The sequence below is a fragment of the Lycium barbarum genome, chromosome 6 (genome assembly GCF_019175385.1).
Source record: "Lycium barbarum isolate Lr01 chromosome 6, ASM1917538v2, whole genome shotgun sequence".
Classification (NCBI taxonomy): Eukaryota; Viridiplantae; Streptophyta; class Magnoliopsida; order Solanales; family Solanaceae; genus Lycium; species Lycium barbarum.
The window spans coordinates 134,012,048-134,130,059 of record NC_083342.1 but is presented as its reverse complement, the minus strand read 5'-3'; the positions used below and the strand labels follow the sequence as shown (position 1 = coordinate 134,130,059).

General features: G+C 34.2%; 9 protein-coding genes and 1 pseudogene across 11 annotated transcripts; 6 read left to right on the top strand and 4 right to left on the bottom strand.

Annotated features, from left to right (window-relative positions):
* Nucleotides 1-6,943: 6,943 nt before the first annotated feature.
* On the top strand, nt 6,944-8,714 carry LOC132599209 (E3 ubiquitin-protein ligase RSL1-like). Its single transcript, XM_060312483.1, has 2 exons — nt 6,944-7,578; nt 8,554-8,714. Exons 1-2 carry the CDS (start codon nt 6,944-6,946, stop codon nt 8,711-8,713), a joined length of 795 nt encoding a protein of 264 aa, XP_060168466.1. The 3' UTR covers nt 8,714.
* An 8,346-nt stretch (nt 8,715-17,060) lies between these two features.
* LOC132599208 (purple acid phosphatase 2-like) lies at nt 17,061-23,073 on the top strand. Its single transcript, XM_060312482.1, has 8 exons — nt 17,061-17,311; nt 19,580-19,783; nt 19,898-20,009; nt 20,591-20,820; nt 21,624-21,762; nt 21,884-22,104; nt 22,504-22,625; nt 22,731-23,073. The coding sequence occupies exons 1-8, from the start codon at nt 17,135-17,137 to the stop codon at nt 22,915-22,917; spliced, it is 1,392 nt and encodes a 463-aa protein (XP_060168465.1). The 5' UTR covers nt 17,061-17,134; the 3' UTR covers nt 22,918-23,073.
* A 7,703-nt stretch (nt 23,074-30,776) lies between these two features.
* Nucleotides 30,777-35,783, top strand: LOC132600265 (purple acid phosphatase 2-like; annotated as a pseudogene).
* A 2,346-nt stretch (nt 35,784-38,129) lies between these two features.
* Nucleotides 38,130-42,282, top strand: LOC132599206 (purple acid phosphatase 2-like). The gene is made up of 8 exons (XM_060312479.1): nt 38,130-38,607; nt 39,301-39,501; nt 39,624-39,735; nt 39,865-40,094; nt 40,824-40,962; nt 41,337-41,557; nt 41,649-41,770; nt 41,871-42,282. Exons 1-8 carry the CDS (start codon nt 38,419-38,421, stop codon nt 42,067-42,069), a joined length of 1,413 nt encoding a protein of 470 aa, XP_060168462.1. The 5' UTR covers nt 38,130-38,418; the 3' UTR covers nt 42,070-42,282.
* Nucleotides 42,283-45,479: 3,197 nt separating this feature from the next.
* Nucleotides 45,480-55,167, top strand: LOC132599205 (uncharacterized). Its single transcript, XM_060312477.1, has 12 exons — nt 45,480-45,895; nt 46,701-46,810; nt 47,576-47,645; nt 48,963-49,119; nt 49,201-49,338; nt 51,744-51,883; nt 52,250-52,297; nt 53,433-53,543; nt 53,632-53,813; nt 53,901-54,022; nt 54,578-54,654; nt 54,760-55,167. The coding sequence occupies exons 1-12, from the start codon at nt 45,686-45,688 to the stop codon at nt 54,868-54,870; spliced, it is 1,476 nt and encodes a 491-aa protein (XP_060168460.1). The 5' UTR covers nt 45,480-45,685; the 3' UTR covers nt 54,871-55,167.
* A 163-nt stretch (nt 55,168-55,330) lies between these two features.
* On the bottom strand, nt 55,331-61,753 carry LOC132599207 (chromatin remodeling protein SHL-like). Of its 3 annotated transcripts, none has more exons than XR_009566779.1 (5): nt 61,424-61,613; nt 60,768-61,113; nt 60,123-60,191; nt 56,898-57,106; nt 55,331-55,769 (listed from the first exon to the last, which is right to left on the bottom strand). XR_009566779.1 is itself a non-coding variant. In XM_060312481.1 (5 exons), exons 2-5 carry the CDS (start codon nt 61,094-61,096, stop codon nt 55,743-55,745), a joined length of 561 nt encoding a protein of 186 aa, XP_060168464.1. In that variant the 5' UTR covers nt 61,097-61,113; nt 61,620-61,753; the 3' UTR covers nt 55,331-55,742. The 3 variants fall into 3 exon arrangements, 2 of the variants coding, with proteins under 2 accessions (XP_060168464.1, XP_060168463.1); XM_060312481.1 differs by lacking the exon at nt 61,424-61,613 and adding an exon at nt 61,620-61,753 and having other exon boundaries at nt 56,971-57,106; XM_060312480.1 differs by having other exon boundaries at nt 56,971-57,106.
* A 2,008-nt stretch (nt 61,754-63,761) lies between these two features.
* Nucleotides 63,762-71,189, bottom strand: LOC132599204 (beta-galactosidase 3-like). The gene is made up of 18 exons (XM_060312476.1): nt 70,739-71,189; nt 70,554-70,649; nt 70,287-70,399; nt 70,105-70,171; nt 69,554-69,646; nt 69,198-69,341; nt 68,894-68,982; nt 68,700-68,805; nt 68,178-68,265; nt 67,962-68,080; nt 66,744-66,905; nt 65,810-65,988; nt 65,622-65,731; nt 65,417-65,526; nt 65,106-65,216; nt 64,920-65,030; nt 64,397-64,599; nt 63,762-64,126 (listed from the first exon to the last, which is right to left on the bottom strand). Exons 1-18 carry the CDS (start codon nt 70,892-70,894, stop codon nt 64,009-64,011), a joined length of 2,175 nt encoding a protein of 724 aa, XP_060168459.1. The 5' UTR covers nt 70,895-71,189; the 3' UTR covers nt 63,762-64,008.
* A 7,814-nt stretch (nt 71,190-79,003) lies between these two features.
* On the bottom strand, nt 79,004-93,185 carry LOC132599203 (uncharacterized). The gene is made up of 20 exons (XM_060312475.1): nt 93,007-93,185; nt 92,836-92,896; nt 92,585-92,621; nt 91,725-91,855; nt 91,513-91,599; nt 91,309-91,395; nt 91,132-91,218; nt 90,301-90,388; nt 89,141-89,274; nt 87,970-88,109; nt 85,394-85,444; nt 85,184-85,266; nt 85,052-85,106; nt 83,061-83,175; nt 81,082-81,574; nt 80,797-81,010; nt 80,633-80,703; nt 80,186-80,354; nt 79,976-80,105; nt 79,004-79,879 (listed from the first exon to the last, which is right to left on the bottom strand). The coding sequence occupies exons 1-20, from the start codon at nt 93,106-93,108 to the stop codon at nt 79,155-79,157; spliced, it is 3,060 nt and encodes a 1,019-aa protein (XP_060168458.1). The 5' UTR covers nt 93,109-93,185; the 3' UTR covers nt 79,004-79,154.
* A 6,090-nt stretch (nt 93,186-99,275) lies between these two features.
* Nucleotides 99,276-104,791, top strand: LOC132599202 (BEL1-like homeodomain protein 6). The gene is made up of 5 exons (XM_060312474.1): nt 99,276-99,629; nt 100,270-101,082; nt 102,556-102,935; nt 103,063-103,123; nt 103,905-104,791. The coding sequence occupies exons 2-5, from the start codon at nt 100,345-100,347 to the stop codon at nt 104,532-104,534; spliced, it is 1,809 nt and encodes a 602-aa protein (XP_060168457.1). The 5' UTR covers nt 99,276-99,629; nt 100,270-100,344; the 3' UTR covers nt 104,535-104,791.
* Nucleotides 104,792-105,080: 289 nt separating this feature from the next.
* On the bottom strand, nt 105,081-113,955 carry LOC132599201 (protein CHROMATIN REMODELING 35-like). Its single transcript, XM_060312473.1, has 7 exons — nt 113,712-113,955; nt 113,443-113,526; nt 111,540-112,123; nt 109,473-109,667; nt 107,826-107,984; nt 105,460-107,225; nt 105,081-105,378 (listed from the first exon to the last, which is right to left on the bottom strand). The coding sequence occupies exons 2-7, from the start codon at nt 113,519-113,521 to the stop codon at nt 105,375-105,377; spliced, it is 2,787 nt and encodes a 928-aa protein (XP_060168456.1). The 5' UTR covers nt 113,522-113,526; nt 113,712-113,955; the 3' UTR covers nt 105,081-105,374.
* Nucleotides 113,956-118,012: the final 4,057 nt, after the last annotated feature.

Genomic DNA, 118,012 nt, shown 5'->3' with positions numbered 1-118,012 from the left:
ATTTTGAGGAAAGTGCTTAAATGGCTCTAAGATTAATGTCTCTTAAAGTGATTCACTATTATTAGTAACGTCGTGATGGTGATGTCATAAGTGTGACTGTGGCGTAGTATTACATATCTTAAGTATATTAAGTATGAGCATGATAATGGCCCTATGAGATGCACAACTTGTTCGTGGAGTAGGTCCCTGGGTGAATTCCAGATTGTGAGCGAGAATAAGACTTAAGTATAAGAATTATTGAAACAAGATAGTAAGATGTTTAGCATGAAACTCAGTGTATAGTGGCTTGATTAGTTGTTGAAGGGAAAGGCGTGGAATATTAAAGACTATCACGCACCAAGAAAATAAATGAACCTTAAAAGAAGTTGGAGTAAATAAGAAATGAAATGATTGCCACAGATAACCATTTCACACAGTTTTGTTAATATACGCTGTTTTCGATAAAGCACAAGCTTGAGGAAGATGAGATGATAGTATAGATGAGGATAAAGAGAGAAGTTGATACTTAGATGTACCCTTTGTGATTTCGCGGTGGAGTCTACTATTATTGGCTGGTCTATCGAACATGTGTGGACACAGTTCAGAGTCATGATACGTTTATGTGCTGGGAAAAAAAACATGGCGTTATTGACCTTGAGGTTATCTTTGATTCAGATTGAATAACTTTGTCTTGCCTTAAGCTTGATTGCCATAAAAAGACCGTTCCATTTTCCATTTCGATAGAGCCTAATATTGAGTTTGTAATGAGTTTAAAGGATGCAATTGGTATGTCCACGGACAAAGCAACCTCGTCGATAATATAGGTCGTATCTAACTTTAACTCGAAGCACCTGAGTTGAATAACTAACTAGTGGGTTAGTGTGAGTAGTTAATAAGTTTTTGAATATGAGTTGGTAATAAGCTTTTGACTATTCTTTCAGCGAACCTACTAATTATACCATATAATGGGGAGGTCGACTAAAACTTGGTATTGATATGCTGTCATTAATCTGGTATATTTTTATTTTTAATTATAGAATGACTGCAAAGTCAAAGGAAGTAAATTATAAGTTACAAGATTTCGTGATTGAGAGGTCACTATACCAAGTATAGAGCCCGGAGGTGCTTAATTTCTGTCTGTTGGGGAGAACATTGAATCTATGCAAAATTTTATCACTAAGAGAAAAATGAGTTAATTTTTATCATATGATGGGCAAGTATCTTTCTTGTCTTTTCCTAAATTACATGATATGTGGCTTCAGTTACAGGGTGTTATATGCTATTCTAAGATAGACTTGTGACCAGGATACGCTGAGTAGTAGGAGAAAGGGTTGGATAATCTGAAGACATGTACCAAGACTTATTTTGGTTACTGTAAATTTCTGGTGATATCTTTTGGGATAGAGAATGCATTAGTGATTGTCATGCACTAGAGGATTGGGGTATTCAAAAACGTTCCTTAGCTCTCTATTTGTTATGTTCATTAATGACATATACGAATATCTTCTCAGTCGATAGAAGCATATGCTGTGGTTGAAAAAGATGCCGGGATAATATTGATTAAACAACTGAGGTTAAAAGTGTGAAGTTTAATTTTTACATCATTGCGTTATGAGCCTTGTGGTGTCTAGTAAAAGGATGGAAGGTTGAGTTTAATACACACACTAAGGCTCTATCATGTGTTATGCTATAGTTGTTTTTGTTTGAACATGCACAGTTGATCGATACGAGAGTCTTGACCTTATTGGGGATTAGTAATAGTCTCTAAAGACGAGGCTACTTGATAGTGGAAAAAAAAGGGGGGGGGGGGGGGGGGGGGAACATTCTAATTAAAGAATTGAATGTGTGTACACCTATGGTGGTTGACTTAAGGAGATTTGTACTCGAAAAGATACAACGTTTATTATATTTATTACTTTTTAGATTCGCAAATATGCATGGGGCGCAGGAAGAGAGTTAAAATTGACAAAAGTTATTTGGGGTACATAAATATTGTTCTTGTGTTTAAATCATTAATATATTAAATACGAGTGTTAGAGACTCGAAATTTCCGATGCATGGTTGTCTTCGATAAAAAGTAAAAATAGATCAATCTTGACTTTGTAGCTGGTCTATATGTTCATTCAGAAAAATCGTGATCGTAGCTTGGGTGATATTGATTGACTTAGTGATATTGTACTTGATTTAAGCTGAACAATTTTTTTATATATCATACTAGCTTATATGGTGTTATGTGTCAGAGATAGTGCAATGGCATGAGATGTCAATATTGTCATGTGTGACAAGAGTAACAGTGCATGGAACGTTTATGTAGGAGCATGTGGATGTGTTCCAGCATCGCTATATGTGAAAGTGTTATGTAGGAGTGTATGGATGTGTTCCAACACCACGGTACATGTGAGAGATATATAGAAGCATAAGGATGTATTTCTAACATTGTTGTACGTGAGAGCATTATGTAGGAGTGCTTGGAGGTGTTTCAGCTCTACTGTATGTAAGATTGGTGGATATGTTTCGCCATAGGATCGTGGTTGTGGCACTTGGATTGTGCCATCTTTGGGTGCCCAGTCTTAACACTAGTCAGATGGATATTACCTGAGAAGTGGTTAATGATCAGTTGCTTTTGACCGAGCTCGTGTATGATAATAGTTTACTAATTCAGCATGCAGATCTTGTCATTTTAGATTTTATGTGGATGTTGGAGTCTTACTCTATCAGGTTGGTTGAACACTATAAGTCAGAGTTGTTAGGCCTAGACTTAGATTAGCAAGCCTTGAAGAAAATTGCATTGAATGCGGGAACGATTTCGGATAGCATGGAGTAGACGAAAGTCTTATAGTGATAAACGAGATTGTGATTTGGAGCTTATGAAGGGAGTCTTTTGAAAGTTTTCAACATGAAATGAGTCATGGGATTCAATTGGAAGGGTAAGCAAAGTCCTAGGTAAATGTTGATTCTTGTTGGCTTTTGGATCGAATCAGGTTGGTGGCATATGGACTTGCTTTAGCTTTGTGATTGTCTGCTGTTCATATCTTGTGTTTCACGTGTCCATACTTAGATGATATATTCATAATGATTGCCATGATTCAGTCTGGAAAAAAAAAAGTGGAGCCAGATGAAAATTTGACTTACAAGGAAGGTTCAATATCTATTGCTAATAGACAAGTGTGACAATTGAGCTCGAGGAAGGTTGCTTAAGTGGAAGTATAGTGTGCAAATCATGTCTTTTGAGCCTTTATGAGAATATCGATGTCGTCCTCTAGTTGATTAGTTTGAACTCAAGAAAGTAAAGCTAATGTACAAAAAAAAATTAGTGTGATATGCCTTGGATAAGGCCAATTTGAAGCAAAACACTTTAAATACAACTCAAAGCAGGTAAAGGCTTTTTCATTTAGTGATCGTGTGTTTATGGAAATTTCTTTTGACACTAATGGTATTATGTGATATACTGAAAGAAGGATAAGTTGGGTGCAAGCATATCGCTGATAAGATTTTGGGCAACAGGCTGTGGTCGTAGCTAAGAGACTTGTTATGCTACAAGAGGTGCATGTTATATTATGCGCATACGTTCTGAGAGTACATTAATAGTCTGATCCATGTTATTGAGATTGAAATAGTGCCAGTAAATGAGAATCGCGTTTTTAAAGTTGTTATTCTATATTTGAACATATGACTTTGTTAGCTATGGACAAAGAAGTATTTTGCGGTCAAAGTATTATAGTAGAACTATCTACAAGAAAAGACTACTTGAAAGTACAAGCAGGACACGCGTAGTGAATATTCATATCCTGACACTTCCAAAAGGGTGTTGGACACGTTCGAGGACGAACATTATTTTAAGTGGGAAAGAATGTAACAACCTCAATTTTAATGGGGGGTTAATTTATAATTTATCAAAAGGGAATTAAGTGTTATTGAAAAGAAAAGGAAAAGAAAGAAATGGGCCAAGCCCAAAAGGGGGGGGGGGGGGGGGGGGGAACAAAAGGAGTTTAAAGTCTGATGGTCTAAACGTGAGAAACAAAAATCAGAAAACAGAGATAGAACGCAAAAAGGAAAACGCAGTGCAAGAAAAGAAAAGAAGGGAAGAAAAAAAGGGGAGAAAAATAAGGATTTTCAACCCAAATCATCAAGGTAATGCCTCTGATCTTTTATTTAAGTTTATTATGTAATTATGGGTGAATGTTTATGGTGAAAACATGGGGATATTTTGAGGAATTGAGAAAGTTTAGCCCAGGGGTTCTTCAACCTAAATTATTGTTTTGAAGGGGCAAACAACATCAAATTTTAGATTTCTATATATTGTTGGAATCGTCTTGTCGAAAGCTTCCCTAAAACATAAGTCTTGTCAAGTTTTGAACACATTGACCAGAGGGTGTTTTCGTCCTTTAAAATTTGACTTTAACCGTTTAAGCCTCTAAAAATATAGAAGTGGCTTACCCTAAGGGTTTTGATCATTCTAAATCCGTTTTTGTGTAGTTTGAGGCAATCCGGAGACTCGAGAACGCAGTTTTGATTTATTGGGAAGTGTGCTTGAATTGTGAATTTGAGGTAAGTGAGACTTTAAGCTTTGGGTACTTGCTTTTCAAAATCCGTTTTAAAAATATGTTTTGTCTGCCTGGTCCATGTGTTTTGGCGAGCGTGTGCTTGGCAGAATCGGTGGTTCTTAAGGCCAGCCGCATATACTTTATTTTCAAATACTCTAAAACTCTATTTATAAATTGTTTCGTAATGTGATACGGCTGTGAGCCATGATATTGGGGCATTGTGTATGCTTCCCTTAGCATTGTGTATGCTTCTTGATTATATTGGGGCATTGTGTATGCTTCTTGATGATATTGGGGCATTGTGTATGCTTCCCTTAGCATTGTGTATGCTTTTTGATTATATTGGGGCATTGTGTATGCTTCTCTTAGCATTGTGTATGCTTCTTGATGATATTGGAGCATTGTGTATGCTTCCCTTAGCATTGTGTATGCTTCCTGACATATTTGGCACATTGTGTATGTTGCCGTGGATTCATAGTGTTGACTAATTCTTTAACTGTCACTTATGACGGTTCGTAGTGTAAATTGTGTTGAGATATATAATATATTTGATAAACAATGGTTTGGACCTTGGTTGCTATTATATAATGATATATTTATGCGAATAATATTTTTGTGCTTGTTGTGTGTTTGTATTTTCTAACACTTGTTCCAGGGGTATTTAAAGTGGCGGGTCGAGGATCTTACTGGGTTATATTTACGTATAGCTCACTCCTTACCTGCATGTCCATGCAGATACTATTGGTGACGACGAAGCTAGTAGCTCACGAGTTTGCTAGAGTTGATCTATTGGTTGAGGTGAGCCGCCGCTTTGTTCGTGGAGGCTACTAAAAGTGTCTTTATCATTTATTTATTAATGTTTTTTTTCTTTTGGGATTTAAAAACCCAAGACTTTTGTAATTCTCTTAGATGCTCCATGGTCTAGTGTGGGATTTAGGCAAGAGTATTTGGTTAATATTTTGAGACACTAATTATCCACAATTAATTATTATATTATTTGAGTGCTTATTTAATTTGGTTAATGCTGCAAAATTATGATTAAGATATGAAAATGTGGTTCGCCTTGCCGGTGGTGTGTGCTGGGTGCCAATCACATTTAGGGGCATTTTGGGACGTGACAGATATATACTGATTTTCATGTATAATTGGTGTAACAATGATTATATATTGGATTTACAGTGCATACCCAAGATAAAACACAACGTATACTCTTTATAATCGATGTATAATTGATGTATAAACATTTAACACTCATTATACATCATTTATACATCGAATATACAACGATTATACATCAGGTATACATCGATTTTACACCGGGCATGCAGTAATTATACGAGACTAAGTATTTGATGTCCGCGTGTTTTTTTGTTGATAGCTCCAAAAGTGTCATCATCTCCATATCTATCCTCTCATCACTTCCGATTGGATATTATTTTCCATTTTTTATCAACTTTTTCTATTCTCTCACGAAACAATATTCAGTTTTGAGAAAGAAAATGCTTCGACTTTGTATGAAAAATTGGGGAGATTGAATAAATATGGTAGTATTTTTTTTTTTAGAAATACATAAAATTTCAAAAAAAAAACCAGAGTCTTCAAGTACAAAATTTCCACAAATTCGAGTTTGGAAGAAGACTAATTATGGAATCATAAAACCGAAAATCAACCCAAAACTTCAAAAATAGGAGTCTAAAAATAAGAGAGGTGTGGCGGCTCTTCAAAAGTTGCTCTCCAATTTAGGGTTGGCTAAAAATAATAAAGTAGGGATGTTAATTGGTTAAAGTGAGTAGTCAAAAAGGAATACAGCTATTTTCAGTTTAATACAAATATGAGCTGCTAATCTAGTTAATTATTCTAATTCTTATGGCCAAACGAATCCTAAATATTGTATGATTTTTTTTTGAAACCCCAGAAAAATCCGCAGCCTCTACCACAGCTTTTGGCACGGCCTAAATATTGTAGGATTTATTCCATATTGAATTGCATCTTTTATATAAATATTTTAGCTTTCAAGGGGCCCACATAGAAGTCCATTAACTTTAATCATTCATAAAAAAAAAAATCCTATTGGGAACAGAAAGACACGTCCATAATTTCTTTTTTAATTTTATAGAAAAACTCTGGTACCTAACTGTTTACATGGAATTATTGCAGGAGATAATTTACTAGTACGGTCAATTTTTTTCGTGTAAATTGGAACATTAGTTAACTGTTTATTATCAACTTTTTCATGTAAATATTAATTATATGGTTATTGGTTAGTGAATAGTAAAACTCTAGTTGTAAACTAGGTTTAGGGTACATTAGACTCCAAAAAAATCTTAACACGCATTAAAGTTTGAAGATGGATTGGACTCTGTTTTCTGCAATTCTATTTTAATTAAGGTAAAATTTCAATGTCTACAGACACATTGATCATGGGAAACACGCTGCAAAAAATCAGCCAAAATCATTCCGAAAATACCAAACAACTCGAATTGCAAGTAACAGAATTACCAGATGAATCTCAACCATTCACCTGCGAAATTTGTTTGGAGCGTATGTTGTTACCCAATAGAAAATTCAAGAATCAAAATCGTTGTGTTCATCCATTCTGTATGGACTGTATGGTAAAATACATCTCCGTCAAGCTTGATGACCGCATTGGCGAAATTCCGTGTCCGTCTTTGAATTGTAACCAATTTTTGGACCCTATTTATTGCCGGAATCTTGTGGGCCCACGGCTATTTGTTAAATGGTCTGACGTGTTATGTGAGTCATATGTTTTAACGTTGGCGCAGTGTTACTGTCCGAATAGGAGTTGTTCTGCTTTGATTTTGGATGAGTGTGGTGGGAATGCGAAGAGATCACAGTGCCCAAAATGCAGGAGGAAATTTTGCTTTAAGTGTAAGCTTCCATGGCATGCTGGATTTCAGTGTGAAGAGAGTGGGGAATTAAGGGACAGGAACGACGTTGCTTTTGGTGTTATTGCTGAGCGTAATAAGTGGAAGAGGTGTCCTCAGTGTCGCCACTTTGTTCAACGTACTCGAGGTTGCGATATTGTTACATGCAGGTTAGTCTGCTATAGCTGTTTACTTTCCTGTTTTTTCTTTTATAAAATATCTTGATCCTTTGGTTAGGGTTAGATGTTTATACCTGGTATAGTTATGCTGACTAAAAACTTACTTTATTCCAAGTCAACAGAAACATGATATATTTTGTACAATGACTTTTAGGGGTGATAGCTGATTAGGAGATAAGTTATTCATGTACAAAATTAAATATGATGTTTGGTTTGCAATTTAAGAACCCACATAAGTTACTTTATGCTGGATGGAAGGTAGAATATCTGTTTATACATGAAGCATAACTAATCCTCTGCCAGTTACTAGGCCTTATAATAGCATGCGACCCTTGAGAAAGATATATATATGCTGGGTTAATTAGATTGATATCGTCACATATCAAGTTGTTGGATAATTCAATCATCCTTTATGCTGCTTGTGCTCTGTTAACAAATTGCACTCTTTGGATAGGAATTCCGATATTGCATTTTTCCCATTTTAAACCATAATAAATGGAGAAAGGGTTCAACTGTCAAGTTCTTTACTATAGGGAGTGTTCAGCACGAAGGAAAATATTTTCAGTGGGAAATACTTTTTAGAAAAATAAGTGGATTTCTTACTTATTTCTTGTGCTCCTAATGTATGTAAAAGATAGTATCCTAAAGTATTTGTTTCTAATCTAAACAAATACTATTGGAGATGGGGGTGGGGTACGGATGTGGGGTGGTGGAAAGTGTGGGCTATGGGAGTGGGGTGAAGATGAGGCGTGTTGGAGAGCGGGGAGGACAATCAATCTGGAGTGTCATTTGTGGAACTGGATATCCGTTCGTTCATCTATTAGAGAAGTCATTTTCCTCATTTTTAAGGAACTTGTTTTCAGAGAAAATATTTTCCAAAACTTTTATCCAACCAAACATGGAAGAAAATATTTTCCTCCGTACCAAACGCACCCTTAATCTGATTATCTTTTCATGTGGATGTAGGTGCCGTGCCAGTTTCTGCTACAGGTGTGGAAGACGAGTTCGTTGGTGTGGCTGTGATATTTCTTTAACGTTCTGCCCACGGACCTGCTACTATTTTCTATTTCTTTTTTCATTCATAGCTCTCACTCATTTCTGCTTTTTCTTTCTACGCAAAAAGTAGACTTTGTATAGACATTTAGGGTTCGTGTTCTTATTCAGATTAAAAAGTTTGAATACGATACACATCTCAATATTAAGATTCATTTAAGGCATTTAAGAATGTAGTCTTAGTTCCATACTTTGAGGTACAGTTAAGACTTAAAGAGTAAGAATATTTGCTCGAAAGAGGAACAACAACAAAGTTTGCCGCTAATGCATCACTTCAAACACACTTAATATTGGTGATCTTGCAGTGAAATTACAATTACAATTAAAAAATAACAATGAAGCAATAAAAAAAAATTATGGCTGAGGCGCGAATATCTCGCTCTCTTTAAGGAGATTCAAGCCCACTGCAGCAAATTTACCGGTCCAGCAGTAATCTTTCTGACTTGTCCCCTCCAGGATACAATAGTCCGAACACGTCGTATAACTCAACGAACTCTGGACAAGATGTTGAGTCCAAAGCTCCACCAAAAGAACACCTTCCTTCAACTAATAAACTCTTTTATTTTTCACTTTCCTCACTTTTCCTCTCTACACCCACAAGTTAAGGATTGAACTTTTTTTTTTTTCTTGAATGTATAAAATGGTGAATCATAATTCATCCTTTTATAATGGATGAAAATGTGAAAAACTTGTTCAACAAAAAATGTGAAAAACATTGTCACATTTTTTTACTACAAAGCAATGTGAAACTAAGACCAAATATGTTCATATGGTGGCTACCATGTTCATATGGTGGCTACCATGGTCTTCACATTTTTTTCCACAAAAAATGTGAAAGATATGGTCAACTTTTGTGGCTACCCAAATGAAAATAAAATTACATGGCAAGGCACAAAACATGTGAGGAATTTGGACAAAAATGTGAAAGATATTTGCAATATTAAAATGCTCAAAAACCTAACAATCTCCCACTCATTTTAATATTAATATAAGAGAGTTTATCAGCTGAAGGTAGATTAATATGCATAATGAAGGTGTGCTCTGCATTGAACCTCCACATAGTAAAACAATAATCTTTACTCCAGAGCCGTAGTGGTCTCAGACTTGAACAATGACTGCTTTAGGGAAATAAAGAATTACTGCTTACACATAATAATCAAGATGTTGACATGAGCTTTAATAGCCAGCACATTACGGCCTTGTGCTATCCCGGTTTTCATGAGTGCTTTTGAGAACGAGCTCAATTCTCATAGAAAGCGGCCTACTTTCACACTCACATAGGTGAAATCTGTCAAGAGTGCTTCTGTAACTTAACACCCCACTCATACGAGCTACAGAGTTTCATTAAGAGTTTATAAACTCAACCTCCACAAATTGTTACAGAATAACGCACTTACATCATAGGGAGGAAATAAATAAAATAGTGCATTTTTCTCAACAAGTCATCATATGATTCGTTTTTCCCATTGAACCTGGTTATAGGATCTCTAGTCCCCAGGTTGGGTTTCCTCATATACGACTCATGAATTTATGGGCTTCAATCCCATCCCCCTCGATGTGCTCCAGACCTTTTCTCTTGCCAAGGCCTTGGTTAGTGGATCTGCAAGATTATCACAAGATTTGACATAATCAACATTGATGGTACCACTTGTCAAATATGATCTCACAGTACTGTGTTTTCTCCTTATAGATCTGGATTTACCGTTATAATAACGGTTTTGAACTCTACCAATTGCAGCGGTGCTATCATAATGAATTAAAATAGGAGGAATTGATTTTTCAAAATAAGAAATTTGAAATAATAAATCTCTTAACCAATTCGCTTCTTCACTAGATGAAGCTAAAGCAATTAGTTCGGCCTCCATGGTAGAGTTAGCAATAATAGTTTGCTTTTTTGATTTCTAACAAATAGCACCACCTGCCAATGTAAAGATATAACCAGTGGTAGAACAGGAATCACCAGATAAAGTGTTCCAATCTGCATCAGTAAAGCCTTCAAGTAGGATATTTTTTATAAAACAAGCCATAGGTTTTTGTACCAACTAAATATTTCATAACTCTCGTTATGGCATGCCAATGTTCACTACCTGGCTTGCTTGTAAACCTGCTAAGTACTCCAACTGCATACGCAATATCAGGCCTAGTGCAATCAGTCACATATCTCAAACTTCCAATTAAGCTAGCATATTCCTTTTGATTTATCACATCATTGTCACTTTGAACAGGAAACAAGTGAACACTTGAATCAAAAGGAGTTATAACATGCTTGCAATCAAGAAAGTTATATTTTTTCAATATTTTCTCAACATAATGTGACTGGTCAAGGAATATTCCATCACATGTTTTAGTAATTTTTATTCCAAGAATTAAATTTGCCTCACCAAGATCTTTCATGTCAAAATGGCTTCTAAGAATATTTTTAGTTTCATCAATAACATTCATGTTAGAGCCAAAGATCAATAAATCATCAACATAGAGGCAAACAATAACATGTGAATTATTCCAAGACTTATGATAGATGCACTTATCACATTCGTTTGTTTTAAAACCATTTTCAATCATGCAGGAATCAAATTTCTCATGCCATTGCTTTGGTGCCTGTTTCAAGCCATATAGGGATTTAGTAAGTTTACACACTTTGCTTTCTTGGTCTGCTTCAATAAAACCTTCGGGTTGTTCCATATAAATTTCCTCATTTAGGTCCCCATTTTAAAAAGCAGTTTTTACATCCATTTGGTGAATGTGCAAATCAAAAATTGCAGCAATAGCAATTAAAAGCCTTATGAATGTAATTCTAGTTACCGGAGAAAAAGTATCAAAAAATTCTAGGCCTTCTAGTTGTTTAAAACCTTTAGCAACTAGTCTAGCCTTATATTTATCAACAGAGCCATCCGGTTTTAACTTTTTTCTAAGGACCCATTTACACCCAATTATTTTACAACCCGGTGGTAAATCAACTAACTTCCAAGTTTTATTGAAAATAAGTGACTCAATTTCATCATTTACAGCCTCTTTCCAAAAAATAGCATCATGTGAAGATAAAGCTTCTTGTAAATTGAGAGGGTCATCTCCAACATTAAAAACATAAAAATCAGGACCAAAATTTTTTTCTACTCTAGCTCTTTTGCTTCTTCTTAACTCAAAATCATCACTTTCTTTATTTTTCAAAACAGAAGTAGAAGAGCTAGGTAGTGACAAAATATTTTCATTAGTCCTATGGAAATTTTTAGAATCAAATGCAAATTTATTTTCATGAAAAATAGCATCTCCTGATTCTATTATTATATTATCTTCAAGACTAAAAAATCTATAGGCTGTACTATTTGAAGCATAACCAAGAAAAGCACAAGTAGTAACTTTTTTACCCAATTTACTTATTTTGGGATCCATTAGCCTTACATAAGCTAGACAACCCCAAACTCTTAGATATCCCAAATTTGGCTTGTGACCTCTCCACAACTCAAATGGTGTTAATTTAGTCTTTTTATGAGGCACACGATTTAACACATAACAAGCAGTTAAAATAGCTTCACCCCAAAAATTTAAAAGTGCACTAGACTCAATAAGCATGACATTTGTCAACTCAACCAAAGTTCTATTTTTTCTCTCTGCTACACCATTAGATGCAGGAGAGTAAGGTGGAGTAGTTTCATGAATTATTCTCAACGATCTAATAAAAGAATTAAACTCATTAGACTCGTATTCACGGCCTCTATCACTTCTAATTCTTTTTATTTTTCTGCCAAACTGATTTTCAACTTCATGGAGATAAATTTTAAAATTTTCAAAAGCATCACTTTTATTTTTCATCAAGAAAACATATTTATACTTAGAAAAGTCATCAAGAAAAGTGATAAAATATCTATTTCCTCCACGAGTTAAAATACCTCCAAGTTCACAAATATCAGTATGAATTAACTCTAATAATTCAGTTTTTCTGTCAACTTGGAAATGAGGCCTTTTTGTGATTTTGGCTTTACTACAAGCCTCACATTTTTCAAAATCCTTTTTAATCATTGGGATTAATCCTAAACTACTCATGATTCCCACATAACGATTATTAATATGACACAAACGAGCATGCCAAAAATTAGTGGAAGAAAGCATGTAAACTGAATTAGTAACTTTATTCATCTCAACATTCAGCTTGAACATCCCATCACAAGCATACCCCTTTCCCACAAAAATACTTTTTTTCACTATTGCATATTGATCAGACTCAATAATTTGTTTGAAGCCTGCTTGATTAAGAAGAAAACTAGACATCAAATGTTTTCTCATGGAAGGAGTAAAAAGCACATCTTTTAGAGTTAACACCCTTCCTGAGGTAAAGCTCAACTCGACATCTCCCTTTCCAAGCACTTGAGTAGTGTGAGAATCACCAAGCATGATGGTTTTGGGCTCCTCAAATGGAGTATACACTTTGAACCAATCTTTGTCATAGCAGACATGACGGTTTGCACCAGAATCAGCCCACCATCCATCAACATTTTCAACCATATTTATGTCTGTTATCACCGCCACAAGTGGCTCTTCGGTAACGTTCGCCCGAGGTGTAGGACCACGTTTCCGAAACTTGCAAAATCGAGCAATATGCCCACTCTTGCCACAGACAAAGCATGGCCCTCTATTTTGTGCTTGTTGATGTTGTGCTTGGTTGTTACCACAATTATTTTTCTTGGGAGGTCTACCATTATTTTTCTTGAATATTTTCTTCTTAGGCTTCATAGAGGTATTTTTGTTAGCATTAGGAGCAGCATTATTTGAAGTAATTAAATTTACCTTATTTGTGACGGGTTGTAAATTGCTCTCTTCCGTTTGCAAAAGTGCATCTTGGCCCCTTGCTTCTTCCTCCATGCGGATTCGCATAATCAACGTCTCAAGAGAGGTTTCCTTTTGTTTGTGGCGCATAGTTTTTTGAAATTCCTTCCATGCAGGTGGAAGTTTATCTATTATGCCACAAACAATAAGGTTATCTCCAATTTTTATCTCCTCGGACCTGAGCTCTCCAACGATCATTATAAAATCTTGGGCTTGGTCTGCCACTGATTTGTTGTCCACCATTTGGAAACGAAAAAATCTACTAGCAGCATATTGTTTCGCTCCAGCCTCTTCGGTATCATATTTACTCTGCAATGCTTTCCAAATTTTCTTTGCAGTAGAGTAAGTTCTATCATAATAATCATAAAAATTATCTGATAGACAATTAAGTAAATAATACCGACACTTGTATGAATCTTCATCATATTTTTCAGTTTTTTCTTGAAGAGAAATAAGTTCTTCATCATTCATGGAGGCGTTGTCTATTTTATTTGGATTCTTCTCAGTTAACACATAAGAAACATTGAGAAGACTTAAGTAGAAGAGTATTTTACCCTTCCATCTCTTAAAGTGAGTACCGTTGAACCGAAATGGCTTGTTTAGATCTCCTACTTTGACATCCGCCGATTTTTCAATTGTAGCCATTTGAAATCTCCTTAAAATTGTTGGTGATCTTGCAGTGAAATTACAATTACGATTAAAAAATAACAATGAAGCAATAAAAAAATTTTATGGCTGAGGCGCGGATATCTCGCTCTCTTTAAGGAGATTCAAGCCCACTGCAGCAAATTTACCGGTCCAGCAGTAATCTTTCTGACTTGTCCCCTCCAGGATACAACAGCCCGAACACGTCATATAACTCAACGAACTCTGGACAAGATGTTGGGTCCAAAGCTCCACCAAAAGAACACCTTCCTTCAACTAATAAACTCTTTTATTTTTCACTTTCCTCACTTTTCCTCTCTACACCCACAAGTTAAGGATTGAACTTATTTTTTTTTTCTTGAATGTATAAAATGGTGAATCATAATTCATCCTTTTATAATGGATGAAAATGTGAAAAACTTGTTCAACAAAAAATGTGAAAAACATTGTCACATTTTTTTACTACAAAGCAATGTGAAACTAAGACCAAATATGTTCATATGGTGGCTACCATGGTCTTCACATTTTTTTCCACAAAAAATGTGAAAGATATGGTCAACTTTTGTGGCTACCCAAATGAAAATAAAATTACATGGCAAGGCACAAAACATGTGAGGAATTTGAACAAAAATGTGAAAGATATTTGCAATATTAAAATGCTCAAAAACCTAACACTTAATATGTGACATTTTTGCGTCTGTTCTCCAGTTTCTTCCACGCTTCCACAATTTCATATGTCAAAGGAAAAAGAAAGTTCTTTTCAGAACTTTTTTAATTACATCAGGGGAAGGGGGTATACGCTACTAATAGGTTTTGAACCTTTCACCTCAAATGTGGAAGACAGAGAGCTCACCAAATTAGCTATCCATCAGATATTAAGTTTTGCATGATTAGCATCTTTTTGTTTCCAAATCGGTAGTCCCTCACAATAATAGTCTAATAGGAGTAAGTATTCCCCACAATTTTTATGATTGCAAAATAAAACTTGTACATGCTTATTGTTAGTGAACTAATTCATGATTTTGGTATCATAATCTTTAGAGGTAATTGCATGGTTTGGCCTTCAAATGGACTAATCGTTAATTTTTACCCTTCAAAATCGAACTTACATCTAGCGGAGTATAAGTTCTTTAATGGCGTCACTTTTTCTTGGCCCTAACGCTGTGAATATCGTTTTTGTCCATCCATTATTACACCATAGTGTATATGTAGCAAAATATCCGTGGATTTTTTTGTACGAAAAAGATTACCGTTAAATATTTTTGCATGTGAAGTTGGCCAATCACCACGTTTTTAAAACTAACATAAGAGTTAAGTAGCTTTTTTTGGGTCAAAAATATTGAAAGGCTTATCTAGAAATACTTTTTAAAATTAAGAGACTATTTTTTTAACCAAGTATTAGGAAATTTTCCCTTTTTTGTTAGTTTTTACAAAAAAATTGGAGAGTTTCTGATAGAACGTTCCTAATTATAAATCCTAATGATTATCTCTTTATAGAGAAAACTCTGTGGTTGAATCCTCTTCCACTCTCCCGAACATGTTCAGTGCCTCGCCCTAGTCTCCTTTGTCAGAGACTAAAAATTATGAGAATTCTATCGATAAAGAAGAGGTATAAGCATTGTCGTTGAACCAGTCCATCTTCCATGGCTTTCCCAACACACTTTTGATACGATAGAAACCTCTCGAATTGAGAAGAGATCAGAAGATTGGGTCCCCTCTCCCCTCATTTTTCATGTCCTATATTTGACAAAGTTCCTTTACAGCTTTAACAGGGTGTTTGGATTAACTTATTTTAAGTGTTTATTGGCTTTTAAGCTCTTTTTTATTTTTTGTGGTGTTTGAGAAAAATAAAAAATATTTTTAAACATTTACTCTTAGGCTAAAAAAGTATAAAAATAAACCAAAAGTCAAAAGTTGGGTAGAACCAACTTATGATTTTTAGCTTTTAGCTTATAGAGTACACCATAGTTTTGAAGCAGAGTTTATTTTTTAAAACTTTACAAACAAACAAAAAATTGGACGTGTTCTGTTGGGTCAGTTTAAAAGTTGTACTAAAATGTTCATTTTCTTTTTCCTTCTAAACATTAAATATTATTTAATCTAAATAAGTTGTCACTTGACTATAGGATGGTTACATGTTTCACAAGACGACTCTATATATATGAAAGAAATTCGATATTCCAATACGTGGGGTCCCCCTTAAACAGGAAATTCTTCAAAAACTCGTGATTTGACGTACTTCTCTTAATTGGGGTTTTTTTTAAATCTGAATATCGGTAGGTAACGCATCTCAAAATTGGTAGGTAATGCACGTGAAAATTGGGATGCGATAGATAAACGCAATGTGACAATTGTGTACAATGTACTATATATGTTCATTATATTACTTTGTTCCAATTATTCTCCATTTCGGTGTGTGTCAGTATTTTTTATTAGTCTGTTTAAAAATTACTTTTATATTTAAAAAAAAATCAAATTTCATTTTTTTTTCATTTTACTTTTAATGATGAGTTTTTATAGCCACACAAATGTTACAAAATGTTAAAGATCACAAGTTTTAAATGTTTTATAATCAAATATATTATGACTTGTTTTAAACTACGAATTCCAAAAGTTCTTATTTCCTTATTAACTAAGTTTCGTATCGAATCATACTACATCACTTAAATTAGTCATTTTTTAAAAACTTTGTAGCAAATCAAATTATATCATATAAATTGAAACGAAACAAATATTATATTACAGTGTACAACGTGTTACATGCTGAAGAGTCGTATACTAACTCAAGAGTTCAAAGAGATATAACTCAAATCGATCCATCCACGCTAATTTTCTAAAGACAAAAAACAGTGATATATTCACTGATTCAACTTATTTTAATGTGTCAAAATTTTAATAAGATTGTCCGTTTGACACCTCTGTCAATGTGTTCGTCTATATAAAGAAGTTTTTCTCCTGTATTTTGTTACCATAGCTTCTAGCAAAGAAGTAAAATTATATTCTTTTCTTCGTGAGATTGAGTTAAAAAATGGGTCTTTCGTGGTGCTATTTTCTTGGAATTTTACTTATTATCATAAATAATACAGTAACTCTATGCAGTGGAGGAATTACGAGCAGTTATATTAGGAAAGTCGAGAGCAGTGAGGATATGCCTCTTCATAGTGATGTCTTTAAAGTCCCCCGTGGCTACAATGCACCTCAACAGGTCATCTTCTACTTGATTCTCTGCCCAAATATATAGTTTTTCAGAGGCAATAGAGAGAATTTTAGTTTACGTGTTCTGAATTATTATTCTTTTTGTTTATAGGGTTCTGAATTAGTATTTATACATATTAAATGAATTTTTAACATATATACACAAACTTTGAGCCTAAGCTATATTGGTTCTACTAAACCCATAACTACAATAATGGTGGCTCTGACCCTGTGGTTTTCCTTCTATTTAGACTAATAACATAACTCTTCAAGTGTGACGAAGTGCCTATTCAATCACTATCAAAAAATGGGTAATTTGCGGAGGTTGAAAGTTACAATTTGCGGAGGTCTTCTAGCAACTAGTGGAGGATAAAATCTTCGCGAATTGCAACTTTCAACCTCCGTAAATTACCCATTTTTTGTAGTAAATTCAGATATTGAACTTAGAGTAAATTATGCAGATTTAACTGAAATTATTAGTTTCGTAACACATAACATAAAATCAAATGTATTATTTTCATAAAACATAACATAAAATTAAATGTATAAGTAACAAAACGTTATACTCATTTCGAATCCACTAAATTTAAATCCTAAATTTATCTCTGTGCTCACAAGATTCACTATAGTATCGTGTTAGATGGGAGAGTAAATCTTCTAGTTACATCGGCAAAGTCTGTTTTTTTTTTTTTTCCTTAGTGTTTGTTGGGATACTTTTCTGTCTGGAAGGGCAAGACTTTGCTAATTCTTGCAACGTTATACTCCATCCGTTTCATTTTATGTGAACTTATTTGACTGAGCACATATTTAAGAAAAAAGATAAAATTTTTGAACTTGTGGTGTAAAATGAGACATATATTTTATGTGGATATAAATAATTGCATAAAGGTAAATTGTTTACTAATATGAAAAAGAGTCCATTTTAAATAGGTTAAAAAAAAATATGTTCACATAAATTGAAATAGAGGAAATATTGCACATTACTATTATATATAAGAGCAAATGTGGGGACTTTTGTAGTCCTCACAATAATTTCCCAATTTTTTTAAAACTTTTTAATTAATTACTTTTAGGTCCTAATCTTATTTATTTAAGTCAATTTTTTTATTTTTTGTTTTTAAGGTCTACTTTTCAAAAGCTATCGAACCTGGGAACTTTTGTAGTCCTCATAATAATTTTTATTTTTTTTTTAAACTTTTTATTTAATTACTTTTAGGTCCTAATCTTATTTATTTAAGTCAATTTTTTTGTTTTTTGTTTTTAAGATCTACTTTTGAAAAGCTATCGAACCTCCTACCTCATTTTTCATGTTCTTTGGTTTTCTGGTTGATGCTCGATAGCCACATTTGAGCCCAATTAATCCAGATAATTCGCACTGTATCGCGCCTATTCGGAGAGAGCGCTTCCTCCAAAGATTTTTTCCATATCCATGTTCGAACCCCTAATCCCTAATTAAGAGAGGAGCAGCTCCATCCGCTGCACAAGTTAAATTATGTATTTGTCTTAAAAGTTCATTAACTATGTATAGATTATTTATTTAGAACTAAATAACTTCAGAAAATTAAGATACATAAGTTATAAATGTCAAATTCTGGCTCCACATTTGATTTGAAGTAAATAATTGCGTCAAAATGGAAGTTAAAATATTAAAGGAGTAGAATGAAAATTTTGCTTTCATATAACTACCGACTTGTGGGACTACAATGGGTATATGGTTGTTGTTGTTGTCGTTGTACACTTGTACTAACACAAATTATATTTCTTTAGTTAAAATATCTACTTTTATATCTTGAGTTTGGGTCCGGGCCGAACCCCTAATACCTAATTAAGAGAGGAGCAACTCTATCCGCTGCACAAGTTAAATTATGTATTTGTCTTAAAAGTTCATTAACTATGTATAGATTATTTATTTAGAACTAAATAACTTCATAAAATTAGGATACATAAGTTATAAATGTTAAATTCTGGCTCCACATTTGATTTGAAGTAAATAATTTCATCAAAATGGAAGTTAAAATATTAAAGGAGTGGAATCAAAATTTTGCTTTCATATAATTACCCACTTGTGGGACTGCAATGGGTATATGGTTGTTGTTGTTGTCGTTGTACACTTGTACTAACACAAATTATATTTCTTTAGTTAAAATATCTACTTTTATATTTTGAGTTTGGGTCCGGGCTTAGCACGGGCCTCACATAAATAGTTATTTTAATACTTGTAAGCACCGGTCTCACATAACTTGTTATTTTAATACTTGTAAGCTTGTTGTGTCTTAAGGTTCATATAACGCAAGGGGATCACGTGGGCAAAGGAGTGATTGTCTCATGGGTGACAATGGATGAACCTGGCTCCAATAAAGTATTATACTGGGAAGCCAATTGCAAGATTAATAGAAAAAAGGCAAAAGGAACTGTCACTACCTACACATACTACAAATATACTTCTGGCTACATTCATCATTGTACCATCCAAAACTTGAAGGTGAGTTTCATAAACAAGTTATAGTGTAATTTAGGTTACAATACAATTTTTTCTTATATTTCGATTACTTGTTTATTATACAGTCATTAACTTATGATTTGCCTTTAACCACAGTATAACACCAAATATTATTACATGGTTGGAATTGGGCACACAACACGAACCTTCTACTTTGTTACTCCACCACCAGTAGGCCCCGATGTACCGTATACATTTGGTCTTATAGGTAATCATTAATTATACTTTTTATAATTTATTCTTTTCCAATTTACATCAGGTTCTTCATGGAGATTATGAAATTTGTTTTATCTTTTTTTATTCGTATTTTGACTTGACCTTATAGTGTCAAAAAAGAACCACTCAAGTTGAAACATGTTGGGTGTTAAACAAAGTTTCACTTGAAAGTTGAGAAGGATAAAAGGTGAAACTTCTTGAGGAAAATCCCTTGTTGTATATAAAAAATAATCGTTGTTATGGAGTTTCAAATTTTGTAGTCACCTACAAAATTAAACTCCATGACATTGACTATTTCTCAGAGACATGCCCGTATTTAGCCCAACAAAACATGAATGGTCGATAAGGGTTGATTTACACAAATATCCTTTTCTTAAGTCCCAATTTAGATTTAGTACCTATTTCTAAATGTTGTGCAAATGTAGTCCTTAGTGAATTATCTTTCCGGACAACGTTACGTTAGACTCTGATCTATTGCTTGTTTATATATTTTCTCAACCTTACTGTCAAAATATTAGACTAACATGTAATGTCTACAATAACTTACCAAAACTATCTACAATATGTGTGCAGGGGATCTTGGACAGACATACGATTCAAACATGACGCTTACTCACTATGAAATGAATCCAATCAAAGGACAAACACTTTTATTTCCTGGAGACCTGTCTTACGCAGATAATTATCCAAATCATGACAACAATAGATGGGACACATGGGGAAGGTTTGTTGAGAGAAGTCATGCTTATCAACCTTGGATTTTTACTGCTGGCAATCACGATATTGATTGGGCTCCTGAAATCGTAAGTTCTTCCTGTGCAAATTCATTTTCCATGAGTTTCATTTATACATAACTGTATTCTCGCACTAAACATACTATATTTGCGATAGGGAACGCACGCCTTATCCTTTTTATCCATGCAAATTCAAATTAATCGGGCTAGTAAATTTTAGATACCAAATGATTACATTATAAAAGATTGTCATTTTTTTTCTCGATTACTCTGACACGGTGAAGGTGTAGTATGTTGTGGCCACACACATTCGTTTGATTTTTTAAATTATTTAAGGGGAAATTAAAGAAAACAGTGAAAATTAAACCCATATTTATTGCGTGGAAGACTCTTACAGGTACCACTAGACCGTAAGTTTTGGTGGTGATTTGATTCTATATAGAGAGATATATACACCAAGGTATATAATTAAGTTTGCACCTGTTGCTATTGAAGAGGAATAAACTACTGATATAATATCGCACTCACTAACTTCAAGGGTGTGTTTAGTTTGAAGAAATGTTTTCTAGAAAATAAGTCATTTATACGCAATCAAACACCAAACATATTCTTCTTGAAGCGAATATTCCATTAAAAGGGCAAAACCAACTTTTTTCGCTATGTTTTTTTCTCCATTAGTCCATTTGAAATAGTTTCTTGAGAGAGTACTGAATTTGGATGGTGAGACAAAATCTCTTCAGGAAAATATTTTACTTCGTAATTCATACCAAACACATCCAAAATCTTGAAATTCTTTTCTATTTGTGTGCGCTCGGCGTGTATTATTTTTGTGTTTGTAAAAAATAATAACGAAATGTTTATGTTGGTTGCAGGGTGAACCAGAACCATTTAAGCCATATACTAATCGATATCCTACCCCTTACAAAGCATCAAGAAGTACTTCTCCTTTGTGGTACTCAATCAAGAGGGCATCTGCATATATCATCGTTTTATCAACATATTCTGCAACTGGTGAGCAGATGCTGATTCGTTATATAATCAATTAGATGAATTATTAGTTATCCTATAGTAGGAGTAACTTTTATTTTTTATTTTTATGACTGATTCTAATAAATATGTTTTTCAACCCAAGCTACATATACTCCTCAGTACTATTGGCTGCAGGCAGAGCTTCAAAAGGTCAATAGAAAAGAAACGCCATGGTTAATTGTTCTTATGCATTGCCCATGGTACAACAGCTACGTCGATCACTACATGGAAGGCGAAACCATGAGAGTAACATATGAGCCTTGGCTTGTACAGTACAAAGTAGATGTGGTTTTTTCAGGTCATGTTCACGCCTATGAACGATCGGTAATAATCCTTTTTATTACTAGCATCTTCTTGGAATATTATCCGGTCGAAAAATACTTACTCGCATCAAGTATTTTTATCAAGTAACATTAATGTACTATTATTAAATGGTTTATTAAGGCGATGGTACATATATATTCTATATTTTTTTTTTCCCTTCCATTTAGGAGGATTTATAGTGTTTCCACAGTTCCCCTCCAGTGTGACTCGAACCCAGGACCTACCGGTCGTGGGTGGAGATGCTTAACCACTGAGCCATCCTCACTTGTCATATATATTCTATATTAATTAACTATAATTAGTGAAAGGGGCATTTTTCTTCTTCATCATTACTAAGAAGTACGGATGTTTTAGACAAACTAATTTCCACGTCTTCATTTTTTATAAACATGGTGGCAGAAACGTATATCGAACATTGACTACAATATTATTAATGGGGAATGTACTCCTGTGAAAAACCCGTCCGCACCTGTATACATAACCATCGGTGATGGAGGAAATATTCAAGGCCTTGCCACAAAGTAAGATCAATTCCTAATTTTATTCTGGAAATCTTAATCGTGCACAAAATAAATGTTAATATAGAAATTAAAATAATTGATCATGGTGGGTGTGATAATTTTCAGATTGACGGAGCCACAGCCTAAGTACTCAGCTTATCGTGAGTCAAGTTTTGGGCATGCCATGTTTGACATTAAGAATCGAACTCACGCCTATTACAGTTGGCATCGTAATCAGGACGGCGTTTGTGCTAAAGCGGATAGCTTCTTGTTCTTCAATCGTTATTGGCACCCGGTTGATGAATCTTATTAGTTTCCATGTCACTCAAAACTTGATTTTGGGTTTAATTTCCTCTTTTTTTTTTTTTTTTCTCTTTACATGTTAAGACATCAAGACATTGGATTCTATATATCCTTGTAATATTCCAGTCTCCTTATCTGTTTCTGAAATGTGTGCATTGTTAGTAGAGAGGCGTAGGCTCTGAAGTTTGGGACCATCAAGCTAACTTAGCTTCAGCATTAAAACAGAAGATGTCCGTAGTTTACTTGCAAACGAATTATGCCAAATTTTCTGAAGTTTGATTTTGGCAAACCCAACTTCAATCTCGTATAATTTCGAGTAAGCCACAAGTAAGGGTCCTAAAATTGGCTATATGTGCACTTGCCCCTTAATATTATGCATATTTTTAGACTACAAATTAGAGAAAAAAATTATACCATATTATTATGGTTTTCATTTTTACTGAAAACAGATATTAATTATATTTTGCTAGGATAAGTCGCCTTCTTTTACCATAAAGTGACGTTTTAAAAGTAAATCATTTTACTAGAGCCCTCGAAATAGATTAGGCCCATGAGACTGGCCCAACCTAGCTCATGTTGTGTGAGATTCATTTTTTTGCGCGGATTGTCCTTCTTCTGGGGTGGTCTTTAATTTTTGCCTTTCAAATTTGTGGTCTTTTATTTTTTCCCTTCACCTAATACTTCGAGGTTCTGGGTTCAAATCCCGGCTCAGTAAAAAAAAGAAGGAATTTTGCAAGGCAGAGGTTTGGATTCGCAAGACAGAATCAAAATTTTTGTCTTAAGGCAAAGTTTTGGCCAAAACTTTACCTTAAGGTAGAGTTTGAAATTCTGCCCAAATCATGCAAAATTTTGCCTTGCGTTTTTTTTTTAATTTTTAACGGGGTTCGAACCCGAAACCAAGGGGTTCTAACGAAGGGAAAAAATTAAAGACCACCAATTTAATGGGCATAATTGGTTCTGGTTTCGAACCTCGGGGTTCTGGGTTCGAACCCCACCTTAGTAAAGAAAAAAAAATTGCAAGGCAGAGGTTTGGATTCGCAAGGCAAATCTACCTTACCCAAACTGTACCTTAAGGTAGAGTTTGAAATTCTGTCCGCATCATGCAAAATTCTGCCTTGCGATTTTTATTTTTATTTTTGACGGGATTCAAACCCGAAACCAAGGGGTTCTAACGAAGGGCAAAAATTAAAGACCACCAATTTAATGGACATAAATTAAAGACCACCCCAAAATAAGGGTATTTCTGCGAATTGCCCTGTGAGATTTACTAGAACTTTTCCAATTCATTTAAAGACCAGCAATTTGAGAGAAAACAATTAAAGACCAGAGATTTGCCGAATAGGCATAATTTCTATCAAATCTTGCCTTGTGAAATTAGGTCGTAGATCCGATTTTATTTTTTTTTATTTCAGGGGTATTTTGGCCACTTTTTTATTACTTAATGTGTAGAAAGGGAAAAAATTAAAGACCAGCGATTTGAGGGACTAAAATGAAAGACCATCCCAAGATAGGGAAAATCGTGCGAATTGCCCATTTTAAGCCCAACACGGTGACCTCATGAGCTGGGTTGGGCTTGACCGTGAGGCTGAACATTCTCGTAATGGTAATTACGGGACGTAACTAACTACTACTATCTAATTATATTTAGTAGCTATAGTTTCAATTAATTAGATCTATAGCTAATAGTTGTATCTTAATGACACTTAATAACTATTAAAATAAAATAAAGTAAAAAAGAAAAAGGGAAGAAAGAAAAAAACATTGGAAATATCCGTTCTTCTTTGACTCTCTCTCTGTACTTACCCACCTCCTTCTTCAACTATCTTATTTCTCTAAAAATCTCCGTTTTCTTTCTCTCTCTAAAAACACACATAACAATTCTTTCGTTTTTTAGTTGTTCTTTATGTGTATTTTGTTGAATATCTTCTTCCATTTTTTTATTTTAACAAAAAACATTTCTGACATTGTTAGGGTTCTTGAACAAGCTTCGATTTCGTTTTAATGGCGGAGTTGTTGGTGATGATGACGATGAAGGATAACAGCGGTTGTTGTTGGTGACGGCGATGTTTTCGTAGATCTGGTGGCGTCGGTGTTAGATCTAAATGGAAACAGTCAGATCTGGCCGAAAGTTGTTGTATTCATGAATACGGCGATTGTGTTAACTTTTTTGAGCTTTTTTTGTTAAAATTTTCAATTGTATTCATTTTTTTAGGGTGTCTTTGTTAGCATAAGCATTGTTGTTGTTGTTGTTGTGAAATTTCCGGCAGATCTGGCCGAAACTAGTGGTTGATGTTGTTGTATTCATGAATAAGACGATTGTATTCACCTTTTTGAGCTTTCTTTATTAATATTTTAGATTGTATTCGTATTTTTTAGGGTGTGTTTGTTAATTTTTGGAGTATCTATATTTTTATGTATTCAGTTTTACTCGTTGTATTCATGAATACAACGAGCCCGTTTATGAATACAAATTGTCATTTTCATGAATACAGTGTAAAAAGAAAAGAAAAAAAATGAATACAACGAAAAAATAAAAAAAGTAGCTATGCCATGTAAATATTGAAAATGTAGCTATGGGAATTTTTAAACCCCCAAAATATAATCATTTATGTAAAATCCCCTAAAATGTAGTCATTTATGTAAGATCCCCTTTTATATCACTTTTTCTTGGGCCTAAGGATGTGAAATAGTGAGAGCCCCGTGGTAGAGTCTTTTGGGGTAATCACTTTTCTGCCCAAGGTTAGTTACCATTATTGCAACATTACCAAATAATAAAGGTGTCAATGGGACGGTTCGGTCGGTTATTTAAAAAAAAATTATACCATCTCAATTCTTCAGTTATTTTATTTTGTATAATCAAAATTAGACTTTTCGAGATCGTCCCATCATCTCAGTTTTTCTTTGGTATCGGTACGGTTCGATTAATTTTCGGTTATTTTAGTTTTAAAGTGTCACCTAAGAATACACCTACATTAAAATGTAACGACACAGACCTCCACAAACCTATTTGTAGTACACTATCAAATAAAACTTCTATTTGTTTCTTATGAAATATTTAATGTAAAAGCAATTAGAAAAACAACACAAAGTAATTAAACTGAAAGGTATTATATCAAGTAGCAAGACAATAACAATGGCATCATCGCGACGTGAACCCTCACTGATTGACCAAGGAGAAGAATAACTTGCCAAAGACGACAATGTTGAATTGAGCCAAAACAAACATTATCTTATAGGCCACAGAAATCACAGCTTGAATTTGATACAGATACATCTAGCAACATAGTAGAAGAGACCAAGATGGAAGTAAACTTCCGTTAGTGCTAACTATAACCATAAATGCCTACTTAAATCATCTAAATCTATGACCGTATGACTACATATATGAGGTACCCTTTTGAAACTAAATCCAATCAACTAAAGGCCCAAAATTTAGTGGCCAAAATTCTTTTTTATATTTGAAACAGAACTTATAAAATATATTTTATATATTCAATTACATATTTGTAATATATAAAATATATTTCATACATGTAAGGCTATTCGGTTCGGTTCGGGATTTTTTTGATTTTTTGTATAAATTAAAAAGATCACCGTAATTGTTCGGGACGGTTATAAGCTTAAATTAAAATCCACGGTTTTATTGAAAAAACACTATAATTCAGTTCGGTATGGTTAGGTTCGGTCCGTTTTTCATATTTTTTTGACACCCCTACCAAATAAGGCTTATGAAGAAATTTACGTGTAATTATTTATAATAATTGATTTGAATGTATAAATCTTTTTCACACTCTTTGTGCTTGTACTGGTATATTCTAAAAGTTTGTTATATTAGTGTTTGCTACGAATACGCACGTGGCAATGAATCCATCATTATTGACTTAATGAGATACTTTGGAAATTACATGAATATTGTTTGATTTTTTAATACGGGGTGCACTTTTTTTTTTTTGACATTATTAATTTGCACTATTTTTATGCATATATATATGTATACACACACACATATATATTAGAATTATGGGGCCCACAATTTTTTTTTTGCACTTTTTTTTTTTGACATTGTTTGTTTTTTAATACGGGATTCACTTTTTATATATATATATATTGCTTGATTTTGTCAATATGAGATACTATGTTTAAAACATATATATATATATATATATATATATATATATATATATATATATATATATATATATATATATATATATATATATATAATATGGGGTGTACTTTTTTTTTGGACATTATTAATTTGCATTAGATTATGGAGCCCACATTTTTTTTTTGCACAGTTTTTTTTTGACATTGTTTATTTTTTTAATATGGGATTCACTTTTTTTTTATATATTGCTTGATTTTGTCAATATGGGATACTATGTTCAAAACACGATTAACATAACATTGTAGTTTGTGCTCCGTATTTAAAACTTTATTATATTAGTGTTTGCTACGAATACGAACGTGGCAATGAATCCATCATTATCGACTTAATGAGCTATTTTTATGCATATATATATATATATTAGAAATATGGGGCCCACAATTTTGTTTTACACCTTTTTTTTGACATTGTTTGTTTTTTTAATATGGAATTCACTTTTTTTTTTTTTATATATTGCTTGATTTTGTCAATATGGGATACTATGTTCAAAACATATATATATATATATATATTTTATAATTATGGGGCCCACATTTTTTTTTTTTTGACATTGTTTGTTTTTTAATATAGGATTCACTTTTTTTTTTTTTTTTTTATATATATATATATTGCTTGATTTTGTCAATATGGGATGCTATGTTCAAAACACGATTAATATAACATTGTAGTTTGTGCTCCGTATTTAAAACTTTATTATATTAGTGTTTGCTATGAATACGCACGTGACAATGAATCCATCATTATTGACTTAATGAGATACTTTGGAAATTACATGAATATTGCTTGATTTTTTAATAGAGGGTGCACTTTTTTTTTGACATTATTAATTTGCACTATTTTTTTAATATTAGTTGTTGTTTAATATATATGGGGCCCACAATTTATGGGGTGCACTTTTTTTTTTGACATTATTAATTTGCACTATCTTTATGCATATATATATATATATATTAGAATTATGGGGCCCACAATTTTTTTTGCACTTTTTTTTTTTGTACATTATTAATTTACACTATCTTTATACATACATACATACATATATATATATATATATATATATATTAGAATTATGGGGCCCACAATTTTTTTTTTTTGCACTTTTTTTTGACATTGTTTGTTTTTTAATATGAGATTCACTTTTTTTTATATATTGCTTGATTTTGTCAATATGGGATACTATGTTCAAAACACGATTAATATAACATTGTAGTTTGTGCTCCGTATTTAAAACTTTATTATATTAGTGTTTGTTATGAATATGCACGTAGCAATGAATCCATCATTATTGACTTAATGAGATACTTTGAAAATTACATGAATATTGTTTGATTTTTTAATAGGGGGTGCACTTTTTTTTTGATATTATTAATTTACACTATTTTTTTAATATTATTTATTGTTTAATATATATGGGACCTATAATTTTTTTTTAATATTAATTATTGTTTTTCTACTATTAAGAAGAGGAGCCCGCAATTTATTTTAGTTGTTATTTCTACTAAAGAGGGGCCCACCGGACGGCGATAAAGTGAGCCTCAACTGGCTCTTCTTGATAGTAGAAAAATAATGTAGTAAATATCGGTGAATTTTGTTCGTACAAAAAAAAAATTATCATTAAAAATTTGAATGTGAAGTTGGGCGATCACCCCGTTTTGCAAATTCACAGAAGAGTTGAGTGGCTTTCTTTTTCAAAAAGATTGAATGGCTTGTTTGAAATTCTTTTTCAAATTAAGAAAAAATTATTACTTCCTCCGTCCCAATTTATTGGACACTTTTCATTTTTTGAGAGTTAAAAGAGTTATTTTTTACCATAATTTTTACATATGTTTTTTAAATATTTTAAATTATTAATTATGGTGATTTTTTGTACTTTTTACGTAGTTTTCAAATATATAAATTTTATTTCAAAAAATTTAGAGATTCTATGTTCAAACACACGGTCTAAATTAAGAAGTTTCACTCTCTAAAAGTGAAAAGTGTTAATTAAATTGGGACAGAGCGAGTAATTCTTAACCAAGTACTGGCTAAGAAATTTTCCTTTTTGTTAGTTTTTACCAAAAAATTGGAGAGGTGCTGATAGAACGTTCGTGATCATAAATCATAATGCTTATCTTTTTATCGAGAAAACTGAGTGGCTGAAGCAGATTCCATCCACCTTTCCATGTCCTATATATCCTTTCTCCAGAGACTCTTATTTTCACGTGCTTTAATTTTCTTAACTGAGATTTTTATCTGAAAAAAACGGAAGGTGACTGTATATTGGGAGGTCATAAATAAACGCATGTGAAATTTGCGCACAGAGTACTAGTATGTTCCTTTCTCTGTTTCAATTGTCCATTCCAATGTCATTGTACAACGATCCAAAAAGTGGGGAACAGTATTAGTCCGTAACAAAAGTTTTACACATTTCTGTATCTGGAAAAAAAAAATCTAACTTAAAATGTACAGACACTAGGAAAGTTCATGAAATTTGAGTATTTATTGAAGAGGAAAAATTTGTGGAATTTCACTTATGGTACCCATTTCACTCTTTGGTATCTAAAGAAAGACATTCTTTAACATTATTTTATTCATGGTACTTTGGAAAATTATTTCACTACAATATTACAAACTTAAATTTTTGGAGTTTGAAATGTCACAGTTCAAAACTTCTTGACTTTTTATTAGAGATTGAACTACACAGTATGTTGGAGTTTTTCTATATTTTAACTAGGAATATTTTAAATCAAATTTTACTTTCGCAGTTTGTAGGTTTTTTTAAGCATTTTAATATTACAAAAAGATAATATTTCAGTGCATCCACTTCACATTTCTTGATAGCAGCATTTATGCCAATTACTCTCTGCCGTTTATGGCTCCATAAAGAGGCAGAGAAATGGTTTCATAATTTCTCACGTTGTGGTGGTATAAAGTGGATGAATGTGACCATTATTCAACTTGTAACTTATGCCTTAATTCTTTCATTATGTACCTACATTATTATCCCACCTCCCCACTTCTTCTCTAATTCATTGAAAGGATGAATTTCTCACCTACTATATAGAAATCATCCTTAGCTTTTGGTGGGTAGAAAAAATATGAAAGAAATATTGTGTTGTAGTGTGAGAACATGTTGTAAAGTGAGGTTAGTGTAGTGAAAGAGAGAGTTGAGAGTTAGTCTCCAACTAATTTACTACAAAAGAGTAATTTTTTATATGTTCAAGGAAGGTGTTCTTATGATGGAGCTTTGGACTCTTCAACTAGTCCGGAGTTGCTTGAGTCATATGACATTGACGGGTTGTTGTATGTTGGAGGGGACAAGTCAGAGTAATACTGCTGGACCAGTGAACATTATGCCGCAGTGGGCTTGAATCTCCTTAAAGAGAGCGAGATATCCGCGCCTCAACCTGAAGAATATTTATTTTTCTTCATTTTTATTGTATTTTTTTATTGTATTTTTTCGACTGTAATTTATTATAATCGGTGGTAATTTCACCAACACATTTAAATGCAGCTAAACCTTAAATTACTTTTGAAATGTGGGCTAAAGTTTAGTTAACGGTCCAAAATATATTTTTACTCCTATTTGCCAATTTCAATCGGCATAGTCACACTCACTGGCTCAACTTATCTTTACATATAAACTTGTGCATTTGATTCCTGTATGCACGCCTATATAAAGAAGCGTTGCCCTATTTATTGCATAACCACTAGCAAAGAAGTAGAATTATAATCTATTCTTTCTTCGTGAGGCTGAGGGGAAAAAATGGGTCTTTCGTGGTGTCATATTTTTGCAATTTTATTTTTTATCATAAATAATACAGCAACACTGTGCAGCGGAGGAATAACAAGCAGTTATGTTAGGAAGGTGGAGAGTAGTGAGGATATGCCTCTTGATAGTGATGTATTTAAAGCCCCTCATGGTTACAATGCACCTCAACAGGTCTCTTCTACTTCTCTGCCTATATAGTTTTCCTTCTATGTACACTAACATTACTAGTATTCTTTAAGTGTGAAGTGCCTATTCCGAGATGAATTTAGACCGAGGCGGAGTAAGAATTTGAAATTTATGAGTTTGGAATTTTAGTCTTTTAAGTTACAAGGTTTTAAATTAACAATTCGTACATATTTAATGAATTTTTAAGACAACGACAAAGTTTAATCCAAAGTTACTGAGTTCGGCCGAATCTGTAACCAAAGCGCTGGCTCCGCCCCTGAATTCTACGAATTTAATTGAACTTATTGCCTTCCGCTGGAATATTTATGTATACACGTGTAAGAAAAAATTTAAAACTTTATCTCATGTGTTTATCACTAGTGTCGTGTGGCACTCATGTGGATGGGAGAGAAAATCCTCTTTCACTTCTACAAATTCATTTTTGTCACTTGTAATGTAAGAGTGAAATAGCTACTGTGTGTATGGAAAATGCAACTAAACATTGCTTGCTTTACTAATAGATGGGATTTTATTTTTCTCTTCCTGTTTTTAATTGATATGATGAACACTTTCGAAGCTTAGCTTGTACATTTGAAACCAACAAACAAAATAGAAACCTACAGAGATCTGAGATAATTATCTAAAAAAAATAAAAATTAGTCACTGCTAGAAAAAGAGGTTTTTTCACAGACATTCGGTGGGAAATTTCCACCGAACAATCTCACTGGAAAAATGCATGGTGAGAAACAAGTCCATTGAAACGTTGGGAAACTTTTAATCTTTCCGAGTGAAAATTTTACTATTTAGGTTTTTTCTACTAATTTTTTTTCAGTGGAAATCAGTGGAAAAATAGTGTTTTTTTAGTGCGAGTTACGAAATTCATCGATAAGTAGATGGTAGCTAAAAGAAGTTTTTGATAATCGTCTCCGATCCGTCCTTTTTATTTTAAATTTTGGTTAAATTATACTTCGCTTCTATTGTAACGTTTAATATTAACTGGTAATTAAACTCATTATGTATATGAAGGTTCATTTAACGCAAGGAGATCACGTGGGCAAAGGAGTGATTGTTTCATGGGTGACAATGGATGCACCCGGCTCAAATACAGTATTATACTGGGAAGCCAATTGCAAGATAAAACAAAAAGCAAAAGGAACTGTCACTACCTACAAATTCCACACATATAATTCTGATTCATCATTGCAGCATCCAAAACTTGAAGGTGAGTTTTATAAACAAATTATAGTGTAAATATAGGTTAAGATACAATATTTTATATTTTGATATTCATTTATAGTACTACATTTACTAATTTATGATTTGCCTTTTAAACACAGTATAGCACCAAATATTACTACACGGTTGGAATTGGGCACTCAAAGCGAACTTTCTGGTTTGTTACTCCTCCACCAGTTGGCCCTGATGTACCATATACATTTGGTCTTATAGGTAATCATTAATTATACTCTTTATAAATTTCTCCTTTTCCAATTTTGATCAGGTTCTTCATGGAGATTGTGAAATTTATTTTCGTATTTTAACTTGACCTTATAGTGTCAAAAAAGAACCACTCGGTTCAAGTTGAAACATGTTGGGTATTGAACAAAAATTTCACTTAAAAGTTGAGAAGAAAAAATAACGATAAGACTTTTTGAAGAAAATTGTGAGGGATTAACCTAAAGCTGACAATATCAAACATGTAAAGAGTGTTAATAGTGAACGGGCTAGCCGGCCACTTCCGGATTAATTTTTGAAAAATAACGGTGTTTGAAAATTTAATTTGTTAAAAATAGCTACTTTTGATGTGGAAATACCATGGCAGTATCATGGATTTGGACTTAAGCAAGTGAAAAATTCACAATATTATCACGACTTTTTATATTCATGACACTGTCATGAATTTAAAAAATTGACAATTTTTTAGTAATGACTTTTGAATCTACTGCTATTTTCCAGTTACAAATCTAGAAAATGACTATTTTTAAATTTTATTGTTAAAGAGTATTTTTAGACTTATTTAGCCAAACCAAACACGAATATAATGGTCAATAAGAGAAAATCTTCTATATTGTCCTACGATAAATAATGATTGGTTGGGCAAAGTGAACAACAATAATAATAATAATAATATAATATTATTCTTATCAAGCTTGCTCTTATAATATGCGCTAAGTTTTCGTTTTTACAATGTGTGTGCAGGGGATCTTGGACAAACATACGACTCAAACATGACACTCTCTCACTATGAAATGAACCCAACCAAAGGACAAGCAGTTTTATTTGTTGGTGACCTTTCTTACGCAGATAAGTATCCAAATCATGACAATAATAGATGGGATACTTGGGGAAGGTTTGTTGAGAGAAGCAATGCTTATCAATCTTGGATTTGGACCGCCGGTAATCACGATGTTGATTTTGCTCCTGAAGTCGTAAGTTCCTAATTAGTAAATTATTTCAATTTTCATAAGTTTCACTTAAACATATATAGTATTCTCACACTAAACATAGTTTATTAATTTCAGTTAGAAGCGCTCCTATATATTTATTGATTAGGTTTATGTAGCGCAAATTCGAATTAGTCGAGTTAACGGATGATTAGACTGGGAAAAAAATGTCATTCTTTGTCAAATTTCATGAATAGGATTGAGATTGAGAAATGAATCCTAAAGTAAATGCTGACAGAAAGAGTTTGGAACCAACAATAGACTTTCTTATTTTCAGCTGAAAACAAAAGCTAAGTCTATTACAAGAACTTATAGGATATTTTCGGAACTAACCACAGATCCAATTGACTTAACAAACTAACTAACTATTGTTACATGTAATCAAGGCATTAACTATAGTTAACTTAATACAAAATGAACTAAAGTATTTGTGCAAGCAAGTATAGCGCCTACATTTTTTTTTTGTCAGACTACTTTAACACAATGAATTGTATACTATGTTGTGGTGATTTGCTAAAATTTTTGAATTTATTACACTTGGAGGATCAGTAAAGAGGGAAGGGGGACAGGGAAAATTGGGAACACATTTATTGTGTGGGAGATTCTCACAACTGTATTACTGGACTATAACTCTTGGAGATAATATATAATAGAGAGAGATTTATACACCAAGGTATTAAATTAATTTGCACCTATTGCTATAAAATAGAAATAAATGTACTGTAATATTTAATTGACTAAAAATCTTGGATTACTTCTCCTTGTGTGTGCCCAAGCGTGTATTATTATTGTCTTTGTACAAATTAATCAGATATTTAATTTTGTTGCAGGGAGAACCAGAACCATTTAAACCATATTTTCATCGATATCCTGTCCCTTACCAAGTATCAGGAAGTTCTTCTCCTTTGTGGTACTCAATCAAGAGGGCATCCACATATATCATCGTTTTATCAACATACTCCGCTACTTGTAAGCCACATGCACATTAACAATTCGATGAATTTATCATTTACAGTCCTATAATAACTTTTTTATACTAACTGACTAATATATTCTTTTCACTCCAATTAGCTAAATATACTCCTCAGTACAAATGGCTGGAGGCAGAGCTTAAAAAAGTTAATAGAGAGGAAACTCCATGGTTAATTGTTCTTATGCATTGCCCATGGTACAACAGCTATGAGTATCACTACATGGAAGGCGAAACCATGAGAGTAATATATGAGCCTTGGTTTGTAAAAGCCAAGGTAGATGTGGTTTTTGCAGGTCATGTTCACGCCTATGAACGATCGGTAATAATCCCTTTTACTCCTACTAGCATCTTTTGGTTTACTATCTGATCGAAAAAAAAAAACTTACTCATGCGTATAGTGTTTACGTCAAATCACATTAATTTACTACCCTCCGTTTCAATTTATGTGAATCTTTTCGGAATACGAGGGTCAAACTTTATAATTTTGACCTTAAATTTTAACATAGATTTATTAAGTTTGTAAAAATAAAATTTGTATATTTAGAAACTATATAAAAAGTACTGTAGGTCATGATAATCTATAATTCAAATAATTTAGAAAAAATGTAAGAAAAATATGGTCAAAGAACCTCGTAGACTCCCCAAATAGTAAAATGTTCACATAAATTGAAACAGAGGGAGTATTATTAAGTGTTTTATTAAAGTCATAGTATATACTCTGTATTAGTTAACTGTAATTAGTGAAAGACACATGTTATATAATTATTTGATTTTTAGACAAACTTTTCCCCTCTTCATTTTTTCATAAACATGCTGGCAGAAACGTATATCGAACATTGACTACAAAATCGTAAGTGGGGAATGTACTCCTGTGCACAACCCTTCTGCACCTGTCTACATAACCATCGGTGATGGAGGAAATATTGAAGGCCTCACCACAGAGTAAGATTTCTAAAATATAATTCTGAATATTCGATTATTTTTAATTAATAGTATAGGATTTGAAATAATTGAGGGTGTTTATTATATAACTTTCAGAATGACGGAGCCACAACCTAAGTACTCAGCCTATCGCGATTCAAGTTTTGGACATGCCATATTAGATATTAAGAATCGAACTCACGCCTATTATAGTTGGCATCGCAATCAGGACGGGGTTTCTGCAAAAGCTGATAGCTTCTTGTTCTTCAATCGTTATTGGCACCCAGTTGATGAATCTTATTAATTGTCATGCCATTCTAAACTTGATTCTAGATTTAATTTGTCCTTATTTCAGCCTCCTTGTCGGTTTCTGGAATGTACGTACTGTTAATTTGCTAGTGGATATGGTTTCCTAAAATACCCATTGTTATCTGTGTAGCTATTTTATTGTTAAGTTATGGACTACTTTGTTTATAAGTTCTGGATGAAGAGGTTTATTGTGCTGGGAAAATAATGACTTATAAAAATAATATTCACGATAAATAATAAAAACATCGAATCTTTCTAATGTGAAAATATATTATCCGAGAGAAACAATATTATAATATTATAGTGAAGAATTTAACATTTTGTTTTATGCGCTTCACTATAATATTACCTCCACTTTCTATTTTTCTTTATAATTATATTTCTCTACATTTGTGCATTATTTTTCACTGCTCATTAGTCATTATTGCTTCTGTTTGTTGGTAAGTAAGGGCGGAGCTACAATATTATCTATGGACGCGGATGAATTCACTATTTTTTTTTTTTTGTTAGATTTTGATTCGTGTTTGTATTAGAAAATTCATTACACATATATAAATATTTAATTACTAAAACGAAATACGAAATGACAAGTTTAGAATTATAAACTTTAATTTCAGACTCCGCCTATTAGTGAGATTTAAAATGAGAGCGGAGGCTCATAGCTGTAGGATTGAGAACCACTAAATTCAACCAATCAAAATTGATTCTATTTGCACTGCTCAATACATTTTCTGTAAATGACAAATGCTTACCGCCCATAGCATGAATTATTGCCTCTAGCAACTTGTTTTCATCTTTTCGCTTCCTTTTTAATCATCTTTTTCTTTGTTCAACGGGGACCTCACATATTGGAATTGTCTTGTGAAACATGTAACTATCCTATAGTCAAGTCACCACTTATTTTATATGATAGTATTTAATGTTTAGATGGAAAAAGACAAAGAACATTTTAGTACAATTAATTTTCTGTTTAACCTTGTTTGTCGATGGAAATAACTTCTAGAAAAAATATTTTCGTTGGGAGTGAGTTTGTTCCGTTTTTAAGAATTTATAGAAGTATCTCTGCGTAGTTAAGTTAAAGAAAACTTTTCAAAAAAGTGATCCAACAGGATGCGTTCAATTTTACTTTCGTTTGGTAAAGTTTTAAAAGAAGAAACCTTGCTAGAAAAAGATGGTCTAAATAATGCTATCAAACTATTGGTCAACAGCCTACTTAAACATTACGGCCGAATAGCAATAGTTGGGAAAAGAAATAAAGGAGTGCACCGCATCGTTCGATTAAACAATGGAAGAAAGTCGCATATAGACGTGGGACAAACTTAGTAATGAGAATTTTTAGTGCCGATATAATTTTCAAATGATCCATCTTCATGCATTTGACAATTGAAATCCTGCTTAACTTTTGACAGATTTAAGTTTTATTAATTCATAAGATTCACATTATAGTTATTAGATTACTTATATCAAAGTGGTCAAGTCAGTATATTTATACCTATTCATATATTTTCACATCCATGGTTTTAGTAGATCGCCTGGTCCCGTTCATCTTCGGGGCAAGAGTGTTTGATCGGTGAACTATTACGCACTCTTTCAAGAGTGGTTGCTTTTAAGCAAACCTCCTGGTTGTCTCCAGGGGCGAATTTACATTAAAAAAAGGGTCATGTGAACACATGGTCATTCGACTAAACTCGATATATTATGTATATATTTTAAAATATGTCTAATATTAAATGAAGGAACATATGGTCAAATGAGATTGAGTGGCGCACTAGTTAAGCATTGGCTTTAATCCCTTGAAGTCATGGGATCGAACCCTAATTAATGTACTTTTGCATCTTTTTTTTTTTTTTAAATTTCTAAAATGGAGAATCCATCCTCTTAAAATTCTGAATTCGCCTCTATCCCTACCTTCATTGACTTAAAGAATATATCTCTATCTTTTGTCAATACATTTAGAATGAATTTGATACCTCTACAAAAAACTCTTTTGAAAAGTCTCACTAAGGCGGAACACGATAATACTATCGATTACATAGTACTCAATATTTATAGGTCAAATTTCATGTATATAAAAATATTATTTCTAATATATAGTAATAATTTATTTAGAATTAATAAACAAAAATAAGCTTGATCCAAAATCACAAATGGATGTCATTGTCCGCATGGGTCCAAAGATGATCCGCCTTATAAGGACGGGCACATTGAGTTCAAACGCGATGTATCTAACGTAATACAGCGAATATTTCGTTAGTCGAGAAGTCAACTCAATTTTTTTTTCCTGGTTTCCCACTGATGGGTACGTTATCTGACAGCTCAGATAAATCCCAATCCGAATGGCGATTGACGACCACTTGAATCGTTGACTTGACACATACTCCTTACTCTTCCCGTTCTTAAATAAGTGTGCTTTAAAAATTCAGAATAAAAAATAATGATAATTCTTTTCAACCATACTCTTATATTAATAAACTATTTATTAATAGTGCTCATTTTTCAAAAACATCTACTAAATAAGGTAATTTAGTAAACTATACCTTATAGTATTCATTATTTTTCTTAATTGGCCTGAAATAAGTTAAAACTACACACGAAGGGAGTAGTATTGTACAAAATCAGAATATTCCCCGTAATTCTAGACGTATATACTTCGGATGCCGGTATTTAATACTTCCACGATGCATATATATAGGAGTTTTTGTTTTTATTTTATCATTATTTTCTCATATATATAGGAGCTCCTACTCTTGGTTAATGTGAAAGTTGAGTTTTCCGAAAAGATGGATGTGTCAAGAATGAGATATTTTGGGTGGTGCATTCTTGTTGTTCTGGGTTTGATTCTCAAAGAATCAGTTTTATGCAATGGTGGAGTCACCAGTAGCTTTATTAGGAAGGTTGAGAAGACAGTGGATATGCCTCTTGATAGTGATGTCTTCAAAGCCCCTCATGGTTATAACGCGCCTCAACAGGTATCTTTAGAGTGTTGCTCGATTTCTTTTTTCAATATATAATTATTCAGTTAGGCTTTTCAACGAGCATTATTGAGCTTGCTATGAACTGTTTTTTAAAGGATATCTTGATGCACTTCTCACTTTTTCCTATTTGTTTAATGGTATTCAGTATCCCCTTTTTACTTTATGATTTTGTTCATGGGCGAGAGTGGTATAAGAAAAGTAGAGTAGCAAAGTTGATACCTTTGGGATAGAATCTGATCCAAAAATTTAAATTTGATATGTTCAATCTTTAGGAGCCGCTTGACCATGAGAATTATTCACTTTATAAAATTTCTAAATACAACTTGGAGTTGGATTCCAAGTTTGGAAAAGTGCTCCAAACCTGTTTTCCAACTCAGTATCTTTGCCAAAAAAGTGTAACCAAACACATTTCACCATCTTCAACTCCAACTTCTAAAATTCCAAATAAAGTGAAAAATATTTGAAATCTATGGCCAAATGCCTACTTCAAGTTCTTTGCACTAAACTCATTGTATTCTTGAAGTTGAAATTATGGGTTCATAATTTAATATTTTTCAATATTTTAGTGTTTTTTCATATCTAGATCGGTATGGAAAATACTGGGTTAACAAGTTTTGTTTATGCTTGTCTCATTCATGAAATTTGGTTTATTTTCTAATTAATACTGTTTTGGGGTTTCTTTATAAGGTTCATATAACACAAGGAGATCATGTGGGAAAGGCTGTAATTGTTTCATGGGTGACTGTGGATGAACCTGGTTCGAGTACAGTCCTATACTGGAGTGAGAAAAGCAAGCAACAAAATAAGGCCAAGGGAAAAGTTACTACCTACAAATTTTATAACTATACATCTGGTTACATCCACCACTGCACTATCAGACGTTTGGAGGTTAATATTCTTTCTTTCATTCCCTTTTTGGGGCAACAATTTTTGGTTCCTTGAGTTGTAAACTATTTTATCCCTCTGAAAGGATGCTCAAACTTACGATGGATTTAATACTCCTTTTGCAGTTTGATACCAAATACTACTATAAGATTGGGATTGGGCACACGGAACGAACCTTCTGGTTTACAACTCCTCCACCAGTTGGGCCCGATGTACCCTATACGTTTGGTCTTATAGGTAACAATTTCAACCAAATTATTGTTGTTGGAACTTCTTGGATTTTTCTTTGGTTAATAGATAAAAAGCATTGATCTTGTTGTTAGCATTGGTGTGGCGTTTCTCAATCAACCTGCATTTTCATTACAGGGGATCTTGGTCAGAGTTTCGATTCAAACAAGACACTCACTCATTATGAATTGAATCCAATTAAGGGGCAAGCAGTGTTATTCGTAGGCGACCTATCTTACGCTGATAACTACCCTAATCACGATAATGTAAGATGGGATACATGGGGAAGGTTTGTTGAGAGAAGTACTGCTTATCAACCTTGGATTTGGACTGCAGGAAATCATGAGTTAGATTTTGCTCCTGAAATTGTAAGTGATACTGTACTATTTTCCTTCTTGCTTAAATTGACTTCTAATGTATTTCATGGATGCTTTAACCTAATATTTTGAGCTCTATATAGATATTTACTGATGACAAACTGCTAATATTAAGCTCATTGGGAAATGTTCTAAGGCATTCTACATTGGTCAGAAAATTAGTTTATCTTAACAAGAGATTCTGCTCTCTATTGCTAGTTTGAGTACAGTGACTTTATTGAAGCTGGCATCTCTCTCGGTTCACCAAAAAAATAGAGAGACATTTTTTCTTTTTTTGTTAAGGTAAGATTTTATTGAAAAAGGTACCAAGATGGTACAGGAAAGTACAAAACAAAGAGAATCTAGGATAGCTGTTACAATCAACTCAGCCTATCTAAGATCTCCAAGTACTGAAATATGTTTTCATCTACTCCTCCTTTACACCAAAAATATAAATTCTGTGAACATCTATTCTTCACAATAGAGAGACATTTGCCCAGCTTTGCGAAGGAAGTGGCATCATCTTGGATGTTAAATAATGACAAAATACTCAGAGGCTAATAATGAGCAAGCATCCATGCTTTAGAGAACCAATAAGGTTATATGGTTAATTAAGTAACTCCACAACAAAAATGACTGTTTCTGCTTTTCCATACTTCTACTATTCTACCCTTTGATGTCCTTGATTTTAGATGGTTCTTCACTGGAATTTTGATGAATACATTCTGATACTGCTTGCAGGGGGAAAAAAAACCGTTCAAGCCCTACACTCATCGGTATCATGTCCCATATAAAGCATCAAACAGCACAACTCCACTTTGGTATTCAATCAAGCGAGCTTCAGCATATATCATAGTTTTATCCTCATATTCAGCATATGGTAAGGGCATGACATTCTTGTGAGTTAAGCACTAGTGTTCACTTTTACTTTTGCATCTTCGTTAGTGTGAAAATAGAAGTAGTCGACCAGGAAAAGTGATCTACACTACTTTTCCAGTTCTTGAAGAATTCGCCCTCTTCTGACATGCTTCTTGGAAGAAGTCTTAGTGTCGTAGCAAATTTCTGTCCAAGTGTCATACTGCCATTTTATTGATGTCTATCTATTGTTCACGTTCAACTTGCTTCACGATAATTCGCAGTGCATTTTCTTGGTCTCTAATAAAGGCTTTTCAGAAGAGGCAATTGTTTAGAAAATTCAAGACTATGGATTTGTCTATTTTCTTTTAAGTTCCTTTTCTTTTTACCAATTTTTAGGCAAATACACTCCTCAATATAAATGGCTTGAGGAAGAGCTACCAAAGGTTAACAGGACTGAGACTCCGTGGTTGATTGTTCTAGTACATTCCCCATGGTATAACAGCTACAACTATCACTATATGGAAGGGGAAACCATGAGAGTAATGTATGAGCCGTGGTTTGTGCAGTACAAAGTGGATATGGTTTTTGCGGGTCATGTTCATGCTTATGAGCGAACGGTATGGACAGCTCATCCAGTTCATATGTAGCCAAAGTGAGAATCATAGTGGTCTCTTTTATAAAATGATCTAAGTTTCTATCATGTTTCAGGAACGGATCTCTAATGTGGCTTACAACGTTGTCAATGGAGAATGCACTCCTATTAAAGATCAATCTGCTCCAATTTATATAACAATCGGCGATGGAGGAAATCTTGAAGGTTTAGCCACTAAGTAAGACTAATCCAAGTCTAGAAACTTGTTTTATCTATTGTAAATTTGTAATTGCACTTTTGTCAGACAACTAATCAGATATCTTATACACTAATTTCAGCATGACAGACCCACAGCCAGCTTACTCTGCATTCCGCGAGGCCAGTTTTGGACATGCCACTCTTGCTATAAAGAATAGAACTCATGCTTATTATAGTTGGCATCGTAATCAAGATGGATATGCTGTGGAAGCTGATAGGATATGGGTTAACAACCGTTTTTGGCATCCAGTTGATGAGTCCACAGGTGCCAAATCATGATGATATACATGAGATTTCATCTTTCTTTTCTTTCCTTTTCCTCAGCAACATTCTGTATTTTTTGTTGCTCTGCAACCAATAAATTTCATCATTTCAAGCTCCTGCTGCCTCATAATTTGTATCTTGGGATGTGGCAGAAGAGTTCTTGTGAGGAAAATGAAATAACGTTGTAAAAGAAAATTGAAGGATATATATTTGTCCATAGTTACTCTATTTCTCCAAATCTGAATGCGGTTGCAAACGTGATTCCAATTCGGCCAAATTTCTAAATCTGATTATTTTGAAAAGTCATTTTTGTGCTTTTTTTTTTTCAAACAAAAAAAAAAAAAAAAAAAAAAAGTTTTTTGGAGAGTAGCAGTTTGTGTGGCTAATCAATTTGAAAACATTTTACTAATATTAGGTAGCAATTTGTGCTTGGTCAAGATTTCAAATGTGCTTATGGGGAAAATTTACTTTTTAACCTTTTGAAAATAGTTTTTGTTGCTATGTAAAAGCACTTATATTTTTCTCTAAAAATTGGCCAAACACCTCAATTTTCTAAAATAAGCACTTTTGACTTCTCACAAATTTAGCCAAATAAGCTATAAGCCAGGCAGATGTGCTGCGCAATGTTTTAAGAATATTTTGATACATTACACAAATCTTTAATTTAAGATTATAAAATTCAAAAGTGTAACTGTTTTTTAAAAAAAAAAAAAAAATTTGCCTATTCAAATTAAGATAAAAAAATGAAACCCACATAGTAATAATTATTTACCACTCCGCATATGATATGCAATCGTTCAACTTATGTTCTTTTCTATAATCCTAATTCACTTTTAACTTTCTAGTCTAATTTAATTCTCAAATTTTACACCTGCGCGAGCTGATAACATATCGAGACATTTGATTACTAAAAGATGTGGTGCAGTGGATGGGCTGCCCCTCTCTTAATCAGGATCTCGAGTTTGAGCTTGAGTATGGAAAAATCTTTGGTAGGAAGCGCTTCCCCTTAATGGGCCATATGCTGTGCGAATCCGAATTTAGTTAGGCTCCAATGTGGGTACTGAACACCGAGTGGATATATATTTCTATTATATATATATATATTTCTATTATATATAAGCCTCTAAGGAGGACCAACACAGCATCAAACACTTGTACCAAAAGCTTTACAAATTGTACACGCAATGAATGCTTATATCATAATTAGCTATATAACTTGTACACTTTACCCAATTATTTTTTTATCCCACATGGACATATGTCATAGTACTTAATATTTATTCTCTTCTCATGTATAGACGTATGCACTTCAATTTTAATTTTCCGACACATTTATTTCCTCCGTGCACTTTTACTTATTCACTTTTGACTTTTCACGTTCTTGCTGAATATTCATTCTCTTCTCATGTATAGACGTATGCAGTTCAATTTTAATTCTCCTACACAAATTTATTTCCTCCGTGCACTTTTACTTGTTCACTTTTGACTTTTCACACCAAAAGCTTTACAAATTGTACACGCAACGAATGCTTGTATCATAAGCTATATAACTTGTACACTTTATCCAACTATTTTTTTATCCCACGTGGACATATGTCATAATACTTAATATTTATTCTCTTCTCATGTATAGACGTATGCACTTTAATTTTAATTCTCCGACACATTATTTCCTCCGTGCACTTTTACTTGTTCACTTTTGACTTTTCACGTTCTTGCTGAATATTTATTCTCTTCTCATGTATACATGTATGCACTTCAATTTTAATTCTCGACACATATTTATTTCCTCCGTGCACTTTTACTAGTTCACTTTTGACTTTTCACATTATTTAAGAATTAATAAATGAAGTACTCCCTCCGTCCCATATTACTTGGCCACATTACTTGACTTTTCACGTTCTTTAAGAATTAATAAATGAAGTACTCCCTTCGTCCCATATTACTTTTCCACATTACTTGACTTTTCACGTTCTTTAAGAATTAATAAATTAAGTACTCCATTCGTCCCATATTACTTGGTCACATTACTATACTTGACTTTTCACTTTCTATAAGAATTAATAAATGAAGTACTCTCTTCGTCCCATATTACTTGGCCATATTACTAAAAATATATGTCTATTTTTCTATTCTATATTTTTCTTCTTCTTATATATAAACGCTCAAGGTGGACGAACACAACAACAATAAGTTGTACAAAAAGCAACTGAAGTTGTACTATAAGCAGGGACTAACATGTGTACATTTCAGAAGTTGAACATTAATTCTACCTCTTGTGTATTTACTTTTTATGTCCCCACAGGTCTGCAGTGTCTTAACTATCCTTTCATTTCCTTCATTTGGCATATACTTACCTCTATCTCAATTTAAGTGTCTACGTTTGACTAGACATGGAGTTTAAAAAATAAAGATAGACTTTCAAATCTTGTGGTTCTAAATTAAAAATGTGTATAATATAATAAAATATCCTTTGAATCTTGTGATTATAAACTTGACATGTAGGATATTTGAATTGTCAACTTACTAAATATAAAAAGAGGCGGACATAACCAAAATAAGACAATTTATTTTTTATTTTTTATTTTTTATTTTTTAACAACAAACGCCCAAGTGGACGAACACATCAACAATAATTTATACAAAAAGCAACTGAAATTGTACTCTAAGTCAGGACTAACATGTGGACATTTCAAAAGTTTAACATTAATACTACATCATGTGTTTTTACTTTTTAAGTCCCATGTGTCCGCAATGTCTCAATTGTCCTTTCATTTCCTTCATTTGACATATACTCCCTCTGTCTCAATTTAAATGTCTACATTTGACTAGACACGGAGTTTAAAAAATAAAGATAGACTATCTTGTGATTTTAAATTAAAAATATGTATAATATAATAAAATATCATTTGAATCTTGTGATTATAAACTTGACATGTAAGATATTTGAATTGTCAACTTATTAAATATAAAAAGAGGCAGACATAACCAAAATAAGACAAATTTTAACAATAATTGAGAAATTAAGGGGAAAAATAAGCCGAAAAGAAAAAAAAATATGAAGTCTCACTAAGGAGAATCACGGTATCCTTTGCAAAATATACAAACCATAAAGACTAACTAAATTGAGTAACCAAATTAATCATGTTGGACCCCGTGCATCGCACGGGCATAATCTGCTAGTATATATATATATATATACATTTGTTGTATATGTTTGGGGCGTAAATGAGATTTGGGACAACTAGAAGGGCTTATTCTCAATATTTATTCAGAAGTAAACAAAAGAACCGAAATATTGTGGAAAGAAAGGGGTAAAAGCAAAATAGAAGGGCCCATGTCGTAAAATCATTAGAATATCGGGGAAGAAATGATAAAAACAGAAAGAAATGGGAGTTAGTCGCCACAAACTTTTAAAAATTTATAAGATGCAGCATCACCAAAAAATGGCGCAGTTGACGGACCCTGGTAAAGTTGCACATGCGAAACGAGATCCTGGATTCGCCTTATTAGTCGTCACAAAATTCAGATTTTGACAACTCCGTTAAATTTGAATTAGCGCTTCCTCCATGATCTTGTTGCCGGAGGAGGCAGTTTTTTGAATGAAGAGTTCACCTGAATTTCCCCCGAAATGGCAGAACCAACAATTCAGAGGAGTTCGCTTGAAAATCATGATCATGAACTGAAAGAGAATATTGAGAAGAAAAAGGACTTAACTGCAAATCCTGAGTTCTTTAGTTGTATGCTTCAACCAGCACCGCCAAATTCAGATCCAAATTACATTGGAATTCGCCGTATTCTCCTTAATCGCAAAGCTGAATCCGGTGTGCTTCGTCGCAAGGTAACGCGTATGCACTAACACGTGATTATATTTAACTGCATATATCATCGCTGTGAGTATGTGTGATTTCTCTCCAGAAACAAATGTTATTTACATCCGTATTTAAAATATTTACGTATATTTCCTTGTTTTACTCTGTTTGGATGGTTTTTACATATTTTTTCATTATGTATCATATTATATTGTATTGTACTGTATTGTTTTGATCACTACAATGGATAGATTACATCATTTCGAGTCGTAACATAATGTCATACATTAACAATTTGAAGGATAAACCTACAAGGGTAGGGGGCTAGAGCTATTATAAAAAGTAGAATAAAAGATAAATTAGGATTATTAGATAATAAGAAAAGACAAAAATGAGGGAAGAAAAATATGGTAATGACAAGATCACACCACATCGGTCGTTACATAAATTGGGACTTTTCTTCGTTACGTAACAATGGATTTAACGATAAGATGCAATAAAGTTTAAGTAACAATCAAAGCAAGCATTGTATTTGAGCTAACAGCACAATACAATACAATAGGTAACAATCATCCAAACAAGCTGTTACTTATTCATGATATACGTAGATACATCTGGTTTCCTCGTTCAGGCGTAAATAGTATCTCATTGTGAACAATTCATTGCTTACTTGACATACATTTGTGGCACTTTCGGTTTATCTTAGTTCAAATTTATTTTTGTGGTTCAGGTGTAACCTATATGCAACTTAATCCAACATTTTGATAGTAGGATCTATGTATTTGTTGCGATTAGTTATGAGGTAACCTGATAGAAATTTATTGTTTGTTTAAGGACTGGAGATGCAATGGAAAAGGATACGTAGCTTATCGTAATTATATTAGTAGGCCAAGGAATTGGGAGAGCTTGCAAATACCAAGCCGCTCAAGCACCCCAGGAAACAGGTGGTTGAGATCTATCTTCATTTCTTCTAGTAGCATGCAATCCCTTTTTGCTTAGTGCGCTTGATTAAGACTCATAATTGGTTATTTACTTCTTACTTTTTGTGTAGCTTTCATTTTTGGTGTCAAATCACGAAGAATACTTTTGAGAGATTGAATTTCGGAAATGCTAAATTTGCTAGAAAGAGATACTCAGTTGACATAAATGTCTGCGGCCTTAAAAAACTTGAAGGTCTATATTTGCAACGTAGTTTTTACAATCTTAGCAAGCCATGACCTTTGAAACTACAGATAATAAGAAACCTATGCAACGACTTTAAAAGTAAGTTTAACAACCATATTGATGACTTCGCTTCTTAGTCTGAAATTGTTTAGACTATGAATTTATCACTGTACAGGAGGGGCCAAGGATGTATTCTTTATTTGCTTGACATACTGGTTATTAATAATTTCTCTGCTCTTTAGGCACTATAAGAACTTGAGATTCTGGGAGAATAATCCTTTATCACAGAAGTTCTATGTCTTTTTTAATGCCCATTATTGATTGTGGAGGAAGGCAACATAATTCAATTATCTTTTGTTGCGTGTACCTTTTCGACAGTTTCAGAATTGTTTTGACATCATGGAGCTTTGGGGCATGTAAAGCTTTACCAACATGAAGCCTTTTTTTTTTTTTTTTTAATCTATTTTATCTTTTTTTATGTCATTTGTTGAAGTTCGTACTCCATATAATCTGACATCAGGATAATTTACTGGTTGATGCATCAGTGGGCGATGGATGCCTTCACCAAGTCCAGTTTCCCAGTTACTCGAGTCAGATAGCTGGAATTCTTTAAAGGTATGTGCATCTTTTGGTTGTCTATGACTAATATTTTTCGTACTTTTTTACTTTAGCCTATGTGTGCAGCTATTTATGACGAGCATATTATCCATGACGTGTCATCTAACAAATAATTGGATGATAGATTGTATCTACACCCTACAAATTAAGTTGAAGGGTGAAATTCATAGTTTCATACAACTAAGTAATTTAAATCACTGAATTCTTTGGAAGCTGTTAAACTGCACCTTCTAAAAACTTACGTATAAAATACTTTATTTTGAAATACTTACTAAAAATATGATCTGAAATACTTATAAAATGTATTTTTCAAACTATAAAATATATTCTTTTAATTATTTCCTTATCAAAAAAATTGTGGGAATTCATATTTGTTTAAACATTTAAGTCGACTTACTTTTAATAAGATTTCTCAGTTTATTTGAAATATATGTGGCATATATGAATTGACTCTGTGTGGCTTTAGTCATATGCTTAGTTGTTTCCATTTGAATTCTGTCTAGCATTTTTTTGGGTGACCCTTAATGTGTTAAACAATCTTTATTTCTTATTATTGGAATCTCTAGTGCTAATTGCTTGATACATTTGGTTTAAGGTCTGAATATGTTTATTGAAATACCTATTTTTGCTCACTTGTAAATATGGTGGTTGTACTGATTTTATTTATATATAAACAAATGTTCCAATCTTGAAAAAAAAGGGGGTTATTAACCTACCCCTCTGCCTGTTTTGAATTGAGATTTTGACCATGAAATGCAATATTCTCTTTTTCTGTTGTGGAGAGAGGGTTAAGTGGGGTTAACAACAGTGTCATGGTATGCTTGTTTGTTATATATCTTTCTAGTGTTCTCATTTTTCAGATCTGCAATTGTTTATGCTAGCTCCATGCTTGACATTAATTCTATCTGTAAATGTACGTCAATGTCTCCTTAAGGTCCTTTTTGCAAATAAATCTCTTGCACGTGATCTGGAGATGTTGAATAACAATCAACTCATGAATTATTTGGGCATAACTCATAAATGTACATAGAGTTATATTTCGACTCTTGGAGTTGAGTGTGCCATATATATATATTTCAGCATGGGGATGATATGAACATTCAATTGCTCAATTTGTTCAATCTTCTTGGTCTATAGCTCATACGTATGCCCTTATTAGATTAACTTTTAGCAAAGATGAATGCTTAGGTTATTGCCAAATGATCTTGGTGTGTGAGTCACTAGAAGATCGAAAGAGGTTCTTTCTGGTCATTATAGTTGCATGACTAATGAGAATTCTCTTAGCACACTTTTCACCATCTCATGTTTACGCAGGATTTACGAAGTCCCAGTCAAGCAAGTCAAGCATTGAGTCGGACAACTAGTTTCAGTTCAAATGCAAGTGACACTGAGGATCGGCCACGTAGAAGGTCGGAACCTGCATATTCCTTTGTTGGGATGCATTGCATTTTTGACCAATGCAAGGCCATGGGTAATTATTTTTCATATCAAAATCAGTCGATCTCTTTCTTCATCTAGCTTTATTATTAACTTAATTAATCTAATTTTTCAGTTACGGTGATAAAGTTTGGGCATATGAGTTCTGATCTACTTGCATATGGAGCATCAGATGGCAGTTTGACAGTGTGCAGTGTCTCCATGCCCCCTTCAGTCATTAAGCAGTTAATAGGGCATTCAAAAGATGTCACAGGTTGGATTAACTGGTATTGAATCTGCAGTCTTGTCTTTAACCTTGTATTCATATATCGGAATTGTTTGAGTTTACTTTTCCTTTGTAAAAGTGTGTTAGAAATAGTGGCTTAAATTTGTAACCAGTCTTATTTAAGTTGCAATCAGCATCCAGAGTCAATGCTGTCAAAGGAAAAAGGTGTAGAAAAGCACCAAATTCTTTCGGGGTTTTAAACTTAAAGCTCAATTCAGGTGCTTTAGTGAAAAAGGTGTTGAAGAACTAACATATAAAAACGGGGGAAAAAAAAGGATAAGTAGTGAAGTATTGGTAGCAAAACCATGTGGAAGAATTCAACTTTCTTAGATCTCTGATTCAGATGCAAATGTTAAGTTGCTAATTCAGTATAGTTTCTGTGTTTCCTTAATCTAGATTTCTAATTTCCTATTTCTAATCCAGAACTTACCCATTCAGTATGTATCTGTTTGAATACTAAATCATTTTGATGGCGGTTTTATTGTTTAGTTCTACCATACAAGATAGAGTTGTGAGTTCCTTGAAATCAACTATAGTTTTTCAAAGATTGTTGGTTTGCTAGTTTTTGCTAAGGTGCACGCCTAGGGCCTCACCATAGTTGAAGTACCACCTAAGCAATGTAAAGCTTAGCCTGCTTTGTGTCACACTTCAGGTTAGGGGTATCGGAATGGAGATAAGTCTTTCCAGTATTGGTTGGATTAAGTTGGTAGAAGCATCGACAAGTTTTAACACAAAAAATGTTATAAAAGTTCTGACCAGTAACTAGGTGCAGAATCGTCAGTTGATTTGCAATGTCCAAATGGAGATGGTTTAGTAAATCTGATGCCTTCTGTCCTTGAGATTTTCCATTTTCCCATTCAACTGATTAGCAGTTGAGTCAAGATCTTGAAGCATTGGAAAGAGGACACCGTGAATAGTAGGAATTGTTTAATATTCCGTCCGTCCCGATTTGAGTGGGTGGATTTGACTGGATATGGACACAGTCTAAGGAAGAAAGGAGGGCTTTTGACGCAAAATAAATTTGCAGAAAGTACTAAAGTATTCCTTATACCAAACTTACTATGTTTTTGTATGTAGCGGGGGCTGTAGTAAGGGCAAAACATATTGCAATTTGGGATGGAGAGTAGCTTTTTTACTCAGGGGAAGGAGTTAGCACCTGCAGTATTTGTTTCTATAGCACTCTGATCTTAATAGCATGATCCGTTTCGCAATGTCTTGTCTGATTTTTCAAGGTCGAACTAGTACGTTCACGAACAGGTCATTCTATGTTTTTTCGTTTCCATCATTTTCCTTAAGTAGCTTTTCATTAGATTCATTTTTAACATTTTCTTTTTTTTTTCCTTAAATTATTAAATTGTCCCTCAAACACTTGGAATCCTTATCCATTTGGATGGTTTGATTAATATTTCCGCTTTAGTGCTGCTAATACTGTACCTATTCATAATTTTGAGTTTTTCATTATTTGTTTTTTTGTATCTTTTTGATAAGGTGGAAATGCCTTATATAGGATCCAAAACCCAACGAACCCAATCACCAAATCTTTGGAAATGAAAACATGTTGTTGAGGCCTAAAATGTTAAAAACAGATATTGTTGTTGTCGAACACCTTACTTATGTGCACCCAAGGTTGTGCTTAGTGGTCAATGAAGTGGGTTGAGCACCATGAGGTCTCAGGTTTAATTCCGAGCAGAGACAGAAAAAACTATGTGATTTCTTCCATCTGTTCTAGCCTTATTGGACAGAGTTATATGGTACCTGTTGCTGTGGGAGGTGGCAGGTATCCCGTGGATTTAGTCGAGGTGCGCGCTTGCTGGCCCGGATACCATGGTTATTAAAAAAAAAAACACCTTACTTATGTATATATGACCCCCTAAAATTGCAATTTTATCACTTGATAAAATTTTAACTCCTCCTTTTTATTAATTTTTTGTTTTCTTATTTAGTTCTGATCCAAACTCAGATTTTGGTGGTGATTGTTAAGCCTCGTTTACAGTTGATAGAAAGGAAGCATTTGCTTTTGATACTCTGCTTCGCCTAAGAGCTTTTTTCACAACACACTTCTTTTAATGTTCATACTTTGTTTAAACCTCTTATGTCAAATTTGATATTGGTATGCAAAGATTCCTTTTAATTCTCACCGTTTTCTGGATATGCACATTACTTCATGTGTTTTAGTCCCTATCCCCATTTATTGACTGTGTAAACTGAATAATCCAGAAAGCCAGAAACCACACTATGGTCCTCTTATGGAGTTTCTTTTAATGTGGTTAACATGCCTTTTCGTGACTCTAATTGCAAGTCTGTTCCTTAGTCAAGGGTGACGAAATGCTAGCTAATCTTTACATATGTTTAACATGTTACTGATATCATTTTCGAAATCTGCGCTTTTCCAGATTTTGACTTCTCGACAAACAATCAGTACATCGCATCATCTTCAGAGGATAAAACTGTCAGAGTATGGGATATTTCTAAAGGGCTTTGCATTAGGGTGATTTATGGAGTCTCTTCACAGCTTTGTATTCGATTTCATCCTGTAAGTGGACAAAGATGTACCTTTTGATATTGGGTAAACATTTTCTTCAGCCACCAGCGTGGACTTTCCTAAAGGACATTCTTCATAAGTTTTCGAAAGACATGTTTGCATGCAATTTCTTGTGTTTGTTGTCGTGAGTGTTTTCATGTATGGACTCCTTGTGCTTAGCGGTACAATAAACCATCTTCTTTGGTTCCATGTGCTTTTCAGCTCTTTATTTTTAATTGGATTTTGTAATTGTTATCCACTCAGTAGACTGTAACTTATTGCATGAAAGCACCTTTGAATTCTTTTCTTAGGCTTGGCATTTATATGCATTTAAGTAACTGACTGAAATCTTTCTTTGTTGCCTTTTTTCTTTTACAGGTGAATAATAACTTTCTTTCTGCTGGCAATGCAAAAAAAGAAATAAATGTAATTATCCTTTATGTTTAGCTAACGCATTTTAATTGTTTAGATTTTTATTCTATAGATTATTGTACTTATCCTTGTTGTTACATACGTTTGCTTAATTACGGGAATACTTCTTCATGGGCACAGCCTGTTGCAGAAATGTAGGGTAAGGCTGCGTACAATAGACCCTTGTGGTCCGGCCTTTCCCCGGACCCTGCGCATAGCGGGAGCTTAGTGCACCGGGCTTCCCTTTTTACTTCTTCATGGGCGCACCATAAACATTTATCTATCCTCCGGGGAGAGAGGATAGAACAAAGAAAGGAGGAAAGGATATTTTCATGTGCACAGCAGTCATCATAAATTAGATGATTAGAGAGATATAATGTTTCCAAAATGCATTAAGATACAATTGCTTTTCATCCTCAAGAGGTTGGCTGAGTGGTGAGTCACAGTAGTAATAATCTGGAGAATCTTAAGTTCAAGTCTACCGCAACAGTGCCCAGGCCCGCGTGCACAGGTTGATTGACATTTATGCTTGTGAGCTGTAGTAGGGGATTCCTGGTGAACAAGTTATTGAATAATTTAAGGTGTACACAAGCTGGCTGGGATAGCACTGTCTAAAAAGAAAATACAATAGTATTTTCGTGAAGAAGCACAAAACATGCAGTTTACATAGAACTGTTAGTGAACAGATCAAACCTGCCTATTACTAAGATACAGATGAAATGTGGCAGTCATTGACTTGGATTTTCACTGGAGCATCAAAATTTGGCAATATTTTGCAAGAAGCACATAAATCACTTGGTAGTTTACACTGAAGCAAAGATTTGACCTTAAGCTTGTTAGATAAGAACCAAAAAAATGTACAAATTTATTCAGGCTGACATTCTAACCTAATAAAGTATTTCTTTTGCTTCAAAAATTGGATTTGTATTTAGATTTGGATATTGTTGCACTTGAAAAGTAGGTTACTTCATAGTTATACCCCTGCAGAAACTGTGTCAGTGGATTCATACACATGTCCAAATTACTTCTGGAACCTGGATGACGGTGCATCCCCGTATATATTTGTTCCGCCATATAGAATATGTCAACCTTCATTTCGCTCTTTATCTTCTCACCTCATTGAACACTAAACGTTAAAACTAACATTCAGGTGTTCAATTTTAGCACGGGGAGAATGGTCAGTAAAACTATCGTTGATGGTGAAGTCACTGCCATGGACCATGACCACACTGGTCAGCTTATTTTCTGCGGTGATGGTCAGGTTGCCTGCTTTTTGCCTATTATTCTTCATTACAGTTTCTAGTCCTCTCTGCACTAAGGCTTACTATTTTCAGCTTCATTATCTGCAGGGATGTATTTACACAGTTAGTATGAACTCCCATACAGGTGCACTATCTCGAACTCATCGGAATAGAAGTAGCAGCAAACATAGATCTGCTGTTACAACTGTTCAGTACAGGACATTTTCTCTGCTGGCACGAGGCCCTGTCTTGCTGGCTTTTACTCGTGATGGAAGTTTGTCGTTTTTCAGGTCAAATTGAACTATATCTCTTGTTTTGGTTTCTCTTTTTTCTGATTTTTGTTTTCAAGTCATATTGAGAGTATTATGGGCTTGCAGTGTCTCTTTGGAGATGAAAGGTTATTTGACACTTCGGTGCTCACTGAAACTGGCTCCACGGCTACACAGCATTCGTGCTTCTTTTTGTCCTTTACTTTCCCTTGAAAAGGGAGAATACATAGGTATGTACCCGATTAATTCATAAAAAGTTTATTCTCTTTAAAAGCTGCTTCCAATTTGTAAATCACTGCTTGCCTTTGTTTCCTTTCGAGATCCTAAATCCTAATATTGTAGTCTGTTTGGCTAGCAAAGTTGGAAGTTCTGGTGGAGAGATTTGTTTTGGGACAAATCCCTTGATTTATTGACTTGGACTTCTAACCTTTCAACTTCTATTTTATTTACGATCAAGAAGATACTCAAAATAATGAAAAAAATTGCGAGAGGAGTTTACCATAGAAGGATTAGAGTTTCCTAGGTAGACAAACAGATAACATTAGAGGAAGTAAGTCCTAAAGACTTTGTCTTCAGTTTCCTACGTGCATCTTATATTTTTGGAGAAAGAAATGGGAAAGTTCCAATAACTTTGATATATTTTGGGTTTCATTCTTTGGGGTGCCCTGGTAAGTGGTAACATCTATGTCGTTTCCCAAAGCTTCATGGATGTAAATATTGTTTTCAGTCTCTGCTATTTATCAATTTCTTCCAACTGACTTTGTTATTTGTTCTATCAATTGAAGTTGCTGGAAGTGAAGATGCAAATGTCTATTTCTATGATTTAACTCGGCCAAAGAATACATGTGTTAACAAGCTTCAGGTATAAAAAAAAATGGACAGCAAACTTTTGACTTCCAGACTTATATCATCTCGACCACCAGGGAAAAGGAATTAATTAATCAGGCTTGGCTTTATTTGACTGCAGGGTCATGGCTATGCAGTAATAGGTATCGCTTGGAATCACGGAGAGAACTTGTTAGCTTCCTCTGATTTTGGCGGCACAGTCATCGTATGGAAGAGATCAAAAACAGCTTAACATCAATGTCATGCTCAATGCAGATCTGAGCTAAAAGCAGTTTGCACGCAGTTGATCTGTTAGGTTTTGGCGTGGAACTTGTGAGAATTGTAATCTTTATATAGGCATAATAGTGTAGCTAACTGAGTTTATCAGGAGAGACTCGAAAAGTGTGATGTCAGGCTTTTGCATACTGATAGCACAATTGTATGTTGATTTTTCCACTGACTTTGTACAATGTGTATTTGGATGTCAGTGAATTGAAAGGAATTACATGATTTCTTCAGTATAAAAAAAAAAACGCCGTATCCATCAACACATGTTAGATGCCTTTCCATTTCAAGCAATATTCCAATTACAGATACCACTTTCGTCTTTACATATTTGTGTGTACTAGGAATGCTGATGCCGAGTCCAAACAAGTAAAGGGCGGAGACTGACTAACTCAGTGCACACAGGCATGCAATGACAGAGACAAGGCTCGAAAAGAGATATAGATCTCTCACATATACCAGACACCCAAGAGTAGTTTCCATAAGGGAGAAGTTGGCAAAAGGGCTATTGCCTCTAGAAAATGCCAGCAACTCTTTACAGTAAATAACACTAAACTAGTATTTATTATAAACAGCACCCTGATAAGAAATAGCGTGGAAGAACAGTAGAGAAAACCTGCAGTAGATAATTACACACTACCATACACTTCCTCGACCTACTTAAAGGAAACAAGGTGCATGCCTATCAAACCAGTACGCAATACAAAGTTTCAGTCAGTTTCCCTTTACACCAGCCCACATGATTGTCGCTTCTAATACAGTAATTGCCTCAGTGTTTGCTTGCATCCCATTAAGCAAAGTAAGAGAAATGTTACAGTTCCTCCAGCATAGGCAGACGTATCACCTCCGTCGGCGTTTGGACCCTACCTGAAATACTCACGTCAAATTTTGAAACTTGAGGCTTCAGTAGCAAATATTAAATAAAATGTATAGAGTTCCAGCTGAGAGCTTACTCTTACAGAAAATGTCTTTTCGATAACAAAAATCAGTGAATAACGCACACCTATTTTGGTTCAGTTTATTGAAAACATCATTCCAAAACTAAGGTGGGTCTTTGTGTCCCCAATCTCCGAACTTGACTAGCATACTATCATTGTTCAACATTCTTAGAATCCGAAGGCATGTATTAATTTTCGGCCAGCAATACATGCGGCTCAGTTAGAACCTCATTAGCTGCGTCATTGCCCCAAGCGCAAAATACTCTGAATGTATATATAATAGTCTCGGAATGTATATGAAATGCCCTAGACCAATTAACTTTTGCACAGAATCCAATTAACTCATTGGAGAATCTTTTTTTTCCCAAAATTTTGTTTCACTGATATATGTATCAAAATCTAGCCCATTTTTCACACACCAAAAAAAAACTACTACTAAATAACAGTATGACGTGCATATATTACATTAAACCTTGTTTAGGCAATGTCAAGGGTAAAGAAGTGAAGGAGAAGAAAATGAAAAGGATGCTTAGAAAAACTGAGCAGTATTTGCTTCCCTGAATAAAGCAACTTTATTAAAAGAGAGAGTTTGCCTTACCATTATGAGTTGCCAGGGTGGTTTGAGGAGGACAAATTTTAGAAAAGATGTATAAATCTCAGACTAAAAGTCATGAATTTTTCCCCGGCATTTCACCTGTTTATCTTTTATTCCAAAATTTTCCTATCAATTACCTCTTCCTTCATGTTTGATCTTTCAAAAGGAGCTTTGAAGCAGTCAGGTCTCTTTCCAACCCCTTACACCTAGTCTAATGGCATTTGCTATTTACTTTTCTTTGGCATTACTAGTATGTTGCAAAAGATGACGGGGTCACATACCGAAGATCCTACACTCGTCATATGCAACAAATGGTATGATAAAGCAGCTTTACTAAGTATGTATAGTCTAAAATCAACTGATCCTTTTTGCCTTTGTTGTTCCTACCAGCATGTTTGGAGTGAATACAACAAGCTCCATTAGTGAATGGAGGCCAAGGAAAATAGAAAATGAGAAACTTACATCAAATCGGATCATGGAAAGATGGGTCAGAAAGGTAACCAGGATGTTTGTGTTAATATAGCAATGGGATCACCTTTATATCAGAATGTCTTGAAGTAGCATGAGCAGTTTGCAATTTCTTCTGATCTTCAGATGAACAATTTTGGCAAAAGAAGTGGTCAAGTCTCTTGGCTTCCTCTTGCGTCATGTCTATACAAGAAGGGTGGAACCTGGATGAAAATTAAAGACACTTAGGGTGTGTTTGGTATGGAGGAAAACATATCCCAGAAAATGTTTTTCAATTTTCCCATGTTTGGTTGGTGAAAATGTTCCTCATTAAAAATGAGGAAATGGCATCCCTAATGGAAGTAGGAAAACAAGTTCCATAAGTGACATTTCAAGTTCATTGTCTCCTCTCCACCCACACAACTCCTCCCATCCCTTGACCCCCCCCCCCCCCCCCCCCACCAAAACCATAACCGGAAAAAAAAAAAATATATCCGCCCACCCTTGAACCCCATTCCCCACCCCATAGTGTTTTGATAGTTTACATATAAATGCTCTTGGGATAATATTTTTTGCTTACTTACCAAACACTAGAAAATAAGTAAGAAACCCACTTGTATTCCAACAAAATATTTACTAGGAAAACATTTTCTCTCATACCAAATACACCCTTAGTTACAGTCATCCAGATGTTAAACGTAGATGCAAGTGATGTTACCAGTTTTAGGAAAATGCTTTGTTGCTTCAGAATCAACACATGAATTACTTTAAATCATGCAAATATGCTAGCTCAAAGCTTAACTGAAGACATGTTCAGCCCTCAAACTAGCTGAAACAAAAATCATAATTAAAGGCTAGTTGCTTAGTTAGTTTATTTAGCTGGAATTTTCATGCACCTGTAAACAGTGTTGATAGATATTTGGATTTTGTTAGCTCCTTGACCCTAGTACAGTAGAGGTCTTGGCAGCTGGTTTTTTTTTTTGATTAAGCACCGGGTGTCCGGGTCTCTTTGAGCCCCGACTAATCCCGGGGGTGCACAGGCCCTCGGCAAGGAGTTTCCCGCAAGTGCACCACAGGTAATTCAGGGTTTTACCCCAGTCCAATGGCCCTCAAAAATTGTTTGCACCCAGTGGGTTTCGAACTTGAGACCTTGAAAGGGAGCAAACCCCAAGGCTCAAGCCAATTACCACCAGGCCAACCCCTGAGGGTTGTCTTGGCAGCTGGTTTTTGGACTGTCTTTACTGGTTTTTAGCTTTTTGCTCTGTTAAACTCCAAATTTCTGTACTGGAGTTTTTAACAACTTACTTTTCTGTAATTTCTGCATCTTCTTGATGCCTTTTCTAATGCATTTTATTACTTCATCAAAAAAAAAAAAACGGCTTGACAACCTAAGGTAAGCTAAAATAATGAAGTCTTTCGCTCCCTTTGGGCATAACACATAGATAGACACCATAACTTGGCCCCAATTGGCAACTGAACACTCCAACTTTGAGAATGCACAGGTAGGCATCGATGCTATATTTTCATTATTTTTATTTTATTTTATTTAATAAGGGTGGTATCCAAATCAATTTGCACGTATCTCAACAAATAACCCATTCGCTAAGGGTTAGAACAAAATGGCCCGAAGGAGTATTAAATTGTGAGAACCAAAAAAAAAAAATGTTGATGGATATGCATAAAGTAAGGTCCATCAATTTCTGCTATTTATTGTTTTTGTATTCCGATTATCGTATTATTTCATGGTAGTTACGACTTCCTTTTTTTCAGACAGTTTTATCATGCTTTTTTAGTATTTTGCCATTGCTTGTTTACACTGATTTGAGTTGTCTGTCCTTAGGCTGAGGGTCTACCGGAAACAGCCTCTCTACCTCCCAAGGTAGGGGTAAGGCCTGCATACACTCTACACTCCCCAGACCCCACTTTGTGGGATTTCACTGTGTATGTTGCTGTTGTATGCACAAAGTAAGGGGAATTCCCTTAATTTGTTTTTTTGTAAGGTAAATAATTTTCATAATGATAGGAGATTTCCTGTATACAACCAGTATGCCAAAAGGTAGAGAATCTACAACAAAACATGAACAACGAAACCCAATCTTCTATACACACAGGAACTTCATGAGCGCACCAAAAAGAAACAAGGAATGAGAATGATCATATCTTAAAATTCTGATCACAAGTTCCTGTACCTCAGAATGATCCTATCTTAACTTCCTACCAAAACATCAACGGTTACAAGCAAAGATAGGCTATAGAACACTAGCTTTTAACTAGATTTAACATACTATGAGAGAGTCTGTCATATTAAACTTCGTCTATCCCACTTACTAACATCCGATTTTTTACATCAAACCCCTTTGGGTTACCATGAGTCCGTGAGTAAGTAATAATTTGAGGAGAGAATGTGTTATTTAACTATGGATAAGTGATAAAATATACATGTCATACAGTTATTTGGTTGGTGTAAACTCCATGTGCAGGTAAATTCTTTCCAATATTCAACTTCCTGAGCTAAGCATATAACAAATCTGCCCAGCCATATAGATATGCATAACACATCAGCATACATAATTAATTAAGGATATACCAGAAAAGCTAATGGCAGTACAGAGATCTAAAGGCCGTGTAATAGAAAATTTACTACCTTTTTTTATTAGGCGTTTACTACTATCACCTCAAAGGAAACTTCTTTCTTTTTTTTCTTTTTTCGTTTTTTTTTTTTTTTACACAAATAGGCAAGCAAAGAAAATAAGAGTTTCAAAGTAGAACATTAATTGCATTGTGCACCAAAAAAATGTCTGAGTAACTCTGCTATGTGGTTAAACTTGCTCCCAACATTCGAATAGAAGGCATACAACATGTTAAAAGGAATCACGATCCTCCATCAGGAAATGTCTAAGTAAATCCTATGAACGGCTTGAGTCGCATACCCTGGTGCAATTAATGGCGCAACTTTTCTTTTGAAATTAGCTCTTGCACAAAATCTTAACATATCAACAAAAGAAAATAGTACACAGAGAGTATTCAATAAAACATAGGAATAGGCTTTGATGGTGGAAACTCATTAGCTAATGCATAACCTATACTGTTTTAACAGTTAGTATTACCACACTATGTTGCCTTTTATCGGAAACTTTAAAATTTGAGAAGATTTGAAACATAGTGTAACCGAGAACTAAAATGGAAACCAGATCATAATAAATTACCTGCCATGATAAAAATGTGAAGAATCAGACTTACCAGTCACTGCAGCTCTCGCACTGAACCATGAGGTCATCAGGATTGTATGGCATTTCACATTTACAGTACCTGCAAAATTAGGACCAAAAAGAATACTTAAACATAATCTTATTCAACCAAGAAGCAAAACTTCTGAAAAATGATTTTGTCCTCACAAACATCAAGTAGCTAGTATTGTAGCTAAATATTGTCAATTTCTGAACCAAGGAACTATATGATTGTCTTTAAACAGAAAACTTTATATAGAAACATAAAATACTGCTCAACAAGCTATTACTGAATCATTACTTTATGATATTGCCAAAATATGAAGTCAAGTTACTAAATTTACCGCTTTCTAATGTACTACTACCTCCGTCCCAATATATGTGGAACCTTTCGGATTTCGAGAGTCAAAACTAGTCTTCCTTTGATCGTAATTTTTTCATATATCTTTTAAATATTTTGAATTGTCAATTATTGTGTCTTATAGCTATGTAAATTTTATTTCAAAAAACTTCAAGATTCCATGCCTGAATTCATGGTCAAAATTAAACTGTTTGACTCTTGAAATTCGAACCATGCCACATAAATTGGGACAGAGGGAGTAATTAAATAGAGACTTTAAAAAGAAAGGCCATAATTGTAATCAAAGATTGTACATACACAGCAACTCGGTCAGGATTAAACGCTCCAGTAGCAGAATTATAGTCAAATCGACAAAAGAAATCTTCATTCCCAACAGCATCAAGTTTGGTATAGTTCTTAAACGAATGGACAATACACTTTGCTTCAATAGTATCAGCACTTTGTATATCATAATGATCAGACATAAACAGTTCCTTAACGCCATGAAACTGTCTCCGTCCACCAATCGACTCTTCTGGCCGGTAATACCATCGGACATGAACCCTAACGTTGCTGCCTCTACTGTCCGACTCTATCTTCTCGATTCGAGCAACGTACGATGGCTTTGACGACTCCGATGGTCGCATCAACACACAATCACCAGCTGCCACAAGTTAGCACCCATTTGACCATCAGATATATTCACTTATTTCGGGATTTTTATTTTTATTTTCATTTTTTTTTTTAAATCAGGCGTTTGGCCATGGAAATTACAAAACACATAAAACTTCTTTTTCACTTTCAGTATATTCAACCAATCAAATACTATTAAATTATAAGCAAAAACAACTCCAACTTCAATAAAGTGAAAAATATTTGGTTTCTATGGCGAAACGCCTAGTTAGATTTTCCGGCGAAAGTTTTTGCATATATTTTTTGGGAGAAGGTATATATGGAATAGAATTAGAACTTACCTCGAATGGTTTTGTTGATGGATTTAAGAGTGTAAGAATCTAGGGTTCGACGATTGACAGTACGAGTTTTAGCCATGGACTGAAAAAGGAGAGTGTGTGTGTGTGTGTGTGTGACGAACAAGACAACACACTACAAAACAAAAGTCATCCGCCACAAAATTTGTTTGTAAAAGAGAGAGAGAGAGAGAGAACGAACCAGCGTGTGTATCACAAGTGTTTGTTTGAAGTTTCAGGAGAAAGACTTTTGCTGCGGGGTGATTTTAATCTAAAAATTTAACTCCCCTTTAACTTAGTAGTAAGGAAATATAAATTTATTACAGGATGTTCTATCTTTTTAATCTATTTAAACAATGATTCCTTTCATACTTAAGCCGTTTGGACATGGTTAGAAACATGAAACCATGATTTCAAATAACCATGTTTGCACATATAATTTGGATATTTTTAAGTTGTATTTTTTTTTTATAGATATAAACATTCCACAAGTTATGAAAACTATCAAAACGTTTTCAATTCTTATACAATCTTACCATATGAGCAAGTCATAGTCCATAACAAAATTAATACGCTACTAGGAAGACTTTCTAAAAAATACAACATCAATTGATCAAACTTTAGTTCAATAAAAATGAAAATTTAACGTGAATAGTAATGTAACTACTCTTTAATATAATTTTCCCACACGGTAGACATAAATAAAGGTTGATAGAAGTTAATGAAGTTAGTAAATGATTGGTGGGAGTAATTATTAAAAATATTTATCAACTTATGGGTCTTTTTTTATAAAATATAAACTTATGGGTCAAGTTTTATATTTAAATTTTTTGAAATCATGGTTTGAAATCCAAATCATGTCTTTTTGGACGATTTGGGGTTTGAAACCATGAGATAAAATACATGTCTGAATGCTGGTTTCATCTCATAGTTTCAAACTATAGTTTCAAACCGCATGTCCAAACACGTACTTAAGCTTTTTATTTCAAAATTCTTATAGCCACAGAAATATTAAACATATTTAATATCGTAAAATTTAAAAATCTTTTATTTTTAACGCCAAGCTCAATCAAATAAGTGACATAGATTGAAATGGAGGAGGTAGAGTTCAAAGAAGTATTTACTCCTCCATCCTAATTTTTGTGACACCATTATTTCTTAATCATCCCAAAAAGTACCATCTTTTTATATTTATTACCTATTTAACTTTAAAAATCACATTTTATATACTATCCAGGCAAATGTTTATTTTTTCGATAATGCCCCGTTAAGCTACTGCTGCGATGGATCGTTATTGGCCAAGCAATCTATGTTCATTCAAATTCAATTTATCACAGAATTATGACAACTTTTTGGGAACCCAGAACTTTCACGTGCTTTAAATAGTTCTTTTATCTGTGTATATATTTTCCAAAAAAACTGCAATCAAGCCAATGGCTCCAAGTGTTTTAAGTTCATTCATTAAATAAAATGAATAAAAAAAAATGTTGAAACTATAGCATAGGAAGAGAGGAGGCAACGGTGCAAATATGTCATGTTGAAATAAATATATGCTTCGTGATATAGTGAAAGAGTTCAAGGGTACAAACGTGTCAGGTAGAAATGAATACATTCAGTATACATTTGGAGAGTACTAGGCCTCATTTGTTTGCACTTAATGAGGCTCTGAATCTGAATTATTCAGATCTCAACCCATTAATTTCATTTTATTTTTTTTAAAACCACTTAATGCGTCTGAATGTGTCTGACCGAATCAGATTCACAGTCAAGACTGAAAAGCATTCAGACACAAACAGTCTCAATAACTCAATGTTCAAATCTAGAAACACTATCTTAATCATTTAGATGTGCATTCAAATTCAGACGGCTTAATCTTAATGCAAACAAATGCCCCCTATGGCACAAAACCGCCATGTAGAAATAAATGTATGCTCATATTTTGGAAGAGTACAAGGGCACAAATAAATAAGAAAATAGCAATAAAGTTTGATATACACAATTAGTTAGGTATAACATACTAACATTGACGAATTGAACTTTAATTTCAAATGCCCTTTTAATTTGTACCGGCTAAAAGCCAACTGAAGTTAAAAGGCCTTATATCCTTACTATTACAACAACATACACAGTAGTCCCCATAAATTGAGACTTATATCCTTACTATTATGCCTCTAATAAATATTTATGGATCAAAGTTTTTATGGACGTAATTTCTGGGGGTATTTCTCTTTTTAAAACTTTAAAAACTAATACTAACAGATACTACATATTTTCTCCGTTCTTGGAATATTCCGGAACTAAAGAAGAATACAAGGGAGGTGAAATTGAAAATTCGATCTTGATGTGAAAGGATGAAGCAAACCGAGTTTTTTTTTCCAACAATAACTTCTAAATATATACATCAATGAGGAAGACAAGCAGTGACACAGCAGCCTACATTTTGAACAATGAATGTTCAAAAGCAAATGAGCTACTAATTATTGCCCAAAAAGAACTAGCATAAGAGCTTTTCATAGAACTCTTTTCTTCTATGAGATAAAGCTCACACCAAACTTCACTATCTAAATAGTGGTATCTAAAGAATATCATATCTATACATATGTAATTGACCTTTTGACAAGAGAAATCCTTGATGCATCCCCACCTATCTCCTCAAAAACTACCAGCAAGTTTCCAGTTGGCTTCAACCAAGATCGAGGAACGTGGTACCTGAAACCAATAGGTTAAAATAGTTAGCAACTAATTAAGCATCTCATTTATCTGCTAAGGGAAAAAAATATGGATTTAACTTATATAAATTACAAAATGATTTTTATACAATCTGTGTATTTCAACCTTTTGTAGCAGATAACTGCCTTATTTGCTAGGTTATTAATCCCACTATCTATGGACGCTAATTGTTTTATGGCCTGATAGTTTTAAAGTTCTTTCACACTGCGTATAGAAATTAAACTCAAATACTATTGATGATCTGCATACCATCTTTGTGTTGGCTGGCCACAACCAGTTTGGCACTTTCCTTGTCGATATGTTGCTGCATAAGTGCAAGGGCTGCAGTTACCAGTGGCATAAGCGGTCCAGTATCTTCCGATGCTCTGCCCATTGATCCATACTTGACCCTTTCCCATACTACCCATGTCCAGTGCTAACGGATCACTTCCTCTTGGTGCATTGAAATATACCTGAAAGTTTCATGAAAAATATCAGTATTCATGGTCAAGATCAAGATTCCACCTTTTCATTTCTCATAATTACAGCTCTATGCGCCGACAATACCAATATTATCTTCGAACATCAATAATCTAAATCTTAATTTCAGGAAGTGTTATTAATTCTGAGGTTTAAAAGTTACAGCAAAAGAGTTAAGAAGTGATTTCCATCATCAAATATATTTTTCGAAGGGTTCTTCATTTACGTTTTTCCTTGTTACTGCTAATCATCTGTGAAGCAATTCAATTTGGAAATTCTTCTGGCCTTATATAGACAGAAGCAAACATATTACCTTGTACCACGTAAGCGGTTGTCGTTGCCTAGCTATCAAAGAGCCTCCCACCCATTCAGCAGCAGATATGGCATTTGAAGCCAAGTTCATGGATTCACCTCTCAACCCCACCTGCCCAAAAACATTCAAAGTTGTGGTAAGTTCCTCTAAGATGCCAAAGCATGAATATGAAATTAGGATGTGCACCTGATATGACCATTTCTGCCACGATAAGTCTCTTGGACCCTTGTCTAGCCCATGAAGAACAACTGGTCCAAGGACTCCTGTGTTCCGTGTCTCATAACGTGCTCCGTTGTTCTTCAAATACAATGAACCAAGACACAAAGGTTAAAACCCAATTTTGGCAAGCAAGAAAATTATGAGTGACTTATGAGATCCATAAATGCAGAAATATCAAGTTGTTGCTACTAATGTTTATTCCAAAATAAAAATTTGTCATAGGATACTTTATTGAGAATCTTTGATCTCTTGAGTGCGAGACGTAAAAAGAGACTAACCGGCAATCCAACAGCTACACTGAGTAGGGAAATTCTGTTTATTCCAGCATGCATGTTAACACCTCCTGTAAATGTAACTCTACTGTTTTCTCGGTTTCCATATACTGAACCTGTAATTGGACCCTGGAACTCTTAGAATCCTAACATTTGATGTTTCTCAATACTAAGATGTTACCATCAGTCAACTAAAGGAAAGCATTTGCACCTGAAAGCCGTCCGTTTATGTACACATGTAAGGCATGGCCTGCTGACTTCACAGTAAGAGTCAGATGTTTCCCTCGATGTAGAAATGATTCAGCTGAATTTATCTCAACACTGGAAAAAGTTCAATGAAATGGTCACGAATAAAAAAAACACGTTTGTCAGCAGGCATATAAAATGTTTTGTTCATACCTAGTGGTGTACCAAAGGTAGTCACTTGCATCCCTGGTAACATTTAATTGCTCCAAAAGACCAACAACAGTGAGCTTTGAATCCGCATCAATGGTGGATACATCTTCGCTAAATGTTTCCCAAGAGCGCAGTTGTACATTTGTGGGCAGCATTTGTGCAGTGGATGTCTTAACTCCAACCTGATTTGAAGAGCAAAAGATTTCATCACAGAGCATTTTCAGTAAATAGAATGCAAGTTGGCAACTGAGTACTTACTACATATCTTAGCTTCAATTCTCATCTTTGTGGATCATGTTAATGGGAATAAAAACCCAAGAGTTTGTTTTGTAGACACAATATTTTCAACTTATTATGAAGTATTATTTGGTTAGAAAGTAGTGAGTGGATGGTATGTGAAGAATGATTACAGCCTACTTTTAGCCACGGGTGGCAAATTAGCCCATGAAAACATGACCCGCCCGACCCGCTCAAGTTTGGGCTAGTCATTAACCCGCCCATTTATTAGCCCAGCCCACCAAAAATTGGGCTAATATATATCCCAGATTGACTTGAAATCTTGTCCAAATATTTTCAAGAAACATTCTTTTTATTTGATATGTTATATATAGCCATAATAAAGAAAAAAATAGTTTTATTAGGTACTAAAAAATTATAAATGAACAAACAAAGAAATTAAAACTTGGTAAGAATTGGACGGGTTGGGTTATGCCCCACTTTTTAGCCCATTCCAGCCCAAGTAACTTTTGGACGGGTCAATAACCCACCCATTTATTAGCTCAACCCATTTTGACCCGCCCAAATTCAGCCCAGCCCGCCCATTTGACACCCGTAATGTTATCTACGGGGAGAACATTTATTAATGAATGACTCTTCAGCACCAATGAATAAAAAAGAGGATATACAAAAATAAGTGACCATCTTGATATATACATACCTTGGCAGTATTAAATACAGCATTTTTACAGTCTGGAAGAATGCTTATTGACCAAGGTGGCAGGTCGTAATGTTTGTGCTTAAAAGTCACCCTTGCATTTGAATTCAAATGGTAATTTGCAAGAAAAGCAGCACAATGTCCACCGGAAGAAAATACATGTGCCTGCAAAATGGAGAAGATTTCAGAATTTTAAAAGGCCAAACAATTATGAATCGGATATGTAAAAGAATGTCTCAATGTAACAAAAGAAAGAACAAAAGAGTTATCAATCATCTATAGTCATTTTAAATCTAAACATTAATTTGCATACTCATCCTCGTTGTCAAGGGCGGATGCAAGTATGGAATAGCGGGTGCGCCTGTACCCACTCATAGTGAAAGTACCTAAGAAACCAATATTTATTCTAAAGGTCTTTTTTCATTTTTGGCGCATTGCCCGAAATTACTTATGGGCTCTAGCCAAAGTACACAAAACATATACACTAATTATGTATATAATATGTATACAATATATTTACTATGTATATTACATGTATATTTACACATAATATACAAACATATACATTCGCCGTCTATTATGTTTTATGATGGTCCAAAAAGGTAATTGTCCCTATATTTAATTTGCACCCACTGGCTAGATGACTCGGGTGCGGATGTCCGATACAGGTGCGGATCTAAATGTCGGATCCTTCATGATCTAAATTTTAAGATACGGGGATACGAATCCAGGTATGGATATGGGTGCGGGGATTCGGCAAAAAATAATTGAGATATCTAAAAATAGAATTATAAAACATAAATTATGAGATATTATGTGGAAAACTTGAGGAGAAAATATTGATCAAGAGGAGAATTCTAGACGGAAATAAAAGGAAAAGGAATGACATAGAAATTTCAATATACAAGGTATTCCATTTTCTTCAAGTCCACCTTAGCTTTTGTTTTGATTACAGAAATCACTGGATCTGTCCGGAATTTCTCCGTCGATTTTGGTCAAAGTACCCTAAAACAGTTGACCATATCGGATACGGATCCCACACCCATGTCGTGTCGACTCGGGTGCTGCACCAAAAGTGAAGAGTCCGAGTAACTTAGGTGGTGGGTGTTGTGGTACTCAACATCTTGTGGCATCCGTGTCTCTACTCGTAGTAACACACCTACCCCCAAAAATCTAATGAAAAAATCGACAGAAAGGAAAAAGATAAGATAAGAGAGGCACCTGTTCATAGTTCCCTAAGGCAGTAATGGTAGGATCAGCAGAAATCAGTGCTGGTTCACATAACTTGATAGCCTTATGAAGCTCCTTCAAATGGTCATACTTTGGCTGCCTAATCAAACCTGTAAAATAAGCATGGAGAACTAGTCAGGATATACAATGAAAGTTGCACTACATGTGAAGTTGTGCGTCAAAATAGGTACTAGCTCAGTCTCTGACCATATTCATCAATAGGAGCATCATAGTCATAGCTGGTAGTGATGAAAGGCCCTCCAGCTGTTCTTCCAAAGTTGGTTCCCCCGTGATACTGTTCAAAGAGGAAAAAGGAACATTGGTTAAGATAAAAAGTATCATCACAAGTTGCACGCATGATTGACTCCATAGCCGGTAAATCTCTTGATTTTTGATAAGTAAAACTATTGATATCATATTTCTTTAGAAATGACAATTGTAGAACTCTTGAGATCATTTTCTAACATTCATTTGGTAGGAATTTAATATGTAATGTCTGGAAGAATGAGAAGTACATAAAAGACATTGAATTTAAGGGAATTTTGCATTATAACTTATGTAGTGTTCTATAGTTTTGAGATTCAAACAATCTTGTCCCAAAAAATTTCATACATAATAGATATGTACTTTCAAGCAACGGGCATATCATCAATCGGTATAGAACTTCAGAGAACTAGTTATTAGTTAAATTCCATTATACAGAAGCTGCAGTAACGAGAATCTACCCACCATATAATAATTCACCAAAGAGCCTCCTTTTTGAACGAACCGAGCAACTGCAAAGGCCAAATCTTCGACTGGTCGATGATGAACTGGACCGCCAAAATCATCAAACCTTTACACATCAAGAAACTTAAGTAAAAATCATTTCAACATGGAAAAGTATTAATCACACTGCAAATGCCGAAGTATCCTCAATTTACCAGCCACTCCATGCCTCTGTCCATATCGTTGGCTTGTTGGGTTTGTTAGGGGAAAAGTAATCACAATAAAAACCATTGCAGGTGTTTATCTGTCACCAAAATGACGATTGAGTTAAGCATTACATTAGATTATCCCAAGCACTCAAAATCAGCTTTCCTAGATAATTGTCTTTCTATATGAATATTTCCAATTCTGGTAATTAAGAAGGGCAATGGAAATGACAAGTTGAAATAAGGAGTCAAAACAGTTTACATTTAATAAATGAAGCTAAGCTTATCTTTTCTAGTGGCGAAAACTTCTTACCACTGGATCAGGGGCATCATCCTCCTTGCACATAATCCATGGGACCCCGGTACCCATTTCAACAGCCATTTTAGCCGCCCAAGTCATGTACGCATGACCAGGAGCACCGTATTGTTTAATTTCTAACCCATACTCATTCTCAATCTGCATCAACGCTTACAAACATAAGTATCTATGAAGCTTCATCATTACAATTTACAAACCATCATACTGCACATGGGATGAGGAAACAAAACAAATGATCCAGTCTATGAGCCTTCCTCACCTATCATTAAATTGCTTAAGGTACACACCAGATGACTGTATAAGTGGCTTTTATCACTTATAGTCATGATTGAAATAGTTGAAAATCATACCTGTGAGAGAATGATAGGACCACCTTGGGTCTGAAATAGCTTCTCATTCTTCATCATTTGGACAATTTTTGTGGTGAATCTTTGCATTTCCCTCTGCAAGAGAAAATTAACAGTCCACTGTAATTTAGCTTCCCTAAGGGGCCATTTGGCTATGAGAAATTTTCACTTTTTCCCGAATAATTTTTCAAAACTTTATTTCAAAATCAGTGTTTGGTTAGAAAATTTTCAAATCCAACTTGGAGTTGGATTCCAAATTTGGAGAAGTGCTCCAAACCAATTTTCCAACTCCGTCTTCATAAATTCCATATAAGGTGCTCTCCTCTCCATTGCAAAAAATATAACCAAACACAACTCCATTTCAACTTCAACTTAAATTTCAAATAAAGTGAAAAATATATGGAATCTATGGCCAAGATGTAATACTTTTTCTTTAACCAAAATTGTACTACACATTAGTTCAAGTATACTACTTTTCCACTTGAACCATTGCCAATTTTTTTTTTTTTGTGTGTGTGTGTGTGTGTGTGGGAGAGAGAGAGAGAGAGAGAGACCTTGAAAGGTTCATTATCAGTTCTAAAGGTGATACCAGGAACATACTTCAACCATACAGGGAAACCACTGAAATTAAAAAGAGAAACAACAGAAAAATTATACAGAGCTTATGGCATTAGAAAGGAAATAATATAATAAACCAAAAAGCTCATAGTCATTTGATTACAAAAACCAAACTTACCCAAAATTCCACTCTCCACAAATATAAGGCCCAATTCGAAGATGCATATAGAGCCCTGCCTTCTGAACCAGCTTTATGAATCGAACTAAATCATTACGTCCTTCAAAGTTGTACTATAAACCCACAAAAATTAAACATTAATATCACATTTTCACCAATGCTTCTCAGTAGAACAAAGAACTACCAGTATATATGGAAAAAAAAAAAGATTTGACAGGAAAATATATTAACAATGAGCAATATAAACAGAAAGAAAGAGTAAAATACATTGCCAGGTGAAGATTCATGAAGATTCCAAAACACATAGGTTTCAATAACATCCAATCCTCCATCTTTTGCTTTCTGTATAATCCCCTCCCACATCTGCATTTTGTCCATTGTTAAAAAAAATACCATATATGAAAAACCAAAAAAAAAAAAAAAAAAAATTGTAAAAAGAGAAAATGCCATACATCAGGGGTACTTCTTGGGTAATGAATGGAGCCAGAAATAAGAATTTTTCTTTGGCCATTGATAATGAGAGACTTTTTATCATAAGTGACACTGCAATAACCAGTCTTGGATACAAAAAACAACACAAAAAATAGCAAGAACCATTTGGTACCCATTATTAGAGAGAATATGCAAAATGCTTATCTCTACAACAATGGTGGAAAAAGCAAAGTTGGAAATGAGAATATGTGAATATTAATGAAAAGAAAAGAGGTCTGCAAAAGTGCAAACAAAAATGAGGACACTGACAAGAGCTCTCTCCACAAAGGCTAAGAATGTCTGTGACAGAAATAAGTAGCAGTATTTTGGGATTTTGTTACTTCTGCATTTAACACTACAATGTGGTCATAAATGTTGAGAAATGAATGTTGGGTTTTTTGTTTTTTGGTATTTTGCAAGCAAATGACACTCCCAACTCCCAATCTTTATAGAATAGACCCGCCGACATCTTGCTTTTGGTTCTTCAAGAAATTATGTCGTTACTCACACTATTGCAAAATTTATCAAAAATTGTTTTTTGGTCCCAGTGTTGTGCCTAACGCGTTAACCTAAAATAAATAAATGATTTTTTCTTTTAATACTCTCTCTGTTTCAATTTATGTGAACCTATTACTATTTGGAGAGTTTACGAGATCACTCTTTGACCACGTTTTCCTTAAATTTTTTCTAAATTATTTGAATTGTAAATTATCATGACTTATAGTACTTTTCATATAGTTTCTAAATATATAAATTTTATTTTTACAAACTTAAAAAATCTATATCAAATTTTATAGTCAAAGTTATAAAGTTTGACCCTCATACTCCGAAAAGATTCACTTATATTGAAACGGATGGAGTATTTAATTCAGTAATTTAACATTATTATAACAAACAAGCAATAACCCTGATTTTTTAAGAGTTTCATTTCCTCACGGGTGTCTCAGTTAATAGGAGAATCGTGACGTCTCATATTCAATTTTAGATGATATTTTTCTATTTTTTCAAGTTTTGACGAATAGAGTTATTCAACGTCCCTACTGGTGCGAGGTCACAAGTACCCATAAAAAATATGTACAAGAAAAAAAAGTTAAAATTAAATGGGAGTTTAACGATGGAGTTCCTTTTAGTGTAGATCGTATGGCATTTGAAACTCATTAATATGTTAATTCAAAGTTATAAGTATTACATTACCATATAAAAAGGGCAAAAATCCTTTTCAAAAATATAAAGGTGCTCTACCTACCAAGCTCGATCAAGAGAGAAGGGATTGGAGAGAGAATTCATAACTTATACTTGATAAATCTAAAGTTATTCAAGTTCATTGAAAATGTCAGTTAAAAACTTAATTGATGTTTTTTTTAGAATTTTTCACACACATGCATATATTTAGGACAAAAACAATAGGCTCAATTGAATTCACTCCCAACATTCTGAATCTGTATCTGCCCTTTGGGATAGTGTGGAGTTATATTCCTAATTTTTCTTCTCTTCCTTTCTCAGCATACAAAGATAAATTATAAAATGAAAAATGAAAAAGTTCCATTTCCAAATTAATAGCACTGCTACTTGAGTATATCCATTCATGAATGCTTAACACTATTTGCTTTAATACCTTTTGGATATAAAAATAGAATAGGCTTCGTGTAAGTTTTATTATCACTTGTAATATAATTTTCTTTCTTTTTCAACAAAAAAGATGGAATTGAAATTGCATTTACTTTTTTGGTCCACCAGACATTAAATAAAATTATATCTGTATCTACTAGTTTATGATGGCAACCTAAAGAGAATTGAAATTGAGAGATTATAAAAGACGCAAGATATTTGTATGTACTTTTTTCTATACGATGTTTAATTTATTCTAGCAAACAATAATTTTTTTACTTCATTTCAAGATTGGCCAAACAATTTAACAAAAAAAAGATTGGCCAAACAAGGAATTTTGACAATGTTTTCTAAAAGAAGGGCACTTATGGTATTGTATTTGGGATGAAATTGAGAATGGAGAATTTGCTTCTTGTTGGCAAAGCACTGTGGTATCACCGCGCGCATAGAAATATCGAAGATAAAATATGATAGAAATCTTGGAACTCCAAAAATTTATCCATACTTTCAGAACTTACATAAAATTACATTAATTTATTATAGATAGTAATAGAATTAAGATAAAAATATGTATTAAAATTAACTATGATTAAGTAATAGGAGTAACAAAACAGTTCATGCAAAGATAGATTTCACATTTTCGTTAAGTTGATATAAATATTACGTGTGAGTAATTTTTTTTTTTTAGGAGGTCTAGGGTTTGTTGTTAGATTGCTTGTGATTTGGTTTTGCTAACCAAAACAGTTGGAAGTTTTCATTTGGAATTATCAATAACTCGGCTGTCAAGTTAAGCACATTACACATTCCATAATTTTAAGTTTGATTGGTCCCCTTGAATAGGTAATTGGGTGCAACTGCTACCTAGTTTTTGGATCAAACTCAACAACTTAATTAGTGCTAGATTTTCTGTCAACCCTCTTGGTGTAATTCACCAAATTTCGTAATTTAAGTAAACTCAATTAAGGGTTAATTATAAGGCATCCAAAACAGCTAATTATATATATAATTATGTTCAAGGGCATCTTGGTAAAATTTGTGGTCTAAAATAAATTTTAATAGGATATATATAACATATACACGCACAAAAAAGTAAGTGTTGTCTTTTCTCAACTTTTTTCATAGAAATATTTTTAGTATAGTATTCTTGAAAGACATAAATCATTTAATTTTACATAGTAATATTATTATTTATAATAGTAAGGATTAATTCAAGCTAATAAGATGTTAATCACGTGTTTGCAATACATTATCTTAGATATTGTTATAAACATTTCGTTTATTAATATGAAGAATTGATCAATTTAATTGAAAGATCTAAAATATTTATGTTAAAAAGTACGTAGTTTTCCCTTTTTCTTTTTTTATGTAATTTTGTACTTCTTTGTTTACAATCTTTAATATTGTCTAAGAGAAAATAATTAATCATAAAATGTTTTGTTATAATTGGGACTCATATTTTTTAGGGTCTAAAGCAGAGTCTTATTACTAGCCTAACCCTTATTTAAGCCGTCCCTGTTAATTATTCATCACCATTATAGGTAACTTTTTATGAAGGAGATACATTAGTTTATTACATGTATATATGAGAAAGTGAAATTGTGCAGTACACATATAACTTATTTACTTCATTTCTTAAACAAAATGTAAATTAGTCTAGTTCATTCAATTTTATAACCGAAAATTCGAACTACGATTCAGTTTATACTTAATAGCTTATTAGCGTTAAAAATATGAATAGGTTGTGTCAAATCGTCAAATAACGAACCTTGGTCAATAATCTTTAGTCATAAATCTTAGTCAGCGTCAAACTTGCACTTTGTAACGTACACAGTAATTTTCATTCGTTTATTCATGCAATAATTATGATTGCCCTCTACCATTAATCATGATACACCAAGGGCGAGTTATAGTAAATAGTTTTGGTTGAAAACGTCGCAGTGCGTGCGAGGTACAATATAGTACCGCAACCCCGGAAGAAAAAGAATATATATGTATTTGGAGTATTATTTTTTTCAAAAAGAATACCCCTTTATATCCATTTATTTGATGCACTTTGATTGATTTTTAAGAAATAACGGAGTACTTTTGAAATTTGTCTAAAATAAGTTATAGATGTTTGTATGGTTATAAATCATCTCGTTAAAGGTAAAATGTGCATTTAAAGTTAATTGTTACTACTAAATAAAGAAAAGTAACATTTCTTTTTTGGATGATTAAAACAGTAAATCACATAATTTGATACATAAAAAAATGTATATGTACAATATAGTCGATGCTGCTTGCGCTTGCGTACATAATATAAAATAAATATTAATGTGAACATTGATTTGGGATATGAACAAAGTCTTAGAATCTCACATTTCCAGCCTCGACTTCGTGTATACAAGCAGAATTATGATAATAATACATCCCTAGACAGTCAACGTCTATACGGCGCAAAAATTATAGAGTAGCAGGTGGAGGTCAACACTATACAAAATTATAGAGTAGTACTAAAATTGCTACTAGATTAATGTAACAATCTTAATATTCGAGGGTTAGTTGTAACAGTTTGACAGACAAAAGTGATAACATGCATACTTTAGAATAAAGAAATAGAGGGGGTCATGATGAAAGTGGAATAGCCCATAAGTAAGTGGGGTGGACATAGGATGCTTCCCATATATGTGTGTTGGCTTCATATCAATGGAAATCTACTCTTTTGAAAACTTTGGCTAAGGAAACATGACCCACTACTTTTCGACGCCCCATGTGACACTTCCATGGTCACAAGCTTCCTAATTTTTTGTCCTCATTTACAATTTCACATTGCCCACATTTTACTGATGAGATTTTACTGTGTGATAAAAAATACTCTCAATTCACAAACAAACAACTTGGGAGATGCTGTATTGACAGGGGATGCAATTATTCGGCAGTGGGTGCATTTGTTTGTTAATAGAAGTAACTTTTGTCTCACACGACTCCAAACGTAAGTTCATGATGAGATGCTAATTACATAAAAAGACAACATCTCATTCTTTTACATCAGTGTGAGACATTCTAACATATGGATATTTGAAATTCAGACAATATAACATAAAGACCCAATATTAGAAGAAAAAAAAAAGATGTTCGATGTAACTCAATGTCAAATATTATTTCACGAATCATGAGGTGATAATTATTATATAAAAAAAAAAAAGATGTTCGATGTAACTCAATGTCAAATATTATTTCACGAATCATGAGGTGATAATTATTCAAAATTATATAAAGACAACGACATTCTAACGTCTACTGCCTTGAACCAGTAATACAAGAAATAAGATTCTCGTTACAACTTTCTATGACAATCGTTTTATTCATTAAACACCACAAAAAATAAGTGTTTTCGTACTCATTATAAAAAAGTGATAGTTTTAGCGATTACTCATGTAAATGCCACGAAGCGATATTTTAATGCTGACTTGTTTCAAATTTCTTTGTCCAGCTAAAATATAGAAATCGATTGAAAGGGTATACTCGTGACGAATAAAAAAAATGTTGTGAATAACATCGATTCTGCATTTATCGCTTGGAACTCTAGATCCACCTTTATGTATCGAGATATTGGGTCCAGGTAAGGGCCAAAGTAGTCTTCAAGATACGGGTTCCAGCAGAATTAAATAGTTTTGGCCTCAGTTGATGATATATACTAATGTTAAGAAATTCATTAAATATTTAAAAATATTAAACTTAGAATCTAGTTACTAGCACTTTGCCGTCCTAGAATTTAAAATTCATAAAGTTCAAATTCTAAATCTATCCGGGAGTGTTAGGACGATAAGATCCATCTGTTGGTCTTAGCATCTATAGTGCAAATGCAATAATTAAAATAAGAACTTTGTTGACTCTAATCCCAATTCAATAGTTTAATGTTTCAGACATTACAATTTACGAGTATGCACCCATATATAACCTCGAACTCGAATAGTATAATGCGTTTTACACGCAAGAGGAAAAGCTTAAAAGCAATGTAAAAATGTACTGTAGTAATAAATAAAGAAATAATATATCGTATCATTGTCGGTTGCCTTTGGCAACTTTGGTCTTTGACAGCTCCGTGAAATATTGTTTATTATAATAGCATGTGACTGTTTGTAAAATAATGTGTGGGGCAGTTGCAAAATGGTTAAAAGTACTTCTCTTTGTTTGTTTTGTTCCATTTGCGTACACTCAAGTACTTCACATCTTCATCAACCTTGTCAGTGTTGATCACTAAATTGTATAACAAAGTCCAGTAATTGCGTCAACTAATTAAAGTTAGCTAGCTATAGAAAAATATCCATGTTAAGCATGAATTGGTTACTAGATGAATTAATGAAGATGTTTAACTAATTAAAATTGATCAAGTTGCATTCTTGTGAAAAAATTTAACACCATGACTAAATAAATCTTAAATTTATTTAGCTTTAATAGTATAGATGAGCTGGAATTAGGATCCACCCTTATCAAGTTATCATATATGGAACAATGAACATCATAGTCAATCCTTACTATACGTGAACATCAATTGAATATGGAATACGAAGTTATAGCAAATGTCACTTCTTCATTTATTTATTTTGGTAAATAATATGATGTATTATTCTCGAATTGTTGATTTATATGCGAGTGGCAGTGGGGCAAAGCTGGGGGCAATTCGCAGAATTGCCCTTCTTTTGGGGTGGCCTTTAAATTTTGCCCTTCGGTTAAAACCCATGGGTTCCAGGTTCAAACTCCCACACAGTCAAAATTTTAAAAAAAATACGCAAGACAGAGTTTAAATTTCGCTATGCTCCTAACGGCATACACTTGTGAAGGAATTACCAAAGTTATGCCGGACCCGGCATGACTTGGCATAAGTATGCATAACTTTGGTAATTCCTTCACAAGTTTATGCCGGGTCCGGCATAAAAGTTTTCCCATTAAAAGTATGCCCCCACTGGCATAAACTTGTTAAGGAATTACCAAACTTATGCCGGATCCGGCATACTTATGCCTTATGGGCAGACTTGGCATAAGTATGCCGGGTCCGGCATAACTTTGATAATTCCTTCACAAGTTTATGCCAGTGGGGCATACTTTTAATGGGCAAACTTTTATAGTATGGCACATAAGGCGGAATTTTTCCTTAAGGCATAATTAAAAGTTTGCCTTATAAGGCAAAGTCTATACCTTAAGAAAAAGTTCTGTCTTATGGGGCATACTTTTGGTTATGCCTTAATTAAAAGTCTGCCCATAAGGCATAGTTCCTTAAGGAAAGTTTTGCCCCATAAGTCATAACTAAATTATGCCTTGAGGAAAAGTTATGCCCCCTCCGGCATAACTTTAGTTTTTCCTTAAGGACTTTATGCCGGATCCGGCATACACTCCCCCCAGCCCTGCCTTGCGAAATTATTTTTTTATTTTATGTCTGAACGGGGGTTCGAACTCAGAACCTCAGATATCCAAGCGAAGGACAAAATTTAAAAACCACAAATATGAGGAGCAAAATTTAAAGACCACCCCAAAAGAAGGGCAATCCGTGCAAAAAAATGCAAAGCTGGGGGGAATCTTTTTGTGGGCCGAGTCCTTGATGACATGAGAGAAATAGATAAATAATATATGTAATTTTAAGAAAAAAATAGAAGATTTGACAAACATGATTAGATGCAAGCAGGTAGAAGAATTTTCTTTTTTTAAAAAAAAAAAAAATTGATCTGATAGTTTTTAATATAATTGAACAGACAGGACAGATTGTAAGTGAACAAAATCATACATAAAACAGAATGAGATGCGATCTAACGAGACACCCCACCCGATTGTCATCTTTTAATGCATGATTTTCATGAAGAACTATCTAAGAAAGAGGAAAAGCTATAGAGTGGCGTAATGAACTATCTTCATTTCCCCTTTTTTTCTTTCTTTTTTGTAGAATTTATTGCTTTCAGCTTGGAAAAAGTGGATGAGGATTATGAAAAATAATATTATATATATTGAAAGGGAATTGAATAACATATTAAATGCTATCATCACCATAAATATATTATCAAATAATATCAATATATCTATAAAAGAGATAAAGGATAGACAAAGACGACAAGTGATTTGATCTTAACGTCTGGATAGAGATATTGAGAAGCTACTACATCTGACGTGCCTTGGTTATCCTTACAAGTTTCAATTCATTCATAGATAAGTTTTCAGAATCAAAAGCAATGAGACAATATGATAAGCCAACTGGTGAACTATTTAAGCAGTTAAGATGTTATCTTACTAACGATATTTGTGTGCCAATTATTCTGACCACAAGCTAGTGGTCACTCATGTCTTAATCATGACACTAACAGATTTACATTGTGGCATTGCCTAAACCAAATGCCTGCTTTGGTTGTTGGCCTTCACATTTTCGAGCGACCACGTTAACAGAAAATTATACGGTTGATTATTAAATCCCATCAATGCAAGAAAACTTCAAATACAGTAGCAAAGGGAGTTCAAAAAATGTTTCAAAGATTAGGTTAAACCTTCAACTGCAACATTTTTGCATTTTTTTCCAATTCCCTTAAGTCTCAAATCCTGTAACGGCAGCTGGTCTTAGGGGGTAGGAGCAGAATGTAAAAACAAATTGCAAAAAGAAAAAGAAAAAGAATATATTTGACCAAAATTGTTATGCTGTATTTAAAAACTAAAATTGTTATCAGATATTTTAAGGGGAAAATACAACAAAATACAAACCCAAAATGACAACTCTCAGCTGTTCTTATCTCCAAATAAAATTACACTACAGAAAAACTTGTGAATGATTTAGGATTGGAACCACCTCTTCAGCTGCTTGGAACCCTTCTGGTTACTATCAGTTTGATTAGAACTGTTGTGTCTGAATTTAGATGTATATTGTTCAATAAGCATATCTAGCTTGTCTACGCCATCTCGTCCAACTGGGTCTTTTTTCTTTTTATCCTTTTTCCCGTTCCGTAAACTGATGTTTTGTTTCTGTTCGTTACTTTTATCCTTGAACTTCCGTTTCGTTGTTCTCACTGTAATATCTTCTTTATGTCCAACCTTGGGAGTAGCATTACCTGAATTTTCACTTCCAAATCCACCATGTTTTTTTCCTTCTCGATTGTTTTTTGGCTTCTCTTTTGCACCTCCTAGCTTTTTACCTTCCTTCTTGTTCTTCTTCTCATTTCTTTCTTCTGCAGAGATGGCTCCTTTGACACCTTTATTTTTCGGTTGATCTCCATCTCTACTCCCTGAAACTGATGACACATTGCCTTCACCTGAAGTGGCACCTTTGACACGCTTGTTTTTCGCTTCGTCTCTATTCCCTGCAACTGATAACGCGTCCCCTTTGCGTTTTCTTGACTGTTTATCGCGGGGATCCCATTCATTTTTGTTGTTATTCGGCTGCATATCTTCTCTGTTCCTGTTAAAACCTTGCTGTTGCTGAAGTTTCTGGCGAAGCTTCATTGTTTGGATATTATCAAGAGCAAACTCCACTATTGGACGATGCTCGGGACCAAAAGTCTCTGCAAATAGATAAGTACTCAGATAAACCAGAAACCTAAAATGCTAAAAGCCACCAAAAATACGTAAGCAATATCTAACAAACAAAAGGCACATACCAGGATTGTTGTTAAGAACTCTCAAAGCCACAAGTGCGTGTTCATGCTCTGAGAACTCAAGAAAAGCTACTCCACGAGAATGATTCTTTGTCACTACTTGTCCTTTTTTCACGTCCTTCAAGAACTTTATCTGCAACACAGGAAAATATAATGAAGTTGCAAGAATAACATAGCCAAACTACAAAGAGTAAACTTCAAAGGAAAGCTCACCTGCCGGATAACAGGCTTTTGCTTAGTAGCACGAGAGGTAACTGCATCAATGCAAAGCGTCTTCAGCTGTTTTTCAGTCATTGACTTTGGAATATTGTATATAATCAGCCGTGTCCTTGACACATGAAAATTTGGGGACTTCAGCTTGACAATCTTCTTTTCTTGCAGCCTATGGGAGGAACTACATTAGCATCACAAGCTATACATAGAACAGCTCCACAATTTTTTAAAGCACCTCTGACCCAACAACTACCTCTACACCTAGTCTCCAAAAAATTATAGATGACCTCAGCTGTTTTTTTTTTTTTTTTTTTTTATTTTGGAGACTGGTAACATGAAGAACTCAGCTGATATGAGGTTAACTGTTAGGATATGCATTATCAAAAGCATGTTAACCTTTCAAAATTCACCATTTTTAATATAAGAAAAAAACCCTGAGAGACTTACCCCTTGCGCTTTGACATATCACTCATTGAAACACCTTCGGCAGCTGGGGTGCCCTCCAAAATAAGACCCTCCTGTTACAGAACAGAATCAGATTACATCCACATTACCTTAAAATCTCTTGTAAAAAGAAAAATGCCGAGACGGCATTACCAATAGAAGCCAACCTTTGCCAGGTAAAGGTTGCGATGGTCATTATCCTCCTTTTTGGTCTTCTCCAACTCCTTATCATGAGCAGCTTTCTTGTCCAAGGCCTTCAAAATCTTTAATTGCCGACCCTTCAGAAAGACACCTAAACCGTCCACATCACTGGCAGCGGAAATAGCAGCTTCAGCAGATGCTGCTGTTTTAAATTTGAGAAATCCAGTACCCCTTGGTCGCCTGCAAGATGTAAAATAAGTTTACTTGGAGCCATTAGAAAACAAAGTGTAAACACATAGAAGAGCTCATACTTGGTGATTCGTTCAAGAACTGGAGCAAAGTACTCCACTTCACCAAAAGCAGCAAACCGTTGTTTGACTTCTCCATAATCAGCATCAAAAGGAAGGTTGCTAATGAAAATTGTCCCCTGCAGATCATCTGCTCCCTCACTCTGCATAGTATTAGTCTCTTTGCCCTTGCCTAAATCGTCATCTAGTGCTTTATTCGGAGTAGATGCATCCAGCGCTTCATCCAGCGGGAGAACAGTTTCAACTTCCTTTCCCTGCTTGGGGGGGTTTGAAATATCATTTGTGGAAGTAGCTGGCCCTATTGAAGTTGGAGAAATGAAGTTCTGAAGAACTTTTTTCGCAATGTTTGCTTCCTCATCAAAATTAAATTCGGTCTGAATATCTTCTTCTAAAAGGTCGGAGTCATCTTCGTCCCCTTCAGCTTGCTGAGATTTTCCTTCAATGTCAATGTCTTCATCCTCGGTATCGCTACCACTATTATCTTTTGCGCTCTGTTCTGCAGAAACAATAGTGTACATTGAATTATTCCCGAACTCATGAAGCAATACATTTAAGAGCATAAACAAAGTAACTGGCATAGCATTATAACATCATCACCAACATGACAAAGAAAAGGAAGAACTAGCTGCGGAACAGTTTAGATGAATATGAAATGACAACCACCAAGAATTCAACATTCTCTAAATCAGACCTAACAAAGGTTTAAAAAGGAAAATAGCGAGAGGGCTGTCCTTAATTATACCCTTGAACACTAGAAAGAGGAAATGACGCAGCACCTATACAATGGTGTTCCCTTGTATAGTTGGCAATTTCAAGGTTGATTTAAGGAGGTTGGATATGGGATGCTAAAAAGTGAAGCGCAAATACTTCGATAAAAGTACAAAGAGAAACATTTTGAGGAAAAAAGGATAAGGAGCTCTAAAAGCATGATCAACCAACAATGATAAGCTCTCGTGGACAAAAACCCCCAAGTACCTAAACTATTGGTAACAGGTCTCCACAAGTAACCACTTATCCCACATTAGGTACCCAGACACCGAAGGATATTTACATTCATTCCACTTCAACTTCAGTCCTCAATGAACTTAGATCGCTTCCTATATAGAGAGGAGAAATTTTGGACACCAGGACTTCAAGGAACCAAGCAAAGCAAGACTTGTACACATGGATCTTAAAACAAATCAAAACTGAACCCGACTCGAGACATGAAGATTTTGGTGAGGCATACGAAACAAAATTAGCATTCCAAACACATCTGACTAACAAAGCAAAGAAACTGAGATATGTTAAGAAGTGATCATCCATCTTTGTAGCAGGAGCAGAAGTATCTTAATTATAAATTATAGCCCGAAGAACGCAACAACCTACCTAGGCATAATTGCCATTTTAGTTTCAGCTTACATTAGACAGGTCTGAGTCCATTGCAGCTCAATGCAAAATTGCCTTTTTGTTCCTCATCTTGTGCAAAATCTGATCCACATACCACTTGAAACATACCTTGACTTGGAGCAAGGAGAAGAAAATGAAAAACCTATGGCTCGGGGGATTTTCTAAAAGCTAAAAAGCGCCACATATAGTTACCAAAAAAAACACCACATATAGATTATCCGTGTTAATTTTCTGTCTCAGGTCTGCTCACTATAATATTCTTATCAAATTGGGGATTTCTCAAGTACACTCATAAAAAATTAATAAGATAAATATAGCCAAAGAATTTTAAATAATTAACATAAGCAGCAAATCTATACCCTGACATGATTCAATGGTGTATTAACTTCAGAGTTTGATAAAGTAAATAATTTTATCAAAATTTTGGGCACAAAAAAGCCCGTATATATTAAGTATACTAAAAAGTAGGAGCCACGTTAGTACTTCATTTCCATGCCTAAGATAAATTTGCTCAATATGATTAGATTAAGCAAATGATAACATATCAAGCAAACTATAACAGGATATTCTCAGACAAAAAGAGAGACGCTTACCATCTTCTGCAGTTGCTGAAGATTGACCACCAGATGCATAAACCTTTTTGGAGACGGCCCAATCAACAGCAATAGTTCGTTTACTCATTGTTTTCCCATTAAATGTCTTAATAGCCTAAAAAGAGATATATCATAGCAAAATTAGGAGTTAGACTAGATAAGAATCCAAAGGTATAACCAAATAAAACTTCACAGTGGTGCAAACTCCTCCGGTATATTGTAAGCATAAATTGGAACCACTAAAGTTTTGTGATTTTAATCAATTGCATATTCCTTATAAAAGAGAAACTCTGATCATCCTTATTCAAAGATGCAAACTAAAGCAAAAAGTATGATTCTTCACCATAACAAGGAAAATGTTCAATAAGCCTTAAAGAATGTAATGGTTATGTTTGAGATGATTCACTAATTTGTGCTGCAAATAAGATGATATCACAAAAGCAACCTATGTATAAAGAGTAAACATGGAGAGCAGCTACATTTAGTCGTGGTATTACACCAAATGTCACAGTGAGAGGTCAATGTCAATTGTACTCTCCCTTACCTCCTTCCTCTTTTCACTGACGCCATGGGCAGTTTATTGGCAATTCTGTCTGACTCTTATTCTCCAACAGCATCACAGTACATCTCATAAATTACAAATAATACACTACAAAAAACTTGCCAGAAGACCAAGATTACCTAATACATAGATCACTTTGGTCCCTGGAATTTAAAAGAGTTGACAAATTGCTAACGAACTTACTGTAATTGGCCAAAGGTAGTCTTCTTTAGACCATACCTTTGTTGATAACCAAGAAATCTCCAAAAAGGCCATCTGGTGCATGGTCAGAAACTGTGTCATGGACGCCCCATCCCCCTCAAATCCTTTTAGACTTAAATACCAGATTTTGGTCCAAAGAAGGGTTCGAACTCGTGACATGCGCCTAATGCACACATCACGCTCTATGCTATTACCATGAAACAAAGCCCCGGGGGCCTTATTTAGACCATACCTCATGGTGCTTTAAGAGACCTTTCTTGAAAAAATTAATAACCGCATTAAGAGAATAAAACAGGCTTAAGATAGTAAAGGGGGGGCAGCCCGGTGCACTAAAGCTCCCGCTATGCGCGGGGTCCGGGGAAGGGCCGGACCACAAGGGTCTTTTGTACGCAGCCTTACCTTGCATTTCTGCAAGAGGCTGTTTCCACGGCTCGAACCCGTGACCTCCTGGTCACATGGCAGCAACTTTACCAGTTACGCCAAGGCTCTCCTTCAGGCTTAAGATAGTAATGCAAAGAAAACATTAATCTGACTAATTTTTTTCTAGCTGGATCGAATTTAAAAAAAAAAAAAAAGAGAGAGAGAGAGAGAGAGAGACAGAAATTGGTGCTCCCTCTGTCCCAATTTATGTGGCACACTTTCCTATTTAGTCTGTCCCAAAAAGAATGTCACCTTTCTATATTTAGAAACAATTTAACTTAATGAGATAATTTACAACCACACAAATACCTAAGACTTGTTTCAGACCACAAATTTCAAAAGTCTTCCTTTCTTTCTTAAACTCTGTGCCTAGTCAAATAGTGCCACATAAATTGGGACGGAGGTTGTATTAAACTGTAAAAGAGAATAACTACAAATTGGATAGCCAAATGTAGGTCCATAACACTATAAATGTCTCCGGATTGATGAACGGAATTTGCAACTTGCTAGATTAGCAAATCGTGAAATCTGAGCAGGCAGTATCAAAACGAAAATCTGTTTCGATGCAATTCTGAAACTTCAAAAGGGGCATAAACATCCTTTTGGGCTTCATTTCCTTGAGGATGAGGGAAATTTCAGAAAGCACCTAAAAGCACATTCATCAATTCTTTGAGACATATGCATCCCCACAATTCACTTTCTATCACACTTTAAAAGCTTCTCAATTTCAAAATAGAAGAAAGCCTTTGAATCAACCAATTTAAAGCTTTATTAGTAAAGTTACTTGATATGAATGTGAAGTTCATACATTCTCTGCATGCTGCTTTGACGTAAATTTGACAAATGCAAATCCCTTTGATGACCTGCAAAATTCTAACTAATGGTTACTAGTGGCAATTAACAATGACAAACTTTAAGTTGTAAAGGAAAGTCCCCTTACCCTGTCTCAAAATTCTTAGGAATAAACACATCCCACACGAAGCCAACTTTTGAAAACAGATCTTTTATCTCATTCACTTTGGCCTGTGTTTGATTGTCAAGCTCAAAGGTCAGAGCTCTGTGAGCACACATGAATACAATGGAAATGGTACACTAAAGTTGGATTAGCTTATGGAATAGACATGATAAAGTAAAGAGCAGAAGGAAAGACCTTAAAAGGAAGATTCCTCACTATAAGTTTCCACCTTTGAGTCTTTGAGCCCTGCTCAGAAACTTATTAGTTAGAAACTGCAATCGATCAGCTTAATATAACTCTTCTTACAAAATTAGGCAGCTTGAAAACTGTGTCCAATAAAAATGTTTCAAGACCTCTTCCAAACAAGAATGTCGCGGAAGCCATTTATACAAGTTACAGAGTGGGCAGTGGTGTACGCAAGATCTTTCTCAAGAGGTGTTGACGTTTAAACTTCAAAGAAGCGAATGATGGGCAAGTCACTATAACGAAAACATACTTTTTTATTTAAAAGAAGCATATCAAATCATATTAAATTGTATTTCAAGGTCGAAAAGGATCTTCTTGAAGATACGCTCATTTAATTGCAACATGGTATTCAAATGATATTAATTGTTCATTTTTTCCTCCTATCAGATTTAAGAAAATTAATCAACTCCTTCACTTTGTCGATGGTGTTCCAATTCATTGGCCATTTCTTTCAAGTCAGATGGACTATGAAATATTGAACTTAGTTTCGAAAGCTTGGAAGATGTTTTAGAAAATATCTCTTCAATTGAAATATAAGCTGAACTACAAATTAAAATATCAATTGGAGAAACTCTAAGCGGGTGTTTGGACATAAAAAATGTGAAATTTGAAAAAAAAAATCGTATTGAAAAATGTTGAAAATGGTATTTGGAAATTGGAGTTTTGTTTGGACATGAGTACAACTCGGAAAATTGTTGAGTTTTTGTGAATGATTTAGAGTGAAAATAAAAACAGGTATTTCGAGTTTTTATATTCTGGAATTCAAGTTGAATTCCGGAAATTGTAACAATTCTATGTCCAAACATGATTCCATAATAAAATTCAGGGAAAAAGTGAGAATTATCCATGGCCAAACTGCCCCTAAATAAATCATAGAATTCAACCCAAAAATGAAAACAATGAATGCGTTCACAAAATTCTAACCAGAAAGAAGAAGAAAGGGAAACATGTAGGGAGACACTTGAAAACTGAAAAATAGCCACCTCAATCCCCAAAAATATCTAATTGTAGAGAAAGATGATAGTTTGTTGAATTATGATTTAATTTGATAAAATAACTTAGCTCTAGAAGCATTCATATATTTGTTGTAACTATATTATTCCAATTCATTCTCAGCCAATAGGTTATTTGGTTTAGTTTGTCTTTTTCAGGAGAAAGGGTTAGTGGTACAAGCCACGGTGATAATTATAGAAGGCTCAAAATATAATACAACACACGAAATGCAAGTTGCAAGAATCAAACCCTTGCCAGCACACTGAACATTGAGGCGATCAACCAACGAACCAGGGAGATACTTGGCGCAAGCAGTGTCATTTTAAAGCTGTTATATCACAATCTCTTGCATAAATTTTATACATATTATTTAGTAAAGTTTTCTGACAAAGTGGTGTCACGTGACACCCTTCAACCAAGGTGCATCTGCCCCTGGTGTGGGAGAGATAAAGGTAAAATGAGGCAGTTCTGATAGGGACCGCTAGTGGATGCTGTATAGGAGTAACATGGAAATCCTAGGCTTGAATTGTAGTTACACAACTTGGTGTGAGCCCATTTGCCCTAGCCTTGTGGGTAGGATTATCTTGGCAGCCTGTGTTGTTGACTGGACATGTGGTGCAGTGGATTTGTCGAGGTACATGCAAGTCAACCCAAATACCACCGACATCAAAAAGGGACACCGCTCAAATGGGAGTTATAACATGGAAAACTATGAGGAATACCCACTGGGAACTGATTGACACGGTAAGTAAAGAGAATCACTCATATGTTGACTTTCAGCTACTTAACATTTTCTCCTGGTCAACAAAGCCTAGCAATAATTAAGCAAAACAATAAAAACTTGAATCTAGCTAGAGAATTATAATTATTTAGCAGGAAGGACAATGGAATTTTTATTTGGAAGCCGCTAGCTCATGCTGGCTAACATCACCAATTTTCAGGCTAAAAAGGAGCTGCCCAGCATTGTAAAACCAAATAGGACAGGTGGGTGGGGATGGGGGTGGGGATGGGGGGGGGTGAATCGTTGCTAGAAATAATAACAGCTTCAAGACAGAAGCAGAAAGGAAACATTCTTCAAAGTCAGCCTAATTCGCACAAGTGACATTCCCATATTGATTTTATTTATTCTAAAACAGCCAATGATCGAGGACTTCTTCCTAAGCATTACATTCCATTGGTAAGACAGTCTTTTTGCACAACTGGAGGAGGATTTATGACTTCAATTCCTGAATGTCTGCATTATTGGTAAATAGTAGGGGCGTGTTTTCTTTAGCCCTTGGGCATTTCTATGACGGACTTGAACTTCATTACTGACTCAAGCATTTGATATACCACCACTATTTTTATCACTGATGATTATACTGCTATTGTCTTCACTGAAAGGAACAATGGTCGAGGTGAAGCAATAAGTTGTTTTGGACGTACCACAGCAGAACTGTATAAACCTTCCCTTAGGGAAGCCAGATCACATGACAAAAGCTAATAAAAAACAGAAGCATCCAATTATCTGAAAAAAATGACAGCAACCTAACCTCTCCACCAAGTTGGCGTGCCCAAAGAGTTGTTCCGTGTACTTCCTTTTGGTGTAATGATGCAACACAAGCTTGAGCGGATTTGACACTAGGGAAAAGTACAGATGAGGCATCCATTTTACAACCATCGTGTGCTAGCCCTAGAATATTCATAGATTTGTAAAATATATCAGCAGCTAAGTCAAATAAAATGTATCTTATAAATTTCCTTGAAATCCATGATCTAACTTGTTTCTTCTAAGGTAAAAGTAATCACTTCAAAGCCAAAATCCTCAACAGCTTATTGCTGATTTAATCCATCGAGATCACAAAACAAATTAAGTAGTACTAACTCAAAAATTGTAGACTTTAGGTAAGTATATTTGCTAAAGAGGCCTTAATCATCAGCCCAGAGCTAAAGGATAAAAGACTGCCATTGTCCAGTCCACAATAAATGTAATTGAGTGCTGAACCTCAACATATTGAGAACAAAGCAATGAGATATTCTTAACCGCTTCAAGCTAAGCACAAACATTGGTAATCCAAGTTAATAACCAATGAACATTAAATTATATAAGGAAAGAGATTTTGCGAAACAATTTTGGAGACCTTGCATGGTCAATGACTAACAGAGGAATCCGAAAGAGAGAATCAACCTTTATATACCCAATACCGAGTGAAAATTTGACCAGGAAATTGAACTAAGAGATTATCAAGGAATTCGACCTTATGGAGATATTAAGCCCGGTGCAAAGAGTGTAAGAATGTGTACTTGATTCAGCAACTGCCTTTTGAAGAAAGGATTGCCTATTTAATAGAGATGTAAGCATACCATAGCTACTAAGACCTTAACTCGTTCTTTACATACATAAGAACTTTTTGATGGCTTACATAAATAAGAATTTATGTCAGAGTACTTTCTTTTCCCCAATACTAACTCTAGCTATTTTCCTTCATTATGTAAAGGATCAGATACACACATTGAAAAACAAGCACATTGTTTTTTAAGAAAAGATTAATGTTAAAGAAAGTCATTACGGGATTAAATATGGTTCATGAAAAAACTCTGATAGCCTATGGAGTCATTACGGGATTAAATAAGGTTCATGAAAAAACTCCGATAGCCTGCGGAAGCAAAAATGGATGTCCCAAAAAAAAAATGAAAAGTGGAAGCACATTTAAAAGGTTTTACCATTATTCTCAATCTCTTCTTTTGGAAGAGGGTAAGTAACAGAACATATGGTGCCACACTTTGCCGCAAGCTGGTGAGCCTCTTTTGCCATATCCACATTTACAATACCTCCTATTATAACTGTCCTGGCGACCCTGTTCAACATGAAGGAAGACATAAAAAGGTAAATAAAGGAGTTATGTCAGTCAACTAGGGGAAAGGAAAAACTACACAATCACTATTGAACATTAAAATGTGCAACTTCCAATTGTCAAACAGTGATGTGGTCTGGCTGAGTTCTTTTGATAAGTAACAATTAGTTAGTCTGGGAAAAACTCCCTTCTACAAGTGATACAAAAGGTAGACCTCCTAGACAAGAATACGGTTCTTTAGAAAAGAGACTCAACCATCTCTGCAAACAGGAAGGTGCATTGAAAAGAAAAGGTTATCTCTGAGCTATACAAGATCCTTTTTTGCCCCCCCTCAAAAGTGTGATATGCCTGCGATTTTAATTAAACAACCTAAGCTCAATGGAAAAATTGCTCTTGAAAGCCAATAATCACTTCTAGACAAATTCTAGATGAATCTACAGCTACAAACTTTAGCTCTCAAATAACTGTGTGTGCACACATAACATTTTATATTTGGTAAATGAAGGAGATTAAAAAGGTCACAAGTGATTATTAGTTTAAACAAAGGTCAATATACCTTAGCACCTAAATAGTGCCTAGACAGACACCAGCATCATATCCGACACAAGAACTCCAAAATTAGGATTATAGCACTAGTCCACCAAAGATGAAAAGAATCTTGAGTAACAATGGATAATCTTCCTTCAGCAATTTACAGAAGATTAATCCACCATTCCAATTTCAAAAAAAATTAATCCACCATTCCCTTGAATTTGAGTACTTCATATTTGGTCCTTAAAAAATAGTGCTAAAATACTGTTTCAAAAAAATAGTGCCAAAAATACAACAAAAGCTCCGGAATACAATTTGTTTGGGACTGAGATATCGTTGTTGGTGTTGTTGTAGCAATACCAATTATTATCAACAAAAATTGACAGTTTCCAAAACAATATTTATAACTAGGTTAAGCAGAATATTTTCAGAATCAAGAAAAAAACAGCGACATTTAACAAATGAAAATGCAACAATATCAAATACAAAACAAAATACCTTTGCTTTCCTGAATAATTTCCTTCATCAGCTGCAGCATTGGAAAGCAATGCAGCCTTTCTTTTTCTAGTTGGTTTCCCTGAGATTTCTGTCAACATTAAGTTACACTGTCAGAGGCTGTTAATAAAATGAAATCCTATCCTACGACCATTGATTGAATTTTGTATTATCGAATAATCTAAGTCACTAATAAATATTAAATTCAGAAATTATTAACTATTATGATACTTATCAGTGAAATAGAAGTAAATAGTCTCATTCTTTTTAGAAATAATAGTAAATTGTCTCAATTGATTAATAAATAATGCAAAGTCTTTTCTTTTAGAAGTCTTTTTTTCTTTGGAGTTAAAAAAAAAAAAATCATTAATGAAAGGGCCAAAATCGGCCGTATACAAGAGGTATACCAAAGAGAATAAACAAATATTCATTCTATTATTATGTGTGTCTAACATAAGTATTCACTCGAGATATCTTAAAATATTTATTGAAGTATATTTCTACAAATGTCAAAAAAGATTTGTATTAACTGAATATCTAAAATATGTTGGCCCTTAAACTGAGTTTAAGCATTATTGAGACATGTTATATGGCATGGCATGTCTCATTCAAAGCCATTTTCAAATTAGTGAAAAGCCAAGTTGGTTGCCAAAGGTATGTAAAAGACATGCATTGAATGTATTAAGTGATCCTTTGGTTCTGTCATCAAACACGTTTAATATCTAACAACTTGAGGCATTCAGTTTTTAGTGCATCATTGGGTTCTCAGACAGCATAGATACTAAAAGGCTACATTTATATTGAAAATGACACTTGTATGCTATAGCTCAGAACCTGTTCCCTGCGCGTTTGAAGCTCTTTTGTGCTTAACTGCTTCAGTAGGAGGACTATCCTTGCTGTCTTTTGCTTGTGCAGTGCTTTCTACATAATATAATTGATAGAAAAGTCAAAAAGCAACAATGGTGATTTCTGTTAGTGCAATTGTCCATTTGAAACTAAAGTACCACGAACCTTTTCCCTGCGGCTTAGAAGCTTGTTTCTGCTCGACTGCTTCAGTAGAAGGACCATCCTTGCCGTCTTTTGCTTGTGCAGTTCTTTCTAAAAAATATATTTGATAGAAAAGTTAAAATATCAACATTGGAGTATTTTCTGTTAGTGCAATTGTCCTTATTAAATGTGGCATAATTTCCCATTTGGAACTAAAGTATCACGAACCTGTTCCCTGCGGCTTAGAAGCTTGTTTCTGCTCAACTGCTTCAGTAGAAGGACCATCCTTGCCGTCTTTTGCTAGTGCAGTGCTTTCTAAATAATATAATTGATAGAAAAGTCAAAAAAAGCAGCATTTGAGTATTTTCTGTTAGTGCAACTGTCCTTACTAAATGTGGCCACAAAAAAAAAATCAATTTGACACTAAAGTAAGCAAAAACCTTGATCCCCCTTCAGTTGCCTTTGTTCACGAGGCACACGCTGCATAGCTTGTTTAACACCAATTTTCCTTCCTCCAACCATTGATCCATTTTTTAGCTCGATGGAACGGTTAGCATCATCTACAGATGCACTACGATAGCACGTAAAAGGAAGAATAAGTTCCAAAATATACGAGCCACATACACAAGATTGGAAACGTACCACTGAACATGATTCTCCTAAGTAATTTATCAACTACGAAGCCATGCTTCAATCTACAACTTATTTATAATGTCAAATCATGTAAAGTTGGCACCTTGCATTCAAAAATAATAGAAATTTTCCAACATAGACTGCACATTAGACAGAAAACAAAGTTTGGAAAAAGTTCATGTATATTAGGATGAGAAGAACAAGAATTCTGAATAATTAAGAACAAAGTAATATATATTATGCAGATAATGAGCAAAGGACAAGAACCCCTTGTAATGGCATAATATATAGATAGACACCTTAACTTGGCCTCAACTGTTAGTTAAACACTCCAACTTTGAGAATGCACATCTAGACACCTCAACTAGTCCCCACTGCGTCTCGTGGACACCCGAGATTGACGTGGCACATAAATTTGGAGGTGTCTAGATGATCATTTTGTAAGTTGGGAGTGTTCAACCGACACAGTGGAGACGAGTTGAGGTGTCTCAATATGCATTTTCAAAGTTGGCTTTTTTAGTTGGCAGTTGAGGCCAAGTTAAGGTGTCTATCTATGTGTCCAAACCACACCATTAATGTCAAGAATGGGATCAGTAATTTTGAGCAGACCAAGACATTCCAACAGAAAAGGAAAAAAAAAAAAGTAGTAATAAATGCATTTACTTACAATTGGACAAAGCCAAAGCCTCTGTGTTCACTCGAACCTACGAACATAAAATTGGAAAATAGACATTAGAAAGATATCATAAACTTGAGATGAGTACTTAACTAGTTTTCAACAAAGACTGAATCCTAGTAATAAAGGAACAAATGTTTATTAATTACCTAGTTTTCTTTCACTCATAGCTACAACTAAAATACTAATCAACTGAAAAAACAAAACCATTACTTAAATTATAAATTTTCAATTGAAATTACCTTTATTGGTAACCATAAAGCACCGCCTAATTGGTCCAACTTCACTAAACGTTTCCTCCAACTGCAGATAATTAGTAGCTCAATAAGAACATGATAACTAATTGTGAAGTGAGTATGTATGCATTCTTTTTCCTTTTTTTTTTTTTGTGCCAAATTGCATAATTTAATTACCTGAGCATTAGTGAAAGAATAAGGTAAATTGTTAACAAAAATGGTGGAAGGTGAATGTTGGCTATCGCCACCAGACATGGTCTTTTTCTTGTTCTTTCCCATTTTTTCGATTGTGAAGAAAGAAAGCAATGGTTTTTCTTGTTTCTGCGTTAACGAAATTTTTAGGGGTTTATGGTACAGGGTTTTTCGATTTCGGGTTAGGATGTTTTCTTGTGGGCTCAACAGTAATGTGAATTGGGCTTGACCTAGAATGTACTTGCATGGTTTTCCCTTCAAATGGACTGATTTCGTATTTTGGGTCAGTTGCACGATTGTCCCTCAACGGCACTGATCTTTAATTTTTAGTCCCTCAAATTGTTGGTCTTTAGTTTTTGTCTTTCGCCTAATACCCTTAGGTTCTGTTTTCGAATTCCAGCTCAGTGAAAAAAAAAAGAATCTTCCTAAGGCAGAGGTTTGTAGAAAAATTAGGCCTATTCGGGCAAAAGTTAGGCTTTAAGACAAACTTTTTACCCAAAATTAGGCCTTAAGGCTGACTTTTGCTCAAACTCTGCTTGGCGAATCCAAAAATTCTGCCTTGTGAATTTTTTTTTAATTTTTGACTGAGCGGGAGTTTGAACCTGGAACCCATGAGTTTTTAGGCGAAGGACATAAATTAAAGACCAACAATTTGAGGGGAAAAAAAATTAAAGACCAGTGCCTTTGAAGGACATTCGGCGCAAGAAAATGTCTAATTTTTTCCCTTCGAAATCAAACTTATCAGCCTTGAGAGGGGGGGGGGGGGGGGGGGGAGATAAATTCTTTAAGAGAGCGGGGCATAACTTGTTGAATATTATGATGCGAAAATAAAATTTTATGCCCGCGAAAAAGTTGTTTGTCACGAGGACAAAGTTAAAGAATGACAGAATTGCAACGGACCCATGTACTTGTGGTTCTGGGTCAATATAAGCCCAAGGCTTAACGAAAGTGGGCCGACATATTGATCGTACTAGGGATTTCTAACTTCATTTATTTGAAGGAAAATTTACTTGTCATAGCTACCTCTAAGACTTATTTATGAATAATAACTACCTTATTTTTTATTTAATTTTTGTAACTTTATTTTTCCAAAATTACATTTCATAACTGGTCCAGTAATTTTTTAAATACATGTACCTCTCTATTCTCTTTCACTACACATTTAAGATTTATCATCCTTTCCAAACCCTAAAAAAAAAAAAAAACTCTCTCCTCTCTCCCTTTCCCCTTACTACCGCCTCTCTCTATCTCCGGCCTCTCTTCTCCTTCAGCCAAAATTTGTGAGGCAACTGAGCGTTAAAGCTCGTAAAAACTATAGCAACATCGTTGTTGCTGCTTCCTAGTCGAATAGCAACCATGATTTTACTCCGGCGGCTGCTAAAGCCGTCGATGCCCCTACCATTGCTCATGTTGATGATGATGATGAGGTGGCAGCAATGGTGGTGGAACGACGCCAAATCTGAGAATACACTCAGATCTGAAAAAGAGGGAGCAGTTATCATTTCATCATTTTTTTTTTTTTTTTTGTTTGAACAGAGTCCATTAACAAAAAGACCAGCAATAGAGTTATTCCACAAAGCAAAAGCAGTACGTTTACAAAGTCATCATGACAAGTATTTAGCAGCTGATGAAGATGAAGAATCAATAACACAAGATCGTAACGGTGTTTCAAAAAATGCAAAATGGTTTGTTGAATTTGTGGAAAAAACAAACAATGTTATACGTTTAAAAAATTGTTATGGAAAGTATCTTACTGCTTCAAATCAACCTTTTCTTCTTGGTATGACTGGTAGAAAAGTCTTGCAAACTTTGCCTCAAAGACTTGATTCCTCAATGAGGAGGTTTTTTTCCAGTTTGTTCTGGTGGTTCGGTAGGGTTTTTGGAGTGGAGCAGGATGGTGGATCGGAAGAAAGGCGGCGGAGGAAGGAGGAGGGTTTTTCCAGTTGTTGTGGTGGTTCGGTAGGGTTTGTGGTTGTGGTGTTTCAGTATATTTTGCTATATTTCAATGTACTTTTTCAGTATATTTCTGTACATTTTAGTGTACTGTTTCAGTATATTTCGCCATATTTCAATGTATTTCTAATTTACGAAACAGTTTTTGATACATTTCATTGTATTCCATTGTATATACGCATACTACAATTTTATATTTCTTAAACAATCAACCATATTTCATTGTATTCCAGTGTATATTTTTCTGTATTTGGAAGTATTTCTAAAAGTTTGGAATGGAGTAATTTGGAGAGAAAAACGTGGGTTGTTATGGAACTTCAGTCGTTATGCGTTATAAATGGTTCATTTAATTTGACTTACCATTTAAAATGAAAGAAGAGAATATGTTCCATAAATACAACCTATTTTTACTCTGCCAAATTTTGTATTTTCGTGTATTTCAAAAACGCGAAATACAACCGAATACAACAAAACCAGCAAAAAACTTTTGAATGGACTGATTTTGATAGAGAGATGTTAGCTGTAATGGAACCTCACGAGGTTTGCGTGAATCATGGAACCATTAATCCAAATTACCATATAATTTGAAAAAGATTTTTATTGCCATACATATAGCCTTTTTTTAATTCAACAGCCACACTGTATTTCACTGTATTTTAAAAACGCGAGATACAACTGAAATACAGTCAAAAGCAGCTACGAATTGTAAATCTTCAACTTATAGCTATAACTTGTTAGAAGGTGTTAAAATGTAGTTATTTGTGTAAGTTTTACCTATTTAAATTACATTCTTGAGCAATGAAGTGCTAAAGCCACAAATATATGGTAGGAGTAGTACATACTACATAAGTGCCGGTAATACTTACATGCACTCAATATTTACACTAAATCAAGCAATGTATACTTGCGGTAAAAAATCAAAGTAAATATATATATATATATATATATATATATATATATATATATATATATATATATATATATATATATATATATATATATATCACTTAATCATGATTGAGCGATAAATATTCGTATGAAAAACACACGTCTTGTATTCATTGTTACATACTGACCCAACACAAAACACTTTCAATTACCTGCCTAGTTTTGAAAGGACCAAACAAGTAAACCTTGAAATGTGACGCTCGATGTCCTAAGTAAATACATACATTGAGATTCTTTTATCTGATGTAATAATTGTATAGTTTGAAAGTCTTTGATGTATTATATACCTTATTGTACCGGAAATAACCTTTTTATGGATTTTAAATTTATATGATCATCTATATAAAAGATGTTAAGAACTATGATGTTTAGAAAACTTATACAAGAAGAAAAAAATGTTTGTCTCCAAAAAATCATATTTTAGTGCTTTATTTTTATTTATTTTTTAGGAATATACCTAAAGGATCTTACAATACAACATCAGTCTTTTCGTTTCTCTTTTCCTTTTTCTTTTGGTACGTATTAATTTTGCTCACAGTAGTGATAATATGAACAGTTTCCAATGAGGAAAAAAAACTTTTTAGCAAGATCTACAATCGAAAGTTAATTTTCTTATATAAATGAAAAATGTGAGTAAAATAAAAGAACTTTTTTTTCAAAGAGGAAAAAAAAAAGATTCAGTATAATCCAAACATAATTTCAATTTGCAACAAAAACTTCAAGTAAAATTTGCAGACAAAACCAAGAAAAACTACCTAGACCCTCCGTATATGTCAAAGGCCCTTAACCACTGGGGTTGTAAGGTTTATCCACGTCACTGGTAACATCACCCTACGGGTTTCAAGTGTTGATTAAATTGGGATAATTATTAGTACTAATATTATTTTGTGTAGAATTTTAATATTATAGGAGGTGTACGCGTTTGATAATTACAATATAGAGGACGTATCTATAGTTGAATTATATTATAAGGTATGGTATGAATATCCTATTTTAAATCGACGTGACTAATTATTTTCTTGTGCAATAAATTCAAATTTAAAACTTATACATATGTATATATATTTTAATTTTTTTTCAACTATACAGCTATATAATACTATCATCGAGCTGCCTGCACAGTACTTGCTTTTAATATAACATGAATTCGCCTATATATATTATCTTATTTTAACGCTATTAAGGGGTCCCAATATCTCACCAAGACGTTTGATAATTGAATTATAATTAAATTACTTCTAATTAAATGAGACAAACTACCCCAGTAGGTAATCAAAACTGCTCTTTCCTATTGACTGCGGCCACGTGTTTAATCAACTAGGTTAAGTTAGGAGTATTCACGTTAAGGTGGCCATGTTTTAAATTTTTTACATATATAATCCCGTTTTAGTTGAAAATCCGACAATCATATCAATAATTTAACGCAAATCTACAGGAAAAAGTCATAGTTGTTTTATTTAATGGTTTTTTTCCTGGATTTACAATAAGCTAAAATGCCGGCCTTTAGGCATATCCTTAAGGTGCGTGAATTTATATAATGGTGTTCAGTGTCAACACTCAACTAACTTTACTAAATTCATTTAATTAATTACTTGTTTTAAACCTTATCTCAATAGATACGTAGATGGTACTTCTATTGGCAATATGCATTTGTGTTTCACGTCATATTGTGGTAGCTAGAGGGGGAAATAATCTATGAATTTAAGTTATAATCTAATTAATTTAAGATCTTTTATATAATCAATGTAATTTAACTCGTAATAACAAATTAAGTTACCATTTTATCAGGTTACCGAATGCAATATTACTTATCATAATTAGAGCTATAACACGCAGAATATAGAATTCTTCAAACTGCATCAAATTTCAAGAGTAGCTCGAGCCCACGTTATTGCATGAACTTTCCATGTACGTAGCAGAAGTACAATTTTTGAATCAAAAGGTAGGGCTAAATAGCCTAGCAACTAGCAAGATGCTTTAAAGAGTCCATGTAATTAGTTATCCATTTAAATAAGTTTAGTTAAACTGCTCTACTTAATATTCGAGGAGAATATAGCAAATTTCTTATTCTTTTATCCAATGTGAAATGAGTCAACGACACATGCAGAATAGAGTAATTTATATCTGCTAGTCTTTATATACTCTATGGGTACGTGAATTAGTGAAACATGAAATATACAGAGAACTTTAAAACCTGATTTACTTGGTCTAACCGAAAGTTCTATCGTTGGTTAGGATTTAAATAAGGCTGAACTATAGAACTATATACATGTGAAGTTAATCCTCTATTTGAGTACACACGTTGAATTTCTTGGTTCGTTTGTCTTACTTTTTTTAAAAGAAGTGATAGTAAAATTACTATAATGACTCGTTGATTGTAAATATACCTGTAAATTAAAGACAGAATTAATGTACTTTGATGCGGGAAAAAGATAATAATCTAAATAGAAGGAAGCTAGATGCATGGTTATCATCATATGCATGGTTGAACCGTTGAACCACGCATGCTACAAGTTAAACATGAAAACTAAAATTAAAATATTCATCTTCATAGAAAAAAACTTTAAGGTTTAGTGCAGGTATTTTAAAACTTATGCTGAAATAATTTCTTTTAACTTGTAAAAGAAAAATATTAAAATAACAATTGAAATATTAATTGCAAAAGTAGCATCATATGTATCAAAAGTTAAAATTTAAATGACCTCACTAGAAAAACATATTTTTCACATATAGGACCTTAATTTGTTGAATTTTTTGAAACAAAATACACAACATTAATGCTTAGATAAGATGGATGAGATCGTTCCGCCATTAATTAGTGATCCAAGTTAGAGTTTGTGAATAGAAAAAGTCTTGATAGGTATCTTTTAATAATCCTACGCGTCATGAATCTGGAAGCCGATCCAGTGGTTGGAATATAGTTACCAAAAAAAAAAAATTGTGGGAAGTCATGTATGGTGGATATTGCAACAAAACAAACCTTCCATAACATGCTTAAGATGAGAGGAACATAACAGAAGTTGAGGAGTAAGAAAACAGAAACTTAAAAAAAGAAGATAAAACAAAGAAGCTAGGGCAGGTTTAGTTTTAGGTCTACGTACCAACTGGTAGTTAGAGATTGCACTCCTTGACCAAACATTAAAAAATAAACTAAATAATTCAAGATACTAAGAATTATCAAGTAACAACAACAACAACTGCAACAACAAAGAAGTTGAAGGATAAAAACCCTATTAAAGAAAAAGATAGAGATTGAAAGTGAAAGCTTATGATTTTTCATGGGAAAGTTTCTTTTCAGTTCTAAAAAGAAAAAAAAAGAGGACATTTGTTGTAGCTTTCATGTAGATATAGAGAGAGAAACAAAGTGGAAAGAGATGTGTACACGTGTGATATTTTGTATGGTTGCGTGCAACTCTCACGTGTGAATAGATAAAATGATGGATAGAGAATATATGATAAGTAAGAAAAGTACTACAAGAGTGATGATTTCTTGTACTACTACTTAGGAGCATTAAATATTTTTTTAATTTCTTGGGTCTTTGGATTTTCTTATTTCTTGGTCATATTGACTTTGTTATGCCTGAGACCTAGAAAAAGAGTTGATATTTGAGTATAGGGATCAGAGTTTTTGCTTTCAAGAAATCATTTTTTGGTCGATCCAAGCTTTGCTGTTCCCCAGAGAAGACACAGATTTTGCAGGTTTTCAGGTAAAAGATTATTATACTAAATAAATTTCTTTACTTTGACTTTGTTCCTATCTTCTCTAAAACAAATGGATTCTTGTCAGCAGGCAGTAAAGAAGAAAACAGATACATAATTGTAAACAGTAATTCCCAGTTTGCTACTTTCATGTGACTATTATTGGGAAGTGGTTGCTGCTGAGTTTTAATATTGAATGGGTTCAGAACAAATTATCTGTTACAGCGTATTGTTTCTTTTAATGGATTCTCAACTTTTTGGTATGCATTTTTTGTTTTGGAAGGTATAAGCACTGGGAAAGATGGTTGCTTCAATAAGTTATTGGTCATTATTAATGTTTGAGTTGATTTTGAATTTAGGTTGAGTCGAAAACTGAAATCACTTTAATTTTCTTGAAGAGACCATGTAAAAGTGAAACATATATAGATTAAACATGTGCAGCAGTTGCAACAGCTTTTGAAGTTTGATATTCGTCACGTCTTTGATCATGTTTAGGTATCATCCTCCTAGAGTTTGAAATTTGTGAACTGCACTAAAACTTCGATAAGAGTTCAACCGATATGTTAACTAATTAATTTCATGTTTCTGCGTAGTTTAGTGCCACAGTGCTTGTCATTTTCGTGTCAATGATATCTTAACTTTCTGCAGGAGACTGTAATTGGATAGTTGTAACTCAATAATTATTCATCTTCAAGTAAAAAAGTTATCGAGAAATTACCAAGGATGGCAACTTATATTCCTAGTCCAAACAATCAAAGAGATGCTGAAACATTTCAATATTTTAGGCAATCTTTGCCTGGTTCTTATTCAGAAGCTTCAAATGCTCCAGAAAACATGATGGTGTTCATGAACTATTCCTCTTCTGGGGCATATTCAGATATGTTGACCGGTACTTCCCACCAACAAAACAGCTGCATCGATATCCCACCAACATCACAACAGGAAATATTATCGAATCTTGGAGCATCGCGGATGGGAATTCACGATTTTTCCCTCAGTCTTGGCTCAAATATACCATCCGGAATTGGAATTTCACATGTCCAATCTCAGAATCCTAACCAAGGTGGTGGTTTTACTGTGTCATTCATAGATGATGATAGTTCCCAATCAAAACAACAAAGAAATGCAGATTATTTGCCTCCGGACTTTCACAACTCGGATGCTATGAAAGGGTATAGTTCTACATATGGTACGTTGAGTATTGGAAGGACCATTCCCAACTCAAAGTATTTGAAAGCAGCTCAATATTTGCTTGATGAGGTTGTTAGCGTCAGAAAGGCTATCAAAGAGCAAAATTCTAAGAAAGAGTTGACAAAGGATTCCAGAGAGTCTGATGAGGACTCAAAAAATAAATCATCAGATCCTTCTCATGAGTCGAAAAACAACCAAAGTGAACTATCAGTTACCGAGAAGCAAGAAGTGCAGAACAAACTGACCAAGCTTTTATCAATGCTGGATGAGGTATGACTCATGGAAATTAGTATTTTGTGTATCAATTTTGTTGGTTTTCAAGTGTTCTTGTGGCACGTATTTGCTGATTAGTCTAGGGTTTTAATCCTCTACATCCCAATTTTTTTTTATTTTTTTTTAAATTGATAATTGCTTAAAAGGAGTCAAAGTAGGCAGCAGGGCATTTAACTTTCCATTGAATAACTTGTCCAAGAGGACCTTTAACTGAATTATATGTGCTTCTTTTGATATATTACTATGTGACCGAAGAAATTACGATGAATAAAGCTTCTTATCTGATGGAACTTCGACTTCCAGACAGCATTTAGAAAGCTCTTCGTAAATATATTTTCCATGAATTTGGTAATAATAGAGAGTAAACTGTTATAATAGTATCATTACTATGTTTCGAGTGAATGGCTTCTCTACCTTTACAAGGTAAGGGTAAGGTCTGTGTACACTCTACCTTTCCCAGACCCCACCTGGTGGGATTATGCTGGGTATGTTGTTGTTGTTGTTAACTGCAGTAATACAAGATATAATCTTGGTCCTCAGATTCATCTGTCCATGTTGACAATGATGGTTGAAGAAATTTGAACTAATGAACTGTTAATTCAAAAGCAGCTGTAGTCATTTCTTGTCCTCTTTTTGCCTCCCTCTTTTTCTTTCTGTTGCTAGAATGCCATTATATGTGTAGCTTGGTAGCTAATATCAGTGGCATAAATTTGTGGAAAGGCCTGAAAAATGTTCAGTTTCTTGAGCACGTGATGGAAACATGAGTGATACCATGGTGTTGTATGTATCTATCTTTGGTAAAAAGTCAGTTCCTAGTGTAGGATAATGATTATTTGTGTTCAGTTAATGAAGGGCATTTCGAGTACATTGACATCCTTCTTTTTGACTCATCCAATATTGATAGAGTTTCTACTCCCTCCGTCCCATTTTAATTGTTGCCTTAGCTCTTTTCAGCCCATTAAGAAAACAATACATACGAAGTAAGACTGATTTTTCCTCTTAAATATTGTGCATACTTCTTATTGTTAAGTGTATAGTTGGAAACAATTGTCAACTTTAGTCTTGAATTCCTAAAGAAAAAAACGACAGTTAAAATGGGACAGAGGGAGTAGTAATTAATTTTATGAATGATACTGATGTTCATATGAGTTCACAACAAGGATGTAGTTTATACCTTCGTAGCAAGTATTATTCCTGAATGTAGATTCTTCCTTCACTTTTTTCTCGTACGAGTCTAGATTTGTAATTAGGAGCGAATATGTCAAGAAAGTAAGAAAGTTTTGATTGCATATATTTGCACAAAATGATTCTGCTTATTCTCACTCTTGCTTAGCTGCTACGATATATGGTACCTCTTCTATCTGAGCATAGTGCCTTGAAGACTATGAATTCGGGAACTTAACCAGTTTGTCTCTTCAGCCACCTGTGATTTGAATATAGTGGAAATTGAATTATGGTGTATTGTCACAGATTGATAGAAGGTACCGACAATATTATCATCAGATGCAAATAGTGGTCTCATCATTTGATGTGGTAGCTGGAGATGGAGCAGCTAAGCCATACACAGCTCTTGCTCTCCAGACAATTTCCCGTCACTTCCGTTGCTTGCGCGATGCAATCTGTGATCAGATTCGAGCATCACGAAGAAGTCTTGGAGAGCAAGATGGTTCAGAAAACAGCAAAGCGGTTGGAATATCACGCCTGCGTTTTGTGGATCAGCATATTAGACAGCAGAGAGCCCTGCAGCAGCTTGGTATGATGCAACAACATGCCTGGAGGCCTCAAAGGGGTTTGCCTGAAAACTCTGTTTCAATTTTGCGTGCTTGGCTTTTTGAGCACTTTCTTCATCCGTAAGTTGATTAATTCATACAGCATTTCGTAGGCACTGTTAAACTTTTCTTAGGAGACTTCAGTCATCCAATTTATCCCCGAAAGAGAACGTTGGTTATCTAATTTGTAATTGTTTCTCTTTTCCAGCTACCCGAAAGATTCTGACAAAATTATGCTAGCAAGGCAAACTGGTTTAACGAGAAGTCAGGTATAAGATCTTTCTAACTGTATATGCTAAGATATATTAGTCTTTGTTGAAGCCAAAAAATGGCTGCTTTTGTTTCTTCAAAAGAATTATTCTACAACTATAACAATGAGCAAAATCGATCTGTGAAGACTCGCTAAGACAGTGCCTCTAGGCTTATTATTGATCTTCAGATGGCATTTTTCCTTCAGCACGTGTATTTTTGCATCTGGAACATTTTCCGTTAGTCTTACTTTAGTGAATACATTTATACTATTTGGGACCTACAGAACTTAGGCACCTGTATTATCGCATACATGGGGTTAACTTTAAGGATGTTCAGGAAACTGGAGCCATATATTTTGTTCATGAAAAGTGTTTATTCTCTAGAGATCATCCAGGTGAAAGAAGTAACTACACATGTTGAAACTTCACTTTTCTTACCATGAGCCACAGTAAAATGCTAAGTTTGTGTAAATGTTACGTTTATTGGACTAAGGACGGTCGTTTATCAAGAATGGTTGGTTTTAAGTTTGAACTTACTAGATGTTTACTTAAAAGGAGTTCTTAAATTTTAGGTCAACTGAACCATGTGAGTCCCCGTGGCAGAGGGCTCCTTCCTGCATCAGTGCAGTAACTCAGTGTTCTTAAATTTGGTCAGGAAAACTTTCATGCGCTGAACAGTGTCTGTAGTTTCTGAAAAATTGTTCATTTGGTTCAAAAATAGTATGCATTTGGTTTAATTGTGTTAATGGACGTCTGATTCTGGCTCAATATTCGTTGTCGAACTGGTGTCGTGCCTCAGGTCTCAAATTGGTTCATAAATGCACGGGTGCGCCTTTGGAAACCCATGGTTGAGGAAATGTACAAAGAAGAAGCTGGCGATGCTGAAATAGACTCAAATTCTTCATCAGAGGTTGCTCCCAGAGTTGCAACAAAAGACTCAAAAGTTGAAGGAAGAGAAGAATTGCACCACAATGCAACCTCAGAATTTGAGCATTACAATAGTAGTGGCCAAATCTTGGGGTCAAAATCTAACCATGTAGCTGATGTAGAAATGGAGGGAGCAAATAATGCAGAAACTCAAAGTCAATCTGGAATGGAAAATCAAAGAGACGAACCCCTGCCTGCTATAGATAATTGCACCCTTGTCCAGGACGCATTTGTTCAAAACAGTAACAGATTCTCGGAATTTGGTAGTTTTGGAAGTGCAAATGTACTTCCCAATGGAGTTTCACTTACATTGGGGTTGCAGCAAGGTGAAGGAAGCAACCTACCGATGTCCATCGAGAGTCACGTTAGTTATGTACCATTAAGGGCAGATGATATATATAGTACAACACCTACTACTATGGTCCCTGAAACAGCAGAATTCAACTGTTTGGATTCCGGGAACAGGCAGCATCCATTTTGGCTCCTACCATCTGCTACATGATTTTGTAGCATGATGTGAGGTAGAATTAAACTGCAAGTTTTGACAACATCCAACAAGCATTCGTCTTCCATTGGGTGGTTAGTTTGAAGCTTACAGTAACAGTCTCATTAAATCACTGTTGTAATATAGCAAAATATTGGATGGGAAGTTTCCCAACTTATTAAATTTGTAAAGTCTGTAAAGGTATGTTGGAATTTGTTCTATAGCCAATCCCAACTGCTTGAGATTGAAGCGTAATTGGTGTTGTTCAGTTGGAATTTGTTGCATACATTTTCTAATCTCTTAGCCTCCGCCTAGTCCTATGTAATCTCTTCTTTTTATCCTTTAGCAGAAGTTTGAACGCCAGCTTCATACCAAGCCTTTTATTTTCACTGTTCAGCAGTAGGATTAGGGGTAAGATTTCATAGTGATAGATCTCTATGTTCCAGACTTATTCTGCTAACCAAGCTTAATCGACTGCATAATTCAAAACAAGTCCTCGAGGCGCAAAATAACAACAATAATACCGGGGGAGCGATAGCAAAGAAACCCCGGTGGAAGTGTAGGTCTACTAATTTCCTTTCAGATTTATCTCTAACATCTTTTACAGAATAACCCTAAAGAGGATTCACATTGAAGGGAGTTGCACAAAAGAAGAAGTCTTGGAAATGGAAAAATATTTACAATCAGTTTGAACTTTGACATATTCTGGATAAAACTAATTGTCAGATATTTAACAAGCAGTCTGCAAATAACACAGCATTTCCTGTCAGATTTCTAAAGCCTTCATTTGCAAAATCCACCATATATTAGATGACCACATCTGCACTTGATGAGCTGTTGATACTTCTCAATTACTATCTACCTGAAAATGAAGAAAGAAATCAGAAACACTAGTCAAAATACCATAGAAATTATTCACCAGAAGGAAGTAGTTCTCACTGACCTTTTGTACAGAGCCACCACATCTTCATTAAGACGTGATGATTCCATGAACAAATCTTCACAGTTGTTGATATCGACAGTCTCCATCTCAAAATCGGGCTGAGCATAATTTTCACTCCACTCGAACCATAACTTTGCAATAGACTCCTTTTTAAAACAAGTTTCATGATCTTCCTCCTCAGGTGATTCTGAGGCCACCAATCTGTAAGTGAATACTTTCTTCTCCTGGCCTGGTCGGAATGCACGTCCTATTGCTTGACGGGTTACTGATGGGTTGAGATGCACATCCAATATGATAATCCGTGATGCACCGACAAGTGATATTCCTTCACCACATGCCTTAATTGAACCAAAGAAAACACGAGCATCCGCTGAAGTGTTAAATCTCTCCATTGAAGACTCCCTGCTATCCGAGTCTGAATCACCGGTGATCATAAACATTTCCTTTCCCAGACTGTAACCTTTAGTCCTAACAGTCAACCTCTCCAAGAATTTCAAAGGCAAGAGGTACTGGCTAAACACTAGCATTTTCTCACCTTTTGATTCACACAACTGCAGCAGATTCAGGTAAAATTTGGCCTTTACTCCTTCCCTCAACTCCAAATTCTCTAATAGCATATCAATCTTTTCCTCATCAACTCTATCTTTAACAGAACAGTTTCTTGAGAGGCTCTTCAATTGTGGGTGCACATACAATGCACTTCCTTCAGCACTTATTTTGAACTTTCTTCCCAGTTTCTTCAGCTCTGCAACTTCACATTTCTGCTTAGGATGGAGCTTTAGAAGGACAGTGTAATCCACCAATCCTGGAAGTTCTTCGAGGAAATCTCCCTTGTAGTAATGAAGCACTTTTTCGGTCATTGCCCGCAGACCATGTATGACAGTGCTCTTCCTTGAGAAATTGTCATCCTTTAACAGTGTATGCTCCACCAGGTCATAAAAATCATTGTCACTACTTCTCTTCAGGAGGTTCCTTCTACCTGAGCTGGCCACTTTGCTTAGGATTGTCCTTTTAATGTTTTTGGATGTTTCCATCTTGAGAAATTTTGGACGCACCAGGTTCAGAATGTTAAAGACCTCTTGAACATGATTTTGGTATAATGTGCCAGAAAGCACCACCTTCAGTCGTGTCTGAACCTTCTCAAGTGAAGTCAAAATATCAGTGTCTTGGTTCCGCGGAGTGTGCCCTTCATCAAGAATGAGAATTGACGGGCACTTCAGCAAAATCTCCTGACAAGCAGCTGCAGTCGTACTACCAACATTGTCGCACACAATTGTTGAGAACTGCTTATAGCCTAGAAACAGAACACTTCTTTCCTGTGACCATTGCTTCAGAACTTCCAATTGTTGAGATCTATTATCTGCTTTTACTGAGTAGAAGTCATAGAGGGGAATTTCATCCACCTGCCACCTCAAGAACTCTTTCTTCCAGATAGCCAAGATTCCTTTAGGTAACACCACCAAAGGCCTAGCTCTATCATTATTAGCCATGAAGCTTTGTAGGAAGCTGATTATCATGAAAGTCTTGCCAGATCCAGGGGCATGAGCCATGATACAGCCTCCTTTATCTCTCAACAAGTTGCTAACAAGAAAATTAAATCCGTCAACTTGGTGAGATTTCATCTGTTTCCTGTGTCTTGGATGAACACAAATTCCAGTCATATCAATGTCATCAGATGAAATGATGCCATCAGGAAAGAGTTCACCAGGCCCTATATCCTTTACTGACCGACCTTCATAGTGATATGTTCTTGTACTCCTGGCAGCCTGTTAAAAATGCAAACTATGTCCTTGAAAATAATTCCAGATACTTAAAATAAAAGACATCTAATTAAGTCGATGATTTGTATTAAACCTGCCCAAAATGTTACCTCAAGACTTGTTAAGACGGGGTCACAGCATTGAGCTAACCAAAGCGTTTGATAACTTAACCACCTCCCAGAAAATTCTTGTTCAAAACCCATATCAGTTGTGAAAGAAGCCATACAATTTCTACTTTTAGTAACAAATCATCATTCATTTCCTACTGATGTAGTATCTAAAAGTATTAGAAGTTCCATTTTCAAGTGAATGAGAATACCAAACAAAATGTGCACTCTTTGGACACAGTAATACTTTCAGTTCTAGCCCAACATTTATTCCTAAGTCAAAAACATTCATCTAAGACGGCAATAAACTAAGGTGACACCACATGATAGGTGTTACACAACTTAATATCAAGGTCAACAGCAGTTCAGATGGTTTAGCTACAAAAGAAAAACAGTTAACAGAATAATCATGATCAATGTACTAATTTTTTTCCAAGCTTCTAAAAGATGTAAAGAACAAGATCCAAAGCAAAACATGACCAGGAATTGACAGCCGAACCTTCGAATACTGAAATTCTATGATGGTTTCAATGCTTCTCTTAATGACTCCACATATACGACACACATAACCAATATCATCTTTCAAGATGAAGGAATGATCGCACTCGTCCTCCTCTTCAACTGTATGCTCATCCGATGAAGGTTCAGCAGCAACATCCTATTTTTACAAGCAACAGACTTCAAATATTAACATAACATAGAATATCTGATGGCCAGGAAAGAAACAATTTAGATATACAAACAGGCAAAATTGATGCGTCATTGAAGCAATTTGACAAAAATGAATTCAAAAAATTTCAGAGAATAATTCTTTACATATTTGGGCCATATTGATGCTTCATGTTTGTCTTTGATATGCTTGATTCAACCATTTCTTTCCATTCATGTTTTCACAAACTTCTCTCGACAGGTATTCTCTAACCAAACATAATAGAGGGCAGGCATCTTTTTACTCTATAAGAAGTTCAGTATCAGCCATCAAGTTTGCTCCAACAAAACAAAAAAATTGATTTAAAAAAAAAGGAGCAAATTGAGGAAAATTTACAAAATAGCCAGCTTTTAAGGTTTTCCTTATGCACTTTACCAATTTCCTTATACGATTAAAGTCCAACTAACCTATGTAGTCAGTGGTTCGGCAATCATTAATTTGCCCGACTTACTGCATAATATAAAACTCATTACAAATGATATCTTCGTGATTCATCAACTACATATCATAAATATCAATAATTTCATATAAGTGAATACAACAACATACCTAGTGAAATCCCACAATGTGGGGTCTGGGGAGGTAAAGTGTACGCAGACCTTACCCCTATCTCGGAAGATAGGGAGGCTGTTTCCGAAAGACCCTCGGCTCAAGAGAAATTTCTTATAAGTGAATAAGGAACTAATTTCCGTTGGACCTACAAATATGCAGGTTTTAGTTGAACAAGTATTCTGCCTTTACATCTTCTGAGCAAAGTCAATCCCGCTCCACTAAATGACCTTCTCTTGTAAAATCCCACAACCTAGTGATTAGTTGCAAAAAATTAAGCAGACCATTATCCCATTCATTGTCATCCAGACAACATTTCTCGTTTATTATGAATACTTCTAGACGGTTTCTTCTTATCCATCATTCCCTACTTACATAATAATTCGTATTTCCAGCACGCATTTCATAAATCACATCATCATAGTGAGTATCAGAAGTTTCGTTCTCTTTGTCTTTTAACACCTAAACATTTCTTAATCACCGTCACCCCTCAAAGGAAAAAAAATGAAAATTCCCAAATGCACGTTTACCACAATGGGGGGCCATATAGGCATACAGTACACACCTTTGAAGGTTGAAATAACTACAAAAGCTTTTCTGGTAAAGTGATATGTCTATAAAAATTCAATGCTCAGGCTTAAAAGTTTAGCTAGGAAAACAACAATACATACATAAACAATGGAAACACCCAAAAGCTGCTGATAAACTAGAACTATCTGCACAGAGAAGTATCAATTCTGTCCCAAATTGCTCGACACTATCCAGAACCCACTTTAATCTCACAAATATAGTGGCAAGAATCTAGCAACAAAGAGAGTTTTCATGGCTGTAGGGTCACATTACCGAAGGTTTGATTGTGGAGCTGAATACAATATCAAACAAATGTACCTTTGAGAATTCGAGAGCAAATGACATCTCATTCCATATGTCTGTCAAACCTTCATCAGGCTGCTCGGCACCATCATCAATCTCATCATCATCATCTTGTACACCGACATAAACACCTTTATCTTTCTCTATTTCAGCTACCCCAGCAAGGCTTACAGCTTCTATCGAAGTCTGTCTTTCAGCATAATCCCTGCCCTGGATTGTTCAAAAAGATTAGCATAAGAAATCTGACTGAATAAAAATGACCCAAGAGAACTTGTATCAATCATAAACAACAATATATAAAACAAGGTGGTTGCAAAATTTTTTTGGACTGGCCTTCAAGAATCTGTAATATCATTATTGAGGGGAAGGAGAAGTGGGCTTAGAGGAGAAAAGAACATTATTGAACTGAACGTGTCAAAGTGTCCTAGAATCCCTTCTAAAAGGCCGAAGGATCTCAAGTTAAAGCAGATTCTCCACATATTCTGTGGTTCTAGGAGCGGGGGGAACCAAAAGGGGGAGGATTAACGATCAATTGCTTTGTGGTGATAATCCTTTTTGCTAAGTCAGAAATAATGAATGTATTGGGTGCGGGGGTAAGAAAAGGACTAAGGATCACTTGGGTTGTGGGAATAGAAAAAATACATACATCGCACCCTAAAGTTGTGCTGAAAAGTCATCCTATGAATAGGAGAAAAAATGGAAAACTTTCAGTCCGATCTTGTTACTATTGAAACAATATGAGCCTAGACGCGGCAATTGGCCTTGGAATCTAATTTGGAAAACACTAGCTCCACCAAAAGTTACTTGTTTTGGGTGGTTGCAGCTTAGACTCTTGTATAACACAACAACAACAACATACCCAGTGAAATCCCACAATATGGGGTCTGGGGAGGGTAAAGTGTACACAGACCTTACCTCTACCTTGGAAGGTAGAGAGGCTGTTTCCGATCTTGTATAAGTATAACACAATATAATCTAAAGAAAAGGGTTTAATTGTGCAACAGATGTGCTATGTGTGAAGAGGCCGTTGAATCAGTTAGTCATCTCTTCGTTCACTGCAATCTGGCCTTGGCAAATAGGGAATATGTTCTTTAATCTTTATGGAATCCAGTGGGTGATGCCTAGGAATGTGGAGCAACTGCTTTGTAGCTGGAACGGACAGAAAAGTAAGAAGAGACTTAGACGAGTACCGAATAATATTCCATTGTGTGTATTGTGGGTTATATGGGTAGAAAGGACTAGGAGGATTTTTGGAGGGTTAAAGATTGTGATTGTATTTCTCATATTAACTTAAAATGTATTCTGAATTTTTGTTGCTAGAGTAGTAGGAAGGATGAACTGATATACGTGATATCCTTGAACAGTTGAACTTATGGACCCCTTGAAGGCTTAGAAGGAGCATGCCATTTGCACCAATATCTTTTGTACAAGTCCAGTAACTCGTTGGTACTTTTTACTGAATAAATTTTTACCCTTCATAAAAGAAAAAGTCTGTTACTAGGTGTACAGATCAAAGAGTAACAGTCTTAAAGAAATCATTTCCTGAGCTCAAGATCACGGAGAACTGGGACAAAATCTCAGTATTCATCACCAAGGAATCATAAAGATCTGGTGTTCATCAGACTTGTATAGCAGTAGTTAGCGAATGCCCTTTCACACCCAGTATCAGCACCTTTACCCTCACACCACCTCCATAATGTAGGACGAGAACTCAATATCCAATGTAAATAGCAACTGAATTTATTGGGATAGCAAACATCGATACACAATTCAAGACAACTTAACTTTAACATGCTGTCTCAGACACTTGACAAAGTTCCCAACAATCCTATATTAAACACGCCTCATGATTTTCCAGACATATTCTGAATTCCTTTTCAATCAAATGCAAGGTGTACGATGATAGATTGGTCTGTCAATACATTAGAGAGAGTCTCTTTCTCAATCATCACACTAGATTGTCTAAATACTCAAATCTTTAGGCACATATATAGGTATTTTCAAACTTCCTATTCCACATATTTATACTAAATCATGAGCTTAACTCAACAGGCAAGATTTAACATTCTAGAATGTACTTACCATAAAATCCTTAACTTGGAAGTCAATAACAGCATTGTTTAAGGGCATCCCTTGGAATGGAGAAATAGGGTTTTTCTGAGAGTGAATCCCCTGAGATGGAGAAATAGTATCTTTCTGAGTGTCTTCATCATCTGAATCAATAATAACCACCGGCCCAGCTGAAGGTCCAAAACATGCATAGGGAATCACTGGCCCTGAAGCAAGGCTGTTAGTTTCCTGCCCGTCGTCCAAGTCAATCACATCAGAGGAAGGCTGCTTTCCCTTGAAAGACCCTTTGTCACTGTTCATTTCCAATTCCAAGAGTTTGTTTGGAAGTGAATGATCACTTGCAAAACAAGAGTTCACTAACTTCATTCGCCGTGCAATAAGGTCCTCAATCTCTCTGGTGACACTTCCAAACTTCCCAGAATCTAACACTTCAAGCAAGTCAGGAATAGCAAAAGGATCAGAGCGGTTGAACGCTCTTGAATACACCTTTTCCTTTTCATGTTCGCACTCTTCCCGCCAACCAGTGGCAGCAGTAGGGCTACTCTGGTTTCTACTTTCATCAAATTTCATCTTTTTTGTCCCCTTAGGAAATAAATCTGTTCCACCAATAAAAGTTTAATCACGAGGCATGAAAATTGAAGACAAGATGACAAAGGAATATATGATATGCATGAATAATCAGAATTCAACTGCATTACTCACTACAGATGTTTCCATAACTATTCTACCTTTTGGTATTGTACTTCATTCCTTTTAGGGTTGTGCCAAACTAGAGTCCACTTCTTTTAAAGGATGATCTCAATATGTTTGGTATAACTCAAAAAAGTTAAGTGGGATGCGCAGTAACTAGTTCTTACTCCTTCATTTCGAAGTAAATATCCACCACTTATAGAATAATAGTCACTCTGTAAAGAGAACTTAAAACATTGGATAATATCCACTTTGATCTTATACAATTACTTCTATCATTTACTCAACAAATACAAATAATTTAAAATTTTCAACTCCTCGCTTAATCTCTAGGGAAAGTCAAATTAAAAAAATCAATTTGAACAAATGAAGAATATACCTTAACCTACATTATGCTCCCAAAACACAAGTCAATATTGGGTGCACAAAAACCTATGTTGCTCGAACTCTTCAAGAATGCCACTGGGTGTGTGTCGGATCCTTAAAAATAATGTCAAATCCTTCAAAAATGGTGCATTTTTTTTAGGACACGACACAAGTGCGGCAACATTTTTGGAGAGTCCGAGCAACATAGCACAAAAACCATAACAAATACTCCTATTAGAACAATTCTTGTTTTCTAGTCCTTTCCTACTAGTCATGTCAAACTGAGTTATAAAATTGGAATGAAGGAGTATTATGTAAACACTTCTCCCTCAAACTCAATGTAAAAATCAAGTCAAAATATTTACTCCTAATCTGTCTATGTAAGCTTCCTGTAGATCTTCCACTAGGTCTCCAGATAAAGGAGAGGGTTGTGGTGAGTTAACGGCCAGCGTAAAAATGGCTAAATTAAGATGAATAATCTATTGAATACACCCCAAAATTAAGCAAAATACATATTGATGATTATATGGCCGACCCCAACTAATTTGGGGTTGAGACATTGTTGATTAATTGACTAATTTACCATTAACAAAGGTGCAATCAAACTAGGCCATGTTTAATGCCACTCAATGAGTACATAGAAAAGACCTAAACATGTGTGTATTGATAGTATATGTGTCCAGATTTTAAAGAAAAAACAACAACATACCCAGTGTAATTCCACAAAGTAGGGTCTGGGGAGAGTAAAGTGTACGCAGACCTTACCCTATAGAGAGGTTGTTTCTGATAGATTCTCGGCTCAAGGAAAAACAGTTTAAAGCATCATTTAAAATAATTAAAAAAAATGAGGGGAATGTACCTCTAGGGCTATAAGGTTGTAACCTTTTAGCCATTGGGTTAGAATAGTTGCTCCTCCATCCTTCAGTACCTAAGTTCATTGTCACTGTAATTCAACCAAGAAGATGAAAGATCAATACAATGTGGGTTAATAATTTCAAGCTGAAACCAGACATGCATGTCAATGTCAACACAAACAGTACATATCAGTCTATACTAATGGATGCATGATCAAAAACCCATCACAACTCAACAAAATTTGAAGTGGTATATGTGTTATTAAAGACTCACCCAATTTGGGTAGAACGCAGCTGTGAATAAGAATAACCTCTATTTGAAGCCAAAAAAAAGATTAAATTATGTAATTTGACCAGCAAAAAAAAGGGGTTTTGTAGGACGAGAATCTGATTGTTGAGGTGTTGGCACCTGGCTGAAAATTGTGCTTTTCTTCTTTTACTGTACAGTCCTTTCTCTCTCTTTTTTTTTTTTTTTTCTCCGACTCTCTTTTCTTTTCTAACTAGACAGCCTTATGCCCGTGCTGGCCTCAACACTTATTATAATATATTTATGTATATATATATATATAAAGTATATATTATGTTCAAAACACAATTAATATAATATTGTAGTTTGTGCTCCGTATCTAAAATTTTATTATATTAATGTTTGCTATGAACACAAAATCAGCAAATTTATTAATATTTTTTAAAAGAGAAGATTTATTTAAAAAGAAACTATTTTCTTCTCTTTGAGATAAAACAATAGCAATATTTAAGCATCAGTTGATACTTTTAATTTTAATTCGATTAATTTAAAGGTGTAAAATACTTATTATTTTTTATCAAATTTTGATTTGGACAATTCTAATTCAAATTATTAAATTACTTTTACATGTTTAAAACAAAACAAAGTAGAAATTGATTTTTTATTTAAACGAAGAAATACTATTTTTTAATTTTTAGTAAATATTCTCGGTTTAGCTCATTTTACTTGTCATGTTGTCTTTTGCATGGTTTTTTAAGAAAACGTCGATTAGAATTATAATTGACTAATTTACCTTATTCATTATTTGATCTGCGTTTGATATATTTATTTTTTTACGACATTAATTTCTTTTCACATTTATTAATGTAAGAATAAAAATAAAAAAGTAATTAAATTCTATCTTATTTTAAAATATAAATATTTTAAGTATATTTATTTTAGTAAACATAACAAATAAATGACATGGCGGAATAGCAAATACAACAGTTTAATATCTAGATTAGATTTCAAGCTAATATAAAAAAAAAAAAAAAAATTGTATGGTTTGACTACTTAACTTTTTGAAGAAAAGCAATTTCATGGATTGACACGCACGTGATAATGAATTCATCATTATTCACTTAATGAGATACATTGGAAATTACATGAATATTGTTTGATTTTTTAATAGGGGGTGCACTTTTTTTTTTGGACATTATTAATTTGCACTATTTTTATTCATATATATATATATATACTATGTTCAAAACACGATTAATATAACATTATAGTTTGTACTCTGTCTCTAAAACTTTATTATATTAGTGTTTACTACGAATACAAAGTCTGCACTTTTTTTTTTACTTTTTTTTTTTTTAATAAGGGGTTCACTTTTTTTTTTTTTTTTATATTACTTGATTTTGTTAATATGGAGTCCACTTTTTTTTACCGTGAGTTTGGAGATGGTGGGATCCATTTTTTTTTTATATTGCTTGATGTCGTTTAGTATGAGGTCCACCCTTTATGGGGTGCACTTTTTTTTTTTTGGACATTATTAGTTTGTACTATTTTTATGCATATAATATATATACATATACTATGTTCAAAACACGATTACTATAACATTGTAGTTTGTGCTCCGTATCTAAAACTTTATTATATTAGTGTTTGCTACGAATATAAAGTCTGCACTTTTTTTTTTAACATTATATTTTTTTTAATATGCGGTTCACTTTTTCTTTTTTTTTTTTGATATTGCTTGATTTTGATAATATGGGGTCCACTTTTTTTTTCCATGAGTTTGGAGATGGTGAGTTCCATTTTTTTTCTTGCTTTTTTTTTATTGCTCGGTGTTATTTAGTATAGGCCCCACCCCCACCCCACCCCCCCACCCCCACCTTTTTTTTTAAGGGACAACGGATGACGAATCATGGGTCTAATAGTTTTTTATTTTTTTTTATTTTTTATATTGCTTGGTGTTGTTTAGTATGGGGCCCACCCTTTTGGACATTATTAGTTTGCACTATTTTTATGCATATAATATATATATATATATATATATATATATATATATATATATATATACACACACTATGTTCAAAACACGATTAATATAACATCATGGTTCGTGCTCCACATCTAAAACTTTATTATATTAGTGTTTGCTATGAATATAAAGTCTGCACTTTTTTTTTTACATTGTTTGTTTTTTTTAATATGGAATTCACTTTTTTATATATATTGCTTGATTTTGTCAATATGGAATATTATGTTCAAAACACGATTAATATAACATTGTAGTTTGTGCTCCATATCTAAAAATTTATTATATTAGTGTTTGCTACGAATACAAAGTCTGAACTCTTTTTTTTTTTTTACATTGTTTGTTTTTTTAATATGGGATTCACTTTTTTTTTTATATATATTGCTTGGAGATGGTGGGTTCCACTTTATTTATTTCCTTTTTAAAAAAAAAGTATTTTAAGTATGTTGTTGTACAATAATTTCATTTGCTCCACTAATGGGTTGATATGCATGTGGCAATAAATTCATCATTATTGATTTAATTGTTTGATTTTCTAAGCACTTTTGTATTTTAAGTATGTTGATGTACAATAATTCTATTGCTCCCTCTAATGGGTTGATACGCATGTGGCAATGAATCCATTAGGCTATATGGGCCCACAATTTTTTTTCCAAAAATTGGAAAACGGATATATATATAAGTATTTTAAGTATGTTGTTGTACAATAATTTCATTTGCTCCCACTAATGGGTTGATACGTATGTGGCAATAAATCCATCATTATTGATTTAATTGTTTGATTTTCTAAGCATTTTTGTATTTTAAGTATGTTGCTGTACAATAATTTCATTTGCTCCCTATAATGGGTTGATACGCATGTGGCAATGAATCCATCAATATTGCTTGATTTTGTTAATATGGGATCCACTTTTTTTTTCCCGTGAGTTTGGATGTGGTGGGTTTCACTTTTTTTTTTTTTTATTACTGGTTGGTGTTTAATATGGGGCCCACAATTTAAAAAAAAAATATATTAGTAGTTGTTTAAAATATGTGAGCCACAATTTTTTTTTTAAATATTAGTAGTTGTTTTTAAATATTAGTAGTTGTTTAAAATATGTGGGCCCATAATTTATTTATTTTTTAAAATATTAGTAGTTGTTTAAAATATGTGGGCCCACAATTTATTTTTTTGGGCCCACAAACGGACGACGAAAAATAATTTCACCTTGAAATCATGTTTGGACATATAATTTGAATATTTTAAGTTGTATTTTTTCTTATAGATATAAAAACCTCATAAGTTGTGAAAACTATCAAAATATTCCCTATTCTTATACAATCTTACAAAATGAGCATGTCATAGTTCATAACAAAATTAATACGCTACTAGAAGGCCTTTCTAGAAAATACAACATCAATTGATCAAACTTTAGTTCAATAAAAACGAAAATTTAACATGAATAGTAATGTAACTACTCTTTAATATAGTCCTCCCGCATGGTAGTCATAAATAAAGGTCGGTGGAAGTTATGAGGTTGGTAAATGGTTGGTGGGAGTAATTGTTCAAAATATTTACCAATTTATGGGTCTTTTTTTATAAACCATGAGATGAAATGCGTGTCCAAACGCTGATTTCATCTCAGAATTTCAAACCGCATCTCCAAACGCCTACCTAATATTGCTAGTTCACTTATCAGCTATACAAAAAAAAAATCACCATTGCCATTTATTACTTTTATAATTCGAGTTATTCTTGTTAAATTGTTATTATACATCACCTTAATATGGGTGTACACAGTGAAATTTTATCAAATTTGAAATAGGACTCTACAAGATGAGTTCAATCCATCTTCAAACTCTAAGGTGGGTTAAGGTTTCTTGGAGACTACTTTACCCTAAACCTTAGCTCACGCCTATATAAAGAGACACATATTCCCTAGGAAAGGCATCTCGAATACCCCATAAACTCATACGTAATCACAAAGAGATCAAGACATCAAATATTGTCACGAAATACCAAATGTGTTGTATAACGTTCTTAGTGATCAAAAATATCTCAAGGAGGTCCAAATCATCCTACGTTCTAGAAATACGCTACTAAGGGCCCTCGAATTACGGCAAAAATCTAAGAGAGAAGAATCAAGGGAATAAACAGATCTGTACCCGTTTCATCAATAAAATATATGTTTCTTCATATTTTGTTTGTGGTTGCAATTTATTTTCCGCATATCAAAAATTGTTGCAAACAAATTGGCACGCCCAGTGGGACTAAATCTGCCCTTCATCTCTTCTCTCACAAATCATATATGCCAAATCTAGAGCC

Coding starts and splice junctions, on each gene's coding strand:
- LOC132599203 (XM_060312475.1), bottom strand. CDS start 93,108: ATGGGAAAGAACAAGAAAAAGACCATGTCTGGTGGCGATAGCCAACAT. Junction 91,219..91,308: donor TTCTAAGCCGCAGGGAAAAG/GTTCGTGGTACT, acceptor TATATTATGTAG/AAAGCACTGCACAAGCAAAA. Junction 85,445..87,969: donor CACGCCAACTTGGTGGAGAG/GTTAGGTTGCTG, acceptor GTTTCTGAGCAG/GGCTCAAAGACTCAAAGGTG.
- LOC132599204 (XM_060312476.1), bottom strand. CDS start 70,894: ATGGGTACCAAATGGTTCTTGCTATTTTTTGTGTTGTTTTTTGTATCC. Junction 68,266..68,699: donor CTTTGGTGAATTATTATATG/GTGGGTAGATTC, acceptor CTCTTTGAACAG/TATCACGGGGGAACCAACTT. Junction 65,217..65,416: donor GTGTAGCTGTTGGATTGCCG/GTTAGTCTCTTT, acceptor TTGTATTTGAAG/AACAACGGAGCACGTTATGA.
- LOC132599208 (XM_060312482.1), top strand. CDS start 17,135: ATGGGTCTTTCGTGGTGCTATTTTCTTGGAATTTTACTTATTATCATA. Junction 20,010..20,590: donor GTATACATTTGGTCTTATAG/GTAATCATTAAT, acceptor ATATGTGTGCAG/GGGATCTTGGACAGACATAC. Junction 21,763..21,883: donor ATCAACATATTCTGCAACTG/GTGAGCAGATGC, acceptor TTTCAACCCAAG/CTACATATACTCCTCAGTAC.
- LOC132599202 (XM_060312474.1), top strand. CDS start 100,345: ATGGCAACTTATATTCCTAGTCCAAACAATCAAAGAGATGCTGAAACA. Junction 102,936..103,062: donor TTTGAGCACTTTCTTCATCC/GTAAGTTGATTA, acceptor TCTCTTTTCCAG/CTACCCGAAAGATTCTGACA. Junction 103,124..103,904: donor CTGGTTTAACGAGAAGTCAG/GTATAAGATCTT, acceptor GTCGTGCCTCAG/GTCTCAAATTGGTTCATAAA.
- LOC132599209 (XM_060312483.1), top strand. CDS start 6,944: ATGGGAAACACGCTGCAAAAAATCAGCCAAAATCATTCCGAAAATACC. Junction 7,579..8,553: donor TGCGATATTGTTACATGCAG/GTTAGTCTGCTA, acceptor ATGTGGATGTAG/GTGCCGTGCCAGTTTCTGCT.
- LOC132599206 (XM_060312479.1), top strand. CDS start 38,419: ATGGATGTGTCAAGAATGAGATATTTTGGGTGGTGCATTCTTGTTGTT. Junction 38,608..39,300: donor GTTATAACGCGCCTCAACAG/GTATCTTTAGAG, acceptor TTTCTTTATAAG/GTTCATATAACACAAGGAGA. Junction 39,736..39,864: donor CTATACGTTTGGTCTTATAG/GTAACAATTTCA, acceptor TTTTCATTACAG/GGGATCTTGGTCAGAGTTTC.
- LOC132599201 (XM_060312473.1), bottom strand. CDS start 113,521: ATGAACTTAGGTACTGAAGGATGGAGGAGCAACTATTCTAACCCAATG. Junction 112,124..113,442: donor ACAACCTTATAGCCCTAGAG/GTACATTCCCCT, acceptor TTGGTGGAACAG/ATTTATTTCCTAAGGGGACA. Junction 107,985..109,472: donor TTGCTCTCGAATTCTCAAAG/GTACATTTGTTT, acceptor TTGTAAAAATAG/GATGTTGCTGCTGAACCTTC.
- LOC132599205 (XM_060312477.1), top strand. CDS start 45,686: ATGGCAGAACCAACAATTCAGAGGAGTTCGCTTGAAAATCATGATCAT. Junction 49,339..51,743: donor GCATTCAAAAGATGTCACAG/GTTGGATTAACT, acceptor GCGCTTTTCCAG/ATTTTGACTTCTCGACAAAC. Junction 54,023..54,577: donor TGAAAAGGGAGAATACATAG/GTATGTACCCGA, acceptor TATCAATTGAAG/TTGCTGGAAGTGAAGATGCA.
- LOC132599207 (XM_060312480.1), bottom strand. CDS start 61,499: ATGGCTAAAACTCGTACTGTCAATCGTCGAACCCTAGATTCTTACACT. Junction 61,114..61,423: donor CATCAACAAAACCATTCGAG/GTAAGTTCTAAT, acceptor AACTTGTGGCAG/CTGGTGATTGTGTGTTGATG. Junction 55,770..56,970: donor CAAGACATTCTGATATAAAG/GTGATCCCATTG, acceptor TGAGTATTTCAG/GTAGGGTCCAAACGCCGACG.